General features: G+C 51.1%; 2 protein-coding genes across 20 annotated transcripts; both read right to left on the minus strand.

Moving 5' to 3' along the window:
* Window positions 1–9,666: 9,666 nt before the first annotated feature.
* ZNF652 (zinc finger protein 652) lies at window positions 9,667–81,576 on the minus strand. 15 transcript variants are annotated; one of them, XM_089318127.1, is made up of 8 exons: window positions 81,441–81,550; window positions 51,694–51,780; window positions 44,202–44,360; window positions 31,788–32,952; window positions 29,260–29,407; window positions 28,798–28,913; window positions 28,248–28,392; window positions 9,667–17,660 (listed from the first exon to the last, which is right to left on the minus strand). In XM_089318127.1, exons 4-8 carry the CDS (start codon window positions 32,694–32,696, stop codon window positions 17,149–17,151), a joined length of 1,830 nt encoding a protein of 609 aa, XP_089174253.1. In that variant the 5' UTR covers window positions 32,697–32,952; window positions 44,202–44,360; window positions 51,694–51,780; window positions 81,441–81,550; the 3' UTR covers window positions 9,667–17,148. The 15 variants fall into 15 exon arrangements, with proteins under 15 accessions (XP_089174253.1, XP_089174248.1, XP_089174254.1 ...); XM_089318122.1 differs by having other exon boundaries at window positions 51,597–51,780; XM_089318128.1 differs by lacking the exon at window positions 81,441–81,550 and adding an exon at window positions 80,959–81,346.
* Window positions 81,577–115,383: 33,807 nt separating this feature from the next.
* On the minus strand, window positions 115,384–124,396 carry PHB1 (prohibitin 1). 5 transcript variants are annotated; one of them, XM_008271322.5, is made up of 7 exons: window positions 124,351–124,396; window positions 122,584–122,698; window positions 120,981–121,142; window positions 119,243–119,385; window positions 119,005–119,121; window positions 116,973–117,068; window positions 115,384–115,749 (listed from the first exon to the last, which is right to left on the minus strand). In XM_008271322.5, the coding sequence occupies exons 2-7, from the start codon at window positions 122,669–122,671 to the stop codon at window positions 115,537–115,539; spliced, it is 819 nt and encodes a 272-aa protein (XP_008269544.1). In that variant the 5' UTR covers window positions 122,672–122,698; window positions 124,351–124,396; the 3' UTR covers window positions 115,384–115,536. The 5 variants fall into 5 exon arrangements, with proteins under 5 accessions (XP_008269544.1, XP_051680848.1, XP_089174263.1 ...); XM_051824888.3 differs by having other exon boundaries at window positions 124,326–124,396; XM_089318137.1 differs by having other exon boundaries at window positions 124,285–124,396.
* Between the last annotated feature and the right edge of the window lie 17,459 nt (window positions 124,397–141,855).

Consider the following 141,855-nt stretch of genomic DNA (forward strand, 5'->3'; position numbering starts at 1 on the left):
GGGAAGGGAAGCACCCTGCCTCCCACCTGCAGCTGCAGGGGGACTCGCCCATGAACATGGACTTGGAACCTGTTGCTCTCTTTTGGATCAATCGCGATATTGCTCCCTTAACATGTGAGCAAATGAGAATGTTTCATTCTTTTTGAAGAGTGGAATCAAAGAAAGACCTGCGTGCAGGAGAAGGATGGGAAAGGGGCATTCGGGGCATTAGGGGTAGAGCCCGGCTCTCTTATGAACTTGTAGCATGGCCTTGGGCAGTCATCTCCTAAGCCCCGAGACTCCAGGGTGAGGAACCTGCAGTTGTAATGCACAGTGAAGTCTCAAAACCTGTTTGCTTGATTTTTTTTTTTTTTTTGAAAGGCAGAAGAGATCTGCAGAGAGAAGAGACAGACAGACAGACACAGAGAGAGCCCATATATGCTGGGTCACTCCCCAAATGCTCACAGCTGCCAGGGCTGGCGGGAACTTCAGCCAGGTCTCCCATGTGGGCGGCAGAGACTCAGTGACTTGAGCCATCAGCTGCTTCCTCCCAGGTTGCCCAGCCGCGGGAAGCTGAAGTGGAGACAGGGGCCGAGGCCCGCACCCAGGCACTCGGATATGGGATGCAGGTGACCCAGGGGCAGCAGCTTGGCCACCGCACCAGACGTGGGCGTCTGCCTGATTTTACAAACAATAGAAAACAGTATCTCCCAGTGGCTGTCGGGCACAGTGGCTCAAACGTACAGAAGCAGAGGCGTGAGCCCAGGAGCCAGGCCCATGGGGCAGTTTCTTCACCACAGTGGGTCCCCGAGCCTGGAATTCCTTTCAGTCTCCCAGGACTAGTCTGTCCCGCCGAAGTCCCCAGCTGTCTTCTTGACCCCTCCCTGGGGTCAGGAAACCTGGATCACAAAGAGGTGGAAAATCCCAGCTCCTGTGAAAGGGCCCTGTTCTTTCATTTAGACAGTGGGTGTGGACGTTAACAGACCCAACCCAAACAGGCAGCATCCCCAAGATACCTATTTCTATTTCTTCTCCTAGGGGCAGCCATGGGGTGGAGAGCTGTGCCCCCACCATCCCCTAGGGTGAGGACGGTACATAGAGGCGTCTTAATTTGTAACCAGCGAGTGTTTGAAGTTCTAATTCTGTTGCTTCCCAGGGCGAGCACCGTTCTGTGGGCTGGGATCATCTGGGGTGGCATTGGCTGAGCCAAGCCACTGCCATTCACCCGAGCCTGCCCGCAGTGCTGTCTTGCAAAGCTCCACTGCTCCTGGCCTGCATCAGGCTGGCTGTCTCCCGGGGACTGCTGGGGCTCTCCTCCGCCCCGGGGGTGCTGGCCTGCGCTGCGGGGTACCCTCTCACCTGGACCCGGCGAGAGAGGCATAAATACCTGGCTGTGAACCAGAGCGCCCACCAAGGCAGCTCAGGGCTTCCTGCACTGGCTTTTTGCGAAGTCTCCACCGGAAGGCAACAGGATCTCCATTGCCCCGCCCCGACTGCCCTCAAGTTTCAGTTCAATATTCCTGCCCCCCAGGGAGCGTATCTCCTTCCTCTGACTGGTCCACCGGCACTCTCAGCTTCTGATCCATGCAGGTCTGCAGGGATGTGTCGCTGTGTTGATCTTCCAGGGACCCCCTGGCCCCCACCCCAGACGGCAACACCTGTCCATTTACTCATGGTGGAAGCAATCTCCTGGGGGTAAATTTGTACCCGGCCACCATTCCTGCCATCACTTGGCAACATTACAAAACCCGATTTACCGCCCTCTGTGGCTGTGAACACTTATCGGGCGTGAGTGGGCAGCCCTGGGCACCGCCCAGCATGCTCCTTGGCTTGTCCTCGAGGATCAAGTCCAGACGCATGGGTACCACGCGCGGGCAGGGCTGAGGGCGCTTCCCGGGAAGCAGATGATTCGCAAGTGGGAAATTTTGCTCGCCGGAGCCTCTCCTTTGCTGGAGGCCCTCCGGAGCTGCTGGGGTAAAACACGTCAGTCAGGGCAACTTAGGAAGGACAGAAAAGTGTTGCTCCCAGTTCCGGAGCCTGGGCAGGCCGAGATCAAGGTCTGGTGGCTGCTGTCTGCTTCCAAGATGGGCCTAGCTGCTGTGTCCTCACTGGAGGCATGGGAGAAGGTGGCTGGGCACAGGGCACCAGAGTGCTCTCTTCACTCATGAAAGCACTGATCTGCTCCCGAGGGAGGGGCGCTTAGGACCTCAGAGCTTCCCCAGAGGCCCCACCTCTTCATAAACCTTGGGGTTTAAGTTCCATTGGAGAGGGGCTGGCGCTGCGGCGTAGCCAGTAAACCTGCTGCCTGTGATACCTGCATCCCTTATGGGCGCCGGTTCGAGTCCCGGCTGCTCCTCTTCCAATCCAGCTCCCTGCTATGGCCTGGGAAAGTAGTAGAAGATGGCCCATGTGCTTGGGCCCCTGCACCCGCATGGAAGACCTGGAAGAAACTCCTGACTCCTGGCTGCAGATCGCCGCAGCTCCAGCCATTACAAACATTTAGGGACTGAATGCAGATGGAATATCTCTCTCTCTCTCTCTCTCTCTCTCTCTCTCTCTCTCTCTGTAATTGTGCCTTTCAAATAAATAAATCTTTTTTTTTTTTAAAGTTCCAACAGATAAATTCTGGAAGGACACGTGCGTCCAGACGCAGCAGATGGTGACCACGCACAGGCCCTGTGCCAATCAGGACTCTAGGACAGACACAGAACCGGCAGATCGCTCAAGAGATTTACTGCAAAGAGCTGACTGGTGCAAATGTCAGGGGGCGGGTGAGGTACGTCCAAAACCCCCAAGGCAAGCTGGGCCGGAACTCCTGGGCGGAAGAGATGCTGCCGTCCCCAAGCCAAACCTCTTCCTCAAGGGCTCCCTGCAGCTGGTCTTATAGGCCTGCCCAACGAGGTCCCCTCCTCCCACATCCCGCCCTCCCCCCCCCCCCCCCCCGCAAAGAGTGTTGACTGTGGAAGTTGGTCCTGCGCAGGCAACTCCTGGGAACTCCTAGCTTCGTGCTGGACTGAAGGAGGCTGCCGGGGCTTAGCCAAGAACAAAGGCAAATCTGGGCCCAGGAGCTGCGTCCATTCCACCGGGACGCGTCATTGATCCGACGTCATCGACGTGTCACCATGTTCCCAGGGATGCTGGTGCCGCGTCAGTGGTGCTGTTACCCAGGGGCTGGGTGGCAGTAGGGAGACAAAGCTTGGCGAGTGGGAGGCCATGCTCGGGGCCCAGGTACAGCTTTCCTACCCCCATGGAACCCCGTTCACAGCCCCCCGGGGGGAAGCACAGCTGCTTAGCCGTGCAGTGACTTCCATGGCCGATGCTCTCTGATGGACACGGATGTGCAAACATCTCCACACTTGAAGCCCAGTCCCCTGGGTCTATTCATGTTTTTTTTTTCTCTCTCTCTTTTTTAAAGAATTATTTTATTTATTACAGAGAGAGGAGAGGTAGAGCCAGAGAGCCAGAGAGAGAGGTCTTCCATTCCACTGGTTCACTTCCCAATTGGCCGCAACGGCCAGAGCTGAGCCGATCCGAAGCCAGGAGCCAGGAGCTTCTTCCGGGTCTCCCACATGGGAGCAGGGCCCCAAGCACTTGGGCCGTCTTCTACTGCTTTCCCAGGCCACAGCAGAGAGCTGGATCGGAAGAGGAGCAGCCAGGACTTGAACCAGCGCCCACATGGGATGCCAGCACTGCAGGCTGGGGCTTTAACCCGCCGTGTCACAGCGCCGGCCTCCATGCCTCCTTGGCTCATACCTTCCCACCCTTCTCTCTTAAGTCCCTCGCCTACCACTCAAGCCATTCACCACCACGCATGACTTGGGGATAGTTTTAACTTCTCTTTCCAGGTACAGGGCAGAAGCCCTGCCCACTGAAGAGATTTCCCCTCCCTGCTATTTGTCATGCTCACCCAGCGTAGGACCGTAGCGCAGCCATAATCTACGCCCAGCTTGCAACCAATTGTGTCCTGCTCCCTGAGATGACCACACACGGTCCCCACCTCCGCTTGTGACCCCCATGCATGTATGAAGAGAGGCCCCAGGGCAATCGTGGCAGATGACACAGGGCTCTGGGCCACATGCCCCCTGCAGCATCCTTGGACTAACTCGTGTCCTCGGTGCTCGCTCGTTCAAGTTCAATCACGGATGTACCCCAGCATCTGAGAGTGCACTGGGCCCACCTACCTTTAGGAATTGCCGGGCCTGGCGGAACAGCTTATGATGGGCAGCTCTGGCCGCGTGCACATGGATGACCACGGTCCACGCTTCCCTTTCTTCCAGTGTGCAGTGGCATCTCAGAGCGTGTTTCACAAAAGGTTTACAATGAGCTTTTGCCAACGGGGTAGGCCCATTCCAGAACCCTGTGCTGGGGCCGGCACTGTGATGCAGCAGGTTAAAGCCCAGGCCTGCAGTGCCGGCATCCCATATGGGTGCTGGTTCGAGTCCCTGCTGCTCCACTTCTGATCCAGCTCTCTGCTAATAAGCCTGGGAAAACAGCAAAAGATGGCCCAAGTCCTTGGCTTCCTGCACCCATGTGGGAGACCTGGAAGAAGCTCCTGGCTCCTGGCTCCGGATTGGCTCAGTTCTGCCCATTGCGGCCATTTGTGGAGTAAATCAGCAGATGGAAGACCTCTCTCTTTCTGTCTCTACTACCTCTCTCTGTAACTCTTTAAAATAAATAAAGTAAATATTTTTTAAAGAAACTTATGCCATGTCTACGTAATTCTTTTTTTCTCTTTTAAAGATTTATTTACTTGAGAGGCGGATTTAGAGAGAGAGGTCTTCTATCTGTTGGTTCACTCCCCAGATGGCCACAATGGCCAGAGCTGGGCAGATCCAAAGCCAGGAGCCAGGAGTTTCTTTCAGGTCTCCCAGGCAGGTGCAGGGGTCCAAGCACATGGGCCATCTTCTATTGCTTTCCCAGGCCATAAACAGAGAGCTGGATGAGAAGTGGAGCAGCCAGGACTCGAACCAGCACCCACATGGGATGCCAGCAATGCAGGCAGATGCTTAACCTACTGTGTCACAGGTCCGGCCCCTTACATAACTCTTACCATGGGCTGCATATTGTTTCTTCAGAGATATCTTGCGTACCACAGCCGTGCGCTAAGAGGTTAGCTACTCACACATGACCTGAACCTTCCCCGCTCAGAGCCGGCAGTTTTTGGTGCCGCAGGTTGTAGATGCCTTGAGGAAGCATTGCTAAGGACAGACGCATCTGAGCCTGTTGAGACCTCCCAGGCACTGCACGTCCTTCTCAGGAGACATAGCTGCGGGATGACGTCATCGGTCTCATTTCAGGTGCCCCAGATCACTGGACCCCCCCCACCCCCTGCCCAGGCACTTCAGGGATGTGACCTAGGAATGTGTAAGGCTTGTGCTCCACCCTTCGGGGTACATGCGTCTTTGCAAAGACTGTGACGCCCTTGTTGCCCCTTGCCCAGGCGGACCAGGAGCCTACTGCCATCAGCGCGGTGCACGGGCGTGATGTTCCTCAGGGCGCCCACTCGGTCCCTCTGGGCGATGCTATGTCAGTGGGCGCGAGAAGGAATGCAGGCAGAGTGTGCATGGCGGGGATGTGTGTGCATACACGTTTACTTCATCCATCTAAAGTGAATGCACATTTTCTGACCCCCCTTGCTCAGACCCACTGGTGCTTAAGCTGTAGAATGGAAGGCACCATCATGGCCCTGAGAAGGCAGCTCCGTCAAGAGGGCTGGTGATGGGGCCGGTGCTGTGGCATAAAGCCACCGCCTACAGCTCCAGCATCCCATATGGGCACTGGTTCGAGTCCTGGCTGCTCCACTTCCGACCCAGCTGCCTGCTAATCTGGAAAATGGCCCAAGTTCTTGGGTCCCTGCACCCACTTAGGAGACCAGGAAGAAGCTCCTGGCTCCTAGCTTTGGATTGGCTCAGCTCCAGCTGTTGCAGCCATTTGGGGAATGAATCAATGCATGGAAGACCTCTCTCTCAGTCTCTACTTTCTCTGTAACTCTTTCAAATAAATAAATCTCTAAGAGGGGTAGTGACGCCAGCCAAGTGGGCTTGCCATGCTTCCTCCAAACCTGCGACACCAAGGCCAGTCCCCCAGACTACTGGGGCCGCCAGGTCCTGAGCTGGGAACCTCCAAACCAGAAGCTGAAATAAACCTCTTCCTTCCCGAGTGGCTCTTCTGGGAGCTTTAAAGTAATGGAAGGCTGTGCCCCAAGTACTTGGACCATCATCTGCTGCCTACCAAGGTACACAATAGTAGGAAGTTGGATCAGAAGCAGAGGTGGGACTTGAACCCAGGTACTGTGATAATGGCTGTTTGACCCACTGCACCATGACGCCTGTCCCCTGCCCTGCGTTGGTTGACCTTCACAATGACTTTGAGGTCATGATTATTCACGTCCCCTGTTGTGGAAAGAAGTGCAAGTGGCAAAGATTCAGCTCAGGCCCGTGGGAACCAGTCCGTGCGTTTCTCTTTGCCCTATGATTTCCCTCCATGGACACATTGACCAAAGCTGTTGCAGAACAGTGAGGCTAAACAGTGTTCCCCTGAGGGAGCAAGGTGGATACAGCCTGTGTGTGCCCTCCGAGGGGCCCAAGAATCCAGAGGGAATTTCCCTGTGGCTGAATGAGCCTTGGAAGCAGACCAGCATTTGCACATCAAAGGTCTTGTCACCCAGGTTGGAATTTCATGAACTCCATGCCCGGAAAGACCTCCACCCAGCAATATGCCAGGGGAAGAGGGCGGGCCATCTAGAAAATCTAGAAAAATGCCGGGGCCAGCGCTGTGGCACAGTGGGCGTAAAGCCAAGGCTTGCGGCGCCGGCATCCCATATGGGCAGTGGTTCTAGTCCTGGTTGCTCCACTTCAGCTCTCTGTTATGGCCTGCGAAAGCAGTAGAAGATGGGCCAGGCCCATGTGGGAGACCCGGAAGAAGCTCCTGGCTCCCGGCTTTGGATCAGCTCAGCTCTGGCCATTGCCGTCATTTGGGGAGTGAACCAGTGGAGGGAAGACCTCTATCTCTGGCTGGACCTCTCTCTGTAACTGTTTCAAGTAAATAATAAAAAGAAATTAAAAAGAAAGTAAACTTAGAACTTATAAAAAGGGGAGGGGAGGGGAGAAAAACAGCAGTCCCAGTGCAGACTGGACTCGGTTCTCACCGAGGAGCTCGTGTGGCCTGTCTGTCGTCATCAAACTTGGCTGGCGTGCTTGCTGCCGCTCTCTGCCTTGCGCCTCAAAGGCTCATGTTGTGCAAAAGAACTCTGCTCAGCCAGCACGTGAGATGTGAGATGCAGGCAGCAGGCGGGAGAGGCTCCACCCTCAGAGCGGCTCTGTAACCAGCCTTTCCTTAGCCCCAGCGTTCAGGACTAAGATCGGGGAGCAAGGAGACACAGTGGAAAGGAACCTTGGAATGGTTGCGTGGTTGACAAAATGTGGACATCCTCCTTCCTTCTGCTCTCCGTTGCTAAATCCGGATTAGAATTAGGGGAGGTTATTGTTATTATTAGGGCTCTAGAAAGAAATGAGCTGAAACTTCATCAGTCGTGGCAAAAAGTTCAGCTTCTCGCACAAAAGCAGCTTAGTAATGGTGAGGTCTAAATCTGGGACTGTTGGGACTGGCGCTGTGACGTAGCGGGTGGGGCAGTGCCAGTGTCCCATGTGGGCGCCGGTTCGAGTCCCCGCTGCTCCACTTCCAATCCAGCTCTCTGCTATGGTCTGGGAAAGCAGCGGAGGATGGGCCCCTGCACCTATGTGGAGCTCCTGGCTTTGGATCTGCCCAGCTCTGGCCGGTGCGGCCATTTGGGGGTGGACCGGTGGATGGAGGATCTCTCTGTGCCTCTCTCTAACTCTGCCTTTCAAATAAATAAATCTTTAAAAATAAATCAATCTGGGAACACTTCAAGTCACTCTGCCACCAAGTCACCCCAACCCCCAGTGGCTTATACACATCTCAGTGTCTCATGATTCCAGGTCTCCCCTGGGCTCCTCATTACGCACCCAGTGAGCTGTCCTCCCGGCACATGGGGCTGGCAGGTGCAGCAGGAACCCTCTCCCTACAGGGGTGCAGCCTGACCGCTTCACCTGGCAGCCACATTCCGAGGGTAAGGGCAAAAGTTTCAAGGTGTCGGAGGCACAGGTTCCAGAACTTGCTGGTCCTGTCACATTCTACTGACCCAAAAGTCACCAGACCAGCTGAGCCTAGGCGTGGAGAATGGCTGCACCTGACTGGGGTGGTGGGGGAGGAGACACAGGCGGGGGGACAGGCCGCATTATTATAAACGTTTGCCATGGGAACCTGGAAAAGGGAGGTTACCGCAGGGAAGCAGCCCCAGTGACCGACCGCGGTCCTCACAGGGGCTGCAGGCCTGGTTGAGAAAGGACTGCGCATGCCTGGGCGCTGGGGAGCCTGGGATTGGAGCCATCTCCATCGCGGGGCACAGGCAGGGGCGATGGCTCATCGGTGGGGGGAGCCTCAGAGTTTGGACCCAGTCAGAAACAGACACATAAGGTGATGCTGGCGGGTCGCACGGAGCCGATTCTACAGGAAATCGCACCCAGGCTGCTGCTGGACAAGGACTGGATCAAACGATGCATCCGTGTGTTGCTCAGGACAGTTTTCAGACTTCACGGAGGATGCATTTATTGGTGGATCTTAAAACAGTGAGTGGCTTGCCGCATTTTAAAACACCGAAATAGCAAAGTATAGCACACGGAGATCTTTTTCTTGAACTCACTGACATAAATAAGCTCGTTTACACGTCTGGGGCGGTACTGGGTGGAGTTTATGGCAGGCAGAGGTGGACTGGCACTGAGGGAGCTTGCACTGGGTGAGGGCTGTCTACTTGGTTCCCACAAAGAGACAGTGTGCTAAGGTCTGTGCCCAGGCAGATAAAAAATGACAGACCACAAATGGTAGTCCTGGGGCTGGGGCAGTTTTGTTCCATGCTAAGCCGTTTCAGCCCAAGGGAAAGCTGAGCAATCAGGCTGCCTTCCTGTGTGCTCACCCCCTCCCCAGACCCGGAAAGCAATGAAACAGGCTGGGAGGGGCCCGCTGTGGCGCAGCGGGTTAAGTCTTCACCTGCAGCACTGGCATCCCACGTGGGCGCCGTTTGTGCCCTGGCTGCTCCTCTTCCCATCCAGCTCCCTGATATGGCCTGGGAGGGCAGTGGAGGATGGCCAAGTGCTTGGGCCCAGGCAGCTGCGTGGGAGACCCGGAGGAAGCTCCTGGCGTCGGATCAGCCCCGCTCTGGCCACCACAGCCATCTAGGTAGTGAACCAGTGGATGGAAGACCTCTCTCTGAAATAAGTAGATAAGATCTTAACAAAAACAATAACCAGGCTGGCAAGACATGCGACAGACGCGGGTTTACCCTCAGTGGCTGCGGCTGTCGCCGCCTGCGGTCTGCTGGGGGTCTTCTCCCCCCGAGGGCACGCTCCCGAGCGCAGGGACCTGGCCAGCGTGGTGTCACTGACTGCGGTCAGCACCGCGTTGGCCAGCGCTGCCAGGAGAGGTCATCAGGGAACGTCGGGGAGCGGCCCTGGAAGCCGCACTCTGCACGGAGGCCGGCGGGGCCGGGGACCGGGGTAGCTGCAGGGGCGCATCCACGTAACTAGAACAGCCAAGTCACGGAGCAAGGGGGCTCAAAATGCCGCCAGCAGAGGGGGAAGGAGACACCAAGTAAAGACGACACACAAGGAATCGGTGACTTTTTTGCTTTTTACTTTGAACATCAGCATTAAGTTGGTTACCGTACACATCCAAAGGCCCGGCATCTCGGGGTGGGTGGGGTGGGGGGTCATTGAGCGGCACGCCTTGTACCAGAGTCTCACAGAATAAAATATACAATGCTACATTGAGTGGTTAAAAATACACAAAAAAGTAGTTTTAACAATCTATAAATTTTTTATACTTAAAATCATGATTGAGTTGAAATAAAAAAAAGTGCATTTTAATTGCTAAAAAAATAATATTGGTATAGTTAACACAGAGTGGGGGAAGTCAGCACACCGAGGGACCTGTCAGACGCCGGGAAGCAGATGACACGGGCGGCTGGGCAGCGCGGGCTCCGCCGCTTCACCGCTGTTCCCGGGCCAGGGGGCCCCTCCCTGGAGTCCTCCCCACTGTGAGAGCGCCTGTCCTGCCCACCCGCCACCTCCCCGACCCAAAGCCTCCTCTGCACCTCCTCACAGCCCTACACCCAATCCACCTTGACCTTCAATTGCATCTCCGCAGAGAGGTAGGAGAGCGACACCACCCCGCTCCGCACTTGACATAAGTACCCCAGCCGCGTGGCCTTCCTCCTTATGACCGAGCAGGCAGAACAGGGACCAAGCAGCTTCTATTCGTCAAACTCCTTTGGACAAATAGTCAACATTCAACAAACGAGCTTCGTAAACCTAACGCTAAACAACTCCTGGCAAGCAAACGGGATTTTCTTTTTCGAAATGAGGAAAAGTGCACGTGAGTTCAGTTCTGTCGGGAAAACAAAGATCAAAGCAAACAAGTCGCATCTGGCCGCCTGCCCCCTAGACCCCGCCACGCTGGGCGCTGGAGTTACAAGGAGACACCGCGGTGCATGGTGTAGAGGCTGGGGCAGGTGTGGCGCCTCCTGGCTCCAGGGCTGCCCCTTCGCTCACTCTGACCTGTCTACTGCAATCAGAGCACTTGAGGTCAGAGAGTTGATGACCACGCACAGCCCCAAGCCAGGCCACCAATGCAGGGCGAGCCCTGGGTTCCAGCATGGAGCAGCACCGGCCGCAGGCCTGGGCGTGACTGATGGCGGACTGGGGCAGAGTGGAGAGGGTGCCCCCACTCACACTCCAGTCCCTCTCCGAGATGTGACAGTGCCCCCGCTGGGCCGCCTCCTGCTTCACGGTACACAACGGATCCCCAAGGGCAAGGCCCTGCCTCTCAGTGGCAGGGCACCAGCAGGACAGACGATGATGCCAGACCCACAAGGACCCCAGACCTGCACATCACCCTTTGCTTGCATCACAAGGGCTGAGCAACTACTGGATTTAGTAATGAGGGACAGTCCAGAGGAGATCTGAAAACGGAGCTTTAGAAGGCTGAGTGTAAAGAAGGTAAAGTACTTTACTGCCCCCTTGTGGACAAAGCCAACACTGCTGACAGAAGGGAGTCCTACCCAGCAAGCGAAGAATGAGTAAAATGCACAAACTTAGGGATGACGGACAGTTCATCCAGTTTGCTGAAACTGCATACGTACCCGTGGGGATACAATCTGAGAAGGAAACACCAAGACTCCACCACACCCTTTCTAGTTAACCTAATGTGCTGAATGGTCAAGCCTAAAGAGGTATTTCTAGGAGAGTTCGGAGTCCTGAGAGAACCGAGTATTTCCCAGCAACTCTGAAATGCAACAAGACATAGTCTCGAAGCCCCTGCAAGATGTGAGCTGGAATCTCTCCCCCTGACCACCTGGCCCCTTTCACCTGTAAAAGACAGGCGCGGAGGAAGCTGTGTTTATTCAGAAACAACTTGATTAGTCCCCGCACCCAGTACAGACTCTCCAGGTCGGCAAAACCAGCCCGCGCGAGCATCAGGCTCAGCTTCCACCCTTTCCTGTCCCCTTTCTGTGTCCTGCATGTCCCACAAACACCACGTGGCAGGTCCCAGCTCACCAGAGAAACCGCAGTCGCGTCCAAGTACCCTGGGAACTCAAAAGCCATGGGGATACTTGTCAGGGGCAGGACACGCCTCTGCCCCTAGCGGAAGGCATGGGACCAGCGGCCTCACCACTGTGTCCCCGTCTGGGACTCTGCAGAGAAAAGCAACAGACGTGAAGGGGATGCCTCCCGGGGCGGGGCACTGCTCAGGAGGCAGAGTTCCTGGGAATGCAAACTCTGAAACAACAAGACACCCTCGTTACCGACCTCTGCCACCTAGAAAGCCACCTTTTGCAGGCCGTGAACTAGTCTTCCCATTCTAGATAGCCCGTGATGCCTTCGTGATGGGGTGCAACCAGAGAGGGTTAACGCCTCCCACCTCCGGGGGACTAGTCAGCTTTGAGAACCTGAGTACTGCTACTGTTAAGGAAAGAGGCAGGAGATTCTAAGCCAGCTAGGAAGGATTTCTGACTAAGGCTGGGACACTCAACAGCTTTCCTTCACCTACGGTCCAATGTCCTCATTTTCAGGAGGTGGTTCCTTTTCCGTGTTGGGAACGGACAGCAGGGAAGCCCGGAAGCCAGGCGCTCACGTCACATGAGAACATGCTGCGACCTCCTCTCCTGACACCCTTCACATGCCACGCACCTGCTATGCTTGTAGAGCGAACCAGAGGACAAGGAGGAAAGCAGCACACGTTCCGAGGGCCAGGGGCGGGGCGGGGCGGGGCGGGGCAGGCAGATGCAGCATCAGCCAGGGACCTGCTCCGCACGCACCTGCAAGCGAGCCTCAACTCATCTAAAGGAAACTCCTGGGTACCTTTGCAAAATGTTCATGAAGGACCAGGAGGCAGCGACAGCAGCATCAGAGAGGGTGGGCATTCAGGAAGACTTCAGGTGAGAAAAGATAACCTTGCAGAAAGAAAGAGTTAAGGATGAACTCTTCCAACCCTGGAGACGTGATATGTGAAAAAATAAAAGATAGAAACAAAAGCAGAAAATGCAACCTAAAAATGAGACGCGTCCAAAGCCCCCGCCCGTGGCTGTCACCAGCTCATGGAGCTGAACCCACCGCCGGTGCTCGGGGCGGATGAAGTAGAGGTAGGATTGAGACCAGGAAAAGAATGTTCCAGGATGCTGGCTTTCTGAAGGCACTCGAGGACAGAGAGAGACAGGAGCTTCAGTGAGACAACATGGGGTGAGAGCGCGAGACAGACAGACGGACAGAAAGGTGTAAACCACATGGCCCTCATAAAGACATGAAAAACTCTGGGAACACGGCGACGGTACCTCTGCCACCGAGTCACACGCAGAGCGACACGGTGCAGAGGAAGCCCCTGTAAAGGCCGTGGCCCACCACCATGCGAACAAACGGCCTGCCTTCTGGATCTGCGACCCTGCGACCCTGTGGGAAATGGTGGTCGCGTGGTTTTCTGAACAAGACTGCTGGTTGAAGCCAAAGCTTCCACATCGGGACAGGCATGGAGCCTCCTTTTCCTCCGAGCCTTGCCCAAGCCCATCCTCTAAGACTGAAAGGCCTGGTGTCAAGAGTCTGCAGCCAGGCTGGGGGCTGGGACGTGGATACACTGACAGCGACTGCTATGGCTTCCACGGAGAGCGAGCCGAGCATCTCTGGTTTGCTTTACTGAAAGCGAGCCGAGCATCTCTGGTTTGCTTTATTGAGGTAGTGTCGGGGGGCCAAGGTCAGGTGGTTCCTTATAAAAGCTACAGTGGCCAGGGCGCTGTCACCGCAGAATCACGCTGCGCTCTGCGACGGCTTGCGGCTCCTTTTGCTCCTGGAAAAAATGATCTTTTGGAAAATTTTCTATCTTGGTTTTAGCAAAGGAAGATTTAAACCCAATATTTACTTGCTCAATTTTTATAGTCTGAAGAATTCCAAGTGAGATGGTTTTTTAAAACAACAGCTGATAAAATTCATAACTGTAACTTTTACCCCCTCCCATTAAAGACTTCCCATTGGCCTAAATAGCAGGAAAGCGTTTAGGGTCAGCAATGCAGTAAAACGCCTTTTCTGTACAGCAGCCTGAACGCAGAGTTCTCCAACCCAGTCTTCTTTCTTCCTTTTTACACTGAAACCCACCTCCCACTGTTTTACTGACTGACCTGCAGGGCTGGGCTGTGTACGTGTCTGCGACGGATTTCTATCTGCTGCACCTCCCCCTCACAAATGACAACTTCCTGTAAGATCACAATGAAATGAAACAAACAGGGCCATTCAACAAACTTGAAAATTGGAGCAGAAACACTTGCAAGAAGTGAGACATTCCCAGGGGACAAGCGCCTCTTCAGAGCTCCTTTGTCAGTCAGTGCACGGACGACACCTGGACCGAGGGGCAGCACGAACCGCAGTGACAAGGGACAGCTCAGCAAAGTGGCAGAGGACGCAAGTCTCCCTAACGGAGGTCCGCAGGTTCCTCCAACTACAGCCCAGGGTCCTGTGGAGACCCTCCCCTGCCGGCTAAAGCCAAGATTGAAATCACTGACATCCGTGGAGAGGGCTGGGGGTCGTCTTTCCATCACTCAAACTTAAAAATCTAGCTCTGCGTGAGTCTACCCAAGCCCATTCCGGGAAGAGCAGCCGCCTTTTCGGAAGCCTAAGGAAGAGGCGACAGCTAAATTGATAAATCCAGGAGGAAAGAACAGAAAGATGAAGGGGAAATAAAATGCAAGGCCAACTCAACAAAGTCGTGGGGCTTTCCTCTGAGTGAGCCTTAACCCGGGCAATGCCGCGAGCCCCCGAAAACAGTGAAATGCGGTCCCGACAGACAACCTCATCCGCTATCTACATAGTGCTCACATGTGGCCCCTGTTGTCTCGAAAGACGGTAAGCACAGACAGGGGCTAGAACTCAAACTCCTCCACACCTTTTCTCATACACAGATAACAAGCAGGTAACCAGCCGGGAAGAACTCACTCGGGAGAGAACACATCACAGAACGCAACTTTCCTCAGTGGAGGGCCCCAACCACATTTTTCAACCCTGAGTTTGAGTCTTATGCATGTTAAACCTGATGCATACGTATGTTTAAGGCTTAATCCTGCAGTTCTTAATATTCAGAAGCAGTAACGTGAATATTCTTAATGCATTGTTACCCACTATCCATACATAATATGACAGTGATGAAGAAGCATTAAATCCTAAGCACAAATCCCAAGTCGGGGAAGGTTTAATTCTCTAGGGAAAAGAACTGGAATTTGGAGATTGTTCCACAATACATTTTACTAAGAATTGTACTGTGTGACAATGTTAATTTTTGTAAGTAACCCCCTGCCCTTATTTTTTGCTTCTGTTAAGGATGGTGGTGGTTTTGCTTAATACTGGTTTTCCTCTGTAGCATTTTTTTTTTCTTATGGCTATAGTTGCTTGAATGAAAAAATCAAAGTTAACTACCTGAATTTTCCAGTGTATAACTGTAGTACACCTCATGAAATGGTTGATTCAATGGTCTCAAGTCTAGAATTCAGGATTGCCGCCCAGTACTGTAAATTTATATAGGACAAAATAACGTACAACCAATTAACTAAGCTACAATTTACATATTTAAAAATTATTTTAGTATGACAGGCTTGACCATGAAATAGTGATCTGTCTACGCAGCAGTGTAGACGGACAAACCTGTCGTGGAGTGCAAAGTAGAGGGGGAGGGGACAGTCACTGGGGCTCCAAAGTCATCAGCGAGGAATCCACTTTCCTTGCTGGTTTGGGTAACTGGGTGCTCAGAGAATACACACACATGCTAAACATACCATTCTTTAAAACTCACCTCCCCAAACTGCAAAAGTGTGTCCTGAGATACTTTTCCGCCTCACTGCAAAATTTTCCTATGTGTTCTGAAGACAAAGTAAGACCAGAAGGAGAAAATTTGGACACACCAAATCAAAAAGCTAACAGAGGATGTGTCATCTTTAAAAGAGGGCCTCGGCCTCAACTCCAAGAGTTCCATTTTTTTCCTGCTATAGAGCTAAACAGCCAGAAAAGTGCTTAAAGTATATCTGCACATTAATATTAAAAATAGAAAATAAATAAAAGCCAGAGTTTCTGATTCAGGCAATGATTTAAGAGCCCGAGAGAAGAAAAACGAAGGAATTTCAGGAATAAAAATATGGATGGGGGAGGTGGGGGAAAGCGACCTGGCCTCGGAACTCGACTCTCTGAGATGATAACACTCGCTCAGTTCAATGTACCCAACGCGTTCGCCCTTCTGACAGGCCTTTCCCGGAGTCAGCTCCTGGGTGACCATGCTCCTCTGAAGTTCCCACACCTGAAAAAGCGACCTGTGTGCTGGGGTGGGAGGGACAGCCCTCTCCATCACCCGCATGGGACGCGGCCGCCAAGCCCAGGGCTTTCCCTAACCACACGCCAAACTTAAAATAGCTCCAAGCTGTGGGCACGTCCACATTTTATCAGTAAGAGACTTTAAAACTCACAACCAATTTGCCTTATCCAGATTTCTCAACCACTGATGTCACGTTTGTGATTTACTAGGTTAGCTTCTGATAAAAAAAAAAAAAAAAAAAAACAACCTCAAAACAAGAGACTTGCATTTGTCATCCCATGAAAGTTAAACACGAACACAGTTCCTAAGGGAGGCAGTCACAGGGCTGACGAGACCCACCTGCCGTTGCCTCCTGCGGGTGCAGGGTGGGAGGGCGGGATTCCCTCGGCTCTCCCCACCAGGCGCAGGCTCCAGGCAGCTTCTCCTGGAGGGCCCCCGCCCCTGTCATTCATTCCCCTCCCTAGCGGCACCCAGCACGGCAGCAACGTCAGAGTGTTAAGCAGAGATTACTATAAACTACCAAGCACTCACTCCAGGTTCCCAGAGCAGGAGCTGGTGTCTGCGGGGGCCTGGCCTGGTGACCCTCTGGGGACAGCACCTCTGAGTTGTACGGATGTAAGAGTTACTTTGAGTTATAGAAGTTATATGCATCTTTAAGAATCACATTTTGATGATTATAAAAATTTCCTCTATTTTACAACATAGGTTCAGCTACACTGAAAAAATTACACCGCTTATTGAAATACATTTCATTTTAGAAACAGGCTACTAAAGAAGTCTATACAAAAACTCTAAAATAATTTCTGTAGTAAAATAAAGAGTGCGTTAGGAGAGCTACACAAAGAAGAAAATCTCCGTCTCTATAATGCTTGATCTACCGTGGGGGCGGCCAGCTCGCCGCTGCAGCCGGCACCGACGCTGAGAACTCGTTGCCATACACAGTGATACGATTAATGCTCTGGATTAATCTCACAGCCCTCCGGATTAGTACAAAGGAACCAGGCCTGTCCCCTCTTTGAGGGGAAGTCCAGGGTATAAAAGCAAGCATACCTCATCAGCTGATATGAAATTATAAAATTCCACAAGTCAGTATTCGAAATTTATAAAAGTCATCAGAAAATGCAAGCAAATTGGGCTTCAGTTCGGCAGCTCCCCCGGGCCAGCTGACGCCGCCTTCTCCATCGTGGGTCCCCGAGAGGCCGGGCGAGGCCGTGGAGGAGGCCGCGGTGGGTGGGGGGCTTCCCGCGCGGGCGGCCGCTAATGGTGCTGCGCCGCGCTCGGCTTCTCCGCCAGGTGCCGCAGAAAGCTGTCCTCGCTCTGGCCTCTGTGGTTCAGGGGCTCGCTCTTAAAGAGCGCGGGGGGCGGGGGGAGGTGAGGCACCGGAGGGATGGGCAGGTGGTGCGGGGGGTGCGGGTGCGGGTGGATGTGCAGGTGCGAGAAGGGGTGGGGGATGGGCCGGGGGGGCAGGGCGCTGCCCGGGTTCATGCTGATCGGCGGGGCCGGGGTCGCAGGCGTGCTGGCCACCGAGGGGAGCGGGGCGGCGGGGGCAGCCGCCAGCGGGGTCTGCACGGCCGGCGGCACGTTCACCGGGCTGGTCACCCGGAAGCACTTCTCCTTGTGGGCCTTGAGCATGTTGGAGAAGCGGAAGCGCTGGCCGCACACGTCGCACGGGTAGGGCTTCTCGCCGGTGTGCGTCCTGCGGTGCCTCTTCATGTTGGGGCGGCTGGTGAAGCTTTTGCCGCAGATTTCACAGATGAAGGGTTTCTCTCCTGAGGTGAACACAGATGCGGAACAGTGGTTAACACACCCGACCGCGTGCTCGTGGGGCCGCCCCCCACGGCGGGTCACGGTCTCCGTGGACCGCACATCGGGGCCCTTCCCCTCACAGAGGCCTCGCAACCTCTCGTGGAGCACAGAGAAGCCTTTGCGAGCAGCTTGCTTTTGGTACGAGACCTGGAGCGCCCGGGGCAGGACTGGAGTTTCGCCCACAGTGCCTGCCCGTGGGGGTGCCCCCTGGTGCTCCCGCACACAACTCTGGGCCGCGTGGGGCTGTCTGGCACACAGTAGGGGGAGGAGCACTCGGCACTCCTGGGGCCCCCTCCTGAGTGTTCCCAGGCGATTCTGACCACCTGAACTGCCCCCACGCCATTCCTCACTGTCCCCAGGTTGGGGTCGGGAAGGCGGATAGGGCCCATAAGCGTCCCGGGAGAAAGAAAGTCCGCAGCCCCCCGGGCACCGAGGGGAGAAGTCAGGTTTGGGCTCTGAGGGCTTCCTTTTTATGCTTCCTTCCTTCCTCTGGACTTACTTCTCAGTTCCTTGTGACCTGTGCCTGTGCCCCTACCCAGGCAATGGAGAGAAAACAGTGACTTCTGAGGGCACACACGCGGCCCCCTCTCACTACATAGGGAGGGCCGAGATGAGTGCTGCAGGCCTGCTGGCTTGCACTGATCAATCCCCACATTAGCTCTCAGGGTCTGTACCTCCTCTCTATCTCTCTCTCTCTCTCTCTCTCTCTTTTGGTAAGATTTATCTATTTATTTGAAAGGCAGAGTTACAGAAGCAGAGGCAGAGAGAGAGAGGCCTCCCATCTGCTAGTTAACTCCCTCAAATGGCTATAATGGCCAGAGCTGTGCTGATCTAAAGCCAGGAGTTTCCTCCGGGTCAAGGCCCGAGGACCTGGGTCATCTTTCACTGCTTTCCCAGGCCATAGCAGAGAGCTGGATGGGAAGAGGAGCAGTGGGACACCGACCCTTCGGGCCACAGTGCTGGCCCCCATAGCTCCTCTGAGAGGAACTCCTGCTCCCAGGTTTGCCATCACTTCACTGGCCGTCCTCCAGCCTTCCAACAGGCATGCTTACTAGAGTAGAGAAAAGGAGAGGCAGAGAGAGAGAAAGAGAGAAAGGTCTTCCATCGCTGGTTCACTCTCCAATTGGCCACAATGGCTGGAGCTGTGCTGATCCCAAGCCAGGAGCCAGGAGCTTCTTCCTGGTCCCCACACCAATGCAGGAGCCCAAGCACTTGAGCCATCTTCTACTGCTTTCCCAGGCCACGGCAGAGAGCTGGATCGGAAGTGGAGCAGCCAAGGACTCGAACTGGTGCCCACATGGGATGCTGGCACTGCAGGAGGCGGCGGCTTTACTCGCTATGCCACAGCACCGGCCCCTATTCCACTTCTGATCCTGCTCCCTGCTAATGTGCCTGGGAAAGCAGCAGAAGATGGTCCAAGTGCTGGAGCCCTTGCACCCATGTAGGAGATCTGGAAGAAGCTCCGGGCTCCTGGCTTCGGCTCTGGCCATTGCGGCCATTTGGAAAATGAACCAGCAGATGGAAGATCTCTCTCTGTGACTGCCTTTCAAATAAATTTTAAAAAATAATAAATCGGGGCCAGCGCTGTGGCACAGTGGGTTAAAGCCCTGGCCTGAAGTGCCGGCATCCCATATGGGTGCCGGTTCTGGTCCCAGCTGCTCCTCTTCTGGTCCAACTCTCTGCTATGGCCTGGGAAAGCAGTGGAAGATGGCCCAAGTCCTTGGGCCCTTGCACCTACGTGGGAGACCCGGAAGAAGCTCCTGGCTCCTGCCTTCGGATCGGTGTAGCTCTGGCCGTTGCGGCCAACTGGGGAGTGAACCATCGGATGGAAGACCTTTCTCTCTGTCTCTACCTCTCTCTGTAACTTTGCCTTTCAAATAAGTAAAATAAATCTTGAAAAAAAAAAACAATAAATCTTTAAAAAACAGAAAATAGAGAAAGAAATACAACAAAGATTACTGGTGATTCTCTCTTGGTAATAGGACTATGAGTGATGTTTTACTCTGCTTCGTATGCTTATCTATACTTTCTAAAATGAACAAGATTTACTTGTACAATAAAATTTTTCAACAGCACACCTCTTTGATAACCTAAGACCCTCTAGCTTTGTATTCTTCACTCCCAACAGCTTTCAGAAACAGAACCAAAGAACCTAAGGTCTGGATCATCAGCCTCATGAGCACATGCCCCCCGCTGCATTCCCATCAGCCCTCATGGTGCACGAGGCGCTCTGCTCACAAGCAGCGTGTGTTCACTGGGCAGTGACTGAGCATGTAGACACATCAAAGCTCGCTCCTGGATCTCTCCTCATCTTGTCTGCAGTCTTCAAGGCAAGAGTGAACTGTCATAGACAGACTAACACTATTACAACCAGCCTACCAGCAGTCCCCAGACTCAGGCTAAACTGGTCACCTCCCACCGTTCAACAATCTTTCCTTCACTTCTTAATGTCTCAGCAGATCTTCTACATTTGTTGTTCCACAGCCTTACTTCCCACAATGCTACCTACCTCTAACTCCCAAGTACTCACTCCTGGGCCCCTTTCCTAGCTGTGCTTCACTGTTGGGATTAAGTTTCCTCTGAAACCTCAAGGTAAGATTACAATGAGGTAAACGAGGGAAAACAAAAATGTACCATTTGATACCAACCACACTTTAACATCCTACTTTATGGAAGAGCTGGTAAATGGATGACTAGAAGATATACAAACAGCTCTAAAGTCATCAGGGTCACTAGAAAAGCATGAATATTAAGATAGTTAAAAGGGGCCGGTGCTTTGGCATAGCGGGTAAAATGGCTATCTGCAGTGTTGGCATCCCATAAGGGCACGGGTTTGAATCTGTTGCTCCACCTTTTTTTTTTTTTTTTGACAGGCAGAGTGGACAGTGAGAGAGAGAGAGAGAAAGGTCTTCCTTTGCCGTTGGCTCACCCTCCAATGGCCACCGCAGCCAGCGTGCTGCAGCCAGCGCACTGCGCTGATCCGATGGCAGGAGCCAGGTACTTATCCTGGTCTCCCATGGGGTGCAGGGCCCAAGCACTTGGGCCATCCTCCACTGCACTCCCTGGCCACAGCAGAGAGCTAGCCTGGAAGAGGGGCAACCGGGATTAGAACCTGGTGTGCCGGCGCCGCAAGGCGGAGGATTAGCCTAATGAGCCACGGCACCAGCCAAGTTGCTCCACTTCTGATCCAGCTCCCTGCTACAGCCTGGGAAAGCAGTAGAAGATGGCCCAAGTCCTTGGGCCCCTGCACCCATATGGGAGGCCGGGAAGAAGCATCTGGATCCTGCCTTTGGATCAGCTTAACTCCAGCTGTTGCAGGCATTTGGGAAGTAAACCAGCGAAATGGAAAACTCTCTCTCTCTCTCTGCCTCTCAAATAAAAAAATAAGTTAAAGCCAAAAGATTCCTTATTTAAAAAAAGATATTTAAAGATATATCTAATAAATAACGCTAGCCAGGGGACTGGAACATCAGCAACCCACGTGAGCACTGGTTAGAATCCTGGTTGTTCTACTTCTGACCTAGCTCCCTGCTAATGTGCCTGTGACAGTACTGCAACAAGTGGGAGGAGAGAACATTATAAATGAGGACAGAGCTGTAGGGAAGAAAGAAAAGAGCAAGAATCGGGCTGCCTGTCTCTCGTCCACTGTTTGGAGGGAAGAGCGAGCTGACCCCCCACCACAGGCATTCCAGGCTGCTCCGCGCGAGTGTCCTCAGGCAGTAACAGAATTCCAAAGTCTCCGTATCTAACCTAAGTATCCTCCTGGAGCTTTAAATTCATTTTTCAAATTGTTGCCTATAATCTTCATTTGAACATCCCCTGTGTATTTCCAAACTAACATATGCAAAATTAAATTCATTATCCACCCAACAGACTGGCTCCTCCCTCTACTACTCTCTATCTTGAAATGGTATAAAAGTCCCAAATCTGGGACTAACCCTTGATCACCAAGTCTACTCGATGCTATCTTGTCTATGGCTTTAATGTCACCTACTGCCATCCTCGTAGTTCATATCATCACAAGTTGTCCAGTTGGATTATGGAATGTCCACCTGACTGATTTCACCATCTCTATTCCTGCTACCCACCCGCCCCACATTGCAGCGGAGTGACCTTTCCAACTGCTACACCACATCCTGTTTAAAACCATTCAGGAACTTCTCACTGTCTAAATCCCAACATCGTGCACATGGCTTATCGGGTTCTTTCTGATCTGGCCCGGCACACCACTCCCCAGCATCACAGCTTGTCGAGTGCCTTGCCCTCACACACCTGTCACACTCCAAGTCCGCCTCTTTAGTTACGCACACTTGCTGTGTTCTCACCACCAAGCCTCTGTTGTGCTTTACTTGTCTGTCCCCATGGCCTGACCAGAAGCTCTGTGGGCACAGGGACTCCTGCAATGCCACTCATCTCAGCAGTTCTGCTTAGATTTTTCTACAAATGCATAAACTTTTCTTCATTCTAGGATGTACACTCCTCCCCCCGCCAAAATCTGAACATTCCTCAATTAGGCACATTGCAATCAATGCCTCAATGGCACACAGAAGTTTGATTTGCAGTGTACCTTACAGCTGATGGTGCCTCACCACTGACATCCTTCACCTGCCTGCCTCTGTATTAACCCCTGCCCCCGACAGTCTTCTGATCATAATTTAGCTTGTCATATAGTTTTTTCCTTAGGCAAAGAACATGTTGACCAAAGAGCACTACTCAAGTCTTTTCACTGTAAATTAATAAACTATCAATTTTATTTATATATTAATATGACTATTTAGCACCTACCAGTCCCTCTGACCCTGATCTCCTGAGTGCACTGACAAATCCTGGAATCGGGGAATCAGATACTAGAATGGTGACTTAAACCTTTTTTTGTTGGTCTTTTAAAATTTTATTTGAAAGACAGAAAGACACTGACAGAGATCGTCCATCACTGGTTCACTCCACAAATTTCTCCAGTACCCAGGGTTGGGCCGAGCGAAGCCAGGAGCTGGAACTCAAGTTGAGTCTCCTATAACCGTGTGGGGGACCCAACTACTCAGGATGCATGTTATCACAAAGTCAGAATCAGAAGTGGAGCCAGGACTTGAACCCAGGCACTCCGATATGGGAGTCAGGCATTCCAAGTGGTATCTTTTTTATTTTTTTTTATTTTTTGACAGGTAGACTTGTAGACAGTGAGAGAGACAGAGAGAAAGGTCTTCCTTCCGTTGGTTCACTCCCCAAATGGCTGCTACGCTGATCTGAAGCCAGGAGCCAGGTGCTTCTTCCCGGTCTCCCATGCGGGTGCAGGAGCCCAAGCACTTGGGCCATCCTCCACTGCCCTCCTGGGCCACAGCAGAAGAGCTGGACTGGAAGAGGAGCAACTGGGACTAGAACCCGGTGCCCATATGGGATGCCGGCGCTACAGGTGGAGGATTAGCCAAGTGAGCCGCGGTGCCAGCCCCCCAAGTGGTATTTTAACCTCTACATAAAACACCCACCCTAGAAGGGGGCTTCTTTTTTTTCCCTTTAAAAATGTACTTTTTTTCTTAAATTTTATTTTATTTATTTATTTTTGACAGGCAGAGTGTTCAGTGAGAGAGACAGAGAAAAAGGTCTTCCTTTGCCGTTGGTTCACCCTCCAATGGCTGCAGCGGCCGGCGCGCTGCAGCCGGCGCACCGCGCTGATCCGATGGCAGGAGCCAGGAGCCAGGTGCTTTTCCTGGTCTCCCATGGGGTGCAGGGCCCAAGCACCTGGGCCATCCTCCACTGCATTCCCTGGCCACAGCAGAGAGCTGGCCTGGAAGAGGGGCAACCGGGACAGAATCCGGCGCCCCAACCGGGACTAGAACCCGGTGTGCTGGCGCCGCAAGGTGGAGGATTAGCCTAGTGAGCCGCGGCGCCGGCCAAAAATGTACTTTTTTTAAAAAAAAAATCAATTATGTGCAAAAGTATTTTGTAATTTTTAAGTCTCAAGGCAAATAGCCCTAACCCTCACCCACAGCCCACCCTGCTGTGATGATATTTCTGGTAACCCACCCATTTTTCCCTTATAGGAAGTTAATAGCTCAGAATAGACGCTCCTACAGACGCAGCATCACTAACACACTGTTTAGGATGGAGGCCGAGCAGGAGCTAACAAGCAGGTTCTTTCTCAGTGAGGGTACTGAAAACTCCTACGACACAGCAAAGCACCATCAACTGCTGAAAGCTACAAAATAATTTTATTTTCAGCAGTATTTCTTTTCTTTTTTTCTGACAGAGTGGACAGTGAGAGAGAGGGACAGAGAGGAAGGTCTTCCTTTGCCGCTGGTTCAGCTTTCAATGGCTGCTGCGGCCGCGCAGCGGCCGGCGCACCGCGCTGATCCGAAGGCAGGAGCCAGGTGCTTCTCCTGGTCTCCCATGGGGTGCAGGGCCTAAGCACCTAGGCCATCCTCCACTACACTCCCGGGCCACAGCAGAGAGCTGGCCTGGAAGAGGGGCAACCAGGACAGAATCCGGCGCCCCGACTGGGACTAGAACCCGGTGTGCTGGCACCACAGGTAGAGGATTAGCCTATTGAGCCACGGTGCCGGCTGCAGTATTTCATTTTCTATTGGAAAAGTCTTTAAATTACATTTAGTAAGCCTCCCAACAAAGAAACAGTCTAGCTTTCATGAGGAAACCTTGCAACAGGAGGTAATGGCAGGCAGCCAAGGATTGTGAGCAGTACCGTGCAATGACTGCTATCTTAGAACTCAGTCTAGACCCAAACTTGTAAACGGTACCACACCTGATTTAGCACGGTGCCTTTTTTTTTTTTTTTTTTTTTTTGACAGAGTTATAGACAGTGAGAGAGAGAGACAGAGAGAAAGGTCTTCCTTCCATTGGTTCACACCCCCCCCCCCCCAAATGGCTGCTACGGCCAGTGCTGCATTGATCCGAAGCCAGGAGCCAGGCGCTTCCTCCTGGTCTCCCATGCGGGTACAAGGGGCCCAAGCACTTGGGCCATCCTCCACTGCACTCCTGGGCCACAGCAGAGAGCTGGACTGGAAGAGGAGCAACAGGGACAGATTCCAGCGCCCCAACCGGGACTAGAACCCGGGATGCTGGCGCCACAGGCAGAGCATTAGCCTAGTGAGCCACGGCACTGGCCAGCACGTTGCTTTTTAACACTCGAGATGCCCTCTGTATCCATTTTGTTACTTGCTATAGTAAATTTATATCAGAATCATCTAAGTGTGTGATTCCGGAGTTAGACTGCCTTGGACAAACTATTTAATTTCTGAGCTTCAGTCTCCTCATCTGAAAAATGCTAACATCATACATAACAGGTTATCGTGAGAAAAGCATGAAGTGCTCAGAACACTATCTGGCACACAGTGGCCACTCAATGTATTTAGCTACTGTCGTCATTGTCATCATCATCATCGTTATCATTCACTATCATAAGTCAGAAACTTGGTCTTCATTCATCCTTGTGTCCCTAGGCACTTAGTACTGCGCCTAATACAAGGGGAACAAGCGAGTATTCTACTCTGCATTCACCTCATATCCACACCATTCCAGGAAACCCAGCTTGGTCAGTCAGCTTCCCTAGGTAAGACCTTCTTCTTTCTCTCTCTCTCTCTACTTCTTTCAAATGAATAAATAAACCTTAAAAAAAAAAAAAAAAAAAAAGACCTACCTCATTTTAAACGCAAAGAAACAGTCCAATCAGTATCAGTTCCTATAGCAGCTTAATCCACACCAAAACATACTGCAATCTCTAAATGTAGTTCCATCCAGCCTTAAATGACCTATCCTTTTTCTTCTCCAAAACTACCTCTTCTTCCGCACCTTCTCAGGTACGACTGTCATTCTTAATTTTTTTTTAAAGATTTATTTATTTATTTGAAAGTCAGAGTTACACAGAGAGAACAGAAGGAGAGAGAGGTCTTCCATTCGATGGTTCACTCCTCAATTGGCCACAATGGCCGGAGCTGTGCCGATCTGAAGCCAGGAGCCAGGAGCTTCTTTCGGGTTTCCCACGCAGGTACAGGGGCCCAAGGACTTGGGCCATCTTCTACTGCTTTCCCAGGCCACAGCACAGAGCTGGATTGGAAGTAGAGCAGCCGGGCCTCGAATCAGTGCCCAAATGGGATGCCGGCGCTTTAGGCCAGGGCATTAACCCTTTGTGCCACAGTGCTGGCCCCTGTCATTCTTATTTAATACCAAAGAACCAGACACCCAAAGAGGTTGCACTATTCTGCTAGTGAGGGCACAGCCAGATTTCTCCAGCTCTGCCATCCGGCTGCTTTCTCAATCTTAGTATTACAAATGATATTAAAAGGCACATGACAAACCAGGGGAAAGTATTTCAAAACCAGTATTAAACAAGGTCCAGTATACTTTGTATATAAAGAGCTATTATAAACAATAAGGAAAATCAAACACTGTAATATAAGGTGAGTACAGGAAAGGCACAAGCAATTCAGAAAAGAAAATATATTGATGCCTAATAAGCAGACAAAAAGTGTTCAGTCTTTCTTGGTCATTAAACACATGCAAATTATATGATAAGAAGCTGTTTTTAGGCCAGTGTCAGGGCAAAATGGTTCAGTGCCACAGCCTGTGATGCCGGCATCCCATATGGGTGTCAGTTTAAGTCCCAGCTGCTCCACTTCTGATTCAGCTCCCTGCTAATGCACCTGGAAAAGCAATAGAAGCTGGCCTAAGTGCTTGAGCCCTGCACTCACATGGGAGGCCCAGATGGAGTTTCAGGCTCCTGGTTTTAGCCTGGCCTAGCCCTGGCCATCGCGGCCATTTAGGTAGTAAACCAGTAGATGGGAGATCTCTCTCTCTCTCTCTCTCTCTCTCTCTCTCTTTCTCCTCTCCTCTGTAACTCTGCCTTTAAAAAAAAAAAAAAAAACTTTAAAAAATGATGTAAAACATTCAAGATAATAACTAGCATATGTTTGTAAGAAACAATGGCTATAAATTTACAAAAAGGAATATCATATGGCCAATTATACAAGTACTGCTGATAATAATATGGTAAAACACAAACAGGTTATGATACAGCAGAAAGACCCAATTTTTGTTTTGTTATAATATATGTGATTATAGAAACACTTATGTGCTGTGGCGCAGTGGGTTAACGCCCTGGCATCCCATATTGGCACTGGTCTTGTCCTGGTTGCTCCTCTTCCAGTCCAGCTCTCTGCTGTGGCCCAGGAGGGCAGTGGAGGACGGCCCAAGTGCTTGGGCCCCTGTACCCGCATGGGAGACCAGGAGGAAGCACCTGGCTCCTGGCTTCGGATTGGCATAGCTCCGGCCATAGCGGCCATTTGGGGGGGTGGGGTGAACCAAAGGAAGGAAGATCTTTCTCTCTGTCTGTCTCTCACTGTCTATAACTCTACCTGTCAAATAAAAAAAATAGCAAAGAAACCGTGTGACTTTTGCCGAGTGCTGTCAGTCAGTGTGACACGGCTCTTGCTTTTAAAAACCTTATGTTCTGTCTAGTTCCAGTTTCCTGCCAAGTACCAAAAAAACTGAGAGGGACTCAGAACTAAGAAGCTATGGAGAGCCACCAAAAGATAAGAGGAGAATCTGTTCAGTTCTCGGCTGTATCCTGCTATCCATTTGGGCTATGCCTTCAAAGTGATCCTTTCCTTTTGAGGTCTAATTTAACTAAACTCCTCTCAGGACCCTTCATCTTGCTTAACACTTAAAATCAGAGGGTGTTCTGCGCTGAGGGTGAGAAGAAGCCTAACCGGTAGGCATTTTTGTTTGGACAAAGTAAAATGGGGACTAAAGAGCCAGTCATGGGTGGAATTTCCTTACCACTAGTTAAGCAAAAAGAACAGCAGGCTACACAAGATTATCTTCTGGGGTTCCTTATAGCTCTGCAGCTCTGCAGACTAATAGAACCTAGGACCTCATGAGCAGGTATTATTTGGAAACCTGAACAATGTTTCACCCTGTTCCATTTATGCAAAGTGGGCTAACCCCACTACATCAAGTTCAAACTGAGATGCTTACAAGGGGGAACTATGGCTTCAGCCAGTTCCCTGGAAGCTGGACAATCCCAGGGATGCAGGATTCAAGTCCCTGCTATGGAACATTTGCCCCTGGACACAAAAAGCGGTTACAACCTCATTGAACCTCCCTTAAAGGATGTCTTCCTGCAAAGCAGAGAACCTTGCTGAATCAAAGCTAATCTAACTTGCAGTCTACCCAGAGGGTCCTCTATTTACAGCAGCCAGGACCCTCCATCTTTCTAAGGGCCACAACCCTTTCCTTAGAAACAGTAACAGACACACACATACTAAAAACCGGGTTCTCACTATTTCAGGACTTCCTGAGCTTCAAGCAAGGAACCCACTGTCTTAAAGGAACTTAGGGCACTCACAAATAATTCTTTATTAATAAAGTTATGAAAGTCAAAATTCTAGTTTTGTAAATCTGTATCTTTATATACCAGGTTTATTTAAAGTGGAGTTTTATATATATGGCAAATTTGTGGTTTGGATTTGTTTTAAAGAACAGAACCACAGATGATCGCCAGGAGGTACTGGGGGGCTGGACCTTTCCCAGGAAGCTCTTACCAGTGTGGGTCTTCATGTGCTCGTCGAAGTACTGCTTCATGTTGAAGTCCTTGCCACACCACTGGCACATGAACTGCTTGTGCCCAATGTGGATGCTCATGTGTGAGCGCAGCTGGTACTTGTACTGGAACCTCTCGTCACAGTTCTGTGTGGGACACATGGCAGATTCTTGAATGCCAAGCACAGGAGCTCTACCTGAGCCCACCCTAACACGACTGACCTGGGTTGGTTTTTCATATTCGGAACAGTACATGCTGTGTCAGCTGTTTGCATCTGCTCTATTTCTGAAGCTGAGTTACTAACAAAGGGGAAATGTTCTCACACAGCCATCACTTCTCTGAACCACTGAGAAAGCTATGTCAGTAATGTGCTATTCCCAGGTTAACCTAAGAGAGTTAGCGGGGTTTCAAACAGTCACTGCTCCCCTAGCAGGGAGAGAGCGTGACCTGCGGGCCCTGTGGAAGACAGCCCTGCTCCCTGTGCTCCACCACAGCCCTCACTGCCCCATCGGCAGCCTCGGGCCTGGGCCCCTTGGTCACATGCTCCTTACCTCACATCTGAATGGCTTCTCTCCAGAATGCTGCAAGGAGTGCACCTTGAGTGACATACTGCGCTTGAATGATTTTCCACAGGTTTCACATGTGAACGGCATGTCTTTCGTGTGTGCTGCAACACAGAAGGTACCTGTACTCAAAACAGTTCCACCACAAAGCTCAAACTAGGAGACAGAAGTCCCAGCAGAAGGCAATTAGGCCACGTGGATTTCTAGTCTCTGACTTGTGAGACTTTAACGGTCTTGTTCCGAGGAGACAGACAGGTAACAGAGGAAAAGCAGCCTGGTGTCACTCGATTTTGCAGCGTTCACTGAAGACATGCTGGACTTAGCTTCAACATGCCAGAACTGATTCTAGTGAGGAGGCAGTTTCTCATATTCTGGCTGACCCAGAGCTTACAGCACACCAGACAACAAGGGGAAATGACAGGTATGAGTGAAAACCAGCAGCCAACTTACCAACCATGTGCTTCCGCACGTGAGCCATGGTATAAAATTTCTTCTCACAAATTTCACAGGAAAACTTCTTCTCTGCATATCCATGGACGATCTTGATATGTTCATGAAGGGACCAGAGTTTCTTGAAGGATTTGTTACAGGACACACACTGAGCAGGACAAACAGAGAGAATCTTTATTCACTGGGCTTGTAGAAAGCCATGCCGGCCTCCCAGCACGTGGAAGGGCTGTACTTGAAGTTCACGGCACGAGGCCAGGACCCAATCACTACTTCTGCATGGAGTCCAGATCCCAACACCACCATTGGTGTGTGTTCTAGTTTCCAAGCTGCATCTTTTAGAGACCCTTGGGGAATGTGGAAACAATGGCAAAAGCTAAAACAAGAAAAAGTAGGAAGTTCCACTCCTATCAAATAGTTGACTGTTATGGTCAAGTTAGCACTGTACCTCTGAAAAGAATCTTCCAGTTTGTTTAAAACACACGGATTACCAAGTGCAGCTGCCTTCCACACAGAGGTAAGAGGTGTTTACCACAGAATACAAACTAATTTAAAATCAGCATAAATGAAAAACAGGATAAAACAATAGATGTATATATACATGGTTACACACAGAAATATAAAAATACTTTAAGAACTTAGAAAATGCATTTGGAGACTTCACTGCACAAAGAGAGATTTTGTTATATGTCCCCCAATCTGATTTGCTCTGTTAAACATTTCCCTTTGTCAGATCTGAACATAAGCTCCAAACTGTTAGCACTGTCCTCCCTTCCCCCACAGCCAGGTGTCTTTCACACGTGTCTACAGGAAACACCTGCCAGCTGCCCAGTCCTCCTGTCAGGAATCACCAATACCCTGGATTATCAGGCATACATTATACCAAAATAAACTATCTCTGGTTAAAGCAAAAACAAAGCCAGAAAGTTCTAGGTAATCATCAGACTCTGGGACACTTGCAGGAACAAGTTAGCGTTCACTGTGGATACAGATCTCTGTGTGACTTCAGGGAACAAGAAGTCTGAGGAGAGTTAAAGATAAACTCCTTGGTGGACATCGCTCTAGAAGACAACAGATTCTTCCTATGAGCTATGTTGTAGGGAAGGGTTTGGATTTGTACTTGTTACCAGGTCACTGGGATTATTAGGATCTGTTGTAAGAACAAAGGACAAGGTTCTTTAGGAATATAAAGCCGAATCTACAAAAACTAAAACGTATTATGATGAGGAATAGTGAGGAACGTCACATACAAAGATCTGTTAGATGTTTTCTGTAACTTAGAAAAGCAAATTTAACTTTAAAAAAGAAAAGAAAACCCTACATAGAAGGACTGAGAACACCTTTTCAGTGATGGGTAAGTATGGACTCCAGGTTTGACCCCTAGGGCGCAGCACCGTATCACGCTCCCTCCGCCTGAACTGTTGCAAACAACCCACACCCTAGCCAGGCACTGGCAGTTACTGGAGGATCCGGGCGCCATGACTCAGTCTTCTTTTATTTACCCAGTGTGTCAGAGATTAGATCACAATTGACAAATCCAAAGTGGCTGAGTTTTTACCAAGTGTTTAAAGCAAAGCGATGATCACCTCAGTCGCTGATAAAACCAGAAGAGAAAATTAAAGGTAACTACCAATGCTAGCAGGACTCAAAAACCAATGAAAGTAAAACAAGTTATCTTTTAAAAGCTTATCTTCAATATGGTACAAAATATTCTGTTTTCATATCTTAAGAGACATTAATAAACTTACCTCTTGTGAACATTGAGTAATATGAATCACATATACAAACCAATGGAGCTGCAATCCACTCAACATAATTCGCACACCTCTGAACCTATCACAATATCGGCCTTTCAAGATACCAGCCCGGTTCCAATATCCTGTTTTGTTACCTTAACAATACTGCACAGCAGCATTACGTAACCCTACTCCCAGGTAGGCACCATTTCCAACCAGCTCAGCCTCTGTTTAAAGTCTGCATATTCCCATGGGCTCAGCCTCTTGACAAATTTAGTGCAGTCATCTCTCCACTGGTGAAAGCAAACTCACTCCTGGAGATCTTCCATTTCCACCGGTCTGTCATTACGGTTTCTGTCCCCGTCCGCTCCACTAGAATCTGGCATCCTTTTAAATATTAGAAAGGGACCTTTCTCTACTCCTGACCTTCACTCAATAGCTCCCACCTTGACAGAGAAGATGCCAGAATGATTTATACTCGTATAACAAGTCCTACAACAGTGAATTTCAGTGCAAAGTCGGTGTTGACTTTACGTCCTCGTCAATCATTTCTAACAGATCCCCCTTCCAGTATACCCAAGTTCCCACTAGTCCAGCATCAGTTAAAGGTTATGCTTTTGAAAGAAACTGTTAGGCCTTGGTTTTGAAAAGACCAAAGCAGGAGCTTCTAAAATGACCAAGTGGTGAAATCTGTCCCTTCAGCCTCTATGGAATATTCTCTTGGGCAGTTACCAGATGAATCTCAACAGCCAGGTTCTATGCTGGAAAGTGTGCCCACTCGGTGATAAAACCTACCTGGATGTTTTTTTCACAGTCTGTTTGCTGGTGAAGGGACAGCTCACTTTCCAGGACAAACTTCTTGCCACACTTATCACAAATCTGCATGCGCCTATGAGTAACGTTCATGTGCTTCTCCAGGTACCAGCGAGTATTAAACACCCTGGGGCACTTCTCACAGGTCAGAGTCTCTTTCTCTTCACACTTAGCTTTCTGGACTGGTGCTTTGGGCTCCTTTGTGGCCCGCTTCTTACGCTTAGGTGGCTCTACACTCTTCCTACGCCCTCTCGTAGCTCTGGGAGTAGGGGCAGCGGTAGCTGCAGCAACAGAGGCAGCTCTCCGGGTTCTCCTTTGTGTGACGCTGACTTTCTCCACTATCTTCTCTTTTTTCTTCTGCCTTTCGTTCTCTCCATAGTCATTGCTGTCGTCTGTGGCCTCTTCCTCACTCTCTTCCTCTTCCTCCTCACTGCTTGTCTTAAGAACAGGAGTCTCTTTGGACTGAGAAGAGACACCCTTTTCCCCTTTAGACACATTTAATGTTTGATTATTAAGGTTTACCTCCACTATGATCTGCTCCCTTTTGTAAGAGACCTCCTCCTCCTCCTCCTCTTCCTCTTCTGTGTCATCAGAATTCTCCCGGTCTTCTTTCACGGCATGCACATCAGACACTGCTCTTGTCTCCCTGAAATACGGCTGTTCCTCTGTTTCGTGGAGATGTGGTTTACTCATCTTGGTGTCCACTAACACAGAATAAGGACTTCCTGATTCCCTTTTGTACACTTTGGTGGAAAGGTCGAGTTCTTGGTTGGCACCATGATAAAAGGTAGATGGCACTTGACCACGACGGCTGTCTTCTTGTGCCATCCCTGCTACATGCACAGCACAGTTTTCAACCAGCTCCTGACAAGAACTGGCTGTGTGGCTCATTGGTAGGTGACCCAACTTATTAAGCAGTTCAGACTATAGAGAAATAGCTTTAAAACAAGGTAATTATTAAGATTCAAATAGTTTTCCATCCACAAAGAATCACTCAAATGAAAAACAGATATTCCTGGAACCTGTGTGCAATTCTTCCAGTGTCGCAGCACCAAAGCGTTAAGTCAAAAGGTTTGGTATTATGGCAAGAGCAGAGTACTAGGGATTTTTCTTCTGAAGAGAACTGCGAGGACTTGGAGCATCTTATCTACAAAGAGAAGCAAAGAGGGGGGATCAGATACCACTAGTTCCTTCTCATAGCACTCATTTCAAATCATAACAAATATCAGTTAAAATGATTCAGCCAAATATACAATGCTTTATAATGCTTAAATGTTTTGGTGTGGGCCACTATGTTACTGGATTATACGAATTCATGAACATTTTCTGTTAGAATGTAAATGCCGCAGCTGGTGTTGTGGCAAAGCAGGTAAAGCTGCTGCCTGTGATGCCAACATCCCATATGGGCGCCAGTTCGTGTCCTGGCTGCTCCACTTCTGATCCAGCTCCCTGCTAATGGCCTGGGAAAAGCGGCAGAGAAAGAAGGGTCCAGGTGCTTGGGTCCTTGCCACCCACATGGGAGACTCAGATGGAGCGCTTATCTCCTGGCTTCAGCCTGGCCTAGTCCTGGCCATTGCAGCCGCCATTAGGGAATAAACCAGTGGAGAGAAGATCTCTTTCTTTCTCTGTCTCTCCCTCTAACTCTGGCTTTCAAAAAAAAAAAAAAAAAAAAGGGCAGGGGTGCCAGCGCTGTGGTGCAGCAGGTTAACGCCCTGGCCTGAAGTGCTGGCATCCCATATGGGCGCCAGTTCTAGTCCTGACTGCTCCACTTCCAATCCAGCTCTCTGCTATGGCCTGGGAAAGCAGTAGAAGATGGTCTAAGTCCTTGGACCCCTGCACCCACGTGGGAGACCCTGAAGAAGCTCAGGCCGTTGTGGCCAATTGGGGAGTGAACCATTGGATGGAAGACCTCTCTCTCTCTCTCTCTCTCTCTCTCTAACTCTGACTTTCAAATAAATAAATAAATCTTTTTTTTAATAAAGAATATAAATTTTTTACCAGTAAGAGCCATATCAGTCCACTTCACCAGGATACCCTCAAAGCTTAGCACAGTGTCTAGAACATAGCAAATATTAATGACTAACTATTTTCCACGGCCTTTTTTCTTTCTTTCTTTCTTTCTTTTTTTTTTTTTTTTTTTTTTTGAGAGGCAGAGTGGACAGAGAGAGAGAGAGACAGAGAGAAAGGTCTTCCTTTGCCATTGGTTCACCCTCCAATGGCCGCTGCGGCCGGCGCACCGTGGCCGGCGCATCACGCTGATCCAATGGCAGGAGCCAGGTACTTATCCTGGTCTCCCATGGGGTGCAGGGCCCAAGCACCTGGGCCATCCTCCACTGCACTCCCTGGCCACAGCAGAGAGCTGGCCTGGAAGAGGGGCAATCGGGACAGAATTCAGCGCCCTGACCGGGACTAGAACCTGGTGTGCCGGCGCCGCAAGGCGGAGGATTAGCCTAGTGAGCCGCGGCGCCCGCTCCCATGGCCTTCTTTTTAAAAAAAATATTTATTTATTTGGAAAGCAGAGTTAGAGAGAGGGAGACACAGAGAGAGATCTGTCTTCTGGTTCACTCTCTAAATGGCCAGGCTGAAGTCAGGAGCCTGGAATTCCATCTGAGTCTCTCACGTGGGTGTAGGGGCCCATGCACTTAGGCTATCCTCCACTGTCTTCCCATGACATTAGCAGGGAGCTGGATGGGAAGCAAAGCAGCTGGGACTCAAACCCACTCTCTGATACGGTGCCCAACCTACAGCGTCACAACACCCCTCCCACTGACTGCCTTTCTTAAGATTTATTCATTTTCATATAAATGCATGATGAATTTTGTGTCAACAAAATTGTACTTGCCAGTTGAAGGGTTTAAATTGGGATTGAAATGCTAAATTTATATACAACAATGACAAGTGTTCCACCAAATCAAAAGCACACCATGTAAAATAATACATTATCCTTTGAACAAAGAAATTGTTTTTAAAAAGATTCATTTATTTTATTTGAAAGTCAGAATTACAGACAGAGAAGGAGAGACAGAGATCTTCCACCCACTGGTTCACTCCACAGATGGTCACAACGGCCAGGGCTGGACCAGGCTGAAACCAGGAGCCACATTTGGGTCTCTCACTTGGGTGGCAGAGGAGCCCAAGCACCAGGCCACTATCAGAGAGCTGGACTGGAAGCAGAGCATCCGGCACAGGATCTGGCACCTGCATGGGATGCCGCATCACAGGTGGTAGCTTTACCTGCTATGCTACAACACCATCCATTTGCCTCTCTTTCGTCCTCTGTCACTACACCCACCACGTAAGAGCTTGCCGAACAAAGGTGGTAAGTGGGGCAGGCACCAGGCACCATGGAAATAAAGCAGCTAACTGATATAACTACAGAGGTGAAAGAAAATACACCGGCCTTAAATAGTTTCTAATCAAGGTATAGACAGGATTGTTTTAAAGCTTACTAGATTAATTTCAAAGTTGCTGAGTATTTTGAGATCTGTTCTATATATGCTTCCTAGACCACTCAGTAAGGGGGTGACTTCTCATGTGTCAGTTGCACATAAGTCTGGATTCTAAGAATCAGTAACCCAAGGTTCCAGGAAAAGTGAAACCACCCATTAAAATAAAAAGATATATCAGGAGGGCACAATTTGTTTTGTGACAAATCTCACACTGCTGCTAAGCCAACCACCGAACTGCTGAGTCACACGACGACACGGTAAGCATGCAGGCTGACGGGAGAAGGATGCCAGCACTCACTGAACGCCCGCCGCGTGGAAGGCACTATGGACGTGTCTGTTGGTCGTTATTTCTACTTAACACCCACCACAAAATGGGCTGATTTTTAAACTTTTTTTTTTTTTATCAAAGTAATCATTTTTTAAAAAAGGCATCCATAGTTCTACAAGTTAAGCGTTACCAGCCCTGCCCTGGCCCATCTGAGGCCTATTCCTCGAGGCAATAATGCTGCGGCTCTCTCCCCTCTGGCCTTTACTTCCCTCTCTCTACATAACACGTTGCTATTTCTTAACCCTTTTTTCTTCCATTTCAGGTAAAACCCTGTCTCCCACCATTGCTTTCTTTCCTGACTGTTCACCAGTCCACCTTCATTCTCCCAATAAAAATGTATTACAACTTTTAAAACATTGGTTTTGGGGCCAGAGTTGTGGCACATTGGGTTGTTAAGTTGTCACCTGAGACACCAGCATCTCACATCAGTGCCCGCTGGAGTTCAGGCAGAGAGGCAGAGGCAGAGAGAGAGGTCTTCCATCTGCTGGTTCACTCCCCAGATGGCTACAATGGCCAAAGGCTGCACCCATCCGAAGCCAGGAGCTTCTTCCAGGTCTACCACATGGGTGCAGGGGCCCAAGGAATTGGGCCAGCTTCCACTGCTTTCCCAGTACATAGCAGAGCTGGATCGGAAATGGAACAGCTGGGACTTGAACTGGTGCCCCCACTATGCCACAGCACTGGCCCTTCTGCACATGTTTTACTTCCCTCACTGATTTTGGCATATTTTTCATTGTCTAAGTTTTGGTGATAATTTTCCTTTATTTGCTTTCCAGAAAACTTAAAATATTCCCAAAGAGCACAACTGAACAGCTTTTACAAGAGCAAAAACACATCAGGGAAATTAGGATCTTCCATTCTCCATTATTCAACTCTCTCAATGTAACCTTAGGCCAAACTTACTTATTACAGATCATCTTAGTTTATTACGAGACCCTCAGCTCCAAGAACCTGAAAGTGAACAGAAGCAGCAACCTTCGTTGACATTTAGAGCTGTTAAAATCCATCTCTCCACGGCCAGCACCGCGGCTCACTAGGCTAATCCTCCGCCTTGCGGCGCCGGCACACCGGGTTCTAGTCCCGGTTGAGGCGCTGGATTCTGTCCCGATTGCCCCTCTTCCAGGCCAGCTCTCTGCTGTGGCCAGGGAGTGCAGTGGAGGATGGCCCAGGTGCTTGGGCCCTGCACCCCATGGGAGACCAGGATGAGTACCTGGCTCCTGCCATCGGATCAGCGCGGTGCTCCGGGTGCAGCGCGCCGGCCACGGCGGCCATTGGAGGGTGAACCAACGGCAAAGGAAGACCTTTCTCTCTGTCTCTCTCACTGTCCCACTCTGCCTGTCCAAAAAAAAAAAAAAAAAAAAAAAATCCATCTCTCCAATGGTATTAAAACAACACAAGTCACCTGTTCCTAAGGGATCATTTTATACTGTATCACAAAGTAAATTCTAAAATAAAGCAGATCATGCCTTAGTTTCTTGATCTAAGTCACAACTTGAGAGAAAAAAGCATGGTGTATACGTTAGGAGGAATATAAATCAAGAAGTTAGTGAGGCCGGCCCTGTGGCACAGCGGGTTAAAGCCCTGGCCTGAAGTGCCGGCATCCTATATGAGCGCTGGTTTAAGACCCAGCTGCTCCACTTCCAATCCAGCTCTCTGCTATGGCCTGGGAAAGCAGAAGAAGATGGCCCAAGTCCTTGGGCTCCTGCACCCGTGTGGGAGAAACAGTAGAAGCTCCTGGCTCCTGGCTTTGGATCAGTACAACTCCAGCCGTGTGGCCAACTGGGGAGTGAACCATCAGATGGAAGACCTCTCTCTTTCTGGCACTCCTCTCTCTGTGTAACTCTTTCAAATAAATAAATAAAATCTTAAAAAAAAAAAAAAAAAGGAAGCAGTTAGTACTGGCATTCTCAACTGCCTGGCCAGAGCTGTCAGTGTGGCACAGCAGGTTAAGCCCCACCTCAGAACATGCCTAGGATCAAATCCTGCCTCTGCCTCCAATCCAGCTTCCAGCTAAAGTGCACCTTGGGAGGCAGCAGTCAATAACTCAAATACCTGGGTCCCTGCCACCCATTTGGGAGACCTAAATGGAGTTCCCGGCTCCTGGTCTTAGCCTGGCCCAGCCCTGGCTGTTACAGCAGATGGAAGATCTCTGTGTCTTCCTCTCTGTCACTCTACCCTTCAAATAAATACATCTTTTAAAATGTTAGAAAACATGAGAATATATACTAAAGAATGGCTTCCAGAATATGCTTTTTATTTTTTAAGATTTACTTATTTGAAAGTTGGAGTTACAAGAAAGAGGGAGAGACAGACAGATCTTCCATTTACTGGTTCACACTTCAGATGGCCACAATGACCAGGGCTGGGCCAAGCCGAAGCCAAGAGCTTCATCTGGGTCTCCCACACGAGTGGCAGGCTTGAAATATTTGGGCCATCATTCATGGCTTTTCCTAGGCCATTAGCAGGAAGCCAGAAGTGGAGCAGATGGGACATGAACCCCGGGCCCACATGGGATCCTGTATTGCAGGTGGTGAGCTTTACTCATTATGCCACAATGTCAGCCCCTAGAATGTGCATTTTTTCGGGGGCCAGCACTGTGGCGTAGCAGGTAAAGCCTCCACCTGCAGTGCTGGCATCCCATATGGGCACCAGTTCAAGGCCCAGCTGCTCCACTTCTGATCCTGCTCTCTGCTGTGGCCTGGGAAAGCAGTGGAAGATGGCCCAAGTCCTTGGGCTCCTGCACCCACGTGGGAAGACCCGGAGGAAGCTCCTGGCTCCTGGCTCTGGATCGGCACAGTTCTGTCTGTTGCGGCCAATTGGGGAGTGACCTCTCTCTCTCTCTCTCTGCCTCTCCTTCTCTCTCTGTGTAACTCTACTTATAAATAAATAAATAAATAAATAATCTTTAAAAAATAAAAAATGAATTTTTCAATGCTGTTTTTTTCTAAGTGGACTACAAACAAAAATAATTTTATAGCCAAAAAGTTTTAGTAGCTAACTTTTGACACATTTAATGGTCTTCTCCCCTCCCCCCATTAAAATATGTATCGGAGGCAGGCATTTGACCTGTGGTTAGGATGCCAGTTAGGACTCTCGCATCCCAGGTTGAAGTGCCTGGGTTCAAATCCCAGCTCCACTACTAATTCCAACTTCCTTCCTGTTAATGCACATCCTGGGAGGCAGTGGTGATGGCTCACATAGTAGGATCCCTGTCACCCATGTGGGAAGCCTAGAGTGAATTCCCAGCTCCTGGCTTCCTTTGTGGGCATTTGGTAAGTGAGTGAGGGAATGGGAACTCTGTTTATCTATCTCTTTCTTTTCTTTGACAGGCAGAGTGGATAGTGTGAGAGAGAGAGACAGAGAGAAAGGTCTTCCTTTGCGGTTGGTTCACCCTCCAATGGCCACTGCTGCCAGCGTGCTGCGGCTGGCACATCGCGCTGATCCGAAGCCAGGAGCCAGGTGCTTTTCCTGGTCTCCCATGCGGGTGCAGGGCCCAAGCACTTGGGCCATCCTCCACTGCCCTCCTGGGCCATAGCAGAGAGCTGGCCTGGAAGAGGAGCAACCGGGACAGAATCCGGCGCCCCGACCGGGACTAGAACCTGGTGTGCCGGCGCCGCGAAGTGGAGGATTAGCCTAGTGAGCCGCGGCGCCGGCTATCTATCTCTTTCAAACAAGCATGTACCTAAGCAATCTCCTTGTGCTTGAAAAAGGTTCATTTAAGAATAGTCTTTTTAAGCTGAAAGGGCAACCTTGTAAGGCCTATCAATCTCTACTTCTGCCTTCTCCACTTCTTTCAGAAGCAATCCTACTGACCTGTTTCCAAACTCAAACTACCTGTGCACTGCCAGACCTTTGTCCTGCTGAACAGAGAGATTTCTAAAGCACACAATTATCTCTGAGGACTAGGCCAAAACTAAAGCAACAAAGAAACAGAAAGCATCAAGGAGAGGAAGACAGATGCATACCAGCAAAGTTCTTTCAAAAAAAGAAAAAATGGCCCATTAGGAAGAATGGACAGGGTGGCAATTGTGTGTTGTGACAGTAATGGCTCGACACTCCGTACAAAGTTTTGCTATTTTTGCAAAGGATACTCACTTTTTTCTCATTAGGAACATACACATTTGCCAATGAAAGCTACTTTCTAAGTCTTTGGATGATCAACTATTATTTAACAACTATTATACATGAGACAAAAAAAGCATAAAATAGTCCGAAGTTTAGAACATAAACATCAGCTGTATCTGGGGAAATCTGGGAAGAAGAGCACGTTTCAGAAAAGCTCTGAAAGCGGCAGGTGTCCCACAGGCAGAACTGAAGGCAGGAGGGTCCTTCACAATGGGCTAATGATGCAGTGCAGTCCTGAGACAGGCACTGAAGCTGTTCAGTTTTCCTAGCATTTAGGGCTTCTGAGGAGGAGAAGGGGCAAGACAGGCCAGTTACTGTCACACTGTGGCCACCCATGAAAGCCAGCAAAGAGTTTGTAGTTAATGTGGATGGCAAGACAAGCGCCACTAAAGGCTTTTAAAAAAAAAAAAAGCACACCACCAGGGTTGGTTTCTCCTTGGCTTGCACCTGATCATCTTCTTGTAGGTCCTCACACAGCCTTTTGTCTGTGCTTGCTCACCTTGCATCTCTTCCTTTTATTTATTTATTTATTTATTTTTCATTTACTTGAAACGTAGCATTACAGAGAGGAGAGAAGAGACTGTCCATCCATTGGTTCACTCCCCAAATGGCCCCAAACAGCTGGGGGTGGGCCAGGCTGAAGCCAAGAGCCCGGAGCTTATTCCAGGTCCCCCACATGGGTGCAAGGGCCTAAGCACTTGGGCCATCTTCCATTGCTTTCCCAGGCACATTAGCACAGAACTGGACTGGAAGTGGAGCAGCTGGGACTCGAACTGGCACCCATATGGGATGCCAACATCACAGGCAGAGGCTTAACCTTCTATACTACAGCACTGGCTTGGCACCAAAGGCTTTTAAAAAAAGAACTAATGTGATTATAGTTGTGCTTCAGGGGTCAAATTACAAAACAGCAAACAACTGTAGGTCTATATTTAAGTTTATCTTTGAAATACACTTTCTTTCTCATATATATAAATAAACATACAATTCAACAAGAATTTAAAATAAGAATTTAAAGTAGAAAAAACCAGAAGTACTAAAAATAAGATAATCCCAGGAATTAGGATAGTAAAATATAAGCACAAACTATTTTATACTAAATACTGTGATAGGACAGTATTGACTAGAAGAAAACTTTCAGGGGCTGGCATTGTGGCACAGAAGGTTAAGTCCCTGCCAACACCACCCTCATCCCATATAGGTGCCAGTTCAAGTCCTGGCTACTCCATTTCCATTTCAGCTCTCTGCTAATGTGCCTGGGAAAGCAGCAGAAGATGGTCCAAGTACTTGGACCCCTGCACCCATCTGGGAGACCCGGACAGAATTCCTGGCTCTGGGTTTCAGCCTGACCCAGCACTAGCCATTGCAGCCATCTGGGGAGTGAACCAGCAGATGGAAGATCTCTCTTTCTCTCTCCCTTTCAAGTAAATAAATAAATCTTTTTTTTTTTTTTTTTTTTTTTTTTTGACAGGCAGAGTGGACAGTGAGAGAGAGAGACAGAGAGAAAGGTCTTCCTTTGCCATTGGTTCACCCTCCAATGGCCGGCGCGGCCGGCGCGCCGTGGCCGGCGCATCACGCTGATCCAATGGCAGGAGCCAGGTACTTATCCTGGTCTCCCATGGGGTGCAGGGCCCAAGCACTTGGGCCATCCTCCACTGCACTCCCTGGCCACAGCAGAGAGCTGGCCTGGAAGAGGGGCAACCGGGACAGAATCTGGTGCCCCAACCGGGACTAGAACCTAGGGTGCCGGCACCGCAGGCGGAGGATTAGCCTATTGAGCCGCGGCGCCAGCCACCATATTCTTTCTTTTCCTTAAAAATAATTTTTAGGGCACTGAGTGTTTGGCCGAGCAGTTAAGATACCAGTTAGGACTCCTACATCCCACATCAGAGTGCCTGGGATTGATTCTTAGCTCTGGGTCTGAGAGCCAGACCCCGGGAGGCAGTGGTAATGATTCAAGCAATTGAGTTAAGCCACCCACATGAGAGACCTGGACAATTGTATTCCGAGCTTTTGGCTTCCACCCTGACCTAGCCCTTGCCATTGGGAGCATTTAGGAGGTAAACCAGTGGATGAGAGCTACCTCTCTGTCTCTCTTTCAGATAAATAAGTAAAAATAGCCTTTTTTCTATTTTCTTTAAGATCTACTAATTTATTTGAAAGGCAGAGTTAGAGAGAGGCAGAGGCAGAGGGAGAGAGACAGGTCTCCCCCATCTGCTGGTTCACTCCCCAAATGGCTGAAATGGCCAGAGCTCAGCTGATCCGAAGCCAGGAGCTTCTTCTAGGTATACCACTTGAGATGACTTGGGCCATCTTCAACTGCTTTCCCAGGCAACAGCAGAGAGCTGGATCGGAAGTAGAGTAGCCAGGACTTGAATATGGGATGCCAGTACTGCAGGCAGTGGCTTTTACCCACTATGCCATAGTGCCGGCCCTATCTATCTACTTTTTTGAAGATCTGTTTATTTATTTGAAAGGCAGAGTTATATATAGAGAGAGAAACGGAGAGGGAGAGAGGGAAGGAGATGGAGAGAGGGGGGAGGAGAGAGAGAATCTTCCATCTGCTGGTTCACTCCCTAAATGGCAGCCTGGCTGTGCCAGGCCAAAGCCAGGAGCTTCTTCTAGGTCTCCCATGTGGAGCAGGGACCCACATACTTGGATCATCTTCCACTGCTTTCCCAGACACATTAGCAGGGAGCTAGACTGGAGGTAGAACAGCTGGGACTCAAACTGGCACCCATATGAGATGTCGGTGTTGCAGGTGGCAGCTTAACCTGCTGCACCACAGCACTGGCCCTGTAAAAACAGTCTTGAACAGTAAGAAACTCTTCAGTTTACCTTATGGTGTACACAGTAGGACTAAACTACTTAGTTAAGACATTAAATGATACATAATTTTAACAAATATGACAAAAGCAGCCATATTTCTATGGAAAAGAATGTGTGCTGAAGCAGGCTAATAATGGGCCTGGTAGCTAGGGTTCACTTTTAACCCAACTTTTGGTACTGTCAACCTTCATATTTTATCAATGTGAAAGTAGGGGCCAAAAAGACAAAGTATAAAACTAAAAAAGTCTGGTAAATTCTATGGATTTACAAAATGCATATAGTGGTAGTTATAGTAGTTTACATTTATATGCTGCTTCACAGTTTACATAAAGCATATTTTAAAAAGATTTATGTATATATCTGAAAGACAAAATACCAGAGAAGGAGAGAAGGTGAGGGAGAGAGAAAGATCTCTTCCATCTACCGGCTCATTCCCCAGTCACCCACAACCTCCGAGGCCAGGCTAGATGAGAGCCAGGAGCCAGGAACTTCATCTGGGTCTCTCATGCAGACGGCAGAACTCAAGCACTTGAGTCATCATCTGCTGCATTCCAAGGTACATGAGCAGGAAACCGGATTAGAAGCAGAGTAGCCAGGGCTTCAAGCAGCATACTGACATGGGATGTGGGTGTCACCAGCAGTGGCTTCACCTGCTGTACCACATCACCCATCCCTATGTAATGCATGTTTACGACACATTTTAAAACATTTATTAAGTGCATACTGTGTGGTGGGTATGTAGGAGCTGGCTCCATCAAGGTGCTCAAAAATCTACCAGTCGAGTAGTATAAACACAAACTCTGAGGCCACATTGCCCACATTAAAAATGTGGTTCTAGGGTCTTTGTCATGGCGTTGCCAAGTTAAGCTGCTGCCTGAAATGCCAGCACACCAAACTGGAGAGTAGTTGAGTCTGGCTGCTCTGCTTCCTATCCAGCTCCCTGTGTCTGGGAAGGCAGAGAATGATGGCCCAAGAGCTTGAGCTCTGCTACCCTCGTGGGAGACTCTGAGTTCTGGGATCCTGGCTTCAGCTTTGCCCAGTCCCAACTGTTGTGGCCATGCGGGGAGTCAATCAGTAGAAGGAAGATCTGTCTCTGTAACTACCTTTTAAATAAAACAAATTTTTGTTTGTTTTTTAAAAATCTGGTTCTGGGCCAGCACTGTGGTATAGTGGGCTAAGCCTCCACCTGTGGTGCCGGCATCCCGAATGGGCGCCAGTTCATGTTCTGGTTGCTCCTCTTCTGATCTAGCTCTCTGCTTAATGGCCTGGGAAATCAGTAGAAGACAGCCCAAATGCTTGGGCCCCTGCACCCGTGTGGGAGACCTAGAAGAAGCTCCAGGCTCCTGGCTTCAGAAAGGCCTACCTCTAGACATTGTGGTCATTTGGGGAGTGGACAGAAGACCTCTATCTCTCTCCGTTAACTCTACCTCTCAAATAAATAAATGAACAAACAAACAAAAACAAAAACAAAATAATCTGGTTCTAATGCCTACTGGCTTGGGTGACCTTGAGCAAATTAACCTCTCTGTGTCATTTTCGGCAGCTATAAAATGGAGATAATGATAGTATCTACCTCAAAGACTGTTACTGGTATACATGCCTATGAAAGTACGTAGCCACAGGAAGAGCTATTATTATAGGTATTTGTTAAAAAAGCACACTCACCAATACACAGGCTGTACAGGTGATTAACTGGTGCACCAAAGGGTGGTGAATGTGTCAGTGGAGGTTTCAGAGACGACACAGTCAGATTGGTCTTGAAGGACAAGCAGATGCCAGACACACGGAGCAGGCAGGAGGCAAGCTCTCTGCACGCAAGCAGCACTGCATGAAGAGGATGGAACAAACCACACAGTTTACTGATGTAAGCATCACTGCCCTCGGGGGCTTCCTATTCTACCGCTGAAGCTCAGTTCAACAACTTTCCTATAACCACTGCTGGTAAGACAGAGCAAGCGCTAGAATTCTGGTTTTCTAAATCCGAAATCCCAGTTTACCACACTGCCTTCTACTGAGTTAATGATAATTATCTCAAAAAAGGCACTTAAGTTTTGAACAACAACAACAAAATGACATAAAGTAAGAAAAGTAAAATCCCAGACTAGTCTATATTTCTTCCTTAGTTAGTGAAAGCCACACCTTTCTTCAGAATGTCTGCAGTGATAGATTAATTTCACATAGATACCTGTCAGTGTTCAAATCTGATCCGCCTGCAGGATGTATTTCACTGTAACTCCTTTTTTCAAAGTATTTAGACTCAAAATTTAAATAACATTTTAGTTCATCTTTTAACAAAATGATTAGGCCTTCAAATGGGTACAACTTAACGAGATTTGCGGACTTTGAATTTGGTATGTAAAGCAGAAGTTACAGAACCAAAATTTACAGTGTGAAGGGTTCTCTATCACAGGGTCAGCAGCACACTTATAAACGCCTTTGCTTCCCAAATGGCCTCACAACAGCAACCTGAACACACTAGAAAAGCAACCAACATCAATTCCTAAAAGTCAACTTTACAACCCAAAAACCTCAAATGACATACATGCCTGGGTCATATTTTGGATAAGCATTATCAAGTAGTCTCAGATGCCTGTATTTCATATGGCTGAAAAACAGAACCAATTTTAATGTAATCTTATCTAACAAAAATTTAATGTCAACAATTATTTTATAAACAGAAATGCCTGTCACCTTCAATTTCAGACAAATATTTTATAAAAACAAAATTTTACTACAGTTGGTTTTTTACACATTCATTTTAATGAGACTGTGACTCTTCAACAATATCCTCCTAGGTACTACCTAGCTACCTTTAAACAGCAGCAGCTTCCACAGTTCCAAGAAGATGATACACAGTGCACACCTGTATCACTCATCGCAGTCAGTGTAAGCAACCCTGACTTTCACCAGCAACCCCTCTAGGACTAAAGAAAAAACCAAACTCTGAACAAGCGTTACTGCTGACCTGCGTGCTCACAATGTACTTCTAAAATGTTTCCCATTATTCAATTCCATGCACTAATGTCACCTACACATAGGAGAATTAAACAAAAGGGCTAATTTTGAAAGGAGGGTAATCTTTCCCAATAAAATCTGACAAAGTTCTGGCTCAAATAAAATTCAGTACTCTTAAAAAAAAAAAAAAAAAAGAAAGAAAGAAACAGAAGAATGTGGCTACAAAATACATAATCTTAGAGGGTCTCAGTCTAGCCTAGACCAAAGGTTGTCTTATGGAATACAATTATTTAACCCAACAGTCCATTTTCAAAATGGTTATGTGAGGGGCTGGCACTGTGGCACAGCGGGTAAAGCTGCCACCTACAGGCCAGCATCCCATATGGGCACTGGTTCTAGTCCCAGCTGCTCCACTTCCAATCCAGCTCTCTGTTATGGCTTGGCAAAGCAGAAGTCCTTGGGCTCTTGCACTTGTGTGGGAGTACCCTGAAGAAGCTCCTGGCTCCTGGCTTTGGACAGGTGCAGCTCTGACCTTTGGGGCCAATTGAGGAGTGAACCAGCAGATGGAAGATCTCTCTCTCTCTCTCTTTCTACCTCTCCTTCTCTCTCTAACTCTGACTTTCAAATAAAACAAATAAATCTTTTAAAAAAAAATGGCTATGTGAGTATTCTGGCCATTATTAACTAATATGTTGCCTGTCAGTATTAAGCGAAGATCAGAGACTTAAAAGACCTGAGAATCTGGCTGGCGCCGCGGCTCACTAAGCTAATCCTCTGCCTTGCGGTGCCGGCACACCGGGTTCTAGTCCCGGTTGGGGCGCCGGATTCTGTCCCAGTTGCCCCTCTTCCAGGCCAGCTCTCTGCTGTGGCCAGGGAGTGCAGTGGAGGATGGCCCAAGTGCTAGGGCCCTGCATCCCATGGGAGACCAGGAAAAGCACCTGGCTCCTGGCTCCTGCCATCGGATCAGCGCGGTGCACCGGCCGCAGCGCGCTGGCCGCGGCGGCCATTGGAGGGTGAACCAACAGCAAAGGAAGACCTTTCTCTCTCTCTCTCACTGTCCACTCTGCCTGTCAAAAAAAAAAAAAAAAAAAGGAAGACCTTTCTCTCTGCCTCTGTCTCTCACTGTCCATTCTGCCTGTCAAAAAATTAAAAAAAAAAAAAGACCTGAGAATCTGCCTTTTCTTAAGCTCCTAAAGGTAACACCTGAGTCTGCAGCTGAGCTGCACTTAGCAGGTACAGATCCAAATGGTCACACGACTGCCTACAATGTAACCTATTATGAAAGGTGTCAGCTTGACTTGTTCATTATGAACCTGAAGGAAAAAATCATTTAGATAATGAAAGTCCCTTGGAAAAATTACATTTCTGTTTTTTACAAAAGTAAAAACCATAGATGTTTTAGATATGTGTATATCAACAGGAAATGAATAAATGATTATTTATTCATTTGACCTCCCCAAGGACAAAGAATTGCTATTGTTTTCTCATTAACAAAAATGTTAGCACTTCAGAAATTAAACACTTTAAAATAATCTAGTCTTAAACTAACAGGTATAGGGGCTGGCGCTGTAGTGCAGTGGATTAAAGCCCCAGCCTGCAGAGCCAGCATCCCATATGGGCGCTGGTTCGAGTCCTGGCTGCTCCACTTCTGATCCAGCTCTCTGCTGTGGCCTGGGAAAGCAGTGGAAGATGGCCCAAGTGCTTGGGCCCCTGCACCCATGTGGGAGACCTGGAGAAGAAGCTCCTGGCTCCTGGCTTCTGATCAGCTCAGCTCTGGCTGTTGTCATCTGGGGAGTGAACCAGCAGAACGGAAGACCTTTCTCTCTGGCTCTACCTCTCTAACTCTGTATCTTTAACATTTACATGGTCTGAAACAAATTAATGGCTAAGTGAAAGAACAGCAAATGAGTAATGTCCTTAAATGCAGAATAAAAAGAGAGCAAGTCTGCAGCTATAAACACAGAGCTCTGCCGGGCCCGACGGACTCCGTGCTGGTCGAGCTTCAGGGAGGACGCACGACGGCACCACGAAGATCTCAGTGTGAGCCCCAACGTGCCACGACCTCAGACAAGGGCATTCCCCTGGACACCCCCAAAGCTTCTTGCGAAGATTTAACCCAGCAACACAGGCAGAATTCCCAGCACACAGATGGCTCTCAGGACTGGCTCTCTTCCTCTTTCTATTTAACATCTTTCTTAAAAAAGTTATGAATTATGGATGGAAGATTAGAGATTCGTGTAATTTTTAGAGTTTGTTGCACATATTTTGGTACAGAAAACATGGAGCAGTGGAGATGAGGGAAAGGAAAAGGAAGCTTTTTTTTTTTTTTAAAGATTTTATTTTTATTTGAGAGGTTGAGTTACAAGACAGAGAGAGGGAAAGACAAAGAGAAAGGTCTTCCATCCACTGGTTCACTCCCCAAATGGCCATAACGGAGAGAGCTGAGCCAATCCCAAGCCAGAAGCCAGGAGCTTCCATCAGGTCTCCCATGCCATCTTCCACTGCTTTCCCAGGCCATAGCAGAGAGCTGAATCAGAAGAGGAGCAGCTGGGACACGAATCAGTGCCCATTTGGGATGCTGGTGCTGCAGGTGGCAGCTATACAAGCTATGCCACAGGGCCAGCCCCAGGAAAAGGAAGTTTTAAAAGTGAGATAGCCACAAGCCATCAAAGTATAAATGATCAAAATTAAAAACGTTTTGCATCAAAGGGTACCATCAAGAAAGTAAAGTGATAACCAACAGAATAGGGAAAAGTACTTGCAAATCAAAAATCTGATAAAGGTCTTGTAGCCAGTACATATAAAGAACTCTTCTAACTCAAACAGTGCAGTGTAAAAGTAGGGGTAAGAGGCTGGCATTGTGGTACAGTGGATTAAGCCACTGCCTATGAGGTCAGCATCCCATAATGGAGTGCTGGTTTGAGTCCTAGATGCTCTACTTCCAATCCCAGTCCCTGCTAATGTGCCTGAGAAAGCAGTAGAAGATGGCCCAAGTAGGTGGGCCCCTGCAGCCACATAGGAGACAAAAAAAAAAAGATGGAGTTCCATCTGTGTGGAACTCTGCAGTGGCCATCTGGGGAGCGAACCAGCAGACAGATCTCTGTCTCTCCCTTTCTCCGTCACTCTGCCTTTCAAATACATAAAAGTCTTTTTTAAAAAAATGAGGAAAAATTTGGGGGCTGATGTTGTGGTATAGTGGGTAAAGCTGCTGTCTGGGACGCTGGCATCCCATATGGGTGCCAATTCGTATCCAACTCCTTGCTAATGGCCTGGAAAAAGCAGAAGATGACCCAAGCATTGGGCCCCTGCTACCCACATGGAGACCTGGATGAAGCTTCTGGCTTTGGCCTGGTGCAGCCCTGGCTGTTGCAGCCATCTGAGGAGTGAACCAGCAGATGGAACCTCTCTCACTCCTCTCTCTCCCTCTCTCTTCCTTTTCATTCCCTCACTCCTTCCTTCCCTCACTCCCTCCCTCTCCCTAACTATTACTTTCAAATAAATAAATTTCTTTTAAAATGGGGAAAATTTTAAATAGATATGTCCCCAAAAAAGAAACACAATGGGAAATTTATATATAGAAAAAGATGTGCAGCACAGTCATCAGGGAAACGCAAATCAAAACCACAAAATAGGCGCCAGTGTTGTGGTGTAATGGGTTAGGCCGCTACCTGCAATGCCAGCATACCAAATGGACGCTGGTTCCAGTCCTGGATGCTCTACTTCCGATCCAGCTCCCTGTTAATACACCTAGGAAAGCAGCAGAATGTGGCTCAAATCCTTGGGCCTCTTTACCCATGTGGAAAACTGAGATGAAGCTCTTGGCTCCTGGCTTCAATCTGGCCCAGCCCCAGCTGTGGCAGCCATTTGGGGAGTAAACCAGTGGATGGAAGATTCCCCACCCCCAACCTGTCTGTAACTCTGCATTTCAAATAAATAAATCAATCTTGGGGCTGCCGGTGTTGTGGCGTAGTTCTGCCTCCACCTGCAGCACGGACATCCCATATGGGTGCTTGGGTCCCTGCACCCACATGGGAGACCTGAAAGAAGCCCCTGGTTCCTGGATTTGGATCAGCCCAGCTCTAGCTGTTGTGGCCATTTGGGGAGTGAACCAGGGGATGGATGATCTCTCTTTGTTTCTTCCTCTTTCTGTAACTCTCTCAAATAAAATCTTTAAAATGGATGGCCCAAGTGCTTGGGCCCTGCACCCGCATGGGAGACCAGGAGGAAGCACCTGGCTCTTGGCTTTGGAATGGCCCAGCGCGATGGCCGTAGCAGCCATTTGGGGGGTGAACCAACGGAAAAAGGAAGACCTTTCTTTCTGTCTCTCTCTCTCATTGTCTAACTCTGCCTGTCAAAAAATAAATAAATAAATCTTTTTTTAAAAAATCCCACAAGACAGCACTTTACACCTACAAGAATGGCTGTAATAAACTGGAGAATAAGAGTTCAGAAACCTCACGTTACTGGTGGGAATATAAAATGGTACACTTTGGAAAAGAGTTTGGAGTTCCTTAAAATGTTAGCAAATCTGATCCAGCACTTCCAGCCCTAGACATAATCAAGAGAACTGAAAATGTATGTTCATATAAAAATGTACAAATGTTCACAGCAACATTACTCGTAACAGCCAAAAAGTAGAAATAGTCTACATATATATCAACTGGTACATGGATAAATAAAATGTATAATCACAGAATTGAACATAGGTTTAAAAAGAATGAAGTATGGGCACAAGGTACAACAGATAAACCCCCAAAACGTAGCACTATGAGAAAGGAGCAAAAAACACACGTGATTTTATGATTCTATTTATAAAATGTCCAGAATAAGCAAATTCAGAGAGACTGAAAGTAAATCAGTAATGAACAAGAGCTGGGGGATTGGAAAGTATGGAGTGACTGTTAAAATGGGTTGCAGGCTCCTTTTTGGGATAATGAAAATGTTCTGGAATTAGTTATTTGCGATGGTTACACAACCTTGCAAACATAATAAAAACCACTGAATTGTGCCCTCCCCCCCCCCTTTTTTTTGACAGGCAGAGTGGACAGTGAGAGAGACAGAGAGAAAGGTCTTCCTTTTGCCGTTGGTTCACCCTCCAATGGCCGCCACGGCCGGCACACTGCTGCTGACGCACCACGCTGATCCGATGGCAGGAGCCAGGTGCTCATCCTGCCCTCCCACGGGGTGCAGGGCCCAAGCACTTGGGACATCCTGCACTGCACTCCCTGGCCACAGCAGAGAGCTGGCCTGGAAGAGGGGCAACCGGGACAGAATCTGGCACCCTGACCGGGACTAGTACCCGGTGTGCCGGTGCCGCAAGGCGGAGGATTAGTCTAGTGAGCAGCGGCTCCGGCCTCCTCCCTTCTTTTAAAGATTATTTATGTGAAAGGCAGAGCAACAGAAGGAGAAACAGAAAGAGAGATCTTTTTTCTAGTTCACTCTCTAAATGGCTTCAAGAGCTGGGGCTGGGCAGGGGCAAGGCTGAAGCCAGGAGTCTGAAACTCTACCTAGGTCTCTCAACATGTTGTAGCAGGGGCCCAGGTAGCTGGGTCATCTTCAGTTGCTTTCCCTGGTGCATTAGCAGGGAGCTGGATTCAAAGTGGAGCAGCTGGGACTCTAACTAGCACTCTGATACAGAACACTTAACCTGGCTTAACCTGCTGTGCCACAATGCCAACCCTAAATGGTGCCTTTTAAAATGCTAAATTTTGTGGTATATAAATTATATCTCAAGTAGTAAAAGAAATAGGCTATCTGGACACTAACAGTTCAAGCGTAACCTGAACTAAGATTATGTGAAAATAAATTATGACATTTTATATGACACTGACATTCCAGACAACGCAGCGCAGTGATGCAGGAGCCGGAGAGGGAAACGGCCTCGGGCTGCTCTACTTGGGGCTCTGCCATGCCCTGGGCAGCTTCTATTACCTTTCCAGCCTTCCGTTTTTTCGACTATGGGCATAAGGGTTCAGTTTCCACCACTAACACTTAATGTTTGCTAATTTGTGTTGACTATTTGTGCCTGGTCTCCTAATTTATCAGGTCACTCACTGCCACATAGGTAATTTCCAATCTGTCAGCATTAAGGACTCTCATACTCACCCCTCACTCGAACGACCTCGCCCACCGTGTCACTTTCTCTTGGTTCAAAAAATTGTGTTTTAAGAATTTGCTCTCAGACACTGGCATTGTGGCTTACTAGGTTAAGATGCTTTCTGCAATGTCAGTATCCCACTGGTTCAAGTTCCAGCTGCTCCACTTCCAATCCAGCTCCCTCCTAATGCACCTGGAAAAGCAGCAGAAGATGGCCTGAGTCCTTGGGCCCTTGCACCCATGTGGGAGACCCAGATCAAACTCCTGGATCCTTCAGCCTGGCCCAGCCCTGGTTGCTGCAGCCATCTTGGGGGGTAAACCAGTACGTGGAAGATCTCTTTATCTCTTCCTCCCTCCCTCCCTCTCCCTCTCTAACTCTGCCCTTCAAATAAATAAAATCTTAAAAAAAAAAAAAAAAAGAATTTGCATCCAGGTCTTACTTTATTTTTACTAACCAAACATACAAAACAGCCCATTGTGATATTTTGGTTAGACTATAAAGCATAACCACAATGTCCATTTCACTCTTTAAATTCAAAAGTCAGCTTATAAATCTCAGTTTTGGGACACCTGGGTTAAGTGAATAGTCTAATTTTGAAACAAATACAATGCTCAATAGGAACTGAGCCAGCCCACAGCCTTAGCCCTGGAATGGACATGCTATTCCAAAACCAGCACCAAACACACCACACCGTCTCGGGGTGGAGACATGATCACACTTGACATCTGCCTTGGATGACTCCATTCAACCCTGTGTCTCAACCAAAAGCATTTAAAGCCGTATCACTGAATAGGACACAGAAGAAATTCATGAAGTCTCAGATACCTGCCATTTCTATTACTACTTTTACTTAAATGGTGGGGTTTTTTTTAAAGCCTAAGACATAGGTTGAGTGAAATAAAACATCTATGTCAAAATTGAAGGTGAAAATACTCACTCTGCAGGCTGCTTAAAGCAAAGCATCACCCAACAGCAGTGTTCTACCCTGGATGCTGACAATCAGATCCAACAAACACTTCCTCCTTTCAGCTGAACACAGAGAAGAGACTATGGGGTTGGGTTGTTGCTCTAACTGCACTGTGTTTTGTCTAATGAATCTCCGAGAACCAGCCAATACATCACCATCTTAGAAGTGATGGGACTATGTTATTAAAACTGCTGCTAGGGGGCCAGTGCTCTGCCACAGCAGGTTAAGCCACTATCCACAATGCTGGCATTCCAAATCAGCACCACGTCTAGTCTAAGCTTCACTTCCAATCCAGCTCCCTGCTAATATGCCTGGGGAAGCAGAAGACAGCCCAAGTATCTGGGCCCCTGCCACCCACGTGGAAGACCTGGATGGAGTGCTAGGCTGCTGGCTTCAGTCTGCACCAGCCCTGGAAATAAACCAACAGATGGAAGCTCGCTCGCTCACTCTCTCTCTCACACACACACTATATCAAATAAATAAATAAATATTTAAAAAAATAAATGAAACTGCTGTTACTCAAACAAGGGGCTCATGTGAATGCTCATGTCTCTTCCCACCCCCAACAGAGAAAAAGCTTTTTAACTCTTTTCTAGTCATAAAGGTAAAATTTATAGATCAAATCGGTTTATACAGTAAGATTTTCCGTGCAATTCCCACACTCCATTCACATGCTTTGACTATCATCTACATGGAAGGCACCAGGAGTCTAATAGAAGATATTTACTTATGGGGCCATTGTGGCACAGTGGGTTAAGCTGCCAGCAGCATTGCTGGCACCCCATATCTGAGTGTCACCGGAGTCCCAGCTGTTCTGCTTCTGGTCCAGCTTCTTGATAACGCCCCTGGGAAAGCAGCAAAAGATGGCCCAAGTACTTGGGCCCCTGCCACCCACATGGGAGACCTAGATGGATTTCTGAGCTCCTGGCTTTGGCCTAGCCCCATTGTGGCCAGTTGAGGAGTAAACAAGTAAATGAAAGATCTCCATTTTTAAAAAATATTTATTGGGGGCCGGCGCTGTAGCTCTCATATGGGAGCCACTTTGAGTCTCAGCTGCTCTACTTCCAATCCAGCTCTCTGCTGTGGCCTGGGAAAGCAGTGGAAGATGGCCCAAGTCCTTGGGCCCCTGCACCCATGTGGGAGACCTAGAAGAAGCTCCTGGCTCCTGGATTTGGATTGGCCCAGCTCCGGCCATTGCAGTCAATTGGGGAGTGAGCCAGCAGATGGAAAACCTCTTTTTTTCTGTGTAACTCTGCCTTTCAAATAAATAAATCTTTTTAAAAATTTATATATATATATAGGGGTTGGCACTGTGATATAATGGGTAAAGCTTCCACCTTTGATGCCAGCATCCCATACAGGCACAGGTTTGAGTCCTGGCTGCTCCACTTCCAATCCAGCTCCCTGCTAATGGGCCTGAGAAAGCAGAAGTCCAAGTGCTTGAACTCCTGTCTCCCAAGCAGGAGACCTGGATGAAGCTACTGGCTTCGGGCTGGCAACAACCTTGGCCATTGCGGCCATTTGGGGAGTGAATCATCGATGGAAGATATTTCTCTCTTTGTAACTCTGCCTTTCAAATAAACACACACGTGAACCTTTTAAAAAAAAATCCTATCATCTGTGATCTTTTTCCCCAAGTATTTTCTTTTTAAAGATTTATTTGAAAGGCTGAGTTACACAGACAGGGGGAGAGAGATAGAGAGGTGTCTTCCATCCACTGGTTTACTCCCCAAATGGCCACACGGCCAGAGCTGGGCCGATCTGAAACCAGGAGCCTGGAGCTTCTTCTGGGTCTCCCATGCAGGTGCAGGGGCCCAAGGACTTGGACATCTTCTACTGCTTTCCCAGGCCTTGGCAGGGAGCTGGATTAGAAGTGGAGCAGCTGGGACTTTAACCAGCACCCATATGGTATGCTGGCACTGCAGGCCGTGGATTTAACCCCCTGTGCCTCAGCACTGGCCCCTACATAAATCCTTTTTTAAAAAATTACATATACAAGAAAAGTCTGATAAAGCCACAATCTTAAACTATACCTCATTTCAGACACATTAACCCAAAGGAAAAAAAAGTAGGTACATTTTTTAAGTACTAATAGAAAACAGTAAAGGAAAAAAAGTGTTCTACTTTCTCTTGGTTGTGTTATAAGTGTGATTCCAAATTAAAACACTCATAGTACTAAATCACAGAAGCCCAATACATTGAAAGCTAAGGAAACCTGTAATACAGAGACATGAGCCATTGCGAATACCCTCCTAACACATCTAAGTTTCTCAAATCTCAACACTTGTTCCCCTTTCGTCTTACTGAAGAAGTATGTTGTCTTGAGATAACCTTTCTATAAATTTGTGTAATAAGAAAATATTTAAACATCTTTATGTTCACTTTGGGAAATTCTTAAAATTTAAAACCACTCCAAATTAAAATATGACCACTTCAAAGAAAAGAGGATAATTTCAAAGTTAGGAACAAAACAGCTTTTGATATAAACCACTGCATGTTGCAGAAACAGTAACCTAGTTTCATTTTGAGTGTAGTGTTTGTTGCCCTCAAGAGATCTGCAACTTTCGAGCAAGATTTTTTTCATTAAGTGCCAGATAACAGGTAAAGCCCAGGAGGGGAAATCAATGCATCTTCATGCAGCAACACATCTCACTTGTTCAGCTTCAGAGAAGCAAAGCATGGTCCTTTTTATTTTTTAATAAAATAGCTACAAGCATCTATTTTCTTTACTTTTTTAAGATTTATTTTATTTGAAAGGCAGAGTTACAGAGAGAGATAGAGACTGAGAGAGAGGTCTTCCATCTGCTGGTTCACTCCCCAGATGACCGCAACGGCCAGAGCTGCGCTGATCCAAAGCCAGGAGCCAGGAGCTTCCTTTGGGTCTCCCACATGAATGCAGGGGCCCAAGGACTTGAGCCATCTTCTACTGCTTTCCCAGGCCATAGCACGGAGCTGGATCAGAAGAGGAGCAGTCAGGACTTGAGCCGGCGCCCATATGAGATGCCAGCGCTTCAGGCCAGGGTTTTAACCCACTGTGCCACAGCACCGGCCCCAAAGCATGGCCCTTATGAACAATCCCATGTATCATATTTACAAGCCTCTGCTAGTTATCAGTGACTTAATACCAACATTTTAACTCAAGGCTAATCTACAGAATGTGTAACAATTTAATGCCTGCTATTGAGGAGAAAAACCCTCAGTGTACAACATTATCTTTGGCTATTTCCTCCATGGCACAATTGCTCAGTAATAACCTGGGCTGAGAAAGATGAACATTTCAAATATACAAAGTTTTTTTTCCACAAGGAGTCCTTCATCACCATTTCCCATAATATGATTCTGTGTTGCACTGTCAATGACTGTGCACATTTGACTGCAATAAGAATCCCAAACACCTTTTTTTTGAATGAACAACCTGCAAGACACTTTTTCTCCATGAACTCCAGAGAAGTTCCTTTTAGGATATAAAATAATTAGTAACAGCACACACTTGAGACGTTTACATCTTAACTGCACCAGAGGATCTCAAAATCATGCCTGGGAGCTGGGTGGGGCCAGGAGGAAGTGCAGACTCCTTGCCTGCAGACAAACGAGTAGGTGGAGGAAATGTCGGTGTGGGGAGCGGATTCGTAAGCCATGCCCGATGCCTTTCTTCATCTCAAGAAAACCACAGCTCTTACCAACACAGGTGCTATAAATAGATGTAACCCGGCAAAAACTTAATAAATGCTTTGTTTGCTTACTTTAAAAAAAAATAACTTGTTATAACCCAATCCAACATGTGGTCAAGCCAACAATGTGATCCAGAGGTCTGGGGACACAGTACTAAGCCTGATTCCCCTTTATTTATGTTAGGAAAAAAATATTTTAATTAGTAATACAGATTTTTATTTTAATATCTTTTACTTCCCTTTCTAAAAATAAAGATTTTCACACAAGTTCCCATGGATGCACATTTTCCTCCCACTACATTTGGTAACATGTTTAAGGAATGTGGCTGCAGCAATCAAAGACAGTTTCGATCACAGAAACATTGTTCAAGTAATTGCTGTCTTCAATCCACCCCCCTCAAGAAACACATTTATCCAGAAAGCACAAAGTTTGTGTCAAACAAGTTTTAGTTTCTTTTGTAAGAGGTAACTGAGGCTGGGCTCACTGACTAAACTATGAACCAGAAGGGTCAGAGAGCAACAACTGGCTGGATACATGGCTACTATGTTCTGTTCTTAAGACAAAATCCAACCAAATACCAGATGACTTTTTTTTTTTTTTTTTTAAGATTTGTTTATCTGAAAGGCAGAGTCACAGAAAGAGAAAAGGAGAGAGAGAGATCTTCCATCTGCTGGTTCACTCCCCACATGGCCACAACAACCAGGGCTGGGCCAGGCTAAAGCCAGGAGCAAGGACCTTCTTCCAGGTCTCACACTTGGGTGCAGGGGCCCAAGTACTTGGCCATCCTCCACTGTGTTCCCAGGTGCATTAGTAGGGAGCTGGATCGGAAATGGAGCAGCCAGGACTCAAACCAGTGCCTACGTGGGATGTCAGCACTGCAGGCCCCACTTAACCTGCTGTGCCACGGCTTGGACCCCAGCCTTTCTTTTTCCTTCTTCTTTTTCTTCTTCTTTAGAAGTGAAGGTAGGGTGATGGGAAGGAGGTTATCGAGATTTTCTAGTTTTCTTTTGCAACAAACATGCATTATTTCTATAACACAGAAAACTAAATTGAAAAAATCTATCAAACCCACTCAGATCTAATGTCTGAGATCATTTATGCAAGGCTGATGAAAGGAAGCTGAGAAAACGCAAATATCACTTAGGAATATTTAAAATCTACACCAAGTCACACAGTCTCTGCAGACTCTTATTAACATTCACCAAGTGTTTACTGAGCACCTACTATGAACCAGATTCCACAGACAAAACTAGGGGAATGATAGGCGTGATCTGTGGTCTCAGGAGGCTTATAGGCTCGCCATTTGTCCTAGCTTGCTGGGCAAAGACCTGGTTTATACCAGTTTCTGTCCGAGTGATTGTTAACAATGCCCCTCTCATACATCTCATAGTGTAGACAGTAAATTATATGGTTACTCTATTAAAAAAAAAAAAAAAAACTACTATTCCTATAGGGTTACAAGTTTATAAAATGCACATAATTTCAAGGTTTTGTCTTTAACTTAATATTTTATTACATGAGTTACATGAGATTTTCCTACATTACAGAAAACCTTACTTTAGGCATTCATTTCACTTTGATATATACCTGTTAAATAATGAAATCAAAGATTTGCTTCAAAGCTGGTGCTGTGGCATAGTGGGTAAAGCTGCAGCCTGTGGCACTGGCATCCCATACAGACACTGGTTTGAGTCCCAGCTGCTCCATTTCTGATCCAGATTCCTGCTAGTGCACCTGGAAAGCAGAGGAAGGTGCACCTACGTGGGAGACCCTAAAGAAATTTCTGGCTTGGGCTTTCAATTGGCCCAATTTTGGCTGTTGAGGCCTTTTAGGGAGTGAACCAGCAGGTGGAAGGTCTGTCTAACTCTCTCTCTCTCTACAATTCTGCCTTTCAAATAAATAAATAAATAAATAAATCTTAAAAAAAATAAGGGAGTTGGGAAAAGCAAAAAATATCTCCAGAAATAAAAAAAAATGTTTCAATCAAAGAAACCAAATCTGATTTTATCACATCAAAATGTATACAAAGTGGGCATTTGTCCTAGCAGTTAAGACATGACTAGGACACCTCATTGCATACCAGAGTGCCTGGCTTCTGGTTCCAGCCCTGAGCCTAGTTCAGTATTGAGAACACAGTGTGGTTTCTAGGTACTGCCCACCGAACGTGAACAGGGCAGGAAAGGCAGAATAGGAGCCTGGAGTACGTCAGAATGGAAAGCAACGAAGTTATGAAAAGACCCCCAAGGTGCATCCAAAAGGATCAGAAACCAGCCTGCTAAGCTCCCAGGGAACCAAAGATGACTGAGCATCAACAAGGACTAACACACATCAGATATGCTTCATTCATCAGTCACCATTAGATGATGGTAAGAGAACCAACTCTTTAGAAAACTGGAGACAATCAAGCACCTCATTTGCCACTCCTATCAGATCTGCACTCTAGGGAAATGAGATCGCTGAGACTTCTTTTTGTAATAGTATTTCAGCTAACAACTGAAGAAGAAATAATAGCATTTTTCAATACCCAATGAACAGACACCCAATGATCTAGACAAAGTCATCAATGGGCTGATAACAATGGCAAACATGAATCAATCAGCACTGTCTCCTGGTTGAGTTATATACCACCTCCTATAAAATGATGTCGTGGAGCCAGTGCTGTGGTGTAGTGGGTAAAGCCACCGCCTGCAGTTTCGGCATCCAATAAGGGCACCAGTTTGAGTCTCAGCTGCTCCACTTCCGATCCAGCTCTCTGCTATGGCCTGGGAAAGCAGTGCAAGATGGTCCAAGTTCTTGGGCCCCTGTACCCTCATGGGAAATCCAGAAGAAGCTCCTGGTTTCAGATTGGCACAGCTCCGCTGTCATGACTATCTGTAGAGTAAACCAGCAGACAGACAACCTCCCTCTTTCTCTCTCTGCCTCTGCCCTCTGTAACTCTGCCTTTCAAATAAATAAATCTTTAAAAAAAAAAGTCACCCCATGCTTACAAAAAAAAAAGAAACCTTAATATTACCAAGTGTATGGACCTATAACCCATTTAATAGGAAATAAGAGAGACTTCAGAATATGTCAAATGACACTAAGCGGATGCAATGAACAATAATCAGACTAAGGGAAGATACACAACAAGTGATTTAGAGTCTTTTAAAAAAAACCTGCAGGGTGCGGGGAAAGAGAAAGAGGATAAACATGAACTTACAGATCTAAAGAGACTTTACAGACAATTAACTACTCTTCTTGGAACCCTAATTCAAACAAACTGAAAAACAATTATGAGTCAACTAGGAAACTGAACACTGAACACAACACTCTTCAAGAAATGTTTTAGTGTAACAATGTTGTAATTTTTTTTAAAGAGAATTCTTATAAATAATATAATGGCTGGAATTGCTTTAAAATAATGGGGGAGGGATGGCAGGGCAGGTGTAGCTAAGTGCAGTGGGAGTGGATAAACTGACTCCATTTTTTAAAAAAATTTATTGCAATTTTTAAAAAGATCTATTTTTAATTCAAAAGACAAAGTGAAAGAGAGGGAGAGACAGATAAGAAGGAGGAGCAAGCGAGAGCAAGAGAGAATCTTTCATCTACTTGTTCACTCCTCAAATGACTGCAATAGCCAGAGCTAGGAAAGGCCAAAGCCAGGAGTCAGAAACTCCATCTGGGTCTTTCATGTGAGCGGCAAGGACCCAAGTATTTGGGTCATCATCCACTGCCTCTCAGGTGCATTAGTAGGAAGCTAGATCAGAAACTCAGAATAAGAGTCGGTTCTGTGGCATAGCAGGTTAAGCTGCCACCTGCAACACTGGCATCCCATATGGGTGCCAGTTCCTGTCCCAGCTGCTCAACTTCCAATCCAGCTCCCTGTAATGTGCCTGGGAAAGCAGCCAAAGGTGGTCCCTGCCACCCACGTGGAAGACCCACGTGGAAGAACTCCTGGCTCCCAGCTTCTGCCCAGTCCAGCCCTGGACCATTTGGAGAGTGAAGCAGCAGATGGAAAATCTTTCTCCCTCTAACTCTGCTTTTCCAATACTTGCATACATACATACTTGCAAAAATAGCTCAGAGTAACCAGGATGCAAAGCAGTTACTCTGACATGGGCTCTGGGTGTCCTAAGTGGTAGCTTAACCATTCGGGCCATTCCTGTCCCTAACTCCATTTACTGATAACTGCTGGTATGTAAGATCATCATATCTGTACTTCTCTCTTTACTTTTTTATATTTGAGAATTTTAATAATTAAGAATGTTTTTTTCAGAAGCAATTATTACTTTACTTGAAAGATAAAAAATATTGTGATTTAGAAACATAAGGGACACCTTGGGAGCAGACATCATGGCACAATGCTAAGTCTCCACTTGGGGCTCCTGCACCCCGTATCAGAGTGGATTCAAAATTACAATGAAATCTATAGTACTCTTGACATGATTAAAGAATCAGAGAAAATGAATTAAAAATTTTAAAATTTTCATGTTATGACTATATTTGATCTTTTTTATATATGTGTCAGATTGCGAAGAACAATAAAAGCAATATGGTCTATTTCTGATTTTTTTTTTATTTAATTTTTTGACAGGCAGAGTTAGACAGTGAGAGACAGAGAGAAAGGTCTTCCTTCCGTTAGTTTACCCCCACAAATGGCTGCCACAGCCAGCACGCTGTGCCAATCCAAAGCCAGGAGCCAGGTGTTTCCTCTTGGTCTCCCATGCAGGTGCAGAGCCCAAGCACTTGGGACATCCTCCACTGCCTTTCCAGGCCACAGCAGAGAGCTGGCCTGGAAGAGGAGCAACCAGGACAGAATCCGGTGCCCCAACTGGGACTAGAACCCGGGGTGCCGGTGCCGTAGCCAGAGGATTAGCCTAGTGAGCCGCGGCGCCAGCCTGTTTCTGATTTAATAAAACGTTAATCCCTAATATGCTTATATACTGTGATTAAAGGTATAAAACAAAAATGAGGGGCAGTCATTTGACCTAACAGTTAAGCCACAGGTTATGACACCTGTATTCCATATCAGAGGGCCTGGGTTCAAATCGCAATTATGACACAAATTCAGCTTCCTATTAATGCACACTATGGGAGCAGCAGATGATAGCTTAAGTACTTGGGTCCCAGCTACCTATATGGTAGACCCAAATTCAGTTCTGGCTCCCAGTTTCAGCCTGGCCTAATTAAAGCTAGGGAGGGAACCCTCATATGAGAGTGCTATCACTCTCTCCTCTCTTCCCCACCAAGATGGCAGAAAATTATATGTAATATATCAGCAGGAGAACCCACATAACACTACTTTAATACTGGCTCCTGCTGGTAAAACACTGGCTGTAACCTTGAGCAATACAGATCTAAAACTCTGCCAGTAGTACATTTACTTAGTTCTACTTGAAGAGAAAAGCAGTTGGGTTCAGTTTATTCTGTCCTAGAAAAAATTTAAAAACTAAATAGTGGGGCCAGTGCTGTGGCATAATGAGTTAAGCCTCCACCTGAGGCACTGGCTCTAGTTCTAGCTGCTTCCCCGCTAATGACCTGGGAAAGCAATAGAGGATGGCCCAAGTACTTGGACCCAGGGACTGACATGGAAGACCTGGAGGAAGCTCCTGGCTTCCGATCAGCTCAGCTCCAGTCATTGCCACCATTTGGGAAGTGGACCAGTGGATGGAAGACCTTTGTCTCTATCTCTCCTTCTCTCTTCCTGTAACTCTACCTCTCAAATAAATAAAAATAAAATCTTAAAAAAAAAAAAAACCTAAATAGTGTGGTGTGTATCAGTGGTTACTGTCTGTAAGAAAGGTTGCACTCTAATCCTAAGTGGTAATCTACTAGTCAAATTGCTTTACTTCTAATATGATTTTTATATTCTCTTTGCCTCACAAATAAAATGGCAAAAAAAAAAAACTTTTTAAAATCAGATGTAAGGTGTGGTGGGTAAAATGGCTGCCTGCAATGCCAGCATTCCATATAGGTGGGACCTAGCTATTCCACTTCCAATCCAGCTCCCTCCTAATATGCCTGGGAAGGCAGCAGAAGATGGCTCAAGTGATGGTCCCCTGCACCCATGTGGGAGACTGAATGAAGCTCCTGGCTCCTGGCTGCAGCTTAGCTCAGCCCCAGCTGTTGAAGTCATCCTGGGAGTGAATCAGCAGGTGGAAGATCTCGATATCTCTCTCTCTCTCTCTCTAGTTCTGCCTCTCTCTTTTTTTTTTTTAAAGATTTATTTATTCAAAAGTTAGAGTTACACAGAGAGAGAAAGAGAGAGACAGAAAGGCCTTCCATCCGCTGGTTCACTCCCCAACTGGCTGCAACGGAGCTGCGTCGATCCTAAGACAGGAGCTTCTTCTGGGTCTCCCACGGGGGTGCAGGGGCCCAAGGACCTGGGCCATCTTCTACTGCTTTCCCAGGTAATAGCAGAGAGCTGGATCAGAAGTGGAGCAGCTGAGACTCGAATCAGCGCCCTTATGGGATGCTGGCACAGCAGGCAGCAGCTTTACCGGCTATGCCACAGAGCCAGCCCCAACTCTGCCTTTCAAATAGATATTAAAAAAGAAAAAAAAAAAAAAAAAAAAAGCCGGAGCCGCAGCTCACTAGGCTAATCCTCTGCCTTGCGGCACCGGCACACCAGGTTCCAGTCCTGGTTGGGGCGCCGGATTCTGTCCCGGTTGCCCCTCTTCCAGGCCAGCTCTCTGTTGTGGCCAGGGAATGCAGTGGAGGATGGCCCAAGTGCTTGGGCCCTGCACCCCATAGGAGACCAGGAGAAGTACCTGGCTCCTGGCTCCTGCCATCGGATCAAGCGCGGTGCGCCGGCTGCAGCGCGCTGGCCGTGGCGGCCATTGGAGGGTGAACCAATGGCAAAGGAAGACCTTTCTCTCTGTCTCTCTCTCTCACTGTCCACTCTGCCTGTAAAAAAAAAAAAAAAGAAAAAGAAAAAAGAAAAAAGAAAAAGAAAAAAAAAGAAAGAAAGAAAAAGAAAAAACCAGAAAGAAAAAAAAAAAAAAAAAACAAAACAGGAGCCAGTGCTGTGGTGCAGCGGGTAAAGTCACTGCCTGTGACACCTGACATTCCATATGGGTGCCGATTCAAGTCCTGGCTGCTTCACTTCCAATCCAGCTCTCTGCTATGGCCTGGGAAAGCAGCAGAAGATGGCCCAAGTCCTTGGGTCCCTGCACCCACATGGGAGACCCGGAAGAAGCTCCTGGTTCCTGTCTTCAGATGGCACAGTTCCAGCCGTTGTGGCCATCTGGGGAGTGAACCAGCAAATGGAAGACCTCTCTCTCTCTGTAACTCTGCCTTTCAAATAAATAAAATGAACCTTTAAAAAACAAAAACAAACCAGCTACTGGTTTTAACCTATTTTCTGGTCCAGTCTATGAAGATCCCAAATGAGGCAGTTGTAGTTTGAGTGGCTCACTTTTGGCTAAGTTCCATTGCTCAAAACTGCCCTCTGCTCCAACTGCTCACACAACCCCCCAGCTTAGGTCCTAATCTCCTCATGTTCAGACTATTAACAACAGCCGTCCTGCCGCTCTCTCTTTTTTTTTTTTTTTTTGGAATTACTTTATTATTTGAAAGACAGAGTTACAGAAAGAGAGATGTCTTTCATTCTGCTGGTTCACTCCCCAAATGACCACACGGCCAGAGCTGAGCTGTTCCAAAACCAGGAGCTTCTTCTGGGTCTCCCACTCCAGTGCAGGAGCCCAAGAAGTTGGGCCATCTTCTGCTGCTTTCCCAGGCCATCCAGAGAGCTGAATCGTAAGTGGAACAGTCAAGATTCAAACCTGTGCCCATATGGGATGCCCACACTGCAGGGTGGGGCTTTAACCTGTTGCACCACAGCACCAGCCCCGATCTGCCTCTCTCTTTTTCAAACCACCCTACACAGAGATCTTCTAAAATAAATTGTCCTAAAGAATCTGGATCATGTAACTCCCTAGCTACAAAATTTTCAGTTTCTAGAGCCTTGGAAAAAAGCACAACTCCTTCATAAAGAATTCAAAAGCCCTTCACTAAGCGAGCCCAGAGGGCTTTTCCACTTGGGCCTCCCAAACCTCTCCCCTACCTAACTTACTCATGGTATTTGTCAAATTCATCTAGACTTTTCCCACCTCCTTCCTTCTGTCCACAATACTCCCTCTGGCCCTCCACCACTACCATAAAATTCTAGTCTCTTTTTTTTTTTTTGACAGGCAGAGTGGACAGTGAGAGAGAGAGACAGAGAGAAAGGTCTTCCTTTGCCGTTGATTCACCCTCCAATGGCCACCATGGCTGGCGCGCTGCAGCCGGCGCACCGCGCTTGATCCGATGGCAGGAGCCAGGTACTTATCCTGGTCTCCCATGGGGTGCACGGCCCAAGCACTTGGGCCATCCTCCACTGCCGTCCCGGACCACAGCAGAGAGCTGGCCTGGAAGAGGGGCAACCGGGAAAGAATCCGGCGCCCCAACCGGGACTAGAACCCGGTGTGCTGGCGCCGCAAGGCGGAGGATTAGCCTATTGAGCTGCAGTGCCAGCCTCTAGTCATCTTTCAAGCTCTTGCTTAAATGCCCCTTTTCCTTGAAGCTTTCCCTGGCCACCTGGTAAGAAGGGATTTCTCCTTCTCCTAACCATCTGTAACACAAGGCCACTCACCTAACACACAACATCTTGATTGCAACTTTTTTTTTTTTTTTTTAATTTTATCTCTCCCCACTACAATCTCTTTGAGGGAAAGAAAAGAAATCTACCCTACCCTGTGGCACCTAATGTGATGCTCTTCACACTGGTGCTCCCTGGACACCTGCAAAGTCAGGACAGGTTTGCTCAGGCCATTAGTTTAAAGGATATAGGTGACACATGCTCTACTTCTTCCCTCTTCTTTGTACTTCCAATTTAATGTGGTTTTCATGGAATGCCAAGTTACTGAACACGCTTTTGTTTCCTAGAATGCTTAAGAAGATTTTTTTTTCTTTAAAAATATGTCGTATGCTAATGGAAGGAATTTTTAAGAATTCCCTCTAAGCCAGGAGTAAAACTGATTTTTAAAAGCCTCATCTACTTGACATTGCCAATTCCATCCTCCCGTGCCATTAACTAAATTGTTTCAAGGAACGGTTCAAATCAATAAAGTGAGGGACTGGCATTGTGGCACAGTGTGCTAAGCTGCCACTGGTGATGCCAGCACCCCATATGAGCACAGGTTCGAGTCCTGTGGCTGCTCCACCTCCAATCCAGCTCCCTGCTAATGCAGCTGGGAAGGCAGCAGAAGATGGCCCAAGTGTTTGGGCCCCTTCACCCATATGGGAGACCAGGATGAAGTTCCTGGCTCCTGGTTTCAATTTGGCCCAGCCCTAGCTATTGCAGCCATTTGGTGAGTGAACCAGGACCGAAGATCTCAATCTAACTCAGCCTTTTAAATAAATAAAAACAGATCTTTTTTAAAAAAATTATTTTAATCAATTAATTAATACAGTAAGCCTGGGTGCCACGGTTTGCCTTGGGAGGGATTCTTGACAGCAGCAGTGTGGAGTGAAAGCCACCCATGTCCTGTCCTGTCCACAATGGTATTCTACCTCAAGGCCAGCACTTGTTTTCTTCGAGAACCCTTAAATACTTCAAGTTCCTAACAGACAGCCAAACCATCTAGCAAAGAGATTCCTGACTACCAGTCTCCATTAACAGTTTCTTTCCTGATCAACACAAGCCGGCTATTGTCCATGTGCTCCTGGACACAGGGGCCTGCCGTCACCTTGAAGAGGGTACCACTGTGCAAGCAATACACTCATTGATGTTATAAATCACGTTTCTGCATGGAACACAAGACAGCTGGGGAGAAGCTCCTCGGCCCTACCTTAAAATGGCCTAGGGCAGGACTGTGAATGTCAGAAGATAATTTTTAAAGATATTAATGTCAAAGATAACATTTGTTTAAATACAAAGATTAGATACATTATACATAGCACATACATATGTACAACATATGTTCTGACTAAAATTAATTTATCTATGAACAGACAGCCAAGCTGAAGTGTAGAGTTCTTCCAAACAGAAAACAGATTATCAGCTGAAAAACTAGTGAAACCTGAATTGAAATTTAGCTAGTCATAATAAACCAATGTTAGTTTCTTGGTCTTGAGAAACACACCATGGTTATGTAAGACTTAATCAATAGGGAAACAGAGCGAGAGATACACAAGTACTCTCTGCAATTTTTCTGTAAATCTAGGATTATTCACATTTTAAAAATTTTAAAGGGAACTTACTGCAATAGCATAAACTGAATTATAATCACTTCAATTAAAACATTTTCTTTGAATTAAAAAAGGAGGCTACTTTATTAGTTTATTTTTCTCAAAAGTGAGTTTTTATTTAGCTGCATTTTTAGGCTTTGATATTTTTTAAACCTTCTCAGGTTTGCTTGGTAAAGACTATCAATTAGCAAATGGGCTTGGTTTTTCCACCAGAATCCATGTACAAACATGTGTGAATATGTTTTCTGGCATAAATCCCAAACCGACTAATGCCAAGATAACCTGGCTGACTTCTGACATTAACTGGCAAGGCTGATTAAGCTCTAACACCCTGAGAATATGGTAAAATCTTACTAAAGCAGTTCAGCACTCTTCTGACTGTGAGGTGTGCAGATTTTTGGACCCAACCATGGAAGAATTCACTAAGATAATAATGCCACAAGTATAAAAAGATGTGTGTGCAAGGACACCCAGTAAAACACTACTCATTATAACAAAAATACCTTGTTTTCTTCGAGAACCCTTAAATACTTCAAGTTCAATACACACAGACACAGGCGTACCAGGTAGCCATCCAAATGATGATACACATGTTCGTATTAACTGACACAGGCAATATGTTCACATGGAAAAATAAAGCTCACGAAGCCGGCGCCGCGGCTCACTAGGCTAATCCTCCGACTTGCGGCGCTGGCACACTGGGTTCTAGTCCCAGTCGGGGCGCCGGATTCTTTCCCGGTTGCCCCTCTTCCAGGCCAGCTCTCTGCTGTGGTCCGGGACGGCAGTGGAGGATGGCCCAAGTGCTTGGGCCGTGCACCCCATGGGAGACCAGGATAAGTACCTGGCTCCTGCCATTGGATCAGCGTGATGCGCCGGCCGCAGCGCACCAGCCGCGGCAGCCATTGGAGGGTGAACCAACAGCAAAGGAAGACCTTTCTCTCTGTCTCTCTAACTGTCCACTCTGCCTGTCAAAAAATAAAAAATAAAAATAAAAAAAAAATAAAGCTCACGAACACGTGAGAATGGGATCATGCAATCTCATGAGGCAAGACTATGATCACACGTGTATGTGTGTGTGCATTCAGACTGACAGATGTCTCCAGATAGCAGTAAAGGTATAAAAACGATACTTTTAATTCTTTCATATTTTTCTGTATTCCCTAAATATGTTTCCATTTTTATTTATTTATTCTCTTTTCATTTGAAAGGTGGAGAGACAGAGAAAGATCTTCCATCTGCTGATTTACTCCCCAAATGTCTGCAACAGCCTAGGCTGAACCAGGCTGAAGCCAGGAGTCCAGAACTCAATCTGGTTCTCCCATGCGGGTGGCAAGTAGCTGAGCCATCACCTGCTGCCTCCCAGTGTGCACATTACCTGCAAGTTGGACTGGAAGCAGAGGAGTTGGGATTCTAACGAGATGTGGGCATACCAAGCAGCATCTTTTATATATATTTCTTTGAAAGGCAGAGAGAGAAGGGAGGGTGGAGAGAAAGAGACAATGTTCCATCCACTGGTTCACTCCCCAAATGGTCACAACAACTGGGCTGGGCCAGGCTGAAGCCAGGAGCCAGGAGCTTCTTCGAGGTCTCCCACATGGGCGCAGGGGCCCAGGCACTTGGTTCATCCTCCCCTTCTTTCCCAGGTGCATTAGCAGGGAGCTGGATTGGAAGTGGAGCAACAGGGACTTGAAGTGACACACATATGGGATGCTGGTGCCATAGGCCATGGCTTGAACCTGCTGTACTACAGTACCAGCCCCCAAGCAGCATCTTAACTGCTATGCCAAAGGCCCATTCCTAACTAGTTTTAAAACAGACATATATAAAGGGCCCAGCGCTGAGGTGTAACAGGTTAAGCCTCAGCCTGCAGCACCAGCATTCCATATGGGCGCTGGTTTGAGTCCCAGGTACTCCACTTCTGATCCAGCTTCCTGCTAATCCACTTGGGAAAGCATGGAGAATGGTCCAAATCCTGGAGCCCCTGCATCCACATGGGAGACTAGGACAAAGCTCCTGGCTTTGGCCTCGTCCAGCACCAGCTGTTATAGTTTTTTGGGGCATGAATCAGTGGTTGGAAGATCTGTCTCTCCCCTTTTCTCTGCAACTCTGGCTTCCAAATAAATAATTCTTTTTAAAAATAGACATATATAATGTTTTTTAAGAAAAACAAGAAAGCTATTCTTTTTTGATGCTATATAAAAGCAATCTGCTTCACACCCAAATAAAACATTAAGGACAGCAACAATATATATATATTTTTAAAAAGTGTTATTCATTCATGACAAATGGAAAAATATTTGTAACGAGGGGATTTCAAAAAGTTTGTGGAAGGGCCAGCACTGTGGCTCAGTAGGCTAATCTTCCGCCTGCAGCACTGGCATCCCATATGGGCACCAGTTCGAGTCCCAGCTGAGATAAATCTGTTTTGGTGCAAAAATTTTTTTTAAATTCATGCATAGGTTTTTCATAATATATATTTTCAACAAACTTTTTGAAGTCCCCTGCTATTAAACATTGTGTAAATTATAACCCTTGAGAGTTAAAAAACAGGGGCCGGCGCTGTAGCACTATAGGTTAATCTACTGCCTGCAATGCCGGCATCCCATATGGATGCTGATTCTAGCCCCGGGCTGCTTCTCTTCCTCTCCAGCTCTCTGCTATGGCCTGGGAAAGCAGTGGAAGATGGCCTAAATGTTTGGGTCCTTGCACCTGTGTGGGAGACGTGGAAGAAGCTCCTGGTTCCTGGCTTTGGCTCGGCCCAGCTCTTGCAGTTGCGGCCATATGGGGAGTGAAACAGCGACGGAAGACCTTTCTCTCGGTCTCTACCTCTCTCTGTAACTCTTTCAAATAAATAAAATAAATTTAAAAAAAAAAAGAGTTACAAAAATATCAGCCATCTGCCAAAAGATTCTAGGTTGTCAATATCAACTACAACACTGGTTAAATAATTTTAGCTTTATAGCTATAACAGATAACATCGCAGTACTACTATGTTTAGTTCCAAAGGACAAACTTACAGTTTCAAATATCATTTTAGATGAATTACATTTATAAATATACATTCTGCTTAAAGAGGTTGTTCTTCAGCTGAGAAGATCAGTCAATTGATTTTTTTGCACAAATACAAACCTCTCCTCTACACTTATTACAATGCCTGAAATAAAAAATACCAGCAGTACTAAGACCTAACAAAGATGCACAATTCCAGCTTTTTGTATATTTTTTGATGGGGACAAAAAACAGCACATCCACTCTGGAAAATGGCCTGGAACTTTCTTATAAACACCCATACCATGTGACCTAGCAACTTCCCATCTAGATGTTACCCTCAAGAAATAAAAGCTTATGTTCACTAAGAAACCTGCCCGAGAATGTCTATAGTGACTCGGTTCATAATCACCAAAAACTGAAAACAATCCAAATGTCCTTCACATGATGAGCGATAAACAACCAGTGACGCGTCGGTACAATGGAGCATTACTTGGCACTTTAAAAAAAAAAAAAAAAAAATGAGCGACCAATTGTTGACACACACGCAGACTTGGGTGAAGTTCCCAGGTACTACTCCAAGTGAGAGAAGCCAGTCTCTAAGGGCCACATGCTGCATAGCTCTCTTCCATCTCTCCTGCAGAAGACCAAACCACAGCGACGGACGACAGACCAGTGGTGTGGGGGCTGGACAAGAGTAAAAATGCCAAGGGGGGGGCCCAACACTGTGGCATAGTGGGTAAAGCTGCCAGCAGTGCCGCCATCCCATATGAGTGCCGGCTCGAATCCCGGCTGCTCCACTTCCAATCCAGCTTTCTGCTGTGGCATGGGAAAGCAGTAGAAGAGGCCCAAGTCCTTGGGCCCCTGCACCCACGTGGGAGACCCAGAGGAAGCTCCTGGCTTCAGATCAACACAGCTCCAGCTGTTTCGGCCAACTGGGGAGTGAACCAGTGGATGGGAGACCTCTCTGTCTCTGCCTCTCCTCTCTCTGTATGTAACTCCGACTTTCAAATAATAAATAAATAAATCTTAAAAAAAAATAAAAGAATGCAAGGGACAGCAGGAGGTGTTTTTTTTGGGTGTAGAACTGTTCTGGATCCTAATTGTGGTGTTGGCTACACAACTCTAAACACGCATTGACAGCCACAGACTTGTACACACATCAAAATGCCGACTTCACTGTACATTAAGTCTCTTACTTCTAAAAGCCAGAAATACTTAGGTATTAATTTTAAAATTAATTTTCCAATTAGTCAAATAAAATAGCTTAATGGGTCTGTGCTTAAAAAAAATTCCAATGTCAAGAAAAGAACACATTCAACTTGGCAAATTGACATAACCTCACTTTGTCTAAATTTTCCTGCTGGTAAAATGAGGATAATAACATCTACCTCAAAGGGTTACGTGATGAGTTAGTGGTAAACACCATGCAAGGGCTTGTTAAGTAGCACATGCATACACATGGCACACACAACTTTGGGTACAAAAAGGAAACACAATTTGAGCAGGGCAACCAGGAAGTTCGTCCTTCCAGGAGACCAGGTTCTGATCATGGTTTTCAGCCGTCTCTGAAATGCAGCTCAAGTCCAGGGTCTGATCTTCACACAGACGTGACCCTTTACTCTGAGCCCTTGCTGTAGTTTTATTCTGCAACTGCTCTACCCATGTAGATTATTGTTTAAACCAGGCTCTGAGTCAAAGGAAGCTACACTACTCTTTCTACATATTCATCAGTCCTCTCTGTCTTGCCTAACATAATAAACAGGTAACTGTGTGCAGACGTGTGTTAAGCAATAGTAGGTGTCCCACCTCTGAGGAGACCAGAGCCTTAAGTGTTAGGCAAAATGGGATCCAAGCTTAACCCTTTCTAGATTTTTAAGAATTACCCCTCTCTCAGGAACAAGTAAGATCACAAACACAGCGACTGTCTTCATGCCACTCTTCCTAGCTTTCTACTTCAAATCCCTACCTCTGAGCATGGCTTTTACCACTCCCCTCCACTCTGTTTAATCCAGTAAGCCTTCTCTTCAGCATCTATTTCAAGGAAACACTTTTTGTGAAGCACTATTTAGGGCAGTGGTTCTTAAATCTACCTGTCCCAACTCAATGTTTCTAAATCCAATAGAACAGAGTAAAAACCAACCGGCTACCTCACGGCTAGTAAGGCTGGGTGCTGTTTCATGAAGCTTTTGCTTCAGGTGTGGGTGTGGGTGTGGACAGGAGGGAAGAGGTGTGGGCACGCAGGCGTGGCTCCGCACTGTGGATCATGGTCAAAAAGTTTGAGAAATACTGCTGGAGGCAACTAAATAAACAGCAGTTCTCAACTGGGAACAACGCAACCCTACAACAGTCAGCTTCCGTGGACGTGGCTTTTAGTGTTCAGTGCAGCTACTGGCTTGAAGAGACTTAAATCATCTTTAAATAAAAAAAAAAAAAGTCTGACTTCCCATATGAGGTAGCAAAAGCATTCGGGCAAGACTGGAAGGCAGAGCAAACCTCTTTTGGAAGCTGACTACAATATCTGACAAGGTAGAAATGGACGTACACATGTTTATTTCTTTGTCACAACCTGACAGGAAGAAACCTGCCATTTGAAATTAGGTAAGTTTTTTCTACTACATATGTAATTTCCAAAATCCAACATTTTATCACTTGGAAATATTTTTTGAAACTTATCAAATTATATAAGATTTTAAAAAATTGTACATCAAATAATGAAATATTTCTCTAGGGGCAAAGCAAGATACACATTAGAAACAGAAATAAAGATTTCTCTGCTTTTAAGAAGTTATAGCTCTCAGTCTTTGCTATGTAGTATCTATAAAGACTTTTGTGAATAACCTTTGGAATAAAAGCTGCATTCCAAAATAATTTGGCTTTATAAACTAGGAGACTATAAAAAAGCCCATTAAAATTATTTATCCACTGAAACTTATACTGAGGTCTTCATATTTAACTAACATGATTTATAAAATTACCTAGTTTATTTCTTCTCGAAAGTAGGTTAAGCGGGGCAGGTGCTGGGGCGTAAAGAGTAAAGCCACCTCCTTCAGTGCCGGCATCCCATGTGGGCGCCGGTTCGAGTCCCGGCTACTCCACTTCCCATCCAGCTCCCTGCTGTGGCCTGGGAAAGCAGTAGAAGATGGCCCAAGTCCTTAGGCTCCTGGACCCATGTGGGAGACCTGATAGAAGCTCCTGGCTTCAGCTCTGGCTGTTGCAGTCATTCGGAGAGTAAACCAGTCGAATGGAAGACCTCTCTCTCTCTCTTTGGCTCTACCTCTCTTTGTAACTCTTTCAAATAAACAAAATAAATTTTTAAAAAATTAAAGGAAATTTTTTTGATCAAATGCAGTATTTAATAGAAACAGTGGTGTCTGAGTAGTGACTAAAGTGCATGGCCAAATTACATTCTATTAATCAACTGGTTGACAATTCTACCAAATTCCAAAAGTATTCAAAACAAGTCTAACTATATGTAAGTTTTTCATGTTGCTGTTTAGAACCTTGGAGTTCCAAAAAGTTTAAATACATGGCATCTATAAAACTTGTATTAAATTGGGGCCAGCGCTGTGGCCTAGTAGGCTAAGCCTATGCCTGTACGAAGGCATCCCACATGGGCACTGGTTCGAGTCCCAGCTCTTCCATTTCCAATTCAGCTCTGCTATGGCCTGGGAAAGCACTGGAAGATGGCTCAATGGCTTGGGCCTCTGCACCAGCGTGGGAGACCTGGAAGAAGCTCCTGGCTTCGGATCAGCCCACTTTGGGTTGTTGCGGTCATTTGGGGAGTGAACCAGCAGATGACCCCCCCCAACTCCTCTCTCTCTCTCTCTCTGTAACTCTACCTCTCAAATAAATAAAAAAATCTTAAAACAAGAAGTGTATTAGATAAAAATTTTTTAATGATTAGCCATGCAGGAAAGGTAGTAAAAGAACTATTTAGCAGTTACAAAAACCTTATTATATTGGTTATAATTATTTTTAAAGGAATTTTCCATCAATTTAACCTTCTTTATTTAAAAATAAAAAATACAAGGTTTGGTCTTGGTCTTTGGAATTCTAATATTGTGAAAAATCTTTGAGAATATACTGATAATAAGGTTTAAAACTATTTTGCACCACTAATTATTTCAGTATTTAATTTCAAATAGGACATTGCAGTTTTCTTGTGGGGGCAACATTCTAAATTGTTTTTTAGATTAATAGATATACACTGTCAAAATTTTTAAGAATTTATAGTGGACAAAGTAATATTACTCAGAGACAAAAACCAGAAACAACCCGAATTTTCAGTGATGGCAGAATGGACAATTATAATTTAAAAGTATAAATAAATTATAAAACATGCACATGACTAGTTTCATGAATAACTAGTTCTGTTGGTTGTGTATATGAGAGTAACTGTTGTCATACACAACAACCTGGATGAATCTGATAAGCATCATTCCGAGCTCACACAGCCAGATATGAGTGAGTACACACTGTAGTCCACTTACACAAAGTTCCACAACGTAGGAAACACTACTTTGTGACGGCAGAACTCAGGACAGTGGAGGCCGTGGCAGAGCAGTCACAGGGAAAGCAGGTGAGAGGCTTCTGGGATTGTAAGGGTCCATTTGCTGTGCTGGGTGCTGATGACACAGACAGAATTGCCTGAACTGCATACCTCTGATTTCCCTACTTTTCTATTTGTACTTTAATCAAAAATTTACTTAAAAAAATACAGTGAAGCCTCTCCTGTCAATCCAGCTTCCAACCACCCAATTCATCCCTCAAGAGACAACTAATACTACAAGTTTCTTATGGAACTAATAATTTCTTATAGTCACTTTCCCACCATACAAACAACAGCACATGCCACACACTGCCCAGTAGCTTTTTCCTTAACACTAGAGTTTATAGATTTTTTTCCATAGCAATATAGTTTCCTCATCTTTTTTTGCAGATATATAACATTTATTCTGTTGTATGAATATACACCAACTTAACTAATACTATACTGACAGACATTCAGGTTATTTCCAAAGTTTTGATGATTTAATTTTAATTTAAATGACTCAGTATGCTAAAAGGAAAAATGTGGGGCTCTCTGCAATGATGAACTTTCAGAAGCAAGGTAATTTCAAACTCCAGCTCTAGCAGTACATTAACACAGGAAAAGTCCCTGGCTATCCCTGTCTTGGTATTAAGAGGAAAACAGGGCCGGCGCCGCGGCTCACTAGGCTAATCCTCCGCCTAGCGGCGCCGGCACACCGGGTTCTAGTCCCGGTTGGGGCGCCGGATTCTGTCCCGGTTGCCCCTCTTCCAGGCCAGCCCTCTGCTGTGGCCAGGGAGTGCAGTGGAGGATGGCCCAGGTGCTTGGGCCCTGCACCCCATGGGAGACCAGGAAAAGCACCTGGCTCCTGGCTCCTGCCATCGGATCAGCGCGGTGCGCCGGCCGCAGCGCGCCGGCCGAGGCGGCCATTGGAGGGTGAACCAACGGCAAAGGAAGACCTTTCTCTCTGTCTCTCTCTCTCTCACTGTCCACTCTGCCTGTCAAAAAAAAAAAAAAAAAAAAAAAAAAAGAGGAAAACATACAGATTTTTTTCATAAAATTTAGATCACAAACTCTCTCCCCTCCAAAACAAAATGAAAACACAACTTCATCGCATTTTGTAAGTGTTCAAAGGCTCCTACTATTACTTTAGATACATGAAAATGAAACATTCAAAAGGGCAAAAACAATTCATCAGGGCCTAGTTACACTGGTTAAGTCTTCTCATTCTGTAGGCCGCACAGTGTAAGAAGCTGTGTTCCACTGAATCCCCAAAACAATCAAAATTTCAAAGCTGAAAAGCATAAATGTTATTAGAGACAAAACCACCTGACACTGCATATCCTTCCTTAACCTGGCAGAGTCATAACCCTCTGTCAGCACACGCACAGCAAAGAGCAAGGAACCAGGCTGTGCACACATTCTTTCCCACCTCTTCTCGATCAACAGCCCCTGCTCACCACATACTCACTGGTCTGTCCAAAAAAAAAAAAAAAAAACCTGGCTGAAGCCACCAGCTATCTGCCAGGGGTGGGGAATTTTTTTTTCCGCCAAGGACCATTTATAACGTCATTCACTGGCCATACAAAATTATCAACTAAAAAATGGGCCTGCTCTAGATGTACTGAATTTCAAGTCCTGCCTGCAACTGCATTGGCAGGGCTAGGTCAAATGATTTTGCGAGCCGTGTGGGCCCGCAGGCCGGGTGCTCCCCACCCCCACCCCACCCCAGTCAGCTTCGCCATCTGACTTCAGTGACCCAGGAGAAAGAATAGTTAAAAAGAAAATAGCACTCTTTCCACAAAGAGAAAGTTTTACTCAGCAAAATGTATTGTAGTTGAGGGAAAAAACACTAACTTAATCACTTAAATTTTGTTTGTTAAGCACTAATAACATTATGGAGCTGTTATTATTACACATTCTGGTCAAGATTAAGTTTTTTCAGGTGTACCACAAAATCTACAGCAAGTAAAAGACCACTATTTGCCAATCTCTCCTTATCAGCAATCCAACATTAACAACTTATGGCCCCTCCCGTAGCTCGAAAATAAGACAGTGAGGATTAGTAGATTGTTTCAGCCAACCCTAAGGCGTCACTGATGGGTCTACCCTGCCTGAAAAGCATCCAGGTAACTCTGTGGGCTCAGACCTATCTAGTGCTACCCTGCAAATATGACAGAACTCAATTCTAGAGCAACCTAAAAAATCCTTTTCTTAAAGCATCTGAGAGGGAGAAGGAAGGGTGTGGCGGGCGGGAAGGGGCTGGTGTGGAGAGCTGGATGGAGCCCATCTGCTGGTTCACTCTGCACATGCAGGCAAGGCCAGCAGCCCACAAGTCAACCCATGCAGCTCTCCCATGTGGGTGGCGGGGACTCAGCTGCTTCAGCCATCACCATCTCCTCCGCAGGGTCTGCACTAACAAGGAACCAACCCAAGTACTCTGGTGTGAGATACAGGTGTCAGCCTTTAAAGGAGCTCTAGGCATTGGATAAAAGTATATGCAGGGCCTTTACTGAACTCGCTTTTCAAAGTATTCAATCTCTTACACCATAAAGAGGAAAAAAGGGTCATATTTTATCATAAAACAGTTTTTGGCTAAAAACTAAGGGAAGGAACTACATATACACTCTACAGGCCTAAAGCAGAGTCGATAAAATCTGACTAGATTAAGGAACCTTTTCTTTCTTTCTCCCACCAAAGTAAAAATGCATAAGGTACTCAAACCTACCGCCCTAATAACAGTTCATGATCAAAGTCTCAGAAAAGCAACGGGAATTCTAAAAGAAAATGTTCCTAAGTATTTTTAAAAATCAAACACAACTGCTGAATAAACAAACAGATTAACTAAAATAAGCAACTGATGTCTCCACGGATTCTACCAAGCACTTTATGGCTGCATTAACCATGAAAATTTACACAAGGCTTTGCACGTGATTCAACTCTGGACACAGAACTCATTGAGATACGTTAATGTCCTAAAACATGCCTTTCACCACATAAGCTCTGAATAGGCTTAAAACAAGCATAGACTGTGGGTAACACTGTAGCATTTGGAGCTAGGTTTTATTGTCTCCACCAAGTTCAACCAGCCATAGAGCAACAAATCAAAGTTCCAATAAGCACATTGCACCTGCAAGACTTAGGTATGCTCCAAACCAAATATTTGCAATTTTTTTCATCTCAAATCTGCCCAAATGAAAGAATACAGATTGCAGCACCAGACCGCCCAGTCTTGTCATAAGCCAAACGATCTGCAGTTTCATTCCAGCAGGCTCTGTATCCTACCATTTACTGAGTCCTTGATATGAACATATGCCAGCAACGGTGCTCAGAGCTTGCCTACATTATCTCTAATTCTATCAAATTTCATTCTGCTGATGAGGAAACTGAGGCCGGGAAGGTCAAGGTGACTTGCTCAACAACGTAAAAGCCAATAGATGGTGGAGCTGGGACTTAAACCTCGCTCCACTTGGCTCCAAAGAACTATCTCCCTTCAGCAAAAATCAGGAGCTGCAACACCAGTTCACCTCTATCAAAGTAAATTCAAGTTCCAACTGTCTGAAAGGATATCAGCTGACAAAAGCCCAAAGCTAGCTAAAACAGTGCACAAGACCCAAGAGCTTCCAACGAGGAGGTGCAGTGAGCTCCTTTGGAATAACTAGTTCCAAAGGCTACGGTTCAAAATACAAGACAATCCTTTTTTTTTTTTTTTTTTTTGGCTGTCTCTCAACTGACGTTTTAGAACAAGGGAAATGAAACTCAAGAGTAGTCACACTTTTAGTAAAATTATCTAAAACCCCTGAGAAAAGGGTGGCTCTTTTTTTAAATAGCTCACATTACCATTTGCTTCTTCGATAGGCTTCAGACACTCAAAAACAAAATCACATCAGTAGCATTACTAATCGGCTTCTCTTCCCCTACGGACTTGAAAAGTATTTTCTTACCACACAGCAAGATGACTTCCCACACTCAGAGCAGAAATGGAAACAGCTCTGGGTGTCACGAATCAGCTCTGGAGGCCACCGGCTGCACAAAGTGGGAGCTGCTTCCCCTGCGCCGGAGCGGCCCTGAAACCTCCTGAGGGAAGAGTGTCTGGAGGAGGGTGCTGGAGAAGCCACAGCAGCTGCTGGCGCCGAGGCTCCTGAAGGGCTTCACTGCTGTGCAATTGTTTTCCAGCTCCCAAGCTCTGAATCTGACCAGGAGAGAAGCCTGTTCTCACGGCCATGTGTGTTATATGATCAGCTGCTCCATGGTGTGTGGGTGTTGAGGTAAGTGACTTGTTCCGCAATACCAAGCCAAGGAAGCACACCGTCAGCTGAGATGGCAATGGTCTGTCACCATTCTACGTTGACAAAGAAAAGTAGCGCATTTGCAACTTTGAAATGGTTTGGGTTTAGCATAGGCAAATAATTTCCGATAGTAAAACTTCAGGTGTGACATGAATAAAAATATAACCTATGATACAAGCCGCTTTGAGCATGTATATTAGGTAATAAAAATGTGATATTTGCAACCTCAGCACGCTTTATAACTTCGTAGGGTACGCTGCATAGTTATTAGACTACTACTCTTCAGGTATGTGGAACAGGTTCCATGCAAGATTCTAAGGCTCCCTGACCTCCCAAAATACTAGGCAATACCATGAATCCCTCAGCTCCTTAGGACCCCCCAAAATGCAAACAATATGAAAGTCTCAAAGGACTCTTTAAATTAAAAAAAAAGAATTACAAGCTCTTCAAGAGCTGGCGTCTGTGCTGATTTACCATCATTGCCCACCACACCACCATCACAAACTGGAATAAATGTCTCAATTAAAATATGTTCAAAAGCCAAAAGCTAGGTAAAGCAGAGTAACTTAAGCAAAAATAGCTGACCATTTAGCACCTGCTTATTGATAGAATGGTACAAAGGTCACCCCAACCTCTAGATTCCAAACGTGGAGACCAAATTCCCTAACTACAATTAAAAATCTTCCCTTAAAATCGAATTTTAAAATGGATGATTTTGATGACATTATCACCCTTAATAAAGACATAAAATCATAGTCGATAGTTAGAAAAAGTCTTTCACAAAACATCTGTTCTGCTATGGAAATGACAAAGCTTTCGTCTAAGAGGTCACTGTCAACCAGGCATTATAAAAGAGCGCACAAACTTTGCTGTTGAAATTTGCTACAACTAGAAGATCGTGTCAGAACACACACCTTATCAAACTGGCCAAATTTAAGCAAATTCTTTGGACTTGAGTTTTAACTCCTGAAAGACTCTCACATACATTTTGTTTTCACAGGAAGACAGGGAAATGATACCTTACAAATACCTAACTCACTGTCATCAAAGAACAAACACAAGGATACATACATAAGCTACTCTGCTGTTTACTGCTCCGGGCCAAAGGAACTCTAATCCCTAAACACAAAACAAAACACAGAACTCAAGTTCCTTTCACTTTTGCGTAATACAGGTCTTACTCTGAGGTCCCGGGACCAGCTTCAAGACGCCTGTGGCTGCATTCAAAATTAAGTTGTCTGTTGCACTGAGGGGCCCAAAAGCTTCCGTGACCCCACAAAAAAGGTCTAGGAGACGCGGAGCGAGGCACTTCCAGGAGCAGCAACACTCAGTGGGGAATCGCTCTAAGCAAAATTACACTAAGGAAAGGTGGCACCTATCGGAATGCAAAGTGTGCCGCCGTGGTACCAAGAGTCGCCCGCCAGCACCGACAACCTCAGGGCACCACGCCGGAAAGGGCCTCCCTGGGGAACACCCCCTGGACTCCAGGCACTCGCAGCCCACCTCCCAGCGGCAGCGGCCCTTCGACCCCCTCCCCACACACACACATGTTGTCAACAAAGCGTGTGCTGGTGGCCATTCCCGGAACAATACGGGCCTGGCCACCCTCCGGAACAGAACGCAAGGACCTTCACCCCAAAGCGGGCCCCCCCTTCCTGCACGATGCCGCGACCACAGGTGCTCCGCGTGCCGACGCGAAGAAATCCCCACACCCCGGGTGTTTCAAACGAACGGGGCTCGAGCATCACTCAGGTGTCACCCAGAGCCCGCCGCCGCGCACCGCGGTAGTGATGACCAGGGGGACGAGCTGGGGACAATCCGAGGCACGCGCGGGCGGGCGCGGCCCGTGACCTCGGCGGCGGAGAGCACCCTTCTCCAAGGCCGAGGACATTCCTCGGACTGGCACAAGCCGCTTCTGACAATGGATCCGCCGTGACAGGGGCTGCTCGGCTACCAGGAAGTGTGTGCGTGCAGTGGGGGAGGATGCCCTGGATGGGATCAAAGACCGGCCCGCCCGCAAGAGGAGCACGCATATGGAACCTGAAATCCTGCAGACACTCTCGGAGCCCAGGTCCTCTCCACGGCAGACATCCCTCGACAATGAACGTGTTACGTGCAGATGTGACGGCGGTGTCACTGCCTTGGGTGTCTCCCGTCTAAGACTCAGCAGAGCCCGATTGGCGGTGGAGAAAGGTCCGCATTACCCACCCGGGGCGAGTGCGGGGGTGCTGGCGGCGGGTGCACACCAAATGCATTCTCTCTCCAGGCGGCACAATACTCCCCCGGGGGCTGGAGGTTCGGGCGCAAGCGCAGGGCGGGGGAGGCAGTGGGTGCAAAACCACCAGCTGCAGGGCAAGGAGGACCGGTGCAAACCTCCCCTCGGCCCGCTAGCCCGTGCCGCCCCCGCTTCCCCTCGGGCCTCAGGGCGAGAGGACTCGCTGCAGAACTGCAGCCAAGCCCAGGTCTGCCGGAGAAGGGCGAAGGGGCAGGAGCGGGGTGCCCCCGGCCCGAGCTCGCTGCCAGACGAGCGCAGCGCCCGGGGCCTCCCCGCCGGATGGGGGCTGCTCCGGCCTAGTAGCACGCAGCTGCTCGGCGAAGGGCTTCGCCGGCCCGTGCGGCCCGGCCCGGGCCAGCGGACGGCGGGGAAGCGGGGGCTGCTACCCGGGGCGCCGCCGCGACGCTGAGGTGTGCGTGGGGAAGGGGCCCTTACTCACCCGGGCCGGCCGCCTCCGCCGCCGCCGCCTCGGCCGCCGCCGCGGCGGTCCATCCCTGCGGCGGGCGCCTGTCGCCGCGGCGCTCGAGCAACAACCGCCGGCCGGGCCGGCCCCTCCCCCTGCCCAACGTCTGCGCTCAGGGCCGCTCCTCAGCCCCGGCCTCGGCCTCGGCCGCCGCCGCCGCCGCCGCCGCCGCAGCGCTACGTGGCCGCCGCTCCGACGTCTCGCGACTCCCTTCCGAGCGCGCGAGGGCGAGCGGGCCGGCGGGGGAGGGGGTGTGCGTGTGTGGATGTGCGCGAGAGGGGGCAGGGAGGCGGCGAGAGCGCGCGCGCGCGCGCCCGCGGCCCCTTCCCTCGCGACCGCCCCCCCCCCGCGCGCGCGCCCAGCAGGGATCCGACGCCTCCCTCCACCCGCCCCTCGGCATCCCGGCCGCGGGGAGCAGCGGCGCGCATGCGCAGCCCTCGGAGCCGGCCCAGGCGCACCTTTTCTCCCTCCTGCCACAATGTGAGCGCTCAGCCGCGCAGATAACCGCCGACTCCCGGTTCCGCCCCCGCCCCTTCCCACTCCGCCCACTCCCGGGCGCCCAGGTAAAGGCGCGCGCTGCGCATGCGCGCCGCTCTCCTGGGGTCGGGGGGCGTGGTTGCTGAAAGGAAGCCAAAGTGGAGAATGGGAGGCAGCCGAGGAGGTGGGTGTTGGTTTCCACCAAGTGGTGGGTCAGGGTTAGAAAACGGTAAAGCGAAGAGATGGGCGACAGGAGGTGGAAGTGAGATCTGGAACTTGAAGAGCCGTTGGCTTAGTGAATAAAGAAAGAGCCTGTTGGGCGCGGGCCGCCGTGTCACGCACCGGAGGGCAGTGCGAGTGACCCGACCGTCGTAGTGGTCCTCCGCCGGCCAAGAGAAAGGCGTTCAGAAAAACAGGTGGCCGGGAAGAGGAACGGGGCTGCGTGTGTGTGCTGGAAGCCTTGCACCTCAGCATTGTGGCTAATTAGCTATTAGTCGCTAATAGAACTAATGGTACTATTAGCTAACAGGGCAGCATTTATCCGAGTCCAGAGCCAAGAGCGCGTGTCCGTGACTGAAAAGGACTTAACGTACACGGAGAAGGAAGGAACCTGCAAGGTGGAGGAGACCCCGGCGGCGGGTCTGAGGGGCGGAGAGGCCCTGTCCGCACTTGGTCTTGATTGAAACGCCTTCCCTTGTGAAAAGCACACTCGGCGTGTTGGTGCACTAAGGCAGATCTCAGTCGATGTAAACATTTTCAATACAGATGTAACTATTTCTCCCCAAAATAGTGCACACGCACGCCGTCCCCCTAGAACAGTTATGCAGGGAGCAGAAGGACCTGCGTCTGGGATAAGTGGGAGGACACTGAAGCCTCATGGACAAAAGGAGCCAGAAGCTGACTCTGCCCTTGGCCCCTTCCAGAAACAGATGCTTAGCTTTTATTGCACTTGGACTCCGGGCCCCAGACATCATCGTTTTGGCAACTTGGGGTCCCCCTCTTCAACAGTGAGTGTTTTCAGTGGGTAAATATTAGAAATGATACATTTCAGCAAGTAGAGAGCCGCTCTTGAGGCCGATCTGGAGAAAACTAGCACCAATAATACAAGGAGAGACTTAGGTGCGGCGTGAGGAGGCACTTGCCAACCTTAGGACTGCTGGGCCCAGAACCTCTGATGGAAATACCTTGCTCTGCCTTCTTGGACACTTGCACCATTCTCTGCCCCCTGCCACTCAAAGCTTATCCTGCTAGGGAGAGGGCTGTGCAGAGTGATGGCCAAAGAAGGAAGTGATCTTCCAAGTGCCTTGCTTCTCCACCCACAGGCCACCTCCCTAAAGGGCTGTAGTAGGGGTCGGCGCTGTGGTGTAGCAGGTAAGCTGCCGACTGCAAACCACGTGGGCAGTGGTTCAAGTCCTAGCTGTTCCATTCCCAATCCAACTCCCTGCTCACGGCCTAGGAAAAGCAGCAGAGGATGGCCCAAGTGCCTGGGCCCCTACTACCCCCATGGGAGACCTGGAAGAAGTTTCTCTATCCTGGTTTTGGCCTAACTCATCCCAAGCTGTGGCCACTTGGGGAGTGAACCAGCAGATGGAAGACCTCTGTCTCTCCCTCCCTATTTATTCCTCTTTTAAATAAATAATTTAGGATGGGGTGCTGCTAGTAGTGAGAATCAGGACAATATGACCTTGCGTGCAACAGGTACATTACGGGTTTTGCAGGGAGGTCATGTCCACTATCACATCGTCCCACCAACCTGGGGAGGCAGACAGGACAGGGAGTATTTCCAGTGACGGAATCTCAGGCCAAGGAATGTCTCATGGCTTGGCCAGAGTCCCCCGGTCTAATGGAGCCAGACCACAGCCCAGACTCCCCAGTCCCAGGGTGCTGGTCTTTCAGAGGCTTTTGACAGGCTCATACTCTGCTGGAGTAAAAACGGTGCCCTTAATATGTGATGGGGAATAATTCTAAGGTTTATTCCTACCCTCTATCTCCTTTATTTAATGGTTTTCTTCCTTCTTTCTCTCTCCAGAGCCCTGGGACTCACTCCTGTCTCTCTGACGCTTTGTGAACTCGTGCTTTGGAAAGCTGTGGACCTCGGGGCTGGCTGGTAGGCCTCCTCTCCGGAGACTCCAGTTCTCTGCTCTCCTTTAACTCTTCCCCCTCCCCACACTTGTACCACAGGAAGGGGGCTGCTGACCCACAAATGAGCTCAACAGATCACAAGGGGGCTAGTTCCAGGGGCCCCCATGTGGAGCTGCAGGTGTTACAGAGGGACCCATGATCACTGCAGGTGACATTTAACACTGTTATCTGACCTTATTGGAAGATCAGGCTTTTTAGATTCCTGGTTTTCTGGCCTTGGATAGTTTCCACCAAGTTTTTTCATTAGGATGGCAGACAAAAGCCAGCAGAACCCTTTTTTCTTAATTAAAATTTTTTATTAAAAGGTTCTATATAATTGGGGAATTTTTTTTTTTTTGACAGGCAGAGTTAGACAGTGAGAGAGAGAGAGAGACAGAGAGAAAGGTCTTCCTTCTGTTGGTTCACCCCCAAATGGCCTCTACAGTGGGCGCGCTGCACTGATCCGAAGCCAGGAGCCAGGTGCTTTTCCTGGTCTCCCATGCGGGTGCAGGGCCCAAGCACTTGGGCCATCCTCCACTGCCTTCCCGGGCCACAGCAGAGAGTTGGACTGGAAGAGGAGCAACCGGGACAGAATCCGGCGCCCCAACCGGGACTAGAACCCGAAGTACTGGTGCCACAGGCAGAGGATTAGCCTAGTGAGTCCCAGCACCGGCCATACTTGGGGAATTCTTAAAATCTGTGTACATTTAATTTAAACATCAGCAGAGATATTTGGTTCCTGTAAGGTGAGCTGGAAGTCCTGACAGAAACCCTCTCTTCATTGAATATCATCGCTCCCTAAGATTCTAGGAATGTATCCCCAATGGATAATAGTTCTCACCACCTGTACTTACATAAGGGGCAGTGGCCATGGCTCCTTGCTCACCTGTAAACTAAATATTACCCCATCCCACAGCACCAGAATTAAAGCCAGAGCCCTGGCCATCGCCTTCTAGGTTCTCATACTGACCATTGCCCAGTCATTTCACCTTTCGGGGCTTTGTAAGATTTATTTATTTGAGGGGCCGGCGCCGTGGCTCACTTGGCTAATCCTCCGCCTGCGGTACCGGCATCCCATATGGGCACCGGGTTCTAGTCCCAGTTGCTCCTCTTCCAGTCTAACTCTCTGCTGTGGCCCAGGAAGGCAGTGGAGGATGGCCCAGGTGCTTGGGCCCCTGCACCCGCATGGGAGACCAGGAGGAAGCACCTGGCTCCTGGCTTCGGATCAGCATAGCTCCGGCTGTAGCGGCCATTTCAGGGGTGAACCAATGGAAGGAAGACCTTTCTCTCTGTCTCTCTTACTGTCTAACTCTGTCTGTCAAAAAAAAAAAAAAAAAAAAAAGGATTTATTTATTTGAAAAGCAGAACAGCAGAGAGAGAGAGGAGAGACAGGGAGATCTTCCATCAACTGATTCACTAGCCCCAGTGGCAGCTACAGCTAGGACTGGGCCAAGACAAAGTCAGGAGCCAGGAACTCCATACGGGTCTCCCACATAGGCGGCAGGGACCCAAGTACTTGACCTGCTGCCTTCCCAGCGTGTGCATTAGCAGGAAGCTGGGTAGAAAGCAGAGTTGGACTTGAACCAGGCACCCTGATATGGGATGCAGGTGTCATAATTGCCACACCAGATACCTGACCCTGTAAGGCCCATTCTTAAGGGGGTGTGAGTCATGGACACCTATACTCTGTGCCACCTCAACGCCAATCACTCCACTTGAATTCTAGTAAGTTTAAGTAAATGCCAGGATGGCCCAGAGGAAAACAAGAGAATGTAGTAAAAGGCCAAATATAGATGAGCATGTAAAGAGGCTATAGCCAATGTTACTTACCTCCTAAGTTTGGTTTTAGCTATAGCTTCCTTCTACCCTAATTCACACTTCCTCCACTGCCGGCTCCTGACCACTGGGCACGCAGCATAGCGTGGACTGTAGCACCATCATTTGAAATAGCTCAGAATTTGAATTTTGATTATTCTCATGTCCTTGACATCAAAATGCATTTCAAAAAAATTTTTAGAAGACCATATTTATGTGACAAATTCTACAAATCTTGTGTAATACACAAGATTCCATGAAGGAGTACTTCCTTCATGGGGCCAGCATAGTGGCATAGCAGGTAAAGCTCCTGCCTGTGATGTGGCATCCCATGTGGGCACTGGTTCGAGTCCTGACTGCTTTACTCCTGATCCAGCTCCCTGCTAATGGCCTGAGAAAAGCAGCAGAAGATGGCCCAAGTGTTTGGGCCCCTGCCGCCCACATGAGAGACCTAGAAGAAGCTCCTGGCTCCTGGCTTCTGCCTGGCCCTGTGTTGTCCATTAAGGCCATCTGGGGAGTGAAGTAGCAAATGGAAGATGTCTTTCTCTATCTCTCCCTCTCTCCCCTGTAACTCTTTGAAATAAATAAATAAATTTTTTTTTAAATCCTTCAATCCTGGGAGGGTGGAAGGACAGAAAAGTTTTTTTTTTGTTTTTTGTTTTTTGTTTTTTTTTGCAACCATTTAAACTGAGGCCTAGATTTTTAAGGGTCACATGGGCAGAACTAAAGCCTAAGTCTCCAGGATCTAAGTCCAGGATTTTTGTGTGACCCAGTACTGCAGCTCTTTGCTGGATACCATACAAAGCAAATTGAACAAATGTGGTCTCTGCCCTCTGCAAGTCTGGTCTCAAATGGACGGCACAATTCCTGCAAACATAAAAGAACAACGTGATTCACGGTCAACTCACATATGCCAATACATACATGAGTTCAACAGATAAGAACAGGCATGTTTACCTGACCACTCATGCTTTTATTTTTCTTTCTTTCTTTCTTTTTTTTTTTTTTAATTCCGGTTGGGTAGAATGCACAATGTTAATAAGAGGAAGGTTTGGGGCCAGCTTCATCTCTGCCTACTTACTTTGCACTTGGAAAAATATTTGTAACTGCACTGCCAACTCTTTCCTCTCTCCCTGCCTTCAACATTCCTTTAACTTGCCCTGAGCATCCACCAAGTAGAAGGAATCACAAGGTGGGAATCCAGGGCCTTGAGGAAATCATCTCTGCCCCCGGGCAGTGTCCTCAACCAGTCCCCACACTCAACCCACTCTGATGAGAACCTCAGCTCACACCCCTCTTCTGCCTCACGGCCCTCCTGACCCACACAAGGCGACCACTTAGAGAACAGTGAAGAGGTGCGGCATTGCAACACCTGCAATTGCTTAGCTTCCAGGGTATCTACACAAAGGTGGAGAGGACCCTTGGGTATAGGGAGTGTGGGGACCAACATCCTCCTATCCCTCACGGAACTGTAGGTCCAATTCCTCTCTTGTGGGTTCTGCTGCAGGGTCCGTCTGGAGAAGAGTGATCCAAGGCACTTAGACCCAGTTGTGTTTGAGTCTTCAGAAAATGCTCCCAGCCTCTCCAAGGCAGCACGCTTAATTGTTGTTTGTAATTGATGTGACATATGCCCCAGAGGCATGCACTGAGGTCCAACTGAGATGGGTTTTTAAAAATTGGAATTAATTAATTAAAGAAGGCAGCTGCACGGGGCTGGGAATTAGTGCCAAACTCTGTAACCCTAAACCAAGCAACCCACCCAACCGGCCTCACCACCTGAGAATAATCCCCCCACCCCCACCCCGGCTCGCAGGTAGGATGGGATCCCTGGGAAGAAGTACCGGAAGTGTGGGCTGCAAAAGGGGGGACCCTCTATTAGCCTCAGGACCCCCACCACCACCAGGCCTGGACCTTGAGGGCAGCAGGTAACTGCAGAAGTGGGCAGGGACGGAGGAGAGGGGAGGGGGTCAGATTAGGGGGAAGGGGAGTGAGGATGGAGCCGCTCCCGTCGAGGCTAGGAGAAGGGGGGTGGGGAGGAGAGCACCCTGTGGGCGGAGCTCCTGTGAGTGGAGCCCGGATGTGGGGGCGGCAGCACGGCGCCCCAGGCCTCAGCGTTTAGAGGTGGTATTAATTAAACCCCTGACCTGAGGTCGTTAGCAAAGCTGTGGCAGCCTTTCATAGGAGTCAGGTTAATAACAATAATAACAATAATAATAACAATTAACGATAATGAGCCCTTATCTGGAGCAAGTTGTTCCTGGAGATTGTAAGCATTAAGTCATTAATTTCCTCGGCCCCGGAGGGCCACATTTTCCTAAAAAGCAAGTGGGGGTTCGTGCTAGAGGACACAGGCGCCTGTGGCACGGCGATTAGTTCCTGCACACCGGGCTCCCTGTGGGGCGTCCTCAATTGTTAGAATCTCTTGCTTTGTTAGAGGCTGGGAGAAGAGGTGCAGAGGTATAGAAGTGTTCCAGCTCTAATAGAACACGCAAGCAGCGCCAGCGCAGCCAGCGGAGGGCCCCTGCTGAGCAGAACCCGTAGGCGGCAGACCCAGGTGGGGCGTCCTGGCTGGCAGCAGGGCTGGGCCCTCGTCCTGAACGGGCTAGGGAGCAGGACCCCAGCACTGCCCCTGCCGGCCACGCCCGGAAATTGAGAGCCAGGACTTGAGGAAAGTTAGAGGGTTTTTCTGGATTGGAGGAGTCAGATGGAGGCTGGGAGCTAATAGACACTGGCCTTGCAGGTTCAATAGTAACAGTGGTTACTGCAGATTATACCAGGGATGTGTGCAAAGATGCATATTGTGAACAAAAATTATACGTGGATTTCAAAAAAATGCATCAAAATAAACATTAAACATTTTTAAAATTTATTTGAGAATCAAAGAGACGGAGAGTTCCCATCCTCCAATTCATGCCCAAAATGGTCAGGGCTGGGCCAGGCAGAAACCCAGAGCTGGGAATCCAATCCAGCTTTCCCAGGAGGGTGGCAGGAACATGATGACTTGACTGCTGCCTGAATCTGCATTAGCAGGAAACTAGAATCAAGTGGCAGAGCCTGGGACTGTGGGACGTGAGACACCAGAATGTTAACTGCTAGGTGAAATGCCTGCTCCTGTGTTTATATTTTAATTTTTTTAAGAATGTTTTTGCAGTATTCTCATATGCACCCCAAAGACAGACCTTTTAAAAATGATCAATTTATGTGAAAGGCAGAGTGACAGAAAGGGGCCTCAGAGATAGAGACAGAGATCTTCTGGCCACTGGCTCACTCCTCAAATGCTCACAATAGTACCGCTGGGCCAGGCCAAAGCCAGAAGCCTAGAACTCCAACCCGTCCTCTCATGTGGGTGACAGGGTCTTAAGTACTTGGCCCCTCATCTGATGCCTTCCCAGGTGCATTAGTAGGAAGCTGGATGGGAAGCAGAGTAGCCAGGACTTGGAACAGACACTCAGCTATGAGATGTGGATGTCCAAGCCATGGCTTACACCACCGCAGCACAATGCCTGCCCCAAAGACAGACCTTCATGCCCAGTGCCTGAGTGCTGAGAGTTGTAATTGCGCTGTGATCAAGGGTCAAGGTAGCCACACAGTATAGAAGGTGTCTCGGATGGTGCCTTACATCATGAGCAGGCACAGTGCTCCCCGTTAATGAAAGGGCCAGGTGAAACCCAGAGCAGGTGCCGAGCTTGTCCGGGTCTCAGAGCGGAGTGGCAGAAGAGCCTGAGTCATCTTGGGACCCCTAGGCCCCTCCCTATCCCCCCAGAACCGTAGCCCTCCTCCCCTTCCTCGTGTGTCTACAAATCACAGCAGCTGTAAGAAGGGAATGGAGCTTTCGGGGCAGGATAACTAGGCTACCTTGGAGGTTGCACCAGAGAACACACAGGAAAGTGTTACATGGTAACACGGGGGAGTAGACTGTTCTGGTTAATCAAATAACCTGGTTAACAAAGTGGTCCTCAGTGTGGATGTAGACCAGAGCCCTATCTGAAGCAAGTTGTTCCTGGAAGTGGTAAGTATTACGTCATTCATTTTCTCAGCCCCCAAGGGCTGCCTTTTCCTAAAAAGTAAGCAAGGGCCACCCAATATTTTGGACATACTTACACTGAAATTATTCACTCTTTACAGGAAACTCAAATTGAACTGGGTGTGTCCTTGCAGTCCTGCAATCCCAGTGCCTGTACGTGAACTACCAGGAGACCCATATCTACTCCTTGGGAGTTCCCTGGAGAAAAAGCCACAGTAGGGAGACAGCTAGATTCACTCTTCATGCTCATTTGCACTGGGAAGTGGAGACAGAGGAGCTGGCCGAGTAATGTTCTAGGGAAGCAAGGAGCCCAGAACTAGGCGCCCACCGACTCTGAGAAGCACACTCACTACTCACTGAGTGTACAGAAAAGGCCTAGTCGCGTCTCTAACTGGCCCCATGTGAGATTACAGCGCTCTCAGGAAAGAAAGCACAAAGCAAAATACTGCCTACTCTTATGTAGTGCGATCGCCCACGCAGAACCCCTCCCCGAGATGGGAACAGACGGGGCAGCTTCACTCGCTCGTTTCTGGGTGCCAAGTGCTGCTGCCCTCAGCGGTGTGGTGCCGGCGGCAGGGGACGCGTGTTTCCGGCGCCCCAGAGCATCCCTGCGGCTTGGGGGCCTCCTTCCCCGTCACACACGTTCCAGTCTGCATGCCATTTCCTGAGGATGTCTTTTTATTTTTAAATATTTATTTATTTAAATGGGAGAAAGAGAGAGAGAGAAATTTTCTAATTTTCTATCTGCTGGTCTACTCCCCAAATGGCTGGAATGGGCGGGACGGGGCCAAGCCAAAGCCAGGAGCCAAGAACTCCATCCAGGTCTCCCATGTGGGTGGCAGGGGCCCAAGTACTTTAAGTACGTGGACCATCATCTGCTGCCTTCCCAGCACAGTAGCAGGAAGCTGTATTGGAAGCAGAGCAGCCAGGATTCAAATGGGTGCTAATATGGGATGCTGGTATCGCAGGCAGTGGCTTAAGCTGCTCTGTGCCACAGTGCTAGCTCCTGGGGATGTCTTCTTCCTGACCTGGCCTCTGTCTGAACCCTCACTGAACACGAACATGTTCCAACTTCACTGAGCGCTTTCTGCTGTCTGAAGTGTTTCACCTCTGTTATCCCATATAACCCTTCCAATTACCCATTCACGTAAGTTTGTAACAAATGAGGAAACCAAGGCACAGGGAAATTAAGTGGGAGATGATACAAAGTCACATAACTTTTTAAAATTATTTTTTAAAATATTTATTTTATTTATTTGAAAGGCAGAGTTACAAAGAGGCAGAGGCAGAGAGAGATAGATCTTCTATCCACTGGTTCACTCCCCAAATGACCACAATGGCCAGAGCTGAGCCCATCTGAAATCAGGAGCCAGGAGCTTCTTCTGGGTCTCCCATATGGGTGCAGGGACCCAAGGACTTAGGCCATCCTCCACTGCCTTCCCAGGTGCATTAGCAGGGAACTGGATCAGAAGTAGAGCAGCCAGAACTTGAACCAGCAATGCAGGTGGCGGCTTTACCTGCTGCACCTCATATTATTATTATTGTTATCATTACTATTCAAAAGGCAGACAGATAAAAAGAGAGACAGAAATATTTTTCTAGCCATTGGTTCACTCCTCAAACACCCAATACAAGCAGTTGCCAGGAACTCAATCCAGGTCTCCACATGAGCAGTAGGGATACAACTACTTGACCCATCACTCGCTGCCTCTCAGGATGTGCACCAACAGGAAGCTGGAATCAGGAGCAGGACAGGATTCAAACCCAGGTGCTCCAACATGGGATGTGGGCATCCCAAGTGGTGCCCCAACTCCCACCCTTAAACCTGCTCTTGGGGCTGGCACTGTGGCATAGTGGGTAAAGCTGCCGCCTGCAGGGCCGGCATCCCGTAAGGGCCCGGGTTCAAGTCCTGGCTGCTCCACTTCCAATCCAGCTCTTTGCTATGGCCTGGGAAAGCAGTAAAAGATGGCCCAAGTCCTTGGGCCCTGCATCTGTGTAGGAGGCCTGAAAGAAGCTCCTGGCTTCAGATTGGTACAGCTTCAGCCATTGTGGCCAATTGGGGAGTGAACCAGTGGATGAAAGACCTCTCTCTCTGCCTCTCCTTCTCTCTCTGTGTAACTCTATCTGTGTAACTCTGACTTACAAATAAATAAATAGGTATTCTTTAAAAAAAAAAAAAAAGTGCGCATAATGGGTTAAGCCATGGCCTGCAATGCTAGAATCCCATATGGACGCTGGTTCAAGTCCCGGCTGCTCCACTTCCTTTTAAAAAAAAAAATAAGATTTATTTATTAATTGAAAGGAAGAGTTACAGAAAGGCAGAGGCAGATCTAGCTCCCTGCTAAGGTGCCTGGGAAAACAGTGGAAGATGGCCCAGGTCCTTGGGCCCCTGCACCCATGTGAGAGACCTGGAAAAAGCTCCTGGCTCCTGGCTTCTGGCTTCAGCCAAGCTAGTCCCAGCTGTTGTGGCCATTTGGTGAGTGAGCTAGGGGATGCTAGGGGATGTATCTCTCCCTAGCTTTCCTTCTTCTCTCTCTCTCTGTAACTCTGCATTTCAAATAAACAAAATAAATCTTTAAAAAAATAAAGTTTATTTGGAAGACAGAGTGACAGACAAGGGGAGAGAAAGTTCTTCCATATATTGTTTCAGTCCTCAAACAGCCACAACAGCCAGGTCTGGGCCAGGTCAAAGCCAGGAGCCAGAAACTCCATGCTGGTCTCTCACACGGGTGCAGGAACCCAAGTACTTGGGTGATCTTCCACTCTCTTCCCAAGTGCATTAGCAAGGAGCTAGATCAGAAGCAGTGGTGCTAGGACTCAAAACAGCACTCTGATATGGCAGGCCAGTGTTGCGAGCAGTTGGCTTAACCCGCGGCTCCACAACACTGGCCTCCCTAAACCTGTTCTTTTTTTTTTTTTTGACAGGCAGAGTGGACAGTGAAAGAGAGAGACAGAGAGGAAGGTCTTCCTTTTCCCGTTGGTTCACCCCGCAATGGCCGCCGCGGCCGGCGCACCATGCTGATCCAAAGCCAGGAGCCAGGTGCTTCCCCTGGTCTCCCATGTGGGTGCAGGGCACAAGGACCTGGGCCATCCTCCACTGCACTCCCAGGCCACAGCAGAGAGATGGACTGGAAGAGGAGCAATCGGGACAGAATCCGGCGCCCCAACTGGGACTAGAACCTAGGGTGCGGCACCGCAGGTGGAGGATTAGCCTATTGAGCTGTGGTGCCAGCCAAAAACCTGTTCTTTAAATCACAATGCTATACTAGCTAACATCCTAATTCAGTCATACCAGCTCCTGCACAGAATTCTTTAACAGAACAGAATAGTGGTCCCGAGGATGTCCACATGCTAAGCTCTGAGACCTGCGACTGTTACTTTACACGCCGAAGGGACTCGACTGATGTGATCAAATCAAGGTTCTTGAGCTGCTGAGGTGACCCTGGGTTATCTGATGGTCCCGATACCATCACGGGGGTCCTTAGAAAAGGGAGGCTGGAGCACTGGAGCCAGAGAAGAATCAGAGGCTGGAGGGACGTGACTGCTGACTTTGAAGGCGGGAGGAAGGCAGGAGCCCAAGCCTGCAGGCAGAGCCCCTGGAAGACGCAATTCTCCCCCAGCGCCTCCAGGTAGAGCACAAGCTGCCCATACCTTAACTTTAGCCAGGTCAGACTGCGGAGCTCCCCCGCTGTGGGATAACAGGTTTGTGTTGTCTGAATGTGTGCTGGTGTTTTACAGCAGCAACAGGAAATGGATACGTCTCCCCACTGCTTAGCAGGAAATCTGAACAGCTTAGTAGAGCACTCAGGGAGCTTATGCTTAGCTTTATAGCTCCTGGGAGATGAATATTTATTTTATTTTTGAAGTGGTTTCTTTTTCATGGACATAATAATTGTATGTATTTATGGGGTGCAAGGTGATCGTTGAATATGTGCATACAATGTGCAGTGATAAGTCAGAGTAGCCAGCATTTCCACCTGCTTACACATCACCCTTTCTTTCTGTCTGGCGCCTTCTGATGCCTCTCATAAAACATACCACGTATTGTTGCCAACCTTAGTCACTCATTGTGCTGTACAACACTGGAGCTCATTTCTCCCAGACGACTCATGCTTTTTTTCTTTTTCAAGATTTATTTTATTTATTTGAAAGGTATAGTTGCAGAGAGAGAGAAGGTTATGGAGAGAAAGAGAGATCTTCCACCTGCTGGTTCACTCCCCAAATGGCTGCAACAGCCAGGGCTGGGCCAGGCTGATGCCAGGAGTCAGGAGCTTCTTTTGGCTCTTCCACGTATGTGCAGGGGCCCAAGCACTTGAGCCATCTGCTGCTTTCCCTGGTTCATTAACAGGGAGCTGGGGGTGGGGGGACTGGAGCAGCTGGGACTTGAACCAATGTCTCTATGGGATGCCAGTTGCAGGCGGAGGCTTAATTTGCTACAGCACCATGCCAGCCCCTAGGACTCGTGTTATTGGCCTTCAGCGAGCTGCCTGGCTGACCTCTCCCACCTGGCTCCCCTGTGTGTTGCACATTGAGCTTCCCCAGCATCCCCAACAGGCCATGCACTTGCTCTTGTGGCTTTGCCGGAGCTGGCTCGTCCACTGGAGCACACTCTCCTCACCTGTTCACCTGGCAAGCTCCTCACCCCTTACCCCACTGCTCAGATAACCCTCAGCCGGGAAGCCTGGCCTACCTGCTCCAAAGGGGCTTAGGCTTTGTTTCCTGTGCCTCTGCAGCACTCCGTGTCCACTCGCCTCAAAGCAGCACCTGTCCGTCCCTCCCTGGCCTGTATTTTATTTGAAAGGACAGGAGCTCCTCTTCCACCTTCAGTTTCCCTTTGCCCCTAACACAGTCCCCCATCCATCAGACCAAGGTCCCCAGAGCAGAACTCCTCTGTGTACCCTGGCCCAGGGGCACGGCCCCTCCAGCTCATTTCCCCATCGATAACTTGCATTGGGTGAGTCACTCCTTCCCTTCGCTAGTGAGACTAGGACAAAGGACATCAGATGTGGAAGTGCTTCAAGTTCAAAAAGAAAAAGACGTGGACATAGGTCTCTCCCCCTCTCTCTGTAACTCTGCTCTGCTTTCTTCTAAAGATTTCTTTCTTTACTTGAAAGGCAAAGTTTCACAGAGCAGGAGACACACACACACACACACAGATCTTCCATTCACTGGTTTACTCTGCAAATGGCTGCAATGGCCAGAGCTGGGCCAGGCTGAAGCCAGGAGCCTGGAAGTCCATCTGGCTCTCCCAACTGGAAGCAGAGGCTCAAGCATGTGGGCCATCTTCCTCTGCCTTCTCAAGCACGTTAGCAGGAAGCTGGATCAGAAGTGGGGCAGCTGGGATTCAAACTGGTGCTTTGATATGAGATGCGGCATTGCCTGTGGCGGCAGCTTAACCTTCTGTGCCACAATGCCGGCCCTGCTGTGCTTTTCAAATAAATACATCCATCTTTAAAAAGAAGCATTCTATGTTAAGAAAGAAAAGGAAAGAAAACGGCGTGTATCAAAGCTCTCACATTCCGGCTGCACCTAGCGTGTAGATTGCGTCTCTCCCAGTCTCAGTCGCCTCAGCTGGAACGTGGGCCCCTGGAGACAGGAGCAGCCCTCTCTCCGGCTCTGGGGTTCCCTGGCGTCTGGACTGCTGTTCACTCACAGGTGAATTCCCTGGCAGGGGCTGGTGGCGTCCCACAGTCTTTGGATTCCCAGCTTCTGTCTGAGGGGCACGCTGCCTTTGCGCACCGTCGTGGGCAAAGGTCTCGGTTACTGCATTCAAGTAATTGAGTCCCACGGTACTGAGTAGGGAACAGGAAACTGCCGAGGAGTTAGGAAAGTCTGACGAGGCTTCAGGTTCCCTGCGGGCTCTCCCATGGACACATCCAGACCCAGGGTTTCTGTCCAGGAGGAAATTCTCTGATGCTGTATCAGATGGTTACTCCACCCAAGTAAAGGCTCGTGCCCATTTATTACCTTACGAGTGCTTTCTCCAGTAGGAACCCTCTGATGTTTAATGAGAAGCCAAAGGCAAATGAAGGCCTCAGTGAAGGCCTGTCCGCACCCAGCCCTGTGCTCCGTGTTCCAAGAGACTCTACATGGAAGGCATGGAATCTGCCCTCCAGACATCTCGGAGCTCCGGGAGGCGCCGGTGCACTTCACCCACCCCTCAAGTGAAGCTGCGCAGTTTCTGGGAGTTGAGCAGGAATGTAGGGAACGGACGGTTCGGCCAGAGCTTGATGAGACGGGGCAGGTGGCGTGGGAGAAGGGGGCCCAAGCTGTGAGCCCCAGTGAGAACACAGGCAGATTCCAGGAGGAAGGCGCAAGAAGGGGGAGGGAGGGAGGGGAGAGCATGGGGGCGGGGCGGGGTGGGAGGGAGGGAAGGAAGTCTTTCCCAAGTCGTGATTTGGCCATTGATTTAGGAAGCTCCTGCAAGCTTAGGACAGCAGTCTCTGAAACTTTTATTTCTCACTTTTGAGCCACCTTCACTTTCCCCAGGCCCATGTGAAAAGGAAGGCTTGTTATGCTCAGAACCCACCCCGGAATTCTTGAGACCCGTGGCAGCTCAGCCAACAGGAATGTCACCCCCAGGCCCAGGAGCCTCGGGGACTGAGGCACCAAGTGGGGAGAAAGCACCCCTCAGGAGAGGGCTCCAGGAGGCAGCCAGGAGCCTCTGCCTTCTCTCCCGCAACGCCCGCACCCTCAGCAGGTGAGAGGCTGGCACACAGGGCGAGCGAGCAGGGTCCGCAGACGCCCCAGGCATTTCCCTCCCGCCGATTTCCTAGTGGTTTCCTAAGAACACTGCAGACAGTGCAGAGGGAGGAACCGGGAGCGCCCCGGCTACCCGGCCGCCAGACTTCTGACAATTACAGTGGTGAAAGCCTGACTCAGCAGCAGGCAGCTGCACGAGGGGTTAGGGCATTCACAGGCAGGTTCCAGAAGCACAGAAGCACCGCCTGTTGCGGGCAGTGCCGCCAGAACACAGGGAGTGGGTCTCACACGCACCAGGACGGCCGCAGTCCTGGCAGGCGGTGGGCGCTCCCATTTCCTGCCACCGGCGACCTGGGAAGTACCTTCTGCAGCCCTTCGCGATTTCATTGTCGAGGGTTTGCTTCTACGTGGAATTCTTAAGCTTTTCATTCTGTCCTCTTTTTTCCCCCCTAGATTTATTTATTTATTTGAAAGGCAGAGTGACAGAGAGAGCAAGAGCGAGAGATCTTCCATTCGTTGGTTCACTCTCCCAAATGGCCACAATAGCCAGGTCGGGTCAAGATCAAAGCCAGGAGCCGTGAACTCTATCCAGGACTCTCACGTGGAAGATAGGGGCCCCATGTAGATGACTTTGGTCATCTTCTGCTGCTTTCCCATGCACATGAGTAGGGAGGGAGCTGCAATGGAAGTGGAGCGTCACTTTGATATGGGGATATTGGCATGCCAGGCAGTGGCTTAACCCACTACACCACAACGCCAGCCCCTGTCCTGATTTCCTGTGTCACTTCCAGGAGACGTTGAGTTTGGAAAGGAAGAGAAAGCATCCACAGAGGGAGAACAGATTGGGGGTCTTGCCACATGAACATTCTGTAGGCATAGTCCCCATTCCTCCCCAGCAAGTCACTGACTGCCCTGTGAGAAGCCCAGGCAGGAAACAGCAGAGACCTGAGCCACAGCGGAAATGCACTCGGTAGGGTGCACTCAGCACTCAAGGACCCTGCACTTGTTCCCTCTGGTCCCTTGCCCAATTTGCCTCATTTGTGTGCCCTCCTTCAGGTCTGTCCTCCTTGCTAGCGCATGGACTCCTTCTGGAATGGTCGCAGTGCCTTATATAGCAAGCGTTTACTAAATGGTTGTTGAATAAATCAGCTACGGATGTGCAAATGACCACCATCCGGAGCTCTCTGCTCTAGTTCGCAGGGAGAGCTCTGTGACATGGAATGGGAACAGACTGTGTTGAGTCACTGTAGGGGTCCTGGAGAGCAGCCCCACAAGCTCAAATTGTAATCTGATCAGTGACAGGGAGCCAGGACCCCTAAATCACCTGTAGGAGAAGGTGCGCCAGTGAAGGCTCTGCCTGCTGGAATGTGCGTTTGATCTGAGGCTGGTACGATGCAGGGAGATGTCGAGTCTCCGGGGTGGGGTGGGGAGGGGGCCTCGTCACAGCGGCAAGGTGACCCTTGTGGTCAAGGATAGAATGGTTCAGTCCCGTGGGTGTCAAGAACCCAAGGAGAGGCCAGCGCCGCGGCTCACTAGGCTAATCCTCCGCCTAGCGGCGCCGGCACACTGGGTTCTAGTCACGGTCGGGGCGCTGGATTCTGTCCCGGTTGCCCCTCTTCCAGGCCAGCTCTCTGCTGTGGCCCGGGAGTGCAGTGGAGGATGCCCCAAGTCCTAGCGCCCTGCACCCTCCTGGGAGACCAGGAGAAGCACCTGGCTCCTGGCTTTGGATCAGCGCGGTGCGCCAGCCGCAGCAGCCACTGGAGGGTAAACCAACGGTAAAAGAAAACCTTTCTCTCTGTCTCTCTCTCTCACTGTCCACTCTGCCTGTCAAAAAACAAACCAAAACAAAACAAAAACAAAAACAAAAACCAAGGAGAACTGTGGTGAGCACTGCTCCTGCGTGTGCATAGACAATTTGTTGGCAGAGGCAGTGGGGAGGGCAACACCTTGAGATCAGCCTAGGATTCTGGTGGTGCATTCTGGGGAGGGTGGGAGTAGAACCGGAAAGGAAGATTTGCCTTTCTCAGGAGGGGGCCTCCTGGGGGCCCGGGATATGGGCAGAGGCATCTGACGCTTTGCACCCAGGGCTCGGAGCAGACTGCTTGCTAAACGTGTGACGTGTGGCTGTGTGGCTGGTCCTGGGAGACGCAGATGGTGTGCGAGCTGGGGAGGCCACTGAAGTCTTGTTTGCAGCCTTCTCCCTCCCGACTTCCCAGCCCCACGTTCTGTGTTGTCTGAACTCTCCAGACTGAACGATGTTCCCAAGGACTGCTGCTCTCCAGGTGGACAGCAGGGCTGGAAGGAGGCACTGAGGCCTGAGCTGCAGCCTGTCTGACCACTCCCTTCCCTGATTTCGGGTTCCCGCTGTCGGACAGGATCCATGTGTCTTGCAGGATTCCACCCAGCCCCTAGCCCAGTCACCAGTCTGCCGTCTACCCTCCATGCTAGTCTTTCTCTCTCTCGTCTCATCTCAGCAGGCAGGGGCATGTCACCGCTGGAAGCCTGCTCTTAGCAAATGTGCACACACCACGCACACACACACGCACATGCACACACGCCTTTCTGTCTCTGAGCCGTCGTCTGGCCCTCTGCCCCTGGGCCTAGCCCGTCTTTCTGACATCCTAGCTGGGGATGCTGAGTCTGGCACTGGGCATTTCGCACGTCTTTAGCGTTGCTGTCCCTCAGGGGCTTGGGGGAAGATCCACCCATGGGGCAGAACCTTCCGGAGAGACGCGAAACCAGGAGCCTGACCTCATGATGCCCGCAGCACCTGGCACACAGGGTACCAGCCCTGCTGTCCTGGCCCTGGCCCAGTTCTCTCTTCTCAAGTCCACACCTTCACTGGCTCCCTTCCAAGCCAGCAAGATCTGCCCCAACCAGGGAAGGATAAGCATGGCCTCATGGGGGTGGGGGGCGGTGGTGGGGGAGATGGCAGGGGAGGGAGAGGATGTCTGCTCCAAGACCTAGGACAAATCATTTCCCGCCTCAGTTTCCTAGGAAAAATGCCAGCGCTCTGCCCCGCGGGAGAAACGCAGCAGTCATGTCCTGTACCCTGGCAGCCAGGAGCCGCCCGTCCCACCCCGCCCCTTGCTGGTGGGTGACGCCGGCCCGGCCAGGCAGGGTCCTGCAGGATGAAGGCTCAGAGAACCAGAGCAGGAATAATAATGATAATCATCAGCTGGGGCGTCTTAACCATCCAGGAATGCAAGGTCCCACGCCCTGTGTGCCTCACACCCCGGGACACTGCAAGAGTTCCTCTCCCTTCGTTTTATTGCAGCCGTTCTGCACCCTGCCATTCCCAGCCCAACCCATGTGCGTTCCCAAGGACTGCGGCCTCAGCCACGGGCTCGTCCACCACCCAGGTTCCATGGGAAGATTCAGCTCCCCCAGACCCAAGCCCACAGCCGAGGAGGACGCCCAGCTGCTTGGAAACCTGGGCTCCGGGGTTGCCCAGGGAGGTCGTCTGCCTCCTTCTGGCCGTAGAACCGCTGGGGCCGGCCCTGGGAGGGCCGCGAGCTGGGCTGGTGAGGCTCCAGATCTGCCTGGCCGTGTCACAGACACCCCCTGTAGGACGCTGCACACCTTTTTGGTTCTAACTTCCTTGGGTTCGCTGCCTCCCCTGCCCCAGAACTTCGTGAGGTTCTACACTGCTCACCAAGAGCGAACTGGGTCACGGCATATTGCTCGCTCTAACACGCCTTTCCAGCTCCAGGTCTCCTGGGCCTGCTGAATGCCCGCCATAAGCTCACACAGACCCCACGTGTTTCCGCGGGGGACTATTGCTCCTCCTTCTTCCAGTGGGGGGTGGGGTCATTCCCTCCATCTTTCAGCTGGCCAGACCCTCCTAGCCTTCGCAGTCCAGGCCATCTGCCCTGTGACCAAGCCCACCTTCACGCCGCTCGGGGACCCCGGTTCTTCCTTGCACCCTCCTGGTGCTGTGGGCACACGCGTATCTGAACTGGCCCTCTGGATCTTCCCTGTTCTGACGTCTTCATCGGGAGTCTCCTTGGTGCTTGGAATAGCTCCTGGGGCAGGCTCAGGAAGGGTTACACATCGACTGTAGACAACAATCATCCTCCCTCTGCTGACTCCCCTGCACAAACGTACCCTGAAAAGTTAAAAAGGATGATTTAAAAAAAACCCTTATTTTCAAGGAAGGGAGGGGAAGAAGGAGAGCGCACACACTCCCATCTGCTGGCTCACTCCCCCAGATGCCCACAACAGTGAGGACCGGGATCAGCCCAGTCCTATCGGGAGCTGGGAACTCAATCCAGGTCTCCCACGTGGAGGGCAGGGACCCAGGTTCTTGAGCCAACACCTCGGCTTCCCAGGGTCTGCGTTCAGGAAGCTGGAGTCAGGCTCCGGAGCCAGGTATCAAACCCAGACGCTCAGACACGGGATCAGGTATCTTAACTGGCATCTTAATCGCTAGGCTAAATGCCCATCCTTAAAATAATAATCTTGGCATCAAATCTTAAGGTGTGTGTTCTTGGCTGGAAAGAAAGAGAGAGAGAGCAAAGCCCAGGAAAGCCCCTCAGCCCCACCCCAGCTCCCTCTGTGGGTGGGGCGTGGGCGCCCATGTCTCAGAGAAGGCACAGGCCCCCTAGCTTTGCTGTCACACAGAGTGTCACCCTCAACAGCTCACTGACCCGGCTCTGTCCCGGCCTCTGTCTAGTAGGGAGTGGGGGTCTTTTCCCTCCTTAGAGGTGCCAGTGCCACCCTTTGGGGGCTTCCACTTTCCCAAGCTCCAGCAGTCTCTGTGCCCCTCCAGAACTCAAATTCCAGAGGGACCCTGGGATCCACGTGGGGTTGACATCTGTGGTTGGAGTGGTGCGGAAGTCCCTGGCCTGGACCCTTACTAGAACTGCGGGCAGCAGCACCCGGCGCCCCGTCCACCAGTGTTGTCCATCACAGTAACAATAGCTTTGGCAACGCCTGGTATTTACTTAATGCTTTTCTCCAGGGAGCTCAACTAATCTTTCCCTCATCTCCAGAAGGAAGCGAAGGAGCAAAGCGCTGAAAGACAAGTGAGCCATTGCGGCCACGCTCTGGGAAACAGGCAGCCTTTGTTCTCGGAGGCAGACGCAGTGCTCAGGATTTCAGATGTGGAGAGCTGATAAAGCAGGGAGCCAGTCCATTCCCTGGGACCTGAAACCCATGACTTCAGAATTTTTGCCCAAATCAAGCCCTTTGTGAGATGAGCACCTGTGCCCTGAGGCATTCTATCCCGTCGGTGATAAAATGACGCAGGCACCCTTAAGATGTGTTCCATGATCTGTACACCGTACACATGATCTACAATCGTTAGTATTTCAAGACACACTATATATTCAGGGTGAGGTTCATTTGTAATGAGGGTAGATCGGGGGGCCACCATTACGGCACTGGCGTCACCTATTGGAGCGCTGATTTGAGTCTTGGCTGCTCTGCTTTCCATCCAGCTCCCTGCTAATGTGCCTGGGAGGCAGTGGATGACGGCCATGCATGTGGGAGGCACAGATGGAGTTCCAGGCTCTTGGCTTCGGCCTGGCCCAGGCTGTGAACCAGTGGATAGAAGAGCTCTTTTTTTGTCTCTCCTTGTCTCTCTGTCACTCTGCTTTGCAAATAAAAATAAATCTTTTTAAAAAAAGGACTCAATAAAATAAATATTTAAAAACAAAACGAAACAAGGTGTGGCCGGTGCTGTGGTGTATCAGGTAAAGCCGCCACCTGCAGTGCTGGCATCCCATATGGGCGCCAGTTCTAGTCCCGGCTACCCACTTCCCACCAAGCTATCTGCCATGGCCTGGGAAAGCAGTAGAGGACGGCCCAAGTTCATAGGCCCCTGCATACCCGTGGGAGACCCAGAGGAAGCTCCTGGTTCCTGGTTCAGATCAACCCAGCTCCTGCCATTGTGACCATTTGGGGAATAAACCAGCAGATGGAAGATCTCTCTCTATCTCTCCTCTCTGTCTGTAACTCTGCTTTTCTTTCTTTCTTTTTTTTTTTTATTTTATTTTGGCAGGTAGAGTTATAGACAGTGAGAGAGAGAGAGACAGAGAGAAAGGTCTTCCTTCCGTTGGTTCACTCCCCAAATGACCGCTACAGCCAGCGCTGCACCGGCCCAAAGCCAGGAGCCAGGTGCTTCTTCCTGGTCTCTCATGCGGGTTCAGGAGCCCAAGCACTTGGGCCATCCTCCACTGCCCTCCCAGGCCACAGCAGAGAGCTGGACTGGAAGAGGAGCAACCGGGACTAGAACCCGGTGCCCTATGGGATGCTGGCACCGCAGGCAGAGGATTAGTCAAGTGAGCCATAGCACTGGCCCTGTAACTCTGTTTTTCAAATAAAATAAATGAATCTTTAAGAAAATAAAAAAGAGTAGATATCAAAGTTTACATTTAAAATATTTGCCTTGATAATTTCAATTTTTGAAAAAGAAAAAAAAAATCTTGGCCATCCTTATGTTAGGCCTGATTAGGGTATCACTGTTTTCATCTCATAATGCAGTGATAAACAGCTCCTGCAGGCGGATGGGCCAGCTGTGCCATTTTCCCACGTGCTAGCCCTCACGGCATTGGGATGATCTTATATCTGCAGTTTAAAAAGCGTTAATTTATTTGCATTTTATTTGAAAGGTAGATAGATAAAGAGAAAGACAGCCATCTTCCATCTGCTGGTTCACTCCCCAAATACTTGCAACAGCCAGGGCTGAGCCAAACAGAACCCGGGTCTCCCATGGGTGGCAGGAGGGAGCCAAGTACTCGTGCAGTCATCTGCTGCCCCCCAGGGTGCACCCTAGCAGGAAGCTGGATTCCAAGTGCGGGAGCTAAGATTTGAACCAGGCACTCTGACATGGGATGCAAGTGTCCCAAACAGTATCCCCTACTGCTGGGCCAAATGCTTGCCCCAGATCTGCAGTTCCTTCACAGGAAACTTTTAAAGTGCTTTGTCCATTTTGTAAAAGTTAATTTACCTCCAACTGGAAAATACCTTCCACACCGATGCCACTGAAGCAGGCAGCGTCACTGTGGTTCCTTGAGAGTGCGGCAGCCCTGACGGCGCCCCTGGTGCACCTCCCATGCCCCTGCTGGTGCTGAGAGCCTGCACCTCAGTGTCCACCACGTGAGGGAGCTTGAAGTCCATGTGCTGCTTTTTCAGGCATTTTCTGTGACTACTTTGAAGGACTCCCCCCCACCCCATGCACAGGTTTCTAAAGTTTCGCACCAAATTAAAATTATCTTGTCATTCCATTTTGAATGAATTTTTAAAGTGCCTTCCTATATTAAAATAATAGTAGTGGTGGTGGTTAGGCCACTGGTTCGGATGCCTGTGTTCCATGCTGGAAACCCTGGGTTTGATGCCCGGCTCCAGCTCCTGACTCTAACTTCCTGCTAACGCACACTCCCGAGGGGTGGCAGCGAAGGCTCAATGATTGTATTTTTACCACCGATGCAGGAGTTTCCAGCTCCAGGCTTAGGCCTCAGCCAGGGAACAGGGAACGTGATGGGCACTTGGGGAGTAGACCAATGGATAGGAGCTCTCTCTTTCTACCTCCGACATAAACAAGTTAATGGAAACACAGGCTTGCTGGGCTTGTGTGAAAGGAGCCTTCTGCTGGTCTGCTTCATCCCCACGCCTGCCCCCACCACGGGCACCCTCTCTGACGCCCTCCTGGCCATCCCAGCCCCTGCAGCTCACCTCTCTGCAGACTTGTGCAAAGTCACTTATCTTCCTTTATCCCCTGCCTCCATTAAGCGCACCACTAACTGCCCAGCTGCCAGCCTAGAAGTCGGAGCTGGCCTCCACGCCTCCCCAGCCTACAACTGAGGCCACTTTCTGAGAGCCCTCTCCTCCCTGGCTCTCCCACCCACCCCTGCTTGGCCTCTCTGTGGGTTCAAATAACCATGGACTGAATGTATTTGGGGAGGGGGGCGGATATTCCAGACGGTTCCAAAAGGAAACCTTGAATTTGCCGCACACCACGCTGTCTGCTGAATCCACGGGAATGAAGCGTGCACAGGTGCACCCTGCATGGCCTCCCCTCGTCTCGCAGGTCCTAACTCTCCCCAGCACTCATTCCTTGAAGCCTGCTCAGCTGGGCTCCTTTATTTGCTCTGCAATGGTTGCATCTGTACTGGACACGTCCAGACTTTTTTTCGTTGTCATTATTCCCTAAACAATGCAGTGTCACCGCTGTTCACGCCGCACTGACAGTGTGCTGGGTGACGCTGGTTGTCTAGAGCCGGTGTGAAGCATCTAGGAGGGTGTGTGTAGGTTCATTGCAAACGCTAAGCCATCTCACATAAGGGACTTGAGCCTCTGTGGATTTTGGTGTCCACTGGGGGCCCAGGAACCAATCCGCATGGTACCAAGGGACGACTGTACACAAATCCGACTCTCCGTCCCCCTCCCTGGGACTTGCCTCGTGCCTTCAGGATAAAGCACACACTCTGGGCAGAGTGTCACAGGGCCAACACCTGTTGAGCTTTCCAAGCGGTCACTCCCAGCCACTCCCAGCCCCTCCCGGGAAGCTGCCGCCTCATGGACCAGGCTCCCTCTGACTTGCACTGTCTTTTCCTGTCTCAGACCAGCTTGCCCGGGCCCTAGCACATACTGAAGGCAGAGAAAGTTACCCCACGTCTCTGTGTTCTGGCACCCGGGACGAAGCTGTCTCTTATTCTGGGGACGCGCAATGGCTTACTTGCTGGCGTCTTCCATGAGATGCTGGGTCCCGAACACGCGGACCCGTGTGTTACCTCTCTTTGCTCCTTCTGCTTTCCTCCTGGCTGAGGGCGGGCCAGGCTGACTGTGACCTACGGGGTTAGGAACTTGTGCCCCACCCCAAAGAGCTGACACTTTGGAGGCTATGGGACAAGAAATGGGATCCAGTTCCAGCAGCCTTGGGGACGGTCGCTCGCCCAGTCCTCACCACAAGGCTGAGATGACAGCCAAGGAAACTGCAGCATGGAAAAGTTACAAAGTTAGCACAAATCCGCGCAGCTGGGAAGTGACAGAGCCAGGAGTCAAAGGAACCCTGACCTCACCTCTGCGGTGCTGCCATCAGCACACTGATCCCTCTCCCCGCCCCGCAGCTGAATGCCCTGGGCTCCCTGCCTGGGGCTGGCGCAGGTGACAGCCTCCCGCTGGTCCCTCAGGTCCTCTGCCTGTCCACTCCCCCGGTCCTGTGCCAGGATGTTTGGAGGGATCAGATCCTGGTCCCAGGGAGTCACAGTCCTTGCCCAAGGGAGGACCTGCCTGAATGGGATCTAGGAAGTGCATGCCCAGGCCGTCCCTGCCCTCTGCCCACCAACCTGCACCTGGAGGCACCTGGAGGGCATCCCTAGGGCTCTACCTGCTCAGCTCTGGTCGTCAGTAACCTCGCCGTCTCCCCGGGCCTCTGCTCTCTGCTGCCCTGCCACCCCACACTTCCTTCCTGCTCTTAAGTCTCCTCACAGCAGCCCTGGGTATTTTTAACCCGAGGTCTCCACTCATCCCTCACTGACCCACGGGGACCGTGCTGGGCTGGGCAGGGGCGCTGGCCTGCTGGGAGGCCGAGGAGTGTTTGGGGGTGGGGCCCAGCCTCTTCCCTGCCCGCATGCATCTCTTGGGAGCTCTCCATCCTCTGCTTGTGGAACGAACCCTCTGTGCCAGCCCCGGTGGGCACTGTGCAAACCGCCCGGGGCACACTGGGAACTCCGGGTGAAGCTGGAAAGACTGCATACAGAGCCTGAGGAAGGTCAAGAAGCACCCTGAGCCTTGCCCATGCCTGGAACAACAGCAGGGTCCGCCCTCTGTCCCCTTTCCCCACCCTCATTCTGAGCATGGGTGCCCTCTGGAGGGGTGGGGGGGCTCTCAGAGCTGGCCGGTCTCTGACTTCGGAGTCGCAGCTCAGCACGCCCCCTGCACCCCGTCCACACTCCTCTTACACATGCCCGAAGGTCTCTGCTCCCACGTTCATCTGCCCCAGCCTGGCCCACCCATGCCCCCCACTCCCTCCTCCCCCGTGTAGGGATGGGTGTGTCTCACCAGATGCTTAATAGAAATGCTTTCATTTGCAGCCTAAACATCCGCCAAGGGCAGGTAAGCTGGCTGTTTCGATTTTGGAGCGAGCAGGGTTTGTTTTGTAGTTTGGTTTCTGCGCCCAGCTTTCTCAAAAATGAACACAGCAGCAGCTACACAGGTAGGTAATAGGGATATTTTTTTTCTTTCAGCAACTGACAATGACTCACTCTCTAAAGTAATTGATAGAGCGATGGCCCGAGGCACCCGGTACCCTAATCCGGGCCTGAGTCACACCGCAAAGCGTGCTTTTTGTGTTCAACTCTAATTCCTTTAACACGGGCAGCCCCTGCCTGATGTCTGTGGCGTCCATTCAGTTAGGAAACTGATTTTCTGCAGGGCCTGGTGGCACGCGGGCCTTGTTGATGGCACGGGGTGGGGGCTCCACCCCGTGCATCTACGGCTCCACCTGGCCACACCTCGGCTTCACACTCCTGTTCACACTCCCTCCCGTTCAGCACACCCCCCCCCCCCCGCCTTCCAAAGCTTTCTGACCATGGTCGCCGGGAACCGAGCCCACACCCTGTGTGGCAGCCCTTTTGGAATTGATCGTTGGGTCAACGACACTGACCGGGCCTCCCAGCGAGCAGAGAGCTGTATGCAGTGGGCACTGGGAGAAGGCAGAAAGAAAAAATATGTCCATGCTGGCTTGGGGGTGGGGGTGGGGGTGGGGGCCCTCTCACGCTGTGAACACTCAGGACTCATTCAGAAAAATGTGATCTAAGAACCTAGGAGCCGGGGGACCCCCACAGGGTGGAACTGGTCAGATCAACCCTCCCACAGGGGGAGGTCTGCGCCCACCTTTGATTGTCACCATGCTGTCCCCGCTGGCCAAATAAATGCACGGAGATGGGAACCCCCTTCCGGCACTGGGGCCAGAATTCCCCCAGCACCTCCACCAGGAAGTTGCCTCTTGGATCCTGGGCTGCTCCTTCCCCTCTGGGCTAACAGGCCGACAAGGCTGGAGGACTAGCCCCAGCGAAGGGGAAGTCGACCGGCTTCCTGTTTGTTTGTGAATCTCGGAGCAGCACCATGCAGTCGTGTGCACTGACCAAGCAGAGCAACACTGGCCTGAGACAAGAGCCCCCAGGAAGCCCCCACGCAGCTGGAGGGCACAGGGGGCCAGCCTGGTAGCAGCCACGCCTGCCTTCGGGGACAGGAGGCAGAGGGGCAGCAATAACCCCCCCCCCCCAAAAAAAAAAGGCAAAGCCACATGCAGCTCCGGGGGCCCAAGCACTGCCATCCTGCTCACCCCCAACGTTATCTGCTAGGGCTCTGGACACAAGTTCACTGCCAGTGGGAAATATGTGCAGAGGTGGCTGGGTCCTCGGCAGAACCAGGCAGCAGGTGTGACAGTTCTGTTTGCGACAATAACAGGGCGCATGGGACAAGATGTCACAGATACCAACAGAAGACAGTGTCGCCATCAGAAAGCACGCCGTGGACCAGAGGGTGCCACCGGGGTGAGACGTCCAAGGTGTCTCAATAAGTGAAGCGGCCAGCACAGGCCATTGTGGACGGCCAACAATGACACCAGCAGAGGACGTGCGCCCGCAGGCTTAGAACACCAGGACACCTTTCATTTTCTGGAGGGAGAATGAAGCAACCTAACAGGCCGGGGTTATGCTGGGGGAGAGGGGCTCTGGGAGCAGTGTGGAGGCAGGATTTCCCGTCACATCGTGTATGTCCTGTGCTGTCATCTAGTGATGCACAGAGATTCTAAAAACCTCACCTTGTGGGCAATGTCGTAGTTATAATATTAGGCTGTAGCTCACTCTGTCCTATTCCTTACACTTCTCTACCACTGAGAATGGAAAGTGTTCATCCCGGCCGGGGTGAGCATGTGGTGCAGTGGTTAAGTCCCCTCTTGGGACACCCACATCCCATAGTGGGTGGGGAGCCTGAGTTCGAGTCCCGCCTCCACTTTCCAGTCTTACTTCCTGCTACTTCGCACCCTGGGAGGCAGTGGTGATGGCCCAAATCCTTAGGCCGCTGCCACCCACAAGGGAGACCTGGATGGAGTTCTGAGCTCCTGGCTTTGGCCTGGTCCAGCCCTGACAGGGGGCAATCAGTAGAATGAAGATCTCTTTGTCCCCCTCTCTCTCTCTCTTTCAAATAAAAAGATGAAGATAAATAAATAAATTTTAAAAGTATAGGTATATAAAGTGTTGAACAATAAGGATTCTTTTTAAGACGATGGAAAGAATCGGACGGTATACATCTGCAGACGGAACCAGGGCTGAGCTGGCGTTGTCACTTCTCCAGGAAGACAAGCCGGAGGAGAGAGAACGCTCGCTCCAAGACCCGTCCACGTCAGCCACAGCGACTGCACAGCCCACGGTATGGGTTCCTCCGGGTGAATGCTTGTGCCCTCTCTGGCTTCCTCCCAGTCCCTCTGGTTCTTCCTCATTTCACAGCCTTGTCGTTTAACTTTCGGGCCAAGCCAAACAATAAGGAACAGAAATCTGAAGGAAGGAGAAGGAAAAAAACAAAACATAACAAACCCAAACCCTACGAAGCGCTCAATCACCTGCCTTTGGCCTGAGCCTCTTTATAAAGGACCTGGCTCCGCTCACCTTGTGAGCCCAGGACTGCACACAGTAGGGGCTCAGTGATACCTGCTGGGTGAACCTACAAGTAAACCGGCAGTGATGCCGGGAGAGACAGCGCCCCCTATGCAGAGACAAGCCCAGCCTCCCTGAGACTTATCAGCCTATCAGGCGGAGTTTTGCCCCTCCCTCTGTGTGCTTTGGGAAATCAGCAGGAAACTCGCGGGGCCTTAAGAAGAGAGTCAGATGTGCCCTCTGTACTGGATTAATTCGTTAATGACTGGGGAAGCTCCCCAAACTGGGTTCAGGCCACTGCAGCCCGAGGATCCTGCTCCTTGGGAGCCTTCCTGGTTAGGAAAGGGTTAAAGCAGAGCTGGGTGCCAGTCTCCTAGCTGGCAGAGAGATGGGCAGCACCAGTTTGGCGGGTGGCTGGGGCAGGGCAGTTGGTGTCTGTATAGCTCCAGACGCCCAGGGGGCTGCGCACCAGGAAGTCACCTCCAGAGAGTCACCTCCGCCTGTTTACTCGCCCCCAGCGCTGGCAGCGATGTTCCCCCAGCCCCTTCCCCGCCGTGTTTTTCTCAGTCCTGGCCTGGCACCTGCAGCAGCAGTCGGGTTGCTGCCATCTGGTGGAGAAGAGAGGTCACAGCACCGAAGGGAACTTTGGGGAAGAGCTAGGCCATTGCCAAGTGCTGCCGCCCTGCGGCTCCTCTCGGCAGCACCGATCTGAGCCGAGCTCCGGCTTCCTTCCCTGGTGGAGGACAGGACGGACCGGCTCACCGCTTCCTTCTCACGAACACTGCAAGACGGGTGTTCACAGTCTTGGTGTTGTAGGGAAGAAAAGATGTGAGGGGTTTATGAAATGCATCTGAGGTCTCCTAAAAGAATCCAAACCCAAGTGGCTCTAGTTCTAGAACCCATTCTAGAACCTTCTGGAACCAAGCTGTCTCCAGAGTAGGAACTGTGCTAAGTCCAGCGCAGCAGAGCTCCTGTCCCAGTGGCTCTGTGGCCTTCTGGGAAGCGAACCAGGCCATGGAAGAGATCTCAAATACACAATTTTTTTTTTTTTAAAGTGCACTCATGGCACGCATTTGGCCTAGTGGTTAAGACTCCCACGTGCCAGATCAGAGGGCCTGGGTTTGATACTCAGCCTGGCTCTTACTCCAGCTTTCTGCAATGCAGACCCTAGGGGGCAGCAGTGATGGCTCATGTAGTCGGGTCCCTGCCGCCCATGACAGGGACCTGGACTGATGTCCCAGCCTCCAGCTTCAACCGTGGGCAGGTAGGATGTGAATCACTGGATGGGCGATCCCTCTGCCTCTGAAATAAATACATTTTAAAAATGATATTTATTTACTTATTTTCTTTTTTTTGACAGGCAGAGTGGACAGTGAGAGAGAGACAGAGAGAATGGTCTTCTCTTTGCCGTTGGTTCACCCTCCAATGGTCGCCATGGCCGGCGCGCTGCAGCCTGCGCACTGCGCTGATGCGAAGGCAGGAGCCAGGTGCTTCCTCCTGGTCTCCCATGGGGTGCAGGGCCCAAGCACTTGGGCCATCCTCCACTGCCTTCCCGGGCCACAGCAGAGAGCTGGCCTGGAAGAGGGGCAACCGGGACAGAATCCAGCGCCCCGACTGGGACTAGAACCCAGTGTGCCAGCGCCGCTAGGTGGAGGATTAGCCTATTGAGCCGCGGCGCTGGCCTTACTTATTTTCAAAATATTTATTTATTTATTTGAAAGGCAGAGTGACAGCGGCAGAGGCAGAGAGAGGGAGAGAAGTCTTCCATCCTCTGGTTCAGTCCCCGCATGGCTGCAATGGCCGAAGCTGGACTGATCTGAAGCAAGGAGCCAGGAGCTTCTTCCAGGTTTCCCAATCAAGTACAGAGGCCCAAGGACTTGGGCCATCTTCTACTGCTTTCCCAGGCCATAGCAGAGAGCGGGATCGGAAGTGGAGCAGCCGGGACTTGAACCAGTGCCCATATGGGATGCCAGCACTGCAGGTGGAAGCTTTACCTGCTACGCCACAGCACCTGTCCCATAAATACATTTTTTTTAAAGTATTAAAGAATGAAGAGGCTTCACGCAGCCGCCTGTGAGTGCAGAGGAAGATCTACACAGCAAGCTGCCTTTGGAAGTGGACAGATGGGGGGGTGGTGCACCCTGCGGAGAGGCTGGGGACATCAAGAGTCTGCTACCCCTCCTGGCTTTGCCACCCACAGCCCCGCAGGATGCTGGGCAAGCCTTGTGCCCTCCTCACCCAAAGGAAGGGCTGTTCCTGGGGGTCCGGAGGCCTCTTTTGCAGTTCTGTGCTCTTGTGACTTCAGGGGCGGAGCAGCTGGGACAGGAAGGAGTCCCGGAAGGCGCAGGTGGTGAGGAGGATCCTGCGAGGGGGGTGTGTGCACACAAGGGACAAACAGCGTTCCCCACGGAGAGCTTGGCCAGGACAGGAAGGGAAAGAAGTGACTGCTAGCCAGGGGTAGAAAAGTCACCTGGTCACCTGCCCTCGAGTGCCTGGTGAAGGCGAGGCTGGGAACGACTCACAACAGAGAGCACCTGTAGGTTCTTCAGGGTCTCTGCTTGCCCAGGACAGACATGGGCTAAGCCAAGAGCCTTCTCCTCCCCACAAGAACAGCCCAGCCAGAAACCTTTCCCGGAGGTTCCAGCCCAGTTTAAAGCTCCCTGCTCCTGGCCAACCTCTTCCAAGCTTTGCTTGTAGATGAAGTCTCCCTTGATGAAAGAGACCTTGGCCCTGTCACTCTGGCAATGCTGGGACTGAACACTGAATGAAAAAGGAGTGAATTGGGCCTGCCCTGGCTGGCAGGGTGCCTTGGTAAGGCTTAGACGTGTGTGGCTGGAGGGAGGAGGATGGACACATCCCAGGCCCAGGGAAACCAGTGTGTAGTTGGAGCATGCCTTGGTCCACAACAGTGGGTGGATGGGGAGGAGGGGGTACTGCAGAAGAGAATAAAATCAACAGGCCCAGTGCCCTCAGGGAGCTCAAAGCTGTGGTCATCCTTGGACACTTAGGACAAAGCCCTGGGTTTGCCAGAAAAGCCACGAGCAGTGGAAGGCTGGGCAGGCATGACCAGTGTGTGCAGTGTGCAGTGCACGCATGACCAGTGTGTGCTCTGTGCCCAGTTAGCACAGCCCGAGCAGGGAGTCCATGCAGTGAGTGCAGTGTGGGGGTGTGGCACAGTGCACACTGCAGCCTGGCACTGTACACATTGCAGTTTTTGCACTCACTGGATGCACTGTACCCACTGCATGCACTGCACATCCTGTACTATACTGCATGCACTGCACTGGAGTCACTGGGCACAGCACTCACTTCACACGCTGCCTACTGTGCGATCACTACCCTCACTGGGTGCACTGCACGCCACTAACTCACTGGGCACAGCACTCACTTCCCACATCGTGTTCTCTTGACGCAATGCACGCACTGCCCTCACTGGATGCACTGAGCATTGTGTATGGTGTGCAGGGCTGTCAGGGTGCACAGTGCATGAACTGTACAGTGTCCACGCCCACTGGGTGCCGTGAGGGCAATACGCAGTGTGCACAGTGTGTACAGGGTGCATTGTGTAAGTGTCCACACACTGCGCTCTTAAACTGCACAGTGTGCTCTCACGGCACACCCTGCACCCTCACACTGCACAATTAGCAAAAAGCCAAAACAAGAAATGCTCAAGAGGATGCAGGGGGGCTATCTCGTATGCTGTTGGTGGGGCAGGAAGGTAAACTCCCACGGAGTCTTCTCAACCACAGCAGAAACAGAACGACCACGTGACCCCGCAATTCCACTCCTGCTGGTTCCACAGCTAAAGGAATTGAAACTGGTGTCAAAGGGACAGATGCACTCTCAGGTGCATTTCAGCATCATTCACAATAGGCAAGACAGAAAAGCATCCTAAATGCCAACGACTGGGTGAGCTAAGAAAATGTAATACTCCCAATGGAATACCGCACAGGCTTAAAAGAAGAAAACTTGTCATTTGTAATATGGATATAACCGGAGGGTCTTATGCTAGGTAAAATAAGCCAGGCACAAAATGCTGCCTGCTCTACCTTCTATGTGGAATCTAAAAATGTCAGTCACACAGAGAGGATGAAAGCAGTAAGCACACACTGGGAGGCTGGGGTCAGGGGGACCCCCACCAGGGCCCACAAAGTGGCACGGCAGTGAGGTTGCCATGGGGGAAGCTGCCCGAGTGCCCAGGATGAAATCCCATCTCCGCTTGTGAAACAGCTTCCTGCCAATGCGCACCCTGGGAGGGAGATGGTGGCTCACGGAACTGTGCCATCTCACGCTGCTTTTTCCAGGCCTTCAGTAGGGAGCTGGATCAAAAGTGCAGCAGCTGGGATGTGAACCAGCATCCATATGGGATGCTAGTATCGTTTTCTGATCTTTGAAAAATCAGAAATCTATCCCAGAACCATGATTGCCATGAATGGAGAACTGGACTCCCCTCTGGGACTTACTTTTAACTTGTTTATTGGCCTCATTCTCAATTCACCTGAAAATACAGAACTGTTGATAGGATATTCGTAACACTGGTGACTATTATCAGTCTTCAACTACAATATGTCTGCACATTAAACTTTATCACTGAAAAACCATCTAGATTCAACACACAAAACACTCTATTCCCCATCATGCAGTAATCTGTTATTTTTTTCCCCAAGTTAAAAATTTTAATTATTGGATCATATGTCCTTCACTCTCCAAACTACAAGCGATAAACAAGTCTACACTTCATTTGCCACTGTGACAGGGAGAGTGATGGCACAGCCAGCAGGAAGCCCGCCCGGCGCTGACCTGGGGGCAGAAGGCACCAGGAGCTGTGCGCGGCCACTTTTCAGCTCAGGGCTCTCCTACAGACACCTGGAGTATGAAACCCAATCTCTTGCCAAATGCAGGAAACACAACTGCTGTTTTAAAAAGAGCCTGGGGGAGAGCGGAGCCCCCGCCTCCTCCAAAGGGTGTCCAAAGCAATAAACAGCAGGAAGAGGGAGGCTGCAGCCTGGAAGCCGGTCTGGAACTTATTTAGGAATCAGGCTCTTTCTGTTTCTGTCTTTAAGGCGCTTTGAATCCAGGCACCTCATCATTCGCAGCCTCCCTGCTCTTAGAGCAAAGACCCAAAGTGGGAAGCCGCGTCCTGAAGCCGGAGAGACATGGAGCTGGGGAGGAGGGGGTGGAGTGGAGGCAGGGTCCCAGGTTCAGCGGAGGGCCAGGAGGCCACCCCCGCTGTCTGCTCCCGGGAGGATGGAAAGGGGCCAGACCCCTGCTGAGAGGCCCTGGGCGGGCTGTGGGGTGTAGGGATTGGGAGAACTTGATCCCACTCCCACCCACGTGTCAGGTCCCGTTTTCCCAGCTGACGGCTGGCCAACACTCTGGGGGAGGAAATGCGGAATCCAGGTCAGAGCGCGGCCCTCGTGGCCAGGTGGCGAGCGCAGGGGTTAACCGGAGAGCAGAGGCCACAGCAGCCGGTGTGCCTGCTCACCAAGCTGCTTCTTTCTCCCCGCGAGGATGTATAGTGGGGGACATTTCTCAGTGCTAGGTCTGCCGTCCTCCCCAGCATCCAACACACCTCCAATTCCGTGTCAGTCAAAGCAGAGCAAGCAATACAAACCCTCACCTAGGCCATCTTACGTGGAGGAAGATCAAGTTGGGGAGAGCAGTGAGGCGTCGTGAATACACGGGTTCGTGTCCCTGCTCCCCTCTGCTCACCCTGAACCATTGCTGATAGCGCGCGGGTGTCCAACTCCCGGCGAGCAGTGGCACACACCAGCGAGCACAGACTGCACACAGCAGTCTGTGGTCCTCCACGCGCTTGCACCCGGTTCATCTCAGGCTGGGGAATGAGCTGCAACCTGGCGCAGGGTGCCTGCTGCCTTGCTGGAGACCCTGCCCCGGGGCCGGGATGCTCTGTCCTTATCACACAGCCCCCACAAACAAGAAGATGCCGGGGCATGGAGCGGGGCGGACTGGGAGTCCTTTACTGACAGCAGTGGCCACACACTTGTCTCCTTCCCATGGCTGTTCCTGCACAGCGCACACGTCTTTGGCAAGCACGCTCAGGGCCGGCAGGATGCAATCCTTCAAGCTGGACTATTCCACTGGGCATTGGAGAGGTGGGGGGCAGAGAGGAAGTCTTCAGCAGGCCTCACATCTCGCTCCAGGCCTCAGTGCTCTCTCTCCAAGTCCACCCCGGCTTTAGGACCCTGGGGGGACAGCACCATCAGGCCCACCCACCTCCACAGGGGGAGAGTCCTCAGTCCGTGCCCCATTAGCACACACCTGCTTCCGCGGGCCGCAGTTAAAGGGAATCAGCCTTATGGCAAGAGACAGCCTGCTTCCTCTCCAATCCTCCCCGCACGTCTCCAGCTGTATCCACAGGGGAACTGGACAAGTGGGGCCCGCTGTGTCCGTGCCGCTGCGCGCCACATCCTCCCCCTGCACTAAGTGGCAGGGTGCAGGCCACACGTGCTCAAGCTGACAGCTCTGGTCCCCAGTCCTGCACGCACCCTGCCCTGCCTTTCTTCTGCCCACTGCCAGGGCCTGAGCCGGAGCTCCTGTAGGCGCCAGAGTGGGACCCCAAGCCGGTCTGTGCAGGCGCATGGCAATATTTGGTAGGGAGGCAGGAAAAAGTCAATGGATGGAGAACTATGAGACAGCTTCATGTGACGGAGTAATCAGAGATCTGATTCTACCTTTATTCCCTCCACTTTACGCCAATCGGGAAGTTTCACAGTGATTTCTGGGGTGGGGCGGGAGGAAGGCTGAGTGTTCAGAACGGCCGGGGCTGCGCCTCTGCAGGCGGGGCGGGCCTCACTGGGGCAGCTGCAGGAGCACCGACTGCCCGGCCGGCAGGTAGGTGATGTTCCGGGAGCGCGAGAGCTGGTACGCGATGTCCTCCGCCGCCTCCAGCTTGCGCAGCTCGATCAGGCCGTCGCCCGCGGTGGCCAGCGAGTTGGCGATCAGCTCGGCAGCCTTGGAGTCGCCTTCGGCAGAGATGATGGCCGCCTTCTTCTGCTGCTCGGCCTGGGGGAGGAGGTGGAGAGGGGCTGAGGCGCCACCTTGGGGCACCAGGGGGTCAGGCTACAGCCTCGAGAGGAGCAGGCCGAGGCCCTGGCCGGCTCCTGGAGGAGCTCTGAGAATTTGCCTCCCCCTCCTACGAGGTCAATGGAGCGCACTGTGCACCCATTTCTCCTCTTCCCTGCGACGCCCACTTCCCACCACTTCCGCAGGCAGGACAGACCTCTGTCTTATCCAAGGTTCTCACTGATACCAACCAGCAGGCTAGCCCTCTCTGAGCCAGGAGGACCCCAGGAGAGAAGGAAAGGATTCCATCCGTCCTCACACACCTCCCTCTCGGGTCCTAAGTCAAGATGACTTTCACCCGGCCAGCAGAGCCAGGAAGAGCAGCACGTGCCCGTGACTCTGACCAGGAGCCCAGGCGCCCAGAACGCGGCATCCTTGCCTCACCCCGGATCAACAGTGAGCACCTCTGTCTGCAACGCGCCACCTTCAGGGTGCGGGAGGACACAGCAATAAGGCTCGTACACCATCACCCGATTCTGAAAGAGCAGGGCTCTGCGGGTTCGCTCAGGAAGCCTCTCCTGTGTGCAAGCAGCCCTGGGCCCGCGCCCGAGGCAGAACCGGCACTGGCGGCACGGCTGGCACCAAGCGAAGCAAGGCCCTGCCCTCACCAAGTGTCCTGTCTTGCAAAAGAAACCCATCCCTTTACACCTGGATTCCAGGGACTGGGGTGGGGCTTCAGGGTCAGCAACACAGGTGGTAGGGAGAACAGCAAAGCACACAGTGCTCCGTAAGGCTGCTATGCAAATGCACCAGGTCCCACTGCTCTCTCAGACATCTGGATGGACTTAGCGCCGGGAAAAACCCAGTGCCGATAGCACATCTGGTGCAACGTTTGATCTTTCTTCTGCTGTCAGCTCTCACCATGCAGCCACGGTAAAAACGCCTGAAAACACTCCCAGGGAAACACTGTGGTTTGGAGGAGTGGTTTTGATCTTTGGGAAGTAAAAGAAAAAAATCCTCCTGTGATTCAGGAACAACTTCACCTGCCCCTGACTTGCCCCAAAACCTCTGGAACCAACTGCAGGCGCTGGGTCCCTCCAATCCCCTCCCGACGATCCCGGAAGGAGATGACAGATGATGAATCTCCAGGCCACCCAACAACTGGGAAGCCGAGCGCAGGAGAACAGGAGCAGCGCGCCCCTGCCATCTGGTGGAACACTCACCTTCTCCACCACGAATCTGGCCCTCTCCGCTTCCTGCTGGGCCACCTGTTTGGCTTCCACTGCCTCCGTGAACTCCTTCCCGAAGGTCAGATGCGTCTAAGGGGAGCGCAAGCACAAGATGAGGCGGTGTAATTGCTTAGGCAGCGCTGCTGGGAGGCCTGCGCGGCTGCTGAAGGAAGAGACCAGAACACGCTTCCACCGCCACGTCCTTGTCCAAGTGCAGTCTGTGCCCCAGAACCCTTAGCTGCTCGCACATCGTCCTGTCCCCGAGTACAGGACCTCACAGAGGAAAATGGCACCTGGAGCTTTGGCCAGGACCCAGGGACACTTGAGGACAGCTCCATCCACTGACCACCTCCTGGAGGGAGCCTCAAGGTTCTAGGATCCCCCCACCCCACCTCCACGCTTCCCAGGTCCTTTGATGCCCGGATCAGAGGCCGGAGGGAGGCCAGATGGAAAGCCGAGCCCTGAGAGCTGGGGACGCGGCCAGTTCCCAGCAATCAGGAGCCAGTGCTGTTTATGCATTATCCAGTCCGCCTCTCTCATGGCCCCTCCCGACAGGAGCAGGACGGGAGGAGGTGGGGTGCAAACCCTGCTGTGCCCAAAGAGCCAGGGGTTCTGGCAGAGGGTTTAAAAGAGCAGGCAGGGAAGGCCATCGGTGGGGCGGAGGGGGGTAGCCGACTATCCTCGGCCTTCCGTAATCACAGGAAAAATGAAGACTCGGCTGACGCCACACTCTCTGAAGACAGCACCCACAAAGGGAACAGAGCTGAGCTCCCAACGCACAGCTGTGAGCAACTGACGTCACCCAAGGAAGAGACGAAGGGCGGGGGGCACTGGTTTGGGGATCAGATTCTATTTGTTTCATTTCCTCTTCTACCCTCCCAACCTTTGCTGTTTTAAAAAAGTAGAAGCTGCCCCCAACTTCTGGGCAGTAAATCCAGGGCCCTCTTCCGGCATGTGGAGCCCTGACTTCTAAACTGCACCTGCTCTGAGTCCCGTTCAACAGCTGGGCGAGAAAATATGATCCTGAGAGGTGACAAGTGAAGTGCATGATTAAGGAACATGATTCCTGCTTGAGGGGCAGCCGAGGCAGCCAATTCCCAGGAAACCTCATTTTCCCCTCACACCTCTCAGCCAGGGTTTCTTGTGGTCAGCCCACATTTCCCCCGAATGCAGCATGTGGGGGTCTGGACTTGGCATCTGCTCGGCCTAGGTGTCGGCGCTCAAGTGAGCAAGCGGAAAGAGCCTGAGGGTCAGCTCTGGTGGAAGCAGCCAGGGCTGCAGCCTGGCATCCTGCCAGTAGGGGGAGCCCACAGGCCCTTCCATTTCCATCCAGCGGTGGGCGTCTTGTTTACAGAGCTGCACAGATGCCAAGGGGGACGGAGGGCCTATCCCTGAACAGGAAAACACTACCCCACCACCCGAATACATCACCCCAGATGATCTTTCCCAGGGAATCTAGAAACACGACCCCATCCCCCAACCCTGCTGGCCCTGCCCCTACGACTTGCAGCCTGAGTTCTGACACCGATGCCACACACAGACTGTACGTCTCAGGAGGACAGCTCATGCCTCGGAGCTGTCCTTTGCCCTCCACGGCAGGCCTTGGGGAAGGGGCCACTCATTTACACCCTATCACCTTTCGCGGGCTCTGCCTGGGAGGTCTGCGCGAGGGAGAAGAATGACTGTGCACTGCCCTGGTCTCACTAGCAGGCAGTTTCTTCCCATGCCTGCTGGGTTTCACGAGACATCGCTTTCTGGAGAGCTCAGGCAATGCTGTTTGGTGACTGGGGGCCCCTGGGGGCAGCAGAGAGGGTAAGCCACTTGTATATGGCAGAGGGAGGAGAAAGAGCCCCCAGCAGAAGACAACCCCAAGGAGACTGACCCACAGTCAAGGGGAGCCCCTGCTTCCAAGCCTCACCCCCAGGGACGTCTAGGGCAGCAGCCATGGTGCCTGCTGGGAACCAGAGCCAGGCGCCTGGGCACAAACCATGGCCCCCTCCCGCCCTCCCGCTCCCTCCGCTCTTACCAAGGACACGTCATCCAAGATGAGGCCGAAGGTAGCCGCGCGCTCGGTGAGGTCGTCGCTCACCTGCCTGGAGACCAGCTCTCTCTGCGTGATGAGCTCCCCCGCGTCAAATCGCGCCTGGTTTCAAAGGGAGGCGCACAGAGCCGGTCGGGTTAGGGAGGAGGCGGAAGAGGAGCCGGGGCGTTGACAGCTGCGGGCCGAGCCAGGGGCTCGGGGCGGAGGGCACCCGCTCACTCACCACCACGGACTTGAGGATCTCGGTGGTGATGGACGGCAGCACGCGCTCGTCGTAGTCCTCCCCGATGCTGGTGAAGATGCGTGGCAGCTGGCTGGCCACCGGCCGGAAGAGGATGCGCAGCGTGATGTTGACGTTCTGTAAATCTGAGTGGGGGACAGACGCCGGCGTGAACAGCGGCTGCAGGGAAGCCAGCGGCTCTTCATCATCTCTCCTGCCGTCCGCTCACCTCCACTTAGCAGCAGCTGTGTGATGCCAACACAGCACCACGCAGCCAGGCGCTGCTCGCGATGTCACAAATGTCCTCTGATACCTCAGATTCAGATGCTGCATCCAACAGGACACGCGACATTGGTCTGAGCACTGGATGTTTCAAGGCCACAGCAAGGCAGGCTAGGGTGAAGCCTCCCCACGGCCCAGTGCACGTGACTGAGTGAGGAGCTGGCCGCATGGGGGCAAAACGGGACAGCAAGAAATCCCAAAGTGGTAGGCCGTTGAGAAGTAGGCCTTAAGTGACATTCTCCGTTTCTCCATCCCCATCCCGCCCCTCCCCAAGTCTGCATTTGCCTGTGCAGCAAGCAAGCCAGAGCCAGAGCCGGAGCTGCAGAACAGATCTGCCGGGCGGCCGCCCTCCTCCTCTGCGTCTCCCAGTCCTGGCACGCGCACTTCCTCACAGCAGCCTCCCAGCGCCTGTGGGAGCCAGCGCTCTCTCCCTGCTCCCCACGCTCCCCGTGACCTTGGCCCTCATCCTCCCGCCGCGACATGATTGCTTGTTCACATGGCTATCTCCCGAAGGCTCCTGTTTTAGTCATCTCTCACCGGCCCCCGCCCGCCCCAGCACAAGGCCTGGCACAGGTACAGGAAGCCCACATTTGCTAGGGAACGGCACTGAAGGCCCCGCGAGTTGCAGAGACAACACACCAGCATCTGCGGGACCTCTCTCAGCCAGCCACGCGGCTCCAGGCGGGGCCGCCACGCACTGCCTGCCTGCCTGCAGGTGACTCTCCGCAGGTGGGAGGGAGAGAGGAGGCGGGAATTCACTCCAGGCTTGGACTGGAAGCTCACTGAAGGTTTCAGAGGCCAGAAGCCTGCCCTCGGGCCGCGGCCTCAGCCTGTGGGGCAGCAGCGTGAGCCTCACGCCGCTAGAGCCGAGGCAGAAGTGGGGCTGGAGCGCGGTTTTCACGATAGCTGATGGGAAGGGCGATCGGAGCGAACAGCGCACTGGGATTTCTTTAAAATCAGATCCCTGGGGCCGGCATGGTGGTGCAGCAGGCAAAGTCGCAGTCTGCAGCGAAGCATCCCATGTGGGTGCCAGTTCGAGTCCTGGCTGCTCTGCCTAGGAAAGCGGCAGAAGAGAGCCCCTGCACCCACGTGGGGGACCTGGCGGAGGCTCCTGGCTTTGGATCCGCTCAGCTCCGGCCACTGTGGCCATCTGGGGAGTGAACCGGCAGATGGAAGATATTTTCTCCCTCTCTCCCTGTAACTCTGCCTTTCAAATAAAACAAATCTTAAAAAATATATATATCAGATCCCTGTGCAGTTCTGGAGAGACCTCCATGTGCCTGCACTTGCACTGCTGGCTGTGCGCACCGCAAGCGTCCATTTCTCTCCACGAAGCCACACGAGGCGCTGTGAAGTCCAACCTCCTTGGCAATCCCGGCTGCCAAAGCTGCTGCTGGAGCTGGCGGACGAGCACAGCACCCATCCCGCGGGCCCCGATCCGCCTCCGGGCAGCACTCACCTTTGCTACCGGTGATGACCGGCACGTTCCGCGGCCGCGAGCGGCAGTCGAAGATAATTGGCTTCTGCACCCACGGTATGAGGAAGTGGGTCCCTTCCCCCACCACCATGTCCTGCACGCCTCGGAACCGGTCAAAGATGACAGCTCTGTGCCCAGCGTCCACTGGGAAGGAAGGCAGGCAGCTTAGAAAGAGGCTCACCCCCACCCGAGGGGTCCCGTCCGCGGGAGATTGCCGACGTCTCCCCTCTCGTGCGCCATATTCCTGAACTCCTCGTCTGCAGAGGCCTCTAAACAGCTACAAAACAATCACTTCCTGCCACGCAAGTCTCCCCCAGGAGACCGCGTGCCTCAGCATCCTTTCTCCCTCAAAGGCCCAGCCCGGATTTTCTGAGGAACCACCCCACTCCAACCTCCCGCCACACTCGCCAGGAACCGTGGTCCTCACTGTTGGCACCCGTCCTGGCTCTGGCTCGCAGAGGCAGCGCCAACCCTGCGGGAGACACTGCGACTCCCGGGGCGCTGCCTTTTCTCTCTCCCAGCACATTCTCCGAAGTTCCAAGGGGTTCGGGGCCGTCCTGCGGCCGCATGGGGAACACTCAGCGGCAGCAACCACGCAGGTGCAGCCCAGAGGATCACGCCGCCAGACACGCAGGCCCTCCCCGCCAGGCGCCGTCTGCCCTGCTCCTCTGGCCCACACACCCCGCCTCCTCCTGTCAGCCACACACCACCGGGGCACTCGGCTGCTGCTCGGCCGTGGTGAGATCACCCAAAGTCAGAGGCAGGCAAGGTCTCGACGACTAGTGCAAGCCCACCGCTTGACCAACGAGAAGCTGAGGTGTAGAGGGAGCAGCCACTCGCCCACGGCCACACAGCAGGGTGGAAGGAAAGGCATCTTAGCCCCCTGCCGCACCGTGCAAAGCTGAGTGTGCAAAGAAGTTACTTTCTGGGGACGGGCACTGGGCCTAGCAGTTAAGTACAGCAAAGACGCCCAGGCCCGACACCCAGCTCTGGCTCCCAATTCCAGCCTCCCGGTGGTGCAGACCCTGGGAGTCAGCAGAGGATGGCTCGGGTGGTTGGGCCCCATTCACTCATGTAGGAGCCCTGGAGTGAGTTCCTGCTCCTGGCTTTGGCCTGGCCTGGTCCCAGTCACTACAGATATTCATGGAGTGAACCACCAGATGGGAGCACTGGCTGGCTGGCTGTCTCTCCCTCTGCCTCTTCAATAAATTTTACAAAGAAAAGAAAAATCTATCTTCTCGGGAACCACCCAACCTCCACAGAGCAAAATCTCCTGCTCAGGCAGCAGGGACGGCTCGTGCGGACATCCCGGCACCCTGCCGCAACGTCACTCCACGGGGACGAGGCCCCTGCAGACCCCCGACCAGCTACAGGGCGGGGAGGCCCCTTTTGCAGGAAGGCTGGGAGACCCTTTTTAGGTCAGTGGCTCCCCCAGCAATACCACCACACAGGGTGGGAGGGCAGCTGAGCCCTCCCGACCTCCAACACAGTCACACGGCAGCGTCCGTCAAGAGCGTCCCATGGGCTGCGCACGCCAACCCGCATCTTCTAGCGAAGGGAGTGCCCCACTGCCCTCGAGCCTCACCGTTATATAAGGCAGAGTTCACCACGCCTCCCGCGACGGCTAAGGCCAGGCCGAACTTGCCAATGGACTCAAACACTTTGGCAGCCATGTTGCCTTCTGCTGGACCCACTCACACCTGAGGGAGGTAAAAGCAAAACAAAGTGAGCCAAAGCCTCTCCCAGGCACATTCACTCCTCCAGCTGGCCCTGCTATTCCCCCACAACCTCCACGGAAGGCCCCAGCAGACCACACTCGACACGTCGCAAAGCCGGCCTCGGGCTTCTGCTACTCTTTCTCGGTCACTTCAGAGAGGCTGGGGCACTCAGTTCTTTTTTTTTTAAGATTTATTTATTTATTTGAAAGGCAGATTTACAGAGAGGCAGAGGCACAGAGAGAAAGAAAGCTTCCGCTGATCCAAAGCCAGGAGCATCCTCCAGGTCTCCCGCGCAGGTGCAGGGCCTAAGCACCTGGGCCATCTTCCACTGCTTTCCCAAGCCATAGCAGAGAGCTAGATCTGAAGTGGAGCACCCGGGACACGAACCGGCACCCAGAGGGGATGCTGGCACTGCAAGTGGTGGCTTTACCCACTATGCCACAGCGCCGGCCCCTGGGGCACTCAGTTTAATAATAGGGACAAGGGGCGCACACTATCGAGTAGTAGGCTAAGCCTCTGCCTGTGGCAACGCCATCTCATACAGGCTCTCGTTCGAGTCCCAGCTGCTCCTCTTTAGATCCAGCTCTCTGCTATGGCCTGGGAAAGCAGTGTAAGATGGCCCAGGTGCTTAGGCCCTGCACCTGCACGGGAGACCTGGAGGAAGCTCCTGGTTCTTGGCTTCATATGGACTAGCTCCAGCCACTGCAACCATTTGGGGAGTGAACCAGTGGATGAAAGACCTCTCTCTGTCTCTCCCTCTCTCCATCTGTAACTCTCTCTCTCAAATAAATAAGTAAAAACTCTAAAAAAATAAAAAATAAACCACCTCCCATTTCCTGGACAAACAGGTGCAGGAGAGACGCCATGTATGTGCCTGCTCATGTTTGGAAAAGTTTTGGAAAAACTCTGGGTTGGGAAAGTGACTCAAAGAATGTGCTCCCTGGTGACGCTGGCAACAAAAAGTTACAGTAACAGTTCACATTCCTAACGGGAAGTGATTTAACCCTCACAGCTGCCCCCTCGAGAGGAGACAGGCACACAGGCTACCCAAGGACTCAGCTATTCAGTGGCAGGGCCTGGAGGCCGAATTCTACAAGGTCCAGCCCAACTCCCCGCCACACTGCTGCTCAAGAGGAACCTGTTACGACGGGAGCGGGAGGTAGAGGGCATTCTGGAACCCAGAGAACCCAAAAACCAACAGGGCCGAAAGGCTCTGAGCAGCTGCCCGGCGCGGGAGCGCGCCAAGAACGCGCGGCAGGCCTACCGAGCCCACTCCAGCGCGAACTTTACAGCCCCGCCCAGCGTCCACGTTCGCTCCGGTCCCAGGGCTCCCTCCCTCCCGGACCGCAGCTCCGAGACCACGCTGACCTCGCCCCATGCATTTACGTCTTTCCTCCCCGAGGCCAAGACAGCCAGCGCTCCTTAATTGTAATAGCTTCTGGATTATTCCTCGCCCGGCCCCCCCCAACACGGACACCTTCATCACTTTGCATAGCCCCCGGCTCAGTCCCTCCCCCTCTCCAGCAAAGCACACCCAAGCACGCACCCCTCTGGACCAAGGTGCGCGCGAGAAGGCAGATGAGGACTGCAGAGACGGCCAGCCACACACCTCAGACGTGCCCCTCCACTCTCACCTGCTTCCACTCTGACCTCCACATGAATTCCCCAACCGCGCGTACTGCGCGTGCGCCGAGCAGCTCCCGCCTCCTCCCCACCCTCCTTCAAGGTCCGCGCCTTCGATTGGTGGAAACGCGCTCTGTGAATTCTGGGAACGGTAGTTTACAGCCTCGCCATAGCGCAGCCGGCTTTCGCAGATGAACTACAATTCCCAAAGGCCATGCAGCTGCCTGCCCGTGCAGCAAAACCTTCTCTCTTTGGCGATAATCGCGGAACTATTTGCCGAAAAGCCTTTTGGGGGATGTAGTTTCCTGGGAATAAAGGCACGTGCCTATTCCGTACTGATGCTGGCGCTGCGAGATGAGCCCTAAAGCCTTGGGTCAGAGGGGCTGGGCACCTGGCTGGTGCCACAGGAACAAGTTTATGGCCGAGGAGAGAGAATGAGAACGTTGTGAAATAGTTGGTGGACTGAGAGACCTCGAGGGAAGCCCAGGGCCAACTCGTTCAGGAAGCCCTGTCTGGAAACTTTCTCCTCATCCCGAGATTTTTGATGAGCAGAGCGAGAGAACCTTGGAAGCCATCTGGGCCTCTGTTAGGCCAGCAGAGTGGAAGGGAGTCGCTCCGGGTACGCACGAGTGAGCAGAGGGGCTCGGCTTAGAGTGCACGTGAACATGAAAGTTGCAAGAATAGTGCAAAGAATGCGCGTGTAGTCTTTCTCAAATTCACCTGTTGTTAGCAGTTGGCTCCATTTGCTTTATCAAGTGTTATGTTTTCCCCTCCTCCCTTTTCTCCCCTTCCGCTCTGTGGAGGGGATTGTGCGTTTTCTAAAAAGGACATCCTTTTGCTTGAGATGGCGTAATCAACCCTGGGCGTTCCAATTTTGCCAGTCGATCCGATAATGAACTTTCTGGCACTCCCACATTAGATACAGCCTAACGTGAAGTGCTGTATTTATTTCTCAGGTCTCTTCTGTGTCTTTTATTCTGAAGCATTTCTTGAGTCTTCCTTTGTCTTTTATTACATTAAAAGGAAGTAGGATGTTTCTCATTTGAGGTTTGTCTGATGTTTCCCTGTGATTGGATTCAGGTTTTGTGTTCTTAGCTGGGATTCAACACAAATGGTGTGTGGACATTTAGTCTGAACAAAACCAGACCCACTTCCGGGCTCCGCTGGCACTGGATTCTTTCACCTTCTTTCCCTGCATGTCTCTCCTCTATATCTGTCCTAATTGTCCCCATTCGACAGAATCTAATGCCAGAGATATCCATGGCCACTTTCTTTGGGTGGTAAGAGTTCTCCCTAACCAACCACAGGCGTCTCACTCACGGTCACTCACCTACTCAGACGCAGTCTGTCTTGAACATAGGTCTTTTAAGTCCAACCCCTGTATTCCTGCTACACTGTGTCCTGGGCAGCAAAGGCAACAGGAAAATCCAGGAGGTTTGAATCTGAGCTAGTTGCAGGTGGAGAGGGGAGGAGGATAGAGGGTATAGAAAATGAGGAAGGTTTGGGAGAATAGTCTAACTGGGCTGAGGCAAAGACAAGGGAGAGAGCAGTCTTGGGTCATCAGCTTTAGGAGTGAGTCCGAGTCATTGCTACGCAGGGTGTGTTCCCCTGCAGCCTCTCTCCCAAGGCAGGTGTGCGGGTTGGGATGAGAACAGGGCTATCTTGCAGCGCCTCCTGAGCGCCCGGTGGCTTCTGGAACACATAATCTTAATAAGCCCCATTTCCATAGCTCCATTTTGGAAATGGAGATTCAGAGAAGTCAAATGACTTGCTTGTACTCACAGCTGATGACTGGCGGCATGCCTGACAGCCTAGCCTGTACTTTTTAAGCTGTGGGAGGAGAAGGAATGACCTGTGTTTTCAGAAGGTTGACTCTACTCCCTACATCAATGCCAAAGTGGTAGGGGTGGTAAATTAAAAAAAAAAAAATATATATATATATATATATGTATGTATAGAAGGGCTGTCAGATCCGAGACAGTGCGACAGATACTGGGGATGTGACGATGAAGAAGACAGCGGGGGACCCTGCTCTCAGGGGTTTATACCTGGCACGGGGAATGTGGTATGCAGACCAAACACTCGAGTAAAGAAAAAAATTAAATGGAACTTCGCTCATTTCACGAAGGGAGTAAGCAAACAGTCAGAGAATGAAATTCAGTGGGAGAGATTTTGGCTGCCAGTTAACAGGAAAGTGAACCGCGCTGGCTTGAACGGTGAGGAAATGCATAGAATAAGGGTCCCGGGGAGGGCTCACTCAGCGGCTCACTGAGCTCGGCGCGGGGGCCCGGGCTTCCCATCTCAGCTCTGCCACCTTCAGCGGTTGGCGTTTGTCCCCCAAGGTCACGAGAAGGCTGTGGAAGTTCCTGTGTTCCTGGCTTGCTCCTCGGGAGCCGGTCAGGGAGGAAGGCAGGCTCTCTGGACTCGCGGTTTTGGAGGCTCACAGGCCAAGGCCGGGAGGCCCCTCCCTCGGGTCAGTTTCCGGAGAAGACTCTGCTGGCAGGGTCCCGAGGTGGCAGAGAGCACCACAGGGCGGGAGGGCATGTGTGTCTGTCCGTGTCCCTGCTTTCAGAGCCGCCATGATTTGCTCGTGGGGGCCCACCCTAAAGACCCAACCCTATCTGATCATTTCCTGAAGCCCGCCCAACTCCCCTCCACCCAGAACAAACCCAGAATTCGTGGAAGCTCCCACCCTCAGGACCATGAACATCAGACTTGGGGAATCAAGCCACTAACACTTGGGCCTTTGGGGGTCACTAATAGCCTGATAGTAACCAAGGGCGGGACAGCGGGAACAGGGGCATGTCACGTTCTTGGATCCCTTTATCGAAATGAGGTTTTCCAGAAGTGCTTGCCAGACATCTCCTGCTATGGTTTGAGCAGATGTGGCTCTGGACCCCAAAGTGACAAGTTAATGGTCTGAAGAGCATGGAGACTGAATCCAGTTGGGGTGCTTAGAGCGGGGGCCCAGTCTGAGGTCCCGGGCCCGTGGGAAGGCAGTTCTCCCAAGAGGGCTGCTACAGAAGCTGGAGCTTAGGCTCACCCAGCCTCCTGGGTCACCGCACAGTCTGTCCCGCACATGTGCTCCGCCACTGCCCTCTCCAGACACCACATCAGTGAGCCACCTGATCTTGGACCTGACCCTCCCCCCTGCCCCAAACTGGGGGCTGCCTCAGCCTGTTCTCTTTATAAAGTTATTTGCCTTGGGTATTTCATTGCAGTAACCAAGAAGTCAGCCTTTGCAGTGTTACTGGGCAGACTTGTGTCACCTGCCCGTTTCTGTGCCAGCCCCTGGCAAAGGAAAGGCATGACTGTGTCAGGACTCAGCAAATCAAGAGGCCACTGCGGGGCTGGGGAGGGGCCTGAGATGGCTGCCTAAATGCCCTCGCAAATCAAAATAGAGGTTCTTGTTAGCAAGGGAGAGAGGAGTGGGCGGGAGAACGGATGTTGGACTTGTAGCCAGCAGTGTCTGCCACAGAGTTCATTTTATTTTTTTTTTAAGATTTATTTATTTCACTTGAGAGGCAGAGTTACAAAGAGGGAGAAGGAGAGAGAGAAAGAGAGAGAGAGAGAGAGAAGGTCTTCCATCAGCTAATTCACTCCCCAAATGACTGCGACAACCGGAGCTGGGCCAGTCCGAAGCCAGGAGCCAGGAACTTCTTCCAGGTCTTCCACGTGGCTGCAGGGGCCATCTTCTACTGCTTTCCAGGGAGCTGGATTGGAAGTGGTGCTGCTGGGACTCGAACCGGCACTCATATGGGATACCCGTGCAAGGCGGCAGCTTAACCTGCCGTGCCACAGCATTGGCCCCACTCAAGTTTATTTTGGACAAGCTGGTCTGTGAGGAGACAGTAGCTAAGGCAAGATCTAAAGAGGTGAGACGTGGAGAGTGTGGGATGGCATGAGACAGGGCATTTGAGCAAGGGAATGGCACATGCACAAGGCAAAGCAGGCTGGACAGCTTTGGATAGGGAAGTGACGAGCCCTTCCTACAGCCATACTGCTCTCTCCTCACTGTTTACCACGCACTCCGAAGGGAGGAGTAGGCAGAGCTACGGCCCCCAGCAGCCCCAGTGCAGAGCCACATGCAGACAAAAGGGGCCAAGTGGCTGCAGCACAGGTGACGGTACACACTGTGGCAAAGGAGCCAGTGCCTCATGGGTGACACAGAGAGGACCCCGGCAGGCTAGCAGAGTGTCACATGACAGCTTTCCCGGTGACAGGGAAGGGAGGGGCAATGGCTTTACAGCAGCTTCTCCTAAGGAGCCTTACAAAGCTCCTAGCAGAGACCCAGCCTCCACGGAGCTCCCGTGTAGTGCCGTGTTCTACGTGGGGCCCTGCAAGGCCGCCCAGACCTCGTGGGGAAGTCACTTCCCCACAGTGCAAAGTCCCTGAGGCAGGTCAGAGCTGGAGCCGCTGAAGGGGCCGGAGGACCACGAGGTGGCCAGGCGCAGGGCAGGAGCGCGCCAGGGGTTGTAGCCCCCGCCGTCGCTTCCTTTTCTCCGTGCCGTGGGAAGTCCCTGAGAGTTTGGAAGCAGGAAAACAAATTGTTCCTCTGTGCAGAAACCTGCCAGCCCAGGGGAAAAGTCTGCAGGTGCTGACCCTGGAACTCCCCAGGGAAGAACCCAGGCAGATCGCCCTGCATGGTGCTTTTAAGATTTTTTTTAAAGGTTTATTTATTTATTTGAAAGGCAGAGTGACGCATGCACATACACACACAGAGACACACGCACACGCATGCACAGAGAGAGAGAGAGAGATCTCCCATCTGTTGGTTCACTTCCCAAATGCCCACAATAGCTGGGGCTGGGCCAGGCTGGAGGCAAAGGCCAGGAACTCCATCTGGGTCTCCCACGTGAGTGGCAGGGGCCCAAGTACTGGGGCCACCTTCTGCTGCCTTCCCAGGTGCATCAGCAGGAAGCTGGATCGGAAGTGGAGCGTTCAGGTCTTAAACCAGCACTTCCATATGGGATGCTGGCATCCTGAGGGGTGGCTTAACCCACTGCACCACAGTGCTGGCCCCTGTTTTCTTCTTAAAATTGATTAAATACCTCAAAGAACTTTTAAAATGCAGATTACAGAATTCAAAATTAAAATGACAAATTTAAAAATATTTATTTACTCTTTTAAAAATAAGAAACTCATTATGTGCTATTTTTTTTTTTTGAAAAATACTGATAGTTTCCTAGACAAAAATCATTTAGTGAGAAGAGTGGCATTATTTTACATTTTTGCAAATCTCAGATTCTACTTTACTTTTTTCTTTTTAGGCCACTGATGAGGCAGGCGTTGTGTGCAGAGGGTCGAGCCTCCACTTGGGATGCTTGCATCCTCGTCAGAGTTCCTGGTTGGAGTCCCAGCAGCTCCACTTTGGATCCAGCTTTCTGCTGACGCATCAAAGAGGTAGCAGAGGGTGGTCCAAGCACTAGGGTCCCTGCTGCCCACGTCAGAGACCTGGGTGGAGTTTCTGGCTCCTGACTGTTGTGGCCATTTGGGGAGTGAATCAGTGTATGGAAAATGTGTGTGTGTGTGTGAGAGAGAGAGAGAGAGAGAGAGAGATTTTCCTCCTTTCAAATAAATGTTTTAAAAAAGAATATTGATGAATTGCCCAAATGACTATATCCTTACCCCCCTTCTTTTTTTTTTTTTTTTTTTTTTTGAGAGATAAAGAGAGAGAGAGAGACAGAGAGAGAAAGATAAAGACAGAGAGACGTGCCATTCACTGGTTCACTCCTCAGATGCCCAGGAGCCAGGAACTCTCGCAGGTCTCCCACGTGGTTGGCAGGGACTTGCGGCCTCCCACTGTGCGCGTCGGCAGGACGCTGGGGTCGGGACTGGGACCCAGGTACTCCAGTGTGGGACGCGGGCATCTCAGTCGCTGTATCAGACGTCTGCCCCCTCGGATTCCGCATGCAGCTGAGTCACGTGGCCTCTGGAAAGACTCTACGAGGGAAGGGGAGGGAAAGGGGTGAACCACGGCTCAGCATTGCCCTGAAAATACTTTTGACCCTCAGTGCCCCGAGAGGGTTTCCGGGTCCCCGTCACCTGGCCCCCTCTGGAGAGCTGCCCGAGGGTGAAGCCCAGCTCTGGACAGCACGCGCACGCTCACAGAAGCTTCCAGGCCCCTCTTCGTTACGCGTTTTAGTCGGGATGCTGGTGACAGTGCACGCCGAGGAGCCCGCAAGACCCCAAAATCCAGTGGACTGAAGAAGACAGAAGAGAATTGTCCTAACTCCATAAGGCATCCGTAGGATCAGGTTCCTTCCCTGTCCTGGGTTCACGTACAGTATTAATTAGCTAATTACAGAGGGCAAAGGCCACGAGGATCAGGCAGTAAAAGAAGACCCATGTTCGTCTGTGGGATAAACACAGCAGACTTTGAGTGAACAGGAGATTTTTCTTCTTTTGTCTAATGTTTATGCTTTTCGGATTATAAAAAATAGATTAAAAACCACCTAACTTTCAGAAATAATCACGGTTAGAATCTTCCCCTTTTTTTGATACCTATTTTTAAAAATATTTATTTTTTATTTATTTGAAAGGCAGAGTTACAGAGCAGAGGCAGAGAGAGAGAGAGAGAGAGAGAGAGAGGTCTTCCATCTGCTGGTTCACTCCCCAGATGGCTGCAACGGCCCGAATTGCGCCGACCCGAAGCCAGGAGCCAGGAGCTTCCTCCGGGTCTCCCACACAGGTGCAGGGGCCCAAGCACTTGGGCCATCTTCTACTGCTTCCACAGGCCTAGCAGAGAGCTGGATCAGAAGTGGAGCAGCTGGGGCTAGAACCAGTGCCCATATGGGATGCCGGCACTGCAGGTGGCGGCTATACCCGCTAACCTGCTGTGCCACAGCACCCGCCCCTTTCCTTTGGACAGGAATCGGGCTGAGTATGCCCTGCCTTTCTTCATGCTGCATTCTCCCCCGGGGTTTCCTGTCAAGAAAGCTGCGCTGGGGAAGGAGGCAGTGTACACTGAGTGTCAGCGGTACCTCTGGGAAGGGGAGGAGAGAGATGAGGCAGGGGCTGGAGGATGAGCTGGGAAATGGGGGAGGGCACCCCACCCGTGGGAGACCCTAGATCCTGTTTGTAGACTTTTTTTTAAAGATTTGTTTATTTATTTGAAAGTCAGAGTCACACACAGAGAGGAGGAGGAGGAGGAGGAGGAGAGAGAGAGAGAGAGAGAGAGAGAAAGAGAGAGAAGTCTTCCATCCTCTGGTTCACTCCTCAATTGACTGCAACAGCTGGAGCTGCGCCGATCCAAAGCCAGGAGCCAGGAGCCTCTTCTGGGTCTCCCTTGAAGGGTGCAGGTGCCCAAGGACTTGGGCCATCTTCCACTGCTTTCCCAGGCCATAGCAGAGAGCTGGATCGGAAGTGGGGCAGCTGGGACTCGAACTGGCGCTCATGTGAGATGCCAGCACTGCAGGTGGCAGCTTTACCTGCTATGCCACAGTGCTGGCCCCCTGTTTGTAGACTTTTAAAGTTTATTTACTTATTTATTTTCATTTTATTTGAAAGGCAAAGAGAAAGAGGGAGAGAGAGAGAGAGAGAGAGAGAGAGAGAGAGAGAGAGAATCTTCCATCTGTTGGCTCACTCTCCAAATGGCCAAAATACCTGGATCCAGGGCTGGGCCAGGGCGACACCAGGAGCCTAGAATTCTATCCAAGTCTTTGTGTGGGTGGCAGGGACCCAAGAACCTGAGCCATCACCCGCTGCCCGGAGCCTGGGCATCAACAGGAAGCTGGATGAGAAGCAGAACAGCCAAGACTTGAACTTAATTGATGGAGCTTATCTGGTGGGCAGAACGCAGACCCAGGAGAGAGAGGGGGACATGGAGGGAGAAGAGCCTTCCAGAAGGCAAGGGTGTCGGCTTCAGAGCCCGAATGGGGGCATCGGCGTCGTGGGCGGAGAGGGCGCAGGTGCAGGATGCAGCTTAGGGCTGGGTGGGGGGCGATGGCAGCTGCTTCCCTCTGCTGGGTCTGTGCCAAGGTCAGCAGCCAAGTGGGGGCAGAAGAGGAGGAATGGGAGGTTCCAGGGAAGATGGGAAAGCATGGGATGCCGTGGGGACAAGACCACCAGAGAAACATGGCAGGATTGTTGGGTGGAAGGGAGGTTTGTGGGTGCAAATGCCATGGTTCCCTATCATGATGGCCACTCCGCAGGCCAGGCATGGAGACTGTGTACGGTGGACTTGGTCCAGGTAGGGGTTTCTCCAGGTGGGCTGTGATGAGAGGAGAAGGGGCTGGGTCCATGGATCGCCAGGGATGAGCCTTAGCATCCAGGCTGGGGAAGACGGGACAGCCAGGGAGGGCTGATGGGTGGTCAGAAAGGCGTCCCTGACGGGGAGACGTCAAGGGGCTGGAGGGGGTGCAGCCGCAGACACGGGGACCCCAGCAAGAGCGCTGGGAGGGCGGCGGCCGTCAGGAAGCAGGTGCTTGTGGTTGGCGCTTTCAGAGGGGGCTGAGCTTCCGGTGAGGCATCCAGGAGATGGCTCAAAGGACAGGTGGGGAGGAGGAAGCGAGGTTCACACAGGGCCTGGGGTCCGTCTGGAGAGGAGGAGGAGAACGACCAGGCAGTGGAGGACCCTCAGCTCCCATCCGGAGCCCCAGTTGCCACGGTGACAAGTGTCGGGGCAGGGTGGAGACCCGGGGTGTTTGCCACTCACAAGCCAGCATCCACAGAGGCGCCAGTGTGCGGTGCAGCAGACCATCGGGGCTCTGACTTCCGGCAGTGACGGGGGTGAGGGTGGGGTGGAAGGGGGTGAGGCACACAAGATGGGGTGGGGGGGTCTCTGGGGTGAGGGTGGGCCCGATGCCTCCCTGCCTGGGTGGCCTGCCTTCCCCCCACCATGGCTGGCGAAGACCTCACCTGTCTCCTCTCACCCCTCTGTCTTACTGCAGTGAAATCTGCAGGTGCCTTGCCTCCTGCTCCCAGGTCACCCCGTCAGCAGCACCAGGTCACCTTTGTCCCACGCACCCCCACTCTCCAGGGGCCGGACCCTGTAGTCCGGGGCGCTTAGGCAGTGCTGTGCATAAAGCAGGTGCTCCCAGGTGAGTATCTGATTAAATGGAATGAACCCTGGAGGGAGCGGGGAAGGGAACAGGCTACAGGAGTCCAGGCTCTGCTGGCCTAGCAGAGCGATGGCGCTCACACTTGCCGTCAGCATTGAGATGCTCCTGACACCTCTCTGGAGAGGCATGTTTTGTTACAAATATTTGTTATTTACCTTATTTGAAGGCAGGGAGAGATTTTCCCATCAGCTCATCCACTCCCAAAGGCCCACAACAACCAGGCCTGGGCCAGGCCAAAGCTGGGAGCCTGGAGCTCAGCCCAGGTCTCCGTGTGGGTGGCAGGGACTCAAGTATTTGGGCCATCACCTGCTGCCTCTCAGGGTGCACGTTAGCAAGAAGCTGGATCTGCACGTGGGGCCAGGACTGGAACCTTGGCTTTTGGATATGGGATGCAAGTGTCTCTACCACTGTGCCCAGCGCCCACCGCCTGGCTCGGTGTTGTCCCCCTTTTCTATCCACTCACTGCACACGTGATTCTCCAGTGCCCACTGTGCAATGGACATGGTGTCCCGCCCTGGGAACGCCAGCAGGGTGGGAGTGCTCAGCCTCCACCCCCTACCCCCCTCAGTGCACTCTCTGTCCTGCTCCCTGAGCAGGGAGAGCAGACCCTGTGGCTCGCACCATCCTGGCTTCCTTGCCATCCGCTACCCGGTGGGTTAGGCCCACGGAGGCCCTGGCAGGAGGTACCGGGAGGGAATCCATCCTCTCTTTGGGCTGTGATTCTAGCAGTGGCAAAACGGTGGCTTCTATAGAGCCACCCCTCCTCCATGGTCCTCGCAGTCAGGGGACGATGGTCATTCGCAGAGTGGGTGGGCGGTGACTCTGTCCTCAGCATCCCAGGGTCTCGAGTTTGGGGGCTCGTCCCGGGCAGTGGCTTGGGTAGGCCAGCCATTTGTGTGTTGACACCTTCCTTCCTTCCTTCCACACGACTGCCCAGCTGGTTGGTGCCAAGGCTCAGAGGGAAGCGACACAGGTGTGGCTTCTGGGATCCCCTTGGCTTTCAAAGTCTGTGGCCTGGCGTGTGGAGCGGAGAATTTGTTGGGAGGGAAAGAGGAGGATGGACGCAGCATCAGGCTCAGTCCGTGAGTTCGTCCTCTGCAGGTGGCCGAGCCTGGGATCGATCACAGGCAAATCGGCCTCATAGGCACCACCGCCGTACCTAGGGCACCTAGGGGAGCACGCTGAGCTTCGGTGTCGGGACACCCACGTCACATCCCAGCTGTTGCTCCTGCCGGTTCTGGGAGCCCGAGCCACACACTTGGCCTCCGTACCCTTCCCTTGCAAAACGGGGGAGACAGAGGCCATCTCTCACGTTCCAGAGGGGTCCCAAGAGCACCCCCGAGCCTGTGCCCACGCTGGCTGCCACCACTGCCACATCCAAGCCGCTCCCAGGGCGGGCGCCTCCTCACACGGGATTCTGTCCTGGCTCCCTCAGAAATGCAGCCACAGCCAGCAGTGAGGGGACCTTTCCCCATTGGGCACCCCCCACTCCCGGCTCTTGACATGAAAAAGAGAGGAGGAAGCAGGAAAATCGCACCACCTCCCCTCCCCCAGGATTGCCTTCAGGAAACAGAGGGGCTCTGGGTGGGGTGAGGGAGCCCCTGGGCTGGCTTTCAAGTCCCCTCTGCCTTCCAAGTCGGGGGTGGGGTGGCATGGGAGGGAGGAGGCAGGAAAGGAGACGACGGGTCAGGAGGTGGCACCAAGAGGGGTGCGGGCTGGATGGAGACCCAGCAGACAGCCGCATGCCGTTCAGAGAGATGCTCCCCACCTCCTCTGAGGCTGGAGGGAGCCAGCGCCACCCCTGTGGTCGTCTTCCAGCTCCCAGGACGGGCTTCAGGTACTGTGTGTCCACCCCCAGGAGACAGACGTGCAGTTCTCACCTCCACAGTTGCTAGGGTGGATTTGACTGTCGGGATGTGGATGGACGCCAGCTGCCCTGAGGTCAGCCCTGGAGGAGGAGAACATCGGAGGTCTGATCTCAGCGTTGGTGACAATGATCGTCCTCCCTGGCCAGGGGGAATGTCTTCCCCGGGGTTGGGGGGTGGGGGTGGGGACACACAGCTGGAAGACTGGGCAGGAGGAACTGAGGCACCGTGCTCCAGGGACCAAGAGCAATGCTCCATGTGACCGCTAGGGGGAGCCGGTGTCCCGAGTGGACCGCAGGGTGGTGCTCTCTCCAGGGACAGAGAACATTCAGAAGGTGGCAAGGCAGGGTAAGCAGTCAGAGGTCAGAGGTCAGACGGCTCCAGGCCTCCCCGGAAACGCTTTGACCTCCTTCTCTGCCACACATAGGGTGGTGGGAGGAGTGGGATTCCAGCTCAATGGGGACAGGGAAATTGTGCACAACCCAAAAGCAAATCTATGCTTCCCCCCGCCCCCTGTAACTCAGGGTGAGAGCAACTTCCGGGACAGCAAGGTCCTTCTACCACCCGGGTCTGCCTCCGATTCCCCATCTATGAGATGGCAGGGCTGGGTTAGCCAGGGGTTTTCCAGGGGTGACCACGGGGGCTTGAAGTCCGCAGCTCCCTGCCCCTTGCTCTTGGCCCTCACTGACCCTGCAGGTGCACACGAGCCTTTCCCATTACGGAGCTTCCTGCCCCGACATCCCTGTGGTGTGGGAGGCAGAGTCCCTGGGAGACCGGGGGTCCTTGCCAGGATCCACACTCATGCATTGTCTGGGCCTCTCCTGCACACAGCTCGCTCCCCAGCTCAGTCTGTGTTTCCCACCCTCGGGCACCTGTGCCCCAGGCCGAACTCCATACCCTGCCCAGCGCAGGCTGCACTGCCTCCTAGGCTGTCCATGCCACAGGTGGCCCCCATGCCCTGCCAATCACCCAAGCCTGAAGTCCAGGTGTTCACATCAACCCCTCCCCTCTCGCGTGTGTGCCTTCTGTATTTGCATGGCAAAAGGTGCAGACAGGCTAACCCTGAACATCCCACTGGTCCTCGCTCACGCTGCCCTTGCCCTTGTCCGAGCCGTTGTTGTGTCTTTCCGGAACCGGTGGGTCTCTCTGACTCCAGTCTGCTCTCTTTCCCATCTGTCATCTCTCCGTGCTGCCGCCAGAGAGCTCTTTCCAAAGCCCAAATCTGATTACCCACATCTCTGCCTTAAAACCCCAGCCGTAGCCTTGTGGCCTAAAGATAAATCCAAAGTCCTAGCGAGGCTCCCAAGTCCATTCCTGGCCTGACCCTGGCTTCCCGGCCCAAACGCATTTCCCAGCATGCTCCTTGGCCTGTCCAACCACTCCGCTCCCCGCCTGCTGATCAGCCCCACGTTTTCTCAAGGCTCTTGCTTCTGCCAACATCAGCCGCCCAGCCGGGTGCTCCAGGCCTGACTTTTGCCTGGTGAACTTGGACTTCTCCTTGGCGACTTCTCCTTGGAGGCCCCGTAGCCTTTCTCAGGAGTGCCAGGTGTCCCAGGCAGGGCTCCCAGCATACCTCTTCCCTTTCTCTATCCTTTGTCTGCTGCCCCCAGCAGCCTGCAAGTCCCTGCTCAGCTCAGCATCTCCGTAGTGGGAGGGAGTGAGGGCAGGTGTTGAATGAATGAATGAATGATTGCACGCGTGAATGGTCAGGAAAATTGTCGGTTGTGCTGTGAACTTTCCGTTTGCTCTGCTGGAGCCCCCTGAGCAGGCAAAAAGGAAGAAGAGGAGGAGGGGGCGTGGGGGAGGACTCTGTGCATGACAGTAGGGGGTTTGGATTCTTTTTCTCTGTGCTGAATTTCAGGTGCACGGATTTGATTGATTGCTGCGTCCTCCCGAGAGAGGGAGCCAGTGTCGTCATCTCCGTCATCACCGGGTCCCTTCGCTCACACCCAGTGCGAAGCCACAAGCTTCTGCCTCCTGTGGCTCCTTCTTCCCGCCCTACTTTGGCTGACGGAAGAATTTGAGTTTCATCCTCAAAGCAATAAAAAGTCTTAGGAGGCTTTTAAGCCAAGGAGTGACGTGATCTGATTTTCATTTCATAAAGATGGCTCTGTCTGCTCGGTGGAAAACGCACTGTAGGGGACAGAAGTGCATGCAGGAGGCGGGGCCAGTTGGAGGGGCGGCAGCACAGTGGGGACAGCGGGGACAGCGGGCAGGTGGGTTTGCAGGGGCCGGGTGGGGGCGTGAGAGGAGACCTGGTTGGCCGGTGTGCAGAAGATCTGAAGACCGAGAGAAGGACCTCAGCAGGGAAGGCTCCAGGAGCTCCGCGTTGCACGGGTTTAGGGGCAGCCGTTTGTTTGGGAAGGGAGCCGGAGATGCATCTGGAAGCCGGGCTCACATAGCGGGCACACTGTCCTTACTGGATTTATCTGGGGTGATGAGGACCGGGTTTATTTGGGGCAGAGGAAGGGATGGGGATGGAGAGGAATGGAGAGGCCTTGCCCTACCAAGCTGATCCTTAGTGATCCCCACAGGCCACAGGGCCTTTGCGTGGAAGGCTGACGCCCCCAAATCTGCACACACCAGCTTCTCTCTTCATCCAAGTCTCAGCCCAGAGGTCGCCCCAGACAGCCCTCCTCTGACATCCGCCCCCACCCCACCCTACTCTGCCACACTCATTTACTTTAAAAAAAAGATTTATTTGAAAGGCAGAGTTACAGAGAGCAGAGGCAGAAAGAGAAAGAGGTCTTCCATTCGCTGGTTCACTCTTCAAATGGCCGCAAAGGCCAGGGCTGGGGCAGACCGAAGCCAGGAGCCAGGAGCTTCTTCCGGGTCTCCCACGTGTGTGCAGGGGTCCAAGCATTTGTGCCATCTTCCCCTGCTTTCCCAGGAACATAAGCAGGGAGCTGGATCGGAAGTGGAGCAGCCAAGACTCGAAACAGCGCCCACATGGGATGCTGGCACTGCAGGCAGCTGCTTTACGCACTAAGCCACAGTGCAGGCCCCACTCATTTGCTTTCTTTCTAGCACCTCCGGAGCTCTTGGCATAGCTGTCTGGTGCAGCCCCTTCTAGAACTTTCCGGCCGCCGCTGAGGTGCCTCTCCATCTCTGCTGCCTTGGGGATCTTGGCAGGTTATGAAGGAAAGAGAACGGAGAGCTGGGAGATAGGTTCTTGGTGCCAGGCTGCACCACAGGCCACACCGAGAGACAGGAGGACACAAAAAGCAGCCCCCGACCTCAGAAGGTGCTGCCGGCCCCTCCGGCGACTCCCGCCCCCGGCCCGGCTCGCCAGCTGCTGGGGTGGGAAGCCAGGGAGGAAGGAGGCCAGTGATTAAGAGCGCCGGCTGTCAGGGCTGGGGCCAGGGGGCGCGCCCCCTGGGTGACATTTTCTCGCATTGTGTCCTCAGAACAAAACCGAGTCTTATTCCAGTCTTATTTGAGGAGCTGGAGGGGGGAGGGGGCAGGGGCCGGGCTGGTGGAGTGGAATCGTGGCTCCAGGGAACAGCGATTACTCATCAAAGGCCAGGGCAGCCCGTGTCTTTGTGTGCCCTCCGCAGCCCGCCCGTGCCTGGCTGCCGGCCCCTGGCCCTCGGCTCTCCCCACTCATGGACCCCGGGGAGCAGGGCCAGGGTTGGGTGTGGGGGGGGGAGGGCTGGGATCTCGTGTGGGCAAGAGGCTGGTGCACACTCCTTGGGGGGAGGGGCGACCAGGGCGGGCTTCCTGGAGGAGGGAGGCACTAGGCGGAGAAGGGCTGCAGGGTTCCGGGAGACAGGGGCACCACGGGTGCAGGGGCGAGGGGAGAGGGCAGAACCTCTAAGGTGTCAACTCAGCCCCCGGATGGAGTGTCCTGGAGGGGCTGGGGGAGGGGGCTGGCCGCTTCCTGCTATGAGGGCTATTTTGGGGCTTGAATCAAATCAAATCCGCTGCAGCCCCCAGAGCCCCCAGCAGCTGCGCAGAACAGCTGTCCGGCGGGCCCAGGGTGCAGGGAGGCTGCAAGCCCGCTTCCTGCCCCCCACTGATCCCCCCTGGGCTGCCTCAGGGGAGAGGATGTGAAAGCGATTTAGGCTCAAGTCACAAACCTGGGCTAAAGTCTTGTTTCTGTCTTCCCTGTGCTGTGCTACCTGGGGGGCTGAGACTGGCCTCTCTGTGCCCATCTTGGGACCCCCAAAACCCTTCCCTACACCTCGGCTCTCCACTGAGCCCTTCCAGGTATCTCCCCAGGCCCAGACAAGCCCTGTTGGGCAGTCTCCCTGCCCTCCAGGAAGTCCTCTGGGGTTTCCTGTTGGTGAGAGACTTCTAGGTTAGGGGAGACACTTAGCTCCCTGGGTTGCCTCGGTAGGACTGAGTCAATGATGAGTGGGGCGTGGTCCTGAGAGGGGTAGAGGATCAGTGAGGGGGCAGCAGGGCCCTCATCTCTCACTGGATCCCTTCCCCCAGACTGTCTCTGAGATGGGGCAGGCCTCTCATAGCCCACCTGGGTTTGCTGGTATCACCCCCACTGGTATCCGCCCACCAGGCACAGGGCAGGTACATTTCAGGCACCTGTTGATGCCACAGAGGGCCCCTGTGTGTCAACCAGAACCCAGACACCCGCAGATCAAGGAGCTGGGGAGAGCACAGATCCCTCTTCCAGGAAGCCTTCTTGGGATAGGCAGGAAGGAGAGCCTCTCTCTCCTTGGTCCACCGTGGCTCAAGGCCAGCCAGTGACCACAAGTGCCACCATGGCTGGACATGCCCTGGGGCAGCCCAGTCTCTCAGGTCACAAGTCCATGACGGGGTCCCCATGCCCATTGTGTACAGAAAGGACCCCATTGTCCTGGGGGCATAGCTAAAGGGTGAGTTCAGAGCCCAGAGATGCCGACCACTGTGCTGGTCATCAGCTCTCTGACCACAGTGAGAAGGGCAATGCCACTGGGCCACTGTGGGGGCGAGGGACAGGCACAGATGCTCACACACCCAGGGCAGGAGCCGATGCGGGCGCCTGCGCTCCCATGGCCCAGGCCAGCCCCTCCTTTTGCACTCTCTGCCTCAGTGAGCTGGGCCGAATCTCCCATGCCTTCAGGGGCTCTGGCCATAGAGCAGCCAGGGGAAGCAGGGACGTGGCACCTGTCCCTGGGGGCAGGAGCAGTTCCTGGAACCCCTCTCCATGGGTGCTTTCATCTCCTGTCATTGTCAAGATTGACAGAGCTAGACACACCGGGTCTGTGTGCCCCAGCTACCGCCTTCCACCAGAGAATCCTCCCCTCCCGTCTCTCTCTCTCTCTCTCTCTCTGATCCTGCCACTGAGTCCCCTCTCAGGGACAGCAGCCAGGGCTCCAGCAGACCAGGGACCAGGGAGAAATGAATGGCAGGCCATAGACCAACAGCCACACTCTGGGTTACACTTGATCTTGGCCATGAAGCGGTGTGACAGGTGGTCCCACCATCAAGCCCCCTGCATGGCTGCTCGCCTCCACCACGATTTCCCGCACAGGATTCCCAAAGTGAGAAGAGCCCCTTCCCCATCGCACCCGCTCCCATCCTGGGGACAGCTCATCCTTGGGGGCTGGCCCTGGTGCCATCTGTGACAGCAGGGACTGTGGGGTGCAGGACTCATGGAGGGAGGGAGGGAGACCCAAAGAGGGACAGAGAAGGCACTGGAGAGGCAGCAGCAAGGCTGAGAGAGCCGGGGGCGGGGGTTGTGGGGGAGCGGGGAGAGAGAGAGAGAGAGAGAGAAAGAGAGAAAAAGAGAGAGAGAGCCCAGAGGCTGCAGGGAGAGAGGCAGCGGGGAGGGACGCAGCTTTCTGCTGCTGAGTCTGGAGCCTAGAGCTGGGAGGGAGGAAGCTGCCAGCCCCTTGGCCCCCTCGGCCCTCCCTCCTCCAGCCCTGCAGGACACAGGCAGGCCCCACTGCGCAGCCGCCAGGGAGCCTCCAAGCTGAGCTCACCTGGCCGCAGGTGGCCGGGCGCTCGCCACCATCACCCCAGCATCATCCGCAAGCAACCCTGCTGTGAAGATGGGTCTGCTCCAGCCCCCTGGGGTGCTCAGGGCCCTTCCCAGGCCCCTCGGTGGCTGGAAACGCTGTCCCCCACACCACGCTACCCACCAGGAGGCCAAGCCTGCTGGCAGAAGCAGAGAGAGCCCCCCGCCTTGCGCTTGGCCACTCCAGTGACTATTTGCTGACTGTCTTTCGTGTCGCTAATCGCCCGGCCCCGTCTAATTGGTAATTAGCCTTGAGAGCCCAGCCTGAGCTTGGCTAATCGCTGTTTGTCTCGCCCTCATCTCCGGCGGCAGGGCTGTGCCAGCCCAGTGGCCTGGGCTCTATCCAGGCTGCTGGCAGCGCCAGCGTCTGTGGAAGCTTCTGCAGCCCCGCCCTGCTCTGTTTCAGGGGTGTGGGGGTGGGGTGCGGGGTACAGCCTCTCTCAGCAGCAGTGCCGGCCCCGAGCGGGTCCTTGCCTGTTCTGGGCAGCTGCACACGGTGGCCTCAGCCTTTGTGCAAAGTCCACACTCAGTTATAGAAAAAGAAAGCCACGGGAGGGCTCCGGGGAGGAGGCGGCATCAGGGAGGACCCTCGAAGCATGTCAGGGATTTAGCCATCAGATGAGGGAGAGA

This window comes from Oryctolagus cuniculus, chromosome 17 (genome assembly GCF_051225735.1).
Source record: "Oryctolagus cuniculus isolate XC-2025 breed Fujian yellow rabbit chromosome 17, ASM5122573v1, whole genome shotgun sequence".
Lineage (NCBI taxonomy): Eukaryota > Metazoa > Chordata > Mammalia > Lagomorpha > Leporidae > Oryctolagus > Oryctolagus cuniculus.

Bases quoted from the DNA above. Each gene is read 5' to 3' on its own strand.
- ZNF652 (XM_070060829.2), bottom strand. From the start codon at position 32,696: ATGAGCCACACAGCCAGTTCTTGTCAGGAGCTGGTTGAAAACTGTGCT. The intron at 28,914-29,259 runs GTAAGTTGGCTG...TCTGTGTTGCAG, and splicing joins CGTGCGGAAGCACATGGTTG to CACACACGAAAGACATGCCG. The intron at 28,393-28,797 runs GTAAGGAGCATG...TGTCCCACACAG, and splicing joins AGAAGCCATTCAGATGTGAG to AACTGTGACGAGAGGTTCCA.
- PHB1 (XM_008271322.5), bottom strand. From the start codon at position 122,671: ATGGCTGCCAAAGTGTTTGAGTCCATTGGCAAGTTCGGCCTGGCCTTA. The intron at 119,386-120,980 runs GTGAGTGCTGCC...TCCCCCACTCAG, and splicing joins GGTCATCACCGGTAGCAAAG to ATTTACAGAACGTCAACATC. The intron at 115,750-116,972 runs GTGAGTGTTCCA...CTCCTCCCCCAG, and splicing joins CCAGATTCGTGGTGGAGAAG to GCCGAGCAGCAGAAGAAGGC.